The sequence below is a fragment of the Pseudochaenichthys georgianus genome, chromosome 5 (assembly GCF_902827115.2).
Source record: "Pseudochaenichthys georgianus chromosome 5, fPseGeo1.2, whole genome shotgun sequence".
In the NCBI taxonomy this organism is placed as follows: Eukaryota; Metazoa; Chordata; class Actinopteri; order Perciformes; family Channichthyidae; genus Pseudochaenichthys; species Pseudochaenichthys georgianus.
In genome coordinates, this window is record NC_047507.1 from 16,130,444 (window position 1) to 16,251,560 (window position 121,117).

Here is a 121,117-nt window from a genome sequence, read left to right on the forward strand (position 1 = left end):
CCACCCGCCCCACGTAAACATGTTCAACAGAAGAGAATCACTTTACATATATATATATATATATATATATATATATATCTCTTTGTTTAAGGTGTCCAGGTGATGCAGACAGGCTGGACCAGAGAGTGAGAGACAGAACTGGACTCCTCACAGCAGTGAACTTCAGCACAGGAAGATATTTGTTTAAATAAATTAAGTATTGACTTGAATACACTGATATACATTCAATTAAACAATACTAAATACTAGATCACCTACACATCAGTTAAGTTGAGAGGTTTTTCCATGCAAAAGGTTACATTTAGATTTAGTTAACATTTAGTTAACAAGCAATATGATTGTGTGAAAATGAGACCTTGTGTCTCAATGAGATCTACACCTGTATACATAAAGGCTAAAGAAATATGGTTTTGTCAGCTTTCTAATTTAATGTATTGAAGACAAATATATTTAACACATAGTGAGAACTGCTACTATTTATCTCTCAATATTGTCTGAAAAAAACGTGGTAAAAGTTATTCTTTCAGTGAGACAACAGAGCAAGCTTCTACAGTTCCACTACGTTTTGATAACAGTTAAATATTATTTTGATAATAACATATATTTCAATGTTGATGAACTTCATACTGTTCATTCATAATCTGATCGTCTTTGTAGCTCACTGTTGAAAAAAAATCATTACAATTACAAAATAATTATATCTACAGCCCCTAAACACACAAACACACCACTTTCATAAATAACACACTTGTTCTGCAATAATATGTTTTATGTTTCCTGTCATTTTTGTTAGGAAAGGACATGCCTGAAAGACACGACATGTTCTCCCTCTCTGAGGGTCAAGAAGAACATCCAAGAGGAACATTAAAAGCTGATGTTATGAGATTTTAAGACCAGTACAGGACATTCACTAAGAAACTACTTTTATTGTGAAAACACAGTCAGCTGATCAAATGCAGCTATTTCCACATCTACACTCCATCAGCTGATTATTTCTATTTGCCTCGCTTTATGAGCTTCACATCACCTGTGCCTTGTACTGCAGAGTTTGCAATGTCACAAATAAATGGGGCCAATCTTCAGTCAGATGTGAATGTGTAATCTAACATTTTCAATAAGAATAATGGACAAAAGGAGTACAATACAATGTATTGAAATGTGAACCAAAACTTAATCAAACATGTTTTAAATAAAAAGCACATATGGACAGAAGGTGTAAACCTATTAAATGTATAAGTAAACACATTTAGTCAAATAAAGTGACAGACTAGGCCTGTGCAGTTGGTATCAGCTATGCCCAGCATGGGCTCCTCCATCAGGCCTGGTCCTCCTCGCAGTGGAAAGACCCTCAGTCCTCTCCGTGTCCATCACACAGAGGTTTCTCCCTGAAGTCTCTGCTGCTCACTGGACCCCACGCTGTCTCAATCCGTCCACACTGAATATGAGAGGGGAAAAATTAAAATAATAAATGCTTTGGACAATAAGAAATATAAAGTTGACTGTTGAGTTGCTCAGTTTTTTTAGATTGTCAATACTATTGTATAACTAATATCTCAGGTTAAGAGGCACATTCAAATAAAGATTGGTCTTTAAATACATTTTGTCTTTTGAATTGTTTGTCTAAAGTCAAGGATCTAGAACTGGTACTTAGTTTTAAAGGAATGGTATGCTCATGACACTCATTTTTAAATAATTATCATCCGATAAAACAGACCAGTCTCTGCCAGTCTCTCTCTTTTTTTTTTTTTAATCCGATGACATTATCAGTGATTTTAAACTGATTATATACCGAAATAACATCAACACTGTGGGCGCCGCCATTTTCCGGACGTGACGTAATCCATGCGTTTGGTTTTCGAAGACACGTTGATCTCCATGTTATTTACTGTAGTTTCTCTCTTCAAATATGCCTCACTGTATCGCGAAATATTGCCACAATTCTGATAGGAACAATCCACGGAATGCTCGGTTCCATCTGTTGCCAAAAGGTAAGCGTAAGAAGTACATTCGGAGGCAGTGGCTAGCGAAATGTGGCCGGCCCGAACCGAAAGATTCACAGGCTCATGTATGCAGCGAACATTTCAAATTTCCGGACGACTACTCTGAGAGTATGATAAAACATGGAACATGGTTAATGGAACAACCATTACTTAATGGAGATGCAGTACCATCGGTCTTTCTGGTGTCATCACCGACCAGGACACCAGTTCGGCCAGTTGAGAAATTGCCCTCTGCAAGTGTGAAGCGACGGAGGAGCAGAAGTAGTGCTCGGAGTAAGAATAAGGTATGTTATAGCGCATTTCCATTGCAGCGGCTAGCCCCGTTTTAACGTCCTTTAGCATGCAGGCCAGGACAGTTTTTGGTGGCCTTTCCATATAGCGTAGTACCGGCTAGTGTGTATTTTACCCCAGTTTTTTCCGGCCCCATAAAATCGTGATTCTATGGCCAGGGACAACGAAGCTGAGTATGCTAAACTAGAGAGGGAATCGCTAGCAAGGGTGGTACTACATGCATACATATAGTATCTTATATCATCTTCCCATTATACACACATGCATTTCCAAACATTTGGACTACCTATGTTGCAAATGTATTATCTTTTCAATTTACACACGGCATCTATTGCACGTCTGTCCGTCCTGGGAGAGGGATCCCTCCTCTGTTGCTCTCCCTGAGGTTTCTCCCATGTTCCCTTTAAACTGTGGGTTTTCTTCGGAAGTTTTTCCTTGTACGATGTGAGGGTCTTAGGACAGAGGGTGTCGTATTGTCATACTGATATGTATGGCTGAATTCCCCCATCCAATCTCTTCACATTGGTCAAAACTTGTTCCTCTGCTGACGAGTCCGAACTGAAATACTCCACCATGTTTCCGTGTGTTGACAAAGTGAACGCATGGATGACGTCACCACCATCACGTGACTACTGAAAATGGCAAACATGGCGGCGGCCAGACGGAATATACAGGTCTTGATAAAAAAGAGCTATAAAATCATTATTTACCGGGGAATATCGCTGATTTCTTCAGGGTATGGTTTAAACATAACGTTTCACTAAATACTGAAGTTTTGATTAATTATCTAATGAGTGGACCATTCCTTTAATGATACAGTCTGGTTATTATGCTGTTTGGAGGAGGCCTCACAGGTAAGAGCACTAACTAGCTACCATCACATGTATCTTAGCTTGACTTAAATGTATTAAACGTGTAATTAAGTGATATCAAAATATAAATAACTAATGTCATGCAAACATATTAATATTTGCTTGATTCCAGTGTTGAATTTAGCACAATTGCATACAAACGTTAAGGGGTTTTAAGATTCTGAAGTATTATGCTAAAAACTCAATAACTTAGATTATTATTTATAGTTTTGCTGAATAGTTCCATGTCCGCTTACCTTAGAAACGTAAAATGCGACGGCAGTGTGCAGATGGGGAGCATGTTAGCTTAGCTTGGTAGCTTCAGCTAGCTCTGGAACTTCCAGCAGGTCCCGCCTCGGCTCCGCCTCTTTGACCTTATTTGGAGCAGGCGGGAGTTGAACTCTGACGTCACTGTTGAGCCGTTAGTGGCCGACTCCGCCTACTAAGGGCTTCTCCGCAATTCTGCAGAATCCTATGGGTGACGGCACGGACCCTACGTCCATTTATATATGGTCTCTTGTCCTAAATCCTTTTGAATTCTCCTATCCACTATCCCTTAACCCCGTGACGTTTCACTCAGAGATCAAGGAATAGGAGATAGGGTTAGAAATTACGAGCTGATTTTTGGATTATCGCAACGCATCCCATTTCTTATTATACATCAATGGGACGAACGCAGTAACCACTCCGCCAACGCCACATTCACCCCCGTCGTGCGGGCCGGATGAGAATGTCTGGCGGGCCGGATGTGGCCCGCGGGCCGCCAGTTGATGGTCACTGGTTTAGGCTATGAAGGCTTGGTATGTCTTCAGCAATATTTTTTGAAGTGTGCTTCACAATATTTACCCATTTTGCTGCAGTTATATTTTATTTTACGCAGTCTGCGTGATCTGCGTGTAGGGAGGGGCAGGGGCCCTGCTTAGCATGGATGGTGAACCAACCCTATACGTTTCAGAATTAGTTTTGACCTAAGTCTTAGGGAAAAAACATCCCACCACCAGGGACGTGCACAGGTACGGGCTAATGTTGCCCGGGCAACGGCCCTTTTGAACTTTTTGGCTGACCTGCCCCTCTGGAGAGAGCGAAAGTCTTTTTTTTCTGTTGTGGCCGAATAAACATGATAAGCCCACAATTAGTATTGTAGAGTCTCGCTGCGATAAAACACACCTTGTCAGCGCTGTCATCTGCCCCCAGTCACGTGACTTTGTTTACAATCTGACAGCTGAAAGCAAAGGAAAGCCCTCCGAGTCCGGTCCGGCCTCATGGCTATGGTGATCATGTGCCTGCCTGGCTTTGGTGGCCAATCCTCGGGTCAATCTGTCCCCGGAAATGTTCCCGTTTTTAAATATGCTTAAATTGATTTTGAGTTTTCTCATGGCAGTTAGAGTATAGGGGACAAACCAGGGACTTTACTTCCTCTTGACACCGTCGGCTATTTACAAAAAAAACACCTAAATATACTTGTTATTGTGTTTCTGTCTTTCTGTGTCTTTTCATCTGCTCCGTAAACTCCCTCTCTCTCTTTTCTTGATCGCCCTCTCTCACATAAGGGAGAACACTTCACCGTCCCGCTTCATTGTAGGATTTCTGCCATGTCTCTACTTTAGTTTGACCATCTCTGTTATTAAGTTATGGAATACTAAACACATAAGTAATTAGATACCTTACCGTTATTGCGATCATAATGAATGATAAGAATAAGAATAATGCGTATTGAACAGGTTTAATCAATTAGTGATTTTATTTAAGGCACAGCAGTTACAATAGTCAAACTACATTAAAACAGAATTGTCTACATTTTATCTTTAATAGTTACTAACATTAGATATGTTAATGAGATATGGACCGCAAACAATTTTTTCTCCTGGTTTTCATTTTTTTTATAAACAGTTCTTACGTTTTCAGGGGGGGCGGCGGCCCTTTTTCTAGTTTAGAGCAATAGCCCCTCCAAATGTCTGTGCACGTCCCTGCCCACCACCATAGGTTAACAGAGGCTGACTTTCAGGTTATCAAACACTCTCAGGCAGTACATTCAGACAATGAGATTCTCGTCAACAATCACATACAATGTGCTATTTCTTCAATCATGTTATTGACCTTACTAACCATGCATTGACCACTATCAGCTTTCTCCAGTCATTAATTAAGTAAATAGCGTCCTCTGTCGTTCAACATTGTGTCCTGCAGTTCGAATACAAAATGTGTGTGGGGCATGATGGGAAGAACGTTCACAGCCAATCAAATCATTGTTGTCAACACGTTGTTATGGACTCCGGTTGTTTAAATCACAGAAGAGTTTTTTGCTCTTTGTTTCACTCTCAATGAGTTAGATACACTTTCTTTAACGTCGTATTATATTTAAAGAATGTCCTCCACAGACCGAGTGGACATTTTAAGAGAGCTTAACAAAGACTTGTTGAACCAGTTGAAGCAGCAGAGAGAGAAACTGGAGCGGCTGAGCGGCTGCAGGAGGCAGAGCCGCAAGAGGGAGAGAGAGGACGAGGCTGTGGAGAGGAGAGACCCCGAGGAGACACGGACCCTGACCTGGGGAGGCCAGGGCTCTTCCCGTGCAGGCCTCACCAAACCTACCGTGAGATTTTCCGGTAATGAAACCGTTTTGTTCTTTAAACGAGGTCAAATACCCGAGAGACGTCTGCAGGTATTAGCTAAGTAAGTGAGCTGGCAAACTTCAAATACTGGTGTTTCGTCTAAGATGTGCTATTTTCTATAATATTGTTTACTTTAGAGCAACGATAAAACGGTAGATCCTTAGCTTGGAGTTCAAACGTAAACTATGCATATGTTTTGTCAAAAATGTATTTAAAAAAGACACTACAGGTAGTTCAACTTTAAAAAAAACTACGAACTACTTCATAATTCGAGAACCACTAACTAGCTTTAATATATTGGAGATAGAGATCAGATCAAAAGTATGACACTTTGGTTGTAGGGTCTAGAAACAGCTAGTAAGTTTGGTCAAACTAGGCCTTACTACTGATATGTTATGCTATTTCCTGTGCTATGACGTTTTTACTGTATTTTGGTTGCTTTACATTTTTGATCACTTTGCATTTCTCTGCAAAACTGTCATGTGCATGTGAGGAATAACAAACACCAGAAATTATTGTATGTTCCCTGTGCTCCATCAGATACATGTGAGAGACGAATAGGCACCCAGAGCTCTGTTTCAACACTGTCTTGTACCTCCAAACACAAAAAAGAGACTGCTCAACATACAACATCATCAGACCTTTTCAAGGACAGCAACAACGTTCATCCTCTGGTCCACAGCAGGCTGCAGGATATGAGGCCAGCCATCACCAAGTCCTGTCTCGTAAATCACAGCAAAGAACAGGTCAGAAAAAAGAACCATGTGTAGCACCTTGATCATAGAATAAAATCTTAATTTGGAGTCAAACAATTGCTCTGTTTCCAAAAGTCCTTCTTGATTTTCCTATATTTGGCTCAGTACAAAAACACAATGACAAGCCTAACACTGTGCATGTTATGCCCGTGTGTTGGCTTTGTATGAAACTATGCATTCAAATAGCAGATTTGCTGATAGTGAAACATGCTTGTTTTTTAAAAAGGGGGATGTTCAGAGTCGTGTCACATTTCAGTCTGATGAATATGAAGAGATATCTGCCTCAGACAGGCATCATTTGCAGCCTTTGCTGGGATATGACTGGATAGCAGGTATGCCTTATTGATCCTCCTGTTCATTTCTGATACACACAGTCATTAAAAAGAGCCCTAACAGGTGATGTTTGTTCCCTCCAAGGAGTCCTGGATGCTGAGGACTCCTTGATAGAGCGTTCTGACGAGTTCTTCAATGACCTACGCACATTTCGATCACTAAATAAAGACGACTGTGTCCACAGCCCACAAGCAGAGTGAGTGCTTCACCCTTGATTGCACTTACTGGTGTTGTTGTTGTTGTTAGGTCTGCCTGTGATTGATGATGCCATCATTAAGTTACTATTAATTTGATCTTCTCATAGATTTCCTGAGGAGTACCAATCGGTCTTGCCACCGCTAACCAACAAACACGGTCCAGAGGCCAGCACTGACACTCATCAATGTAAGAGGGTTATTTATTTGAGTGGCCTAGTCCCATTTTTATTTTCATGATGGCAGAAGCAATTCTCATGTACGCCTGCTTTCCTTTTTTCAGGTACGTTCTCTTACAGAATTAACAGCAGACTGTTCCCCGTCCCACTTCACTCTAAGGAGAGCTGCCCTGTGTGCAAAGAGCTCAAATCCTCAAATCCTCACACTACTGCTGATCCAGCTCTCATCAGGTAATGATCATGTTCACCTTTACTGCCAGCTATGACAACTTAGAAACAACAAAGCACTTTGCACAAGACGACAGGATAATGGTACCTGGAGTGGAAGTGTGTTTAAGTGTGTTCTTTTAAACACTTGTCTTGAAAGCAGAATAAAAGGCAAGGTGTATGGTCAGGCATCCTCAGGTATCCCAGGAGTCACCCGTTCCCTTAGTATTCTCAACCATTGTTTAACTATTACAAAGTGAAAATAAATGTAATAATAATTGCTCGTCTGTCTTTTTGAGGATCCATCATTTGAGAATGTTGAAAACTCCTGCAGGAACAGTTTGACTAGGACTTTCAAATTCATGCAATGCCCACACATAAAGGCATTACCGGGATCAGCCATTTGCCACATGTCACATTACATTACATTGCATTTAGCTGACGCTTTTATCCAAAGTGACTTACAATAAGTGCGTTCGACCAACAAGATGCAAACTTGAAGAAAACAGAATCATATAAGTACATCAGGTTTCATAGAGCTAAAACATTTCAAGTGCTACTCAACTGGCTTTAGATAAGCCAGTCCTTTATTAGTATATAAGTGCTCTGTTAATAGTTCTATCGCTCGAAGTAGAGTCGAAAGAGATGAGTTTTCAGTCTGCGCCGGAAGGTGTGTAAGCTATCTGCTGTCCTGATTTAAATGGGGAGCTCATTCCACCATTTTGGAGCCAGGATAGCAAACCCACGTGTTTTTGCTGATGGGAACTTGGGTCCCCCTCGCAGCGAGGGTGCAGCGATTCGTTTGGCTGATGCAGAACGGAGTGCACGTGCTAGGGTGTACGGTTTAACCATGTCCTGGATGTAGGAAGGGCCAGATCCATTCGCAGCATGGTACGCAAGTACCAGTATCTTGAAGTGGATTCTAGCAGTTACTGGAAGCCAGTGGAGGGAGCGGAGGAGCGGCGTGGTGTGGGAGAATTTAGGATGGTTGAAGACCAGACGAGCCGCTGCATTCTGGATGAGCTGCAGAGGTCGGATGGCACATGCAGGTAGACCAGCCAGGAGGGAGTTGCAGTAGTCTAGGCGTGAGATGACGAGAGCCTGGACCAGAACCTGCGTGGCTTTCTGGGTCAGGAGGGGACGCATCCTCCTGATGTTGTAAAGCGTGTATCTGCAGCAGCGGGTTGTAGCAGCGATGTTTGCAGTGAAGGACAGTTTGTTATCTAGGGTCACACCCAGATTCCTTGCAGTCTGAGTCAGGGAAACAACAGAGGTGCCAATGTTGATTGTCAGGTCAAGAGTGGGACAATCTTTTGCCGGAAGGAAAAGCAGTTCAGTCTTGTCAAGGTTGAGATTGAGGTGGTGAGCTCCCCATTTCATATCTATCACTGTAATAAAGGCACTGGTTGCCCCGAAAAATAACCCAAAAACTGTATTGTTTGTTGTATTTTAAATAGATAATGCTTATAATCAACAATACCATTTTGTGAAGTTTAAATTCAACTTGCACCATGTTTTATGAATGTTGCAGCGGTTCTATTGCCTCATGTGTTTTATCTTTTGTTTTATTTTTAAGGGTCAGCATCCCTCGCTCCACCCTCTTGCCTCCTTACAAATACAACGCTCATCGCCGGTGCAGTTTTGACCCCTCTGATAGTGTTGGGTTACCTTCGGTGAGTAAGAGACCCCACTGTAGGATAATTGATGACTTTTAATAAGTGCCATTCCCCCTCTGAGATCTTTACATGCCAATCTATATTATTATTCTGTTTAGTTTGTCATAAATTAAACTTAAGTTTTATCAGTGCACTAAAGTATTTGTATCTTCATGTATTACCCTGGTCCTGTCCAGCACTGTCTCTCAGGCTGGTCCAACACAGCTCAGAGCACGCTGCCCCCCCCCAGCAGCCTCGATCTGCGGAGCAGTCTCGTTACGTCACAGAACAAGGAACTCGAGGTGAGACACCACAGGCTATGTGTCTCGACCTAAAATAATCCGGACCTTTTTTAAATCAGACATATTATATTCTCATATGATGCTTTTCATACTTTTCAGGATCTCTCTTCACACAAAGTGTCCGAAAACCAGGCCTCCGATGTGTCTCGCTTGGCTCGTCACAACTTCCAACACTTCTCCTCCAAAAGACAACTAGGAAGCACATTTTACCCTTTGCACTGACAGACAATCAAAAGCTATTTTGAAGTGATTCTAAAAGTTCCTGTTAGCCATTTGTCCCCACCCAAAACTATTTCCTTTTTGATGCTCATGTATTATCATTCAATATGAAACAAACAAACAGTGATTTAAAAGGGAATGAAACAACAGTAGTAAGTGCTTTCTCTTTTGAATAGATTAATTTAAAACATGTTTTTCAAATATGTCAGGTGCTGAAATGTAATGTAATGAGTTGAGATGGAAATTCCATGTCATGTGACTAATTACAAGCCAGTTTACCAGTAAATGCAAATGCATTTATATCGCTCTACTTTTACAATAATAGGCCAACATTCACACACACTCACACCAATGGCTATGTCTTTCAAAGCCATCTGGGGTTTAGTGTAGTTCCCAGAGACACTTTAACATGCTGACTGGCTGAGTCGGTGATCAAACTGCTGATCTTCCAAGTTGGGACAGATTTAGACTCTACATGTGAGTGTCAGCAGTTTTGTGAAGGTGAAGCAACAGCTCATAATGTTATCCCACAGTGCAGACTGTTTAGAATTGCACATGGTACATTTCAGAACAAGTCATTGTGATTCCTCTCTGTTGCCCTTTCCAGCTGTTTGCTTTGGCTCCCAGGTTCACACATACTTCTGTTTCTAACTTCCTTTGACACTTCCTGACTGTCAGACAGAAGCATGATTTACAGGAAACCCCACCAACCTATACCTAAAGCCTGTAGCAATCCCACTTACGACACATCAGATTTTCCAATGTGTGTCTTGCAGTCTTACATATTTGAAGAATTAAGTATATCAACATGTGTTTGGACACGTTCGATTAAATCAACAAAATAAACGTCCAAGGAAAGGAAACATCAATGTGTTGTTATTCTTGGTGTGAGTCACTTCAACAGGAACATATCTATGCATTTCTTTTAGTTCCTGTTGAGCGAGGAACCTGCTTCTCTTTGAAGTTATAGCACACACAGCTTGTTCAAAGCAAAGTGTCTGAAGTGTGCACGTCATCTCATCATTATCTCACATCTGGGAAGCTTTGTGTGAAATGAGGCTTAGTGATTGATTTTTTTTTATACCACAAGCAGTGGTGAAAGGAAATGCTGCTTCTGAAGTGTGTATCATTGTTCTCGTATCATATCTTCAAATCCTTATATGCATTTTTTATGCTTTGCCCATTTTTATTGGACGGCTATTATATGGAGTTGAAACTGAAAGATCTTAGATGTAAGATCAATAAACTTTCATCAAACACTAGAGACTTAGAAGTGTTCAGAACCTCAGTGATATTTGAAAGGTACCAGCTGATTGGTTTTAATCAAAGGGAGTTAACCAGGGGATTATCATCATTTTAAAAACTTGAGTGCAGCTAATAACGTGAATTGTTTAGCTCTCTTTGTAATTCAATACCTTTCTTTAACCCTCAGACAGCCGTATGTTCCCTTTTGACACATAAGTTAACAGGATATGAAACTTGCTCACTTGAGACCAAATGACATCATGCCTGCTCTATATTCTCAGTTCAGTAAACAAATCATCAGACCGAAAAACCCTGAATATTGATTTAAGAATGTGACTTCAGCAAGACAGAATAAAGCCAGGCAGTATTTTCATACCTGATTTTAAGAGGTAGCATGTCTGCCATCGAATATGTTAATATACTATGATTTAATTTGGCAAACCTAAAACAAAAAGGTTTCACTTCTGCTGTTGTGAGTGAACTGTGTATTTATGATTATTTAAAAAAACAAAACATCAGAATTACATTAGAACATGCTCTTGGTGTATATGAGTACCAGAGAAATGTGGGTTGTGGAATGTCAACATCTCACACAGGATCAGGGCATAGGGGCGTGAATCTGGCAGACATGCAGTTCTGTGGCTGGGTTATAAGAAGACATGTTTTGACTACATTACTCAGTAGTGCCTGGAGTGCAATGAAAGAAACCTTTATTCCCACATGTGCACAGGGAGCTCAATGTGTAAAGTTGGTGATGTATTGTTTGCTTTAGAGCCTCTGGATAAAGTGATTTCTGAAATCACTTATGTGGAACACAAATACATGTATTGTGTTATTTTTAACCACAATATTCTGCCACAGCATTGAAACAGCAGTGCGGGTTCTTAACCATACTTGGAAATGATTAATATCCTGATTCGTATTCTGCCTAAAACGTTTGCTTTTACAGTTGATGCAGCACACCAGCACACACAACTATGTGTATAAATAACAATGAAAATCCAAGTAGGTCCACTTCCTGTTTGGGTAGACAGTGAGTCAGTTCTGCTAATTTGCCACTGATAGAAGCAGATTAATCACTGAGGGAGCAACATAGAAAGTGTACTAGTTTTCATGTTTGAATTGTTTTGCAACCTTTATGCTATTCAACTTCATTAATGAATGGTGAAATTAGATAATAACTTGTCATATAGGGGGGGGGTCAGTATTTATAATTCCAGCAGTGAGACCTTAATATTGTTCTTGGATTGAAAGGATTTCTGGTATTGCAAACAATTCACCAACAGTTGGATCTCTAAGATAGGACCCTAGACAGAGCTGATCTCCATTTAACTTATTAATTAATTAATGATGTCACTACTATATCATGTTAACTTTAATGCAAACAGATTTGGTTTAAAAAAAGCAACAAAGTTATTAAAATGCTTTTAAAATGCTATGTTATGTACATTTCAAAGAGTGTACAGCCATTGCATTGCTCCCCTAATCAGCTGCAGGTAAAGAAAGATGAAATAATTAATTCTGAATTGTGTTTTTATCCTGTATATAGAAACTTAATATCAGCTGGGAGCACAGCATGAGTGTTTAACCCCATCTCAACTCTATCTCAGTGCATTTCAGACCCTGCCTGCTTGTTTCCTTCCTCCAAACACTCGAATCAGTTCAAGGAAATGGCTCCTCATAGCACTGCTGGCCCGCCTTTATAACATGATAAGTACACGCTGGTGACTTTGTCCTCTACAGTTTACAACCTGCTTTAGAGAGGCAATGAAGGAAATACTTGTACTGCTAGTTCTCCTGAGTGGCTTCACTATCAAGGTAGGCTTTGTGTCTGTGTGTGAATCTGTCATGCATGTTTGCTGTGTATAAGGACTCTGGACATCCGGATTCTTCTGATGTCCGACTAACTTCAAACATAATGTGAATTGTTGAATATAGTTGAACTTCCTTAATTAACTCAAAGTAGTGAGAAACTAAAAAGGGAAAGTCAGCATTTACTGTAAATAAGGTGTAATATGATCTCTGTTCTATTACTCTTAAATGTTAATTTATACATTTTATTTCTTAAATATGTTTTTAGTTCAGCTAACTGTGTTACCTGTCCAGGAGCCAATTAAGTGGAATTTATTATTTCTTTAAAACGTTTTTTTGCTGTATCAATGTCAGCTTTGCACCGTATGACACAATGTTGCATTACAGCAGTCTGTAATCTGACTTTGATGTGTTGAACCTGTCTGAATATCTGGTTTAGAGTGCATGGTCATGATGATGATGCCTTTTCATTATCACGTTATGACATTAAGCAACATCCATTCTACTAGTTTACAGTATCATTTCGGTCTCTGTTGATGAGGATAAGTAAGTGTGGGCATGCAGCCACGGGAAAAAGGAAAACAACTATTTTGTGATAAGCCGAGGTAATTAATAGCGCAGAGCTCCATGTGTTTATCATCACATCCGTTGCTACCTGCGGTCACACGACAGAAGAATGTGCTTCAGAAACAAGGGTTTCTACTGTAACCCACCTCCTGTTTCCTGTAATCCGAGAAACACACTGCTTCTGTCAGCATATTCTCTCTTCTGCTTATCGGTGGAGGGTACTGTGGTGAAAGCCTTTCAACTCTCGTGCACAGGACAGGTGTATCAGCAACTTTGCTCTGTGTCATGCATATCAATACACATCACATGCACATCATTACTGCGGTTTCAGCAGCATGTGTTCATGATATTTAGCATGTGTGGTAGGGGGAGGTTGTTCCTGCTTTACTGCAAGGGTGCATGTGTGCAGTGTCCGGAGCCTGAACATTTTTAGAAGGCTCTTTAGAGAGGAAGACCATAGCGGTGAAATGCACCTCTTTCAAATTCAGAACAATGACTGCCTGTTTGAAGTCTGCAGCTCAGGCCAGCAGCATTACTAGAAAGGAAGATGTGGGCGCTGGTGTGGGTAGTTTGGCACTGATTTAAGCTTTTATTTATATTAAAAATATAGATGGGCCAATGTGTTTATTTTCTCTTTCACCTATTGACTATAGGCTACTTGCCAGGAAATATGTCTGTCTGGAACAAAAGTGGCTTCTCATAATTTCTAAATGACTAGTTAACTTAAAGCCCCCCAGTAGCCTTAATGCAGCTCCTTTTAAACAGAGCTTTTAAACAATATACACTCTTTGTCTCAAATGCATAAGATGATTGCATTCAATTATCGTCTCTATTTCCCATAGGTCTGCTCTCAGCCCTATCACGCAGACACAGATGGAAACTGTCTCAACTCAGAAACAGAGTATCTGTTAGAAGGAACTGACCTGTGCTGCCAGAAATGCCCCCCTGGTAAGTGCTGTCCTGCAAACACAGCAACGATCGCAATTTCTGAAGATTTTAAATGTACTTATGGACTCAATGTTAAGTTACATTCTGTACTGAAAGACAAAGCTGTCTCTGTACAAAATGAAAGGGATTTGATGACAGATGTCAGCCAGCTTGGGTAAGATAAACACCACCTATTGTTCCTGTGACATTTATCCATTTCCTTGTTTCATCTCAAATGTAGTTTATCGTAGAGGACAATTATTTGTTAAAGTTGGATGTTCTTTTTCAAAAATGCAATGCATTGTTACTCAGTTACTCCAAATCAATGTAGAATTGTATTACTGTATTACACTGAACAAGTAGCAAACACTTATCTTTATTCATTTGTGATTTAAAGTGTTTTTGAAAAGAGGTGTGTCTCTATGAAGGTAGATATGGTGCAAAATGCGAGAGCGTATAAAACCTGATGTGAGCACTTGCAGGAAAAAAATCTGGGTTTTCTCGCATTTTGCACCATATCTACCTTCATAGAATACAATGCTCCATTGATTTGGACTCATTGGGTCACATGACAAGGAATCTATTGAAAATACATTTCACTTTTCAAAAAAGAAACAGCTGAATTTACATAAATGAATCAAGACTTTTGTCCGTTTTTTGAAAATTCCAGTTTAAATGCGAAGTTTCGGATTGTCAAAATAACCTACTATGTTGGGGGTGCAGCCAGTGCGGCAATGTTGCAATTCAGGAACGTAGAAACATAATCAAAAGTATACATATTAATAAACGCATGTTGTCAGTGTGCATTTTCCTTTGAGATGTTATCGTTATCTGTCATCCCTGTACCTTCCCAATGTTCTTGTAAAGATTGGAGTCTGGAAACTGTGCATGTGCTCACACAGTAATTTCATCTCATGTGCCTGCTGACCTCATCTCTCCCACTCAGTGTGGAGTTAATTGTTTTGCATCCCACATCTCTTCCATTCAGTGATTGTGGGTAGCAGCAAGTGTTAATTTGTATTTATTTTAGCTGTAAAATGTGTGTACTAAATTGCAAAGTCTCCATCTCTTACTGAACTCAAAATGAGCACATCTTCAACACTATACATTAAAAATATGGGTACCACTTTACAATAAGACTACCCTTATAAAGGATTCATAAAGGGTTTATAATTAGGTTATTAATTAGGTTGTAAACACTTTATTAATCATTAAGAACCATTTGTAAACCAGTTCTAACATAGTTTTCATACATCAACACAGGCTCACTATTTGGCAAGATGACTAAGCCTTATATTGGCACTAGCTTACTCCGTCTTCTTCATCAGCCAGCATCCTTGGTATCTGTTGTTCACTGAGTTGATTCCCCCCCTTCCATATTGATGTTTCTTGGCATCTCTTTATGACCATTTATTTACGAGTTACTAACATTTATAGTTGCCAAAAGGGAGCCTTGTTGTAAAGTGTAAAACACATTCCCATTTGTTAATGGTACTACCATTTCTAATAAGGCTTAGGAGTACAGATACGTGTGGGCTCACTATTTGGCAAGCAAACGGTCACAGTTGCCCTGTTTATCTCATGTCTTATAAAAGCTTATTCATGATTTATAAAGTGTTCACAACCTAATTAATAAATGAATTACAAACTATTCGTAAACCCTTTATAAGGGTAGTCTTATTGTGAAGCGGTACCAAAATATGTAAGTATAGAAATAGTAAAAACCTTCAGAGACATAAAATACATATTAACCAGTATTTGGTGCGATACAAACAGGTATCAACATTTTATTTGTAACTATGAAGAGCAACACTGTTTTAGGCATAAAGATGGGATGATATCTTTTAACCAGGAAAATCAAGAAAGTGTGGCACTATGATATACACCGAATTGCGTGAGACAAATGTGAAATGTATCTTTTAAAACTTTATATTGTTGTCTGTTAATGGTCATTTTGAATTTGCAATGCTCATGTGCTGTTATAAAATGCCTTGACATGTGTATTATTGTGGATTCATTCGTGTACATATTCTCACAGGACAGAAAAGGAAACAAAAATGCTCAGAAACGAATAAAACTGTGTGTGAAGAATGTCCAACGCGCCAGTACATGGAGAACTGGAACTACGCTCCAAACTGCGCCACCTGTCTCAAATGTAAAATAGGTGAGTATAGCTGTGCTGAACATCTCTGAATATAACATTTTGGAGGAAATAATTCATTGTTGTTATTTTTTAACAACTATCACTATATTTTTCTACATTTAACAAGGCAAAGGTCTGCAAGAGGCCCAAAGCTGCTCCTCTTCCTCAAGGTCCAGGTGTGTGTGTCAGCCTGGAAAGTATTGCATCATGGGATTTGATGGCAAACACTGCACAGCATGTCACAATTACAAGACATGCGGAGCTGGCTGGGGAATGCTTAGTCCAGGTACAGCTACTAGTATTTTTCAATCGTCACTGTTTGTGTGTTTACCTTACATGTAGTTCCTAAATATTCTGGTTTCAATTTAGACATAAATTGCAAAATCCAATTTGTGTGAGATCTGATAATCAATTACTGGATATTGCATGTATCAAGAATAGAGTTAAAGTTTATAGAGTAAGGACTCATATAAATGTCAAGACATCTCCAATTGACTTTCAATGTTTTTTATGTATACTGTAATACATATCATATCATAAAAGTTGTTACATACACGTCTCAAAGGTCTTAATCAACCACCAATTGATAACATGTTACAGACAGGATGTATCATGTTACAGACAGGATGTATCATAGCGTTAAAATGTCATGTGATGCCTGAAAGTGAAATGTTGGTGTTTTGGGTGTTTCTCTCAGGGACAGGAGACTCCAATGTGAGGTGTGAACGGTGCCCAAATGGGACGTTCTCTGACACAGTTTCATCTGTTGACCACTGTCAGCCTCACACAAAGTGAGTGAAGAATAATCACGTTTATACTCAGCTGTTTGGAGCTCAGATCTTTGACCTCTCTCTCTCTGTTTCTCTGCAGCTGCTATGGGAGGGTTGTTGTCAAAAAAGGCGATGCGACCTCAGACACGATGTGTGAGCCCCCAAATGCAAACACGCAGTCACAAACCTCAACGAAAAATCCCCCCACTGAGATGTTGTTCACAACTGCAACTGAAGTGATGAGTACATTATTAGTGACCTCTGAAACTACACGTGGTCCGCCAGACTCCACACTGTCCTTAAGCCCATCTGCTTCAGGGGACGTATTCATCTATTCCACAAACCCCCCCCCAACAAGCTCAGCACCTGACAGTACACTGGGTACGGCAACTAACTGATTTAATGTTTCAAATGAAGTCATGCTGAGAAAATTGTGAGGTCTAATCATTGGTTTATCATTCCCCCTTCTGCCCATGTGTTGTTTGTGTGTTAGACTCTATGGTACCTGCGGTCCTCGCCGGTGTTATTGGATTACTTGTTTTCATCGCTATCATTCTTCTGTTTCTTTGTAAGCCACGCTGGAAGAAAGGTAATTGCATCCTGATTTTCTTTTAAAGGGCACATATTATGCTAATTTCTAGGTTCATAATTCAATTTTGAGAAGATGTTCACATTCTTTATTGATCAAAAACACATTGTTTACCTTATGTTATCTTTCTGAATATACCTACATGCAAATGTTTGTGCACAAGCACTGCAAATCTAGTTTCTCATAATATTTCCCCTTCAATCATGTATATGAGAAATCATATTAAGAGCTTCAGATACAGTAAATACTACAACAGCATAGTGGAGTGCATATATATTGTGTTTAATTCAATCAAACAACATAGCCCCAAGGCCTTTATATATCTAAATGGCATGTTCAGAACTTAGTAGGCCTACATGTGAAGCTAATTTAACCATAAACATCATTTCATTTGATGTAATTTAGGTGAAATTATGTAATCATTCACACAGAGATGCAATAAATGACAGTTTGTCACTACAGTAGCTAGTAGGTGGGTTCGAAACCCGAGCCCGCCGAAGTTTTGAGGCATTGTCTTCCCCCCTATCTCTCAATTTAACACCCTCTCTGGAATAAAGACACTCTGGCACAAAAAAAATCTTTAAAAAATAAAAAGTAGATTACTTTTTAACATTATACTCAAAGGGCCAGTAAATATCACCCCGGGGCCGGATTTGGCCCGCGGGCCGCCAATTGAATAGCCCTGGTATACATGTTACATTTATCTTCAGGACGATAATGACCCTTATTTGTCATCAACTTTATCAGGAGCTGTTGGTCTCACATTTTCCCTATCTGACTCTTTGCTTACTCAGTTTTTAACCCAGATGCTCCAAAATGTCCTCCTGGAGTGGATGCAAATGGAAATTGTGAAAGTGGGGATAAAGTGAGTCTTTCTCTCTTTTTTTTTCAATACCTGTTAAACAGAACACTGAGAATTAACCTTTTCATTCCTTTCTATTGCAGATCAATAAGGGTTATTTAAGGGAAACCCAGCCTTTAATGACTTTAATATCCGACATGGAGTCCGTCAGGCCCCAGGCCAGCGTCCCCCCACAGTCCTCCTCTCAGCCCACCAGCCCTCAGGTCATCAGCCCTCTGACAACCATTCCCATTGTCAACATCACTGTAAACATAGGACATGGGTCTTGTGGGACACCGAATGGCACGCATATAGAGTCTCAACTCCAGTTTAGAGATGAAGAGGAGTTGTTAAGCATCCCGCAACAAGAAGCCGGAAAAGAATCACTGATGTCAGTGCAGGAGGATGAAAGTTACACACATGAAGAGTCACCGGCATGAGAGACTGATAAATCCTTATTTTTCTTTCTGTCATGTTGCAACATTGAAAACAATCTGATTGGTTAAGAGATGCACTTTAGTCACAAGTCTTTATGAAGACAACAAGAGAAGCTTGGTTTCCATCTCAAAGTAATCAATTGTCGATATGTTTATATGTATATACAGTAAATACAAATGTAAATATAGTCTTGACTTCAGTGGTGTATGTGCAATAAATTATACAATAAAAAGGCAGCCGAGAAGCTGTCAGTTTTTATATTATGATTGATTGTATTACATTACTTCTAATGCATCGCTTTGTACTAAAATGTCATGTTGAAACTGGTCCCTTTTTGGGTCATTTGTTTTCTGATAATGCATTACGTATATTATTTGTGTCACTCGTAGCCTATGTATTGTTAACAAACACATCTTTTGAAAACAAACTACAGCTTTACAAAATTGGACTCAAGTAAAATGTACTATTGCCATTTGAAGTGTAGTGAAATCGTATTATTCAGTATATTCAATTACGATATTCACCTAAAATGTATTTGTATTTTTTAAATGTCCCCTCTGTGGGACAAATAAAGGTATTCTGATTCTGATTAAAATACCAATTACTAATTGGTAATAGTCTACAACTGAAGACAACATACACAACAGTGAGAGACTTTTCCCATAAAGTTTGGGACTCACTAATGTATCCAAATGTATTACAGCACATAGGACCTCCAGCTCCTGCACCGGGACGAATAAGGTGTTTTCTGCTGACATCTGCTGGCTGAAGGCGAACACTGCAGCCCGCCGAAGCCCCTCTCCTTCGGCCCATTAACGCGTTTAACAGTGAACACTAGTGACTGTCCATTCTCATGTCAACTCATACGCTTATATTTGTAATGGGGTCAAACAGTTTGTCAAACGAATCAAGTTTCATTTCGTGTATTTTAGCCTGTGTATTTGTTGTAATCAAGGTAGCTAGGCAGCAATGCTAATACGAGATTGAGGAAATTTGAGCCACTCCATTTGTCGATGAAGTTACACTACATTACAGGTTACATTTATAATGCTATTTTAGGCTTGTAAATAGTAATTCAATTGCTTACATTTCTGAGTTAAGTAATAGATTATCTCACATTCCTTTTCGTTACGTATTTATCAACACAAAGCAGTTATCTTGTAATGAATATGTTTAATAACCCCCCCTCCGTTGAGTGCAGTTGGTTGCGTCTGTTGCCGCTGTGAGCTGCTCGCCTTCCTGAAAGACAGTACACTTGCATTGGAGCCACGGATGTTGCTGTGAAGAAGTCGGTGAGTTCAGGCTCCCCCCCCATTCTTTCGATTATCAGTTGTCATATAAATACAACTTTACCGCTAACATTCCTTCCCTGAATCCAACTTTTAAAATGTATTGCATTTTCAATTAGTTTCGCACCATTTCTGTGTGTTTTACCCTCTCATCCTCCCGGTGTGGTCTGTTATGTTTACAAATCCAGCTTGCAAGCAATGTGGAGAAAGCCAATTAAAAAAAAAAAAGCATGTATGCTAAGATATAGCACAAATAGTGTCTCTACAGTATGTGGTAGATGCTAAGACATAACAAGGGCTCGGTTGTTAAAGCCAGTCGGCTTTCTAATGGGAATTCAAAGGAAGCTTTTGAACACCGGGATAGGAGAAAGAGAGCAGCGGGGGTAATACCGCTGCAGGTGTTTCCCTGTTATGTTGGTTGGTACAGACAGTTTGCTTTGGAAATCAACAGATCCTCCACAATGACAGGGGAAAAGGGTGTAGCAGGGTGGGAAAGTATTTTCATAAAAGCATTGGCATATTTAGATGTTACCTCAGGTAAGGGGCTTGCTCACAAAATGAAACTAGATTGATCAATTCCGCAGGTATTGTTTTCTGATGCAGCAAAGCATTTGGTCTGAAAAATAAATAAAGAGAAAGTTGATAAAATAAAATGTTCCAAGACAAGGGGATATTTTAAGATTAGTTATTATTATGACTGTCCATCCTGCAGTTCAAACCCCATAAGGTGTTCAATACACTACATTGAAATGCTAAGAAAACAATACTCGGATTAAAAGAAGTGATTTTTCAAGTGATTCCCGTTTTTACCTAAAACGTGACGGCATTAACTCTTGGTTACTGTAATCAGCTCCTGCTAATGATCTGTTTGTTGAAATGCATTAGCCCATGCACTGACGTGTATAACAATATTATTTTAATTGTTTGTGTTTGTCGTATTTCAGCAGAGACGTTGAAGCGGAAGATTCCTGAGGATCTTGTCATCTTGTCTTGTGCACCCCCACATGGCAGTAAACCACTGACTTGAAGATTAAACTAAGTACATTCAGCTCCAAAACATTGCCCTCGTAGATGCCACTCAGTCTCCGTCTTTGCAAATGGCTTGCTGCTTAAAGGACGAGCTCCTCTGTTCCATCTGCCTCAGCATCTACCAGGACCCCGTCAGTTTCGGCTGCGAGCACTACTTCTGCAGGAAGTGCATCACTGAGCACTGGAGCAGGCAGGAGCTCCACGGAGCAAGGGACTGTCCTGAGTGCCGGAGGACCTTCGCCGATCCTCATCTCTCACCCAGCCTCAAGTTGTCCAACATTGTGGAGCGCTACTCAGCCTTCCCGCTGGACGCCATCCTCAACGCTCAGAGGAGCTCATACCCCTGCAAGGACCACGAGAAGGTCAAGCTCTTCTGCCTCACCGACAAAAGCCTGGTGTGCTTTTTCTGCGACGAGCCAGCGCTACACGAGCAGCACCAAGTCACCACTATTGACGAGGCTTTTGAGGAGATACAGGTTAGTAATGGCAGGCACACTCTGACAGCTCATTAGCAAGGGTGAAGCTAACATGTTGTCAAAACCTATCAACACTCAGTGCCACATTCAAGCAGATGCACTCATTTCGCCAATGGAGCTGCCCAGACAGTTCAGTCCTCCACTGCCACAGAGCAGCGACACTGAAGGTTTGGAAATATTGTGCTTTGCTTAGGAGAACTTTAAGTGGCATAGGTACTGGGGAGTGAATAAATGTGAAACCAGGCTTTTATATTGCCTGCAATTATTTCTTTTTTAAAGGCTAAATTCTGGAAATATTTTCGAAAATGTGGTTTGAGTGATATATCTTTAAAGTGTGTGTGTATACGATAAATTATAATACTTGCGGTCTGTCTCATTTTGAATTTGGAAGTAAGGATATTTAACGCAGAAAGTTTTTTTTTTTATTGCAAACAACAACAGATCCTTTTTAAATTAAGATCAATAATATGTTTCATGACAGTGACATTTTTGATATGAGATTCCTTACAAAGATTATGTTAATGTTTCATATGTGTTAACACTGAATCATGTTTTCCACATTGACAGGAATGGTTCAGTGTTTGCACTCCTCTCAATGTTTGGATAATTCCTTTCCCACAGCGCCAAAATCTAATAACTGTGAAACAAAGCTCCTAATCCCGTTCCTTCTCTGCTCCAGTATGTACACATTCCAGTCTAATGTTGTGTAGTCAGTCTCATTTCTTAAGTCTGTTATTATTACCAATGAAGATATTGAGATCAGCTCTAGGTAACATACAAACCATTTGGTTTGCAGTTTTTTGGCAGACATAAACTTTCTGATAAGAAACATGCCAACATGTCGATTGTTTACACAGCCATGCTGTTTTGAAGCTCAGCATTTAGTGTGGATGACACTAATATAATCTGTGCTTTTGGTTTCACAGTTACGCTAATACTTCTTAATATTGAGGTTAATGCAGTACTATCAGCTTTGCTGTAGGTCAGCATTTTTAACATTTCAAAGACACTGTAACCTTGAGTTGCCCCCTGCTGAAGAGACTGTATCAATAAGATCGACTTGTCATTACTTTGACCTTAGGCTGAAATTGTATCTTTGACACTGTCAAGCTCACTGCTCTGTATGAGCAGGTATGTATGGAGACTGCAGCTGAATGATAAATTCCATCTGATGAAGAAATAATGAGACAGAATTGATAAATAGGATTTATTTACTCAAAGCTGACGCCATGTATGAGTGTTCAGAGATTCTGATGTTGTGCTTATTAACAGCTCTTTGAGAAAAAAAGAGAAGCAAATCACAGTTTGGAAACCTCAAATTCTTTGTGCACAATGAACTAAGTCTGATTTTTGAATATTTTTGGTAAAAAAAAGAAAGTTGCAAAAATCAGCATATAAATAGATGACTTTACATGAACTCCATTGTGGTGTTTGTGAGGAGATAATTAAAGCATAAAAGGCAAGAATAATTAATTAAATTAGTAGATTACATGTAAACATAGTCATGTGGTTAGTGGGAAGTATAGAGCTTGTGGTGCCCTTCTGTTTTTTTCATTAAATATAATTAACCGCGCTGTGAACATCAATGCTCTTTAATTTTAAAGGTTAAAACCGTGTAATCGTAAGCAGAAGTAATTAGGCCCAGCACAAGATGTTTCTCTTTTCTTGGACATCAGGCAGCTTGTCCCTCAGCTTGGAGCTCTTTTCAAGGCGGTGTTCTGGCATTTTGTATTCTGGCAGGAGCTTTGGGGGCTTCTCAGATCCACAAAACTGAAAGAGAGTACGAGCACACAGAGGCCCCATCGGACACAACCGTGTCCCATGATGAGCTTGGCATACTCGTCTTTTCAGATCTACAAGTGGGGTGGTTTGTTACGTAACCTCTCCTCATCTAAGCAGGCAAACTCAAACATCAGAACAAGGCAGCAGATGGTGTTACAATTATGTTTCTGTCACGTTCGTTTGACTTTACAAAGTTAATGTTATTAGGAATGTGTCTTCTGTAACTGTGATGTTTATTTTTTGAATTAAGAAGCCTGTGTTAGTGATGCTCTGTGATATCGGACAACTTACAAGTTAACTTATTATTAATTTCTCCTTCCAGAGAGCAGGCAGGAGCTGGGTGTCAGATAAAAACAAATGTGTGAGAGCTGCGCCTGCAGGCACACACTTTTAGCATGATGCTCGACAATGCTTCACTGAAGTGCCAAAACAACATGGGGAGGATGTGTTAAAGTGCAGCAGCATCAGCTCCAGTGTTTTGACTAACTGGGCCAGAGGGCTTCATGCCGTGCCAGCTTGGTGGCCTCTTTAAAAATGAATCTTAAGGTTTTTCTTGGGTGGGAACGTTTTGAGATGAGACTGGTAAGGATTTGGTAGGTTGAGAGCCAAAGCTTGTTTTTTGAGCTGAATTCTTTGGCACTTTGGCACATGGGATTTGGGATTGGCGTAAGCTGTCTCTGCTTCTATGTCTCAATATGTTGCTCTCTCCTGTGTCTCTGTTAGCGTGATGTAATTCATCATGTGTGGTTCTGCACAACTCTTCTGTCACAATATCTCACAAAGATGGGGAGGAGAATTTCGTATTATCAAATAACCTTATTTATTATTCTGTAACGACTATGGGTAAAAAAACTAAACTAAATATGTTGAGCAATAGTTGTCCACTATTACTGTCCATTTTCCCAGCAGTGTTTGCTCTTAAGTTACGTCATCCTCTCACCCTACTTCCCAGCGGAGCAGGATGACACGGACATGTCCTCCGTCAATTGTTGTTGTTACAGTAACTCATCTCAACACTGACGGTTGTGTACTGTATGTCACAATCAGACATACAAAATCTAATTTCCACACTAACCTTTAAGCTCAGCCACTGTGATGAAAAACAGACGCATATAAAAGTATTCTTTCTTGATCCAGAGCTGCTTTGGTCAAACGAACAGATTTTCTGGGTGATAAATGTTATCCATGTAAACCATCATCATGCATCCATTAATGGCTTATAGTCGACATAAGCTTTTCAACACTTTAACACCACATTAAAGTTATCAAAGCCTTGGATTTGATCTTTTCAAGCACACTAGATTCCCAAAGAGTTTAGATATACAGCACTTCTGTTATGTCATGGCACGGTCAGCTGTGTGATGACAGTGTGTTTGGCTGGCCAGTGTCCACTGACGAGGGCAGCCTTTGGTTAGACTGTGGCAGGCCGTAAGCCTCTTAGCCTGGCATGTCACTCCACTGACCTCAGGCCTTGACTCCGGTTGCTACACTGAACAAAAATATAAATGCAACACTTTTGTTTTTGCTCCCATTTTTCATGAGATGAACTCAAAGATCTAAAACATTTTCTATATACACAAAATAACCATTTCTCTCATATTGTTCACAAATCTGAAAAAATCTGTGATAGTGAGCCGAGATAATCCATCCCACCTCACAGGTGTGGCATATCAAGATGCTGATTAGACAGCATGATTATTGCACAGGTGTGCCTTAGGCTGGCCACAATAAAAAGCCACTCTAAAATGTTCAGTTTTATCACACAGCACATCGGGGTCTCGACCTGACTCCGGTTCGCCCTCGTAACCGACTTGAGTGGGCAAATGCTCACATTCGATGGCGTCTGGCACGTTGGAGAGGTGTTCTCTTCACGGATTAATCCCGGTTTTCACTGTTCAGGGCAGATGGCAGACAGCGTGTGTGGCGTCGTGTGGGTGAGCGGCGTCGTGTGAATCGAGTGGCCCATGGTGGTGGTGGGGTTATGGTATGGGCAGGCAGGCGTATGTTATGGACGACGAACACAGGTGCATTTTATTGATGGCATTGTGAATGCACAGAGATACCGTGACGAGATCCTGAGGCCCATTGTTGTGCCATTCATCCACGACCATCACCTCATGTTGCAGCATGTTGTTGATTGCACAATCAACAACCTGATCAACTCTATGTGAAGGAGATGTGTTGCACTGCGTGAGGCAAATGGTGGTCACACCAGATACTGACTGGTTTTCGGACCCCCCCAGACCCCCTCAATAAAGCAAAACTGCACGTTTCAGAGTGGCCTTTTATTGTGGCCAGCCTAAATGTGCAATAATCATGCTGTCTAATCAGCATCTTGATATGCCACACCTGTGAGGTGGGATGTATTATCTCGGCAAAGAAGAAGTGCTCACCATCACAGATTTTTTCAGATTTGTGAACAATATTTGAGAGAAATGGTTATTTTGTGTATATAGAAAATGTTTTAGATCTTTGAGTTCATCTCATTTAAAATGGGAGCAAAAACAAAAGTGTTGCATTTATATTTTTGTTCAGTGTATGTTGAAAGCTTTACCTGCTGCTGCTAGCATCCTTTTCCTCCAGTAAACACTCCTGCGGTCAAAACTGTAATGCACAAACACATCCAGGACCGACACCGTTGCAGGGTGACGTGCACACATCTGGCAAACATTCACCATTCAGATAATTGCTTGCTTGCGCACCATATTTATGAACATACAGGGCATTAAGGTAGGATTTAGGAGGATTTGTATGCGGCTCTGGCTTTGCGTCAGGAGCGCAGATCTCACAGGGAACTAATGCATTCTGATTAGGAAGCGTTTTATTCCCACTGTCATATAGGACAGCATTAAACACCATTTGCATGTAATGTACAAGAGCAGAAAGCACTCTAAATGCAAAATCTCCAATTCCCCACAAAAACATTTCAGATCTCGATCTATTTGACAGAAACTTTAAACGTATCCGAATCAGTCCTAGAAACCTCTAGTCTAGATAATACTAACCCACACAGCAGTCTTATCATTTTAAGTTATTTTGTTGTGACATTGTTTTGGCCAGTCAATCTTACTCTGAACTCATTAAAACCATAGAACCAGACTCTCCTATCCACAGAGCCACTTCCTTCATCTTGTGCCTGTTTTAGGCAACATGGTTAATGGTGATGAGATTACAGTTCCCTCTCTCAGTAATGCCACACTTGGAGCACTGGCGCCATCTTAAATAGAGGTTGGCTGGATCACTATAGCCCTGATTGGAGTTGGACGAGGCTGTGGACTTATTATCACACCACTGTGGCCTGAAGTTCAACTCCTGCCGAGGACAAAGTGGAACCCATAGCAGCCACTGTGCCTTAATAGTGATGATAGAGGCTGTCAGTGGGCTGCAATTGGCCGCAGCTTTGGGACAGACTGACCCATCCTGCTGGGTTTCCGCTCTACTTGACAGCGATATAAGACCTGACAAGAAGGGAAATGGGACTCCCCGCCCCTGGTTATCTATGTACATTTGGGGACTAAACTTTTGTTCCACTGAGTATAGACGCCATAAATGGTATAGCAGCTGTGCAATAATGCGGGTCCTAGTTCAACTAAAGCCCACGCAGCCTAAGAAATGATTACTGTGGAGTTGATTCACCCACACAGACCTGTCACTCAAAGTTTCCAGATGCACCTGTGTGCTGTATTCGATTCGATATACCTACATATGTCCTCCCTATCAAACAAAAAACAGAGGGGTTACTCATGATAACGAATTAGCCTTTTTCTCTTCTGCCTTAGTGTAGAAAACGATGGTGTTTGAAAAGGGAGAATGAGCACGCCAGCCTTTGAAGTGTTCCTCTGGTGGTTTAAAAACAGGGCTGTCTTTCACTCTCCCACTGTCAGATCCCAGCCAAGAGCTCTCTCTCTCTCTCTGAGCCTGCCATCACCACGCATGGCCGTGCCGCAGCAGTAATGAGTCAGGCAATTTCAAGGGCACCCACCACGGCTGCCATCTCCCCTGTGGCTCGCCTCAGACTGCTCTCCTTTTCTCTAGCAGCACCATCTTTCTTTGTCTCTCTCTCTGTCTTTTTATTCCTCTCCCGGCCGTCTTCTCTCTCAGTAATCACAGGTATACGGTTTATAAAACGCCACAGATCTTGTTTGGTAAGCAATCATTTTTTTAGGAAGCTAGTTGCCAGTCCCCAACCCTGCTAATTTCCCCCCACCCACCCACTCCAAACAAATTAGTTTGTCCAGCTTGGCGGTCAGTCCGGTTGGTGTGGCAGATAGGCTGCGTTCATGTGGAAATTAAGCCATGGGGAAAGACAGAACAGTCATGTTCCATTAGAGGAGCGCTGACATAATATCCTCATCCAGAGAAATACTAGCTCGTACTGCACTTATACTGATAGCAATGATGATGCTTGAGGCAGGACTTAAGCCCATGCTGTTGTCAGATCAGCAGATAATCGGCTGCATTAATTGGAGAAAGTAGACCTGATGCTGCGTCCACATGTAAAGAAAATCTTGTGATGTCAACACATCTGTTGTGCATTGGAAATTATTATATAGGCTTCTGCATAGAGGGGCTAGTGTTGCAATTTGACATGAGTTTTCTAGTAGTTTTAATAGATGGCAGGAAAGATGCTGGTAAAATATTTGTAGGTAAAAGAAACCATGACCTGCTTTCAGGATTATTTCAAGGCTAAGAAGAGCGGGACATTCATTTTAAGAACCACCTTAAGTTTAGAAGGTGATTCTCAAAAGCTAAGGTCCTCTTGTAAAGCTCTTCAAGCTGCAGGAGGAACCTCAAATAATTTTGTTCTCCATTAACTATAAAGTAATGATTGTTGAGCAATATTCTAAAATAAGATAATAAATGTAAACTAACACACAAACCATAGTTGAAGATTTGATTTGTACAATTAATTTGCCAGTTTTGTTGCCTTTTGTTTCCTATAGTCCAATACATTCATCTAATGTAGTTTTATACTTTACATTTTCCAGATTTTAAGTTTTTAGTCCCCATATCTTTCCCTCTCTTTATTTATGGTGTCCATATTCCTTTGCCAAACTATTATATAAAGTAAGTGGAATACAGATGGAACACACTATCAAATAAAGAACTATAAGGGTAAACATTGTATGTCATATCTTTTTCACAGTAAACTGGCTCGTTTCTTTTGACATACCCAAGCTCCCACATGATACTGCATCCCAATGATTCCTTATAAATGATTGCGGAGTATGTCAGTCATGTATCTATCAGCCAGTCAAACCTGTAGGACGTCATAGTGTTGCCGTGCGTGCCGTAACTGGTCTGGCAGGCCAGAAAAGGAGAGGAAGAATCACTGCTGTGGAGGAGATATTTTTTCTTTTTCTGGTCATCTCAGTGGATGAAAAGGGAAGTACTGTTTTCTGTTTCACAGCTTAAACTGGGGCTTAATGGCTCAGCCTGGACCTCCCTGATGTAAGACGGATCAGCAGGGAGAGTGTCCTGCACACAAGTGACACCGCTATAAAGATTTAATTAAATGAAAAAGATGCAGCAATGAACGATTTTGCATTTCCTCTCTGAGAGGTTAGAAGCCTTTAAGTGGTGAATGTGAAATGAGAGTTTGAGAAAGAGGAATTCTCCGTAGAGACAGTTTTAAGACCATTGTAAATGTTTGAAAAACCCATGCGTGTTGAGCAGAGCTGCTTTTATTAAGGCTTCACTGCCTTATAGTTTGTCAGTGTCAGGTTAATATTTTGATAGATGTGAACTGCTGTACCCAGCCGCTGCAGCCGTGAGACCCTGAGCACTTCTCGGCTTGATTAGCTGGGGAATGAAGACTGATTACAGGCCATTGTTCTCGTGGGTCTGGGCAGGGCCGGACAGGGCTGTAATCTTCTGTAATTCCCAGTGTTCGTGATTTGCTGCAGATGATTTAATTATACATGCCGCTGATAGGAGTCCTCATTTACAGCTTCCAATCAGCAAGACTCAGGTCTGACCTACTCCCTGAGCTAACAAGTCGCTGGGAAGGGTAGAGGAAAGAGCCTGAGCATGTTTACTTGTCAAATAGCTAATTTGTCTAAATGAGGGAGTCGAGGTGTATTTCTATTTACCTAAAAACCTGTGGTTCTTGATAATTCCAGGTGCAGAGGGACATGATTAATTAATAGGCAGCCAGGTGCTCAGTCTCAGTCGAGCTTTAGCTTCAGGATTAGGGGAATGGTGTAAAATTAATCATCAGTTCTTTGCAAAACATTTGTATAATTAGAGTCGAGAGGTGAAAATGTGTGTTAAAATAAAAAATGTATTCTTTATGTGCAGAAGAGGAATGCACCAAATGAAAGAGAATAAGGTTTTGCAGGCCTGCACTGGTTTGGCCTGCATAACAATAGATTTCCCCATTAGGTGTTTTAAACACCATTACTCCTAAATTGCCTGTTTAAGTGATATATGGTCAATTAAATGTTCTCTGGCCAGGTATTCTTAGAGCTTGTTTGTTTCCCATGATGCATTTAGTATGCATCCAGGGTCAGGCGTATCAGTGGGGAGCAGCCAGCTGTATTGTCTGTCCTCACCCTGCTTCCCCCGCTCATCATCGCGCCCACTCTGCACATTAACAGAGGTTTCCTGCTCCAGCAGCTGTCCACAGCATTTAGCAGAAGCTCTTATCCGCTGTGTCTTACTATAACTGCAGCTACAAAACAAGTTGGCATACGTCAAGCATTAAAGTGTGAGCTGTCAGATACTTTTGAGGGATGTGAAAATGTTACAGCTTTAATCAGGAAAAAGTCAAGTAAGAACATCGGTCTCATCAGCACGCTCATAAATTCAAATGACAAAGAAAACTGCTCTTTCAAAAATAAAAGGCAGAGGCGGTTGGTTTGTTTGCTGGATTGACTTCTCGTAATTGTTGCTTATGTCTGGCTGACACAAGAGAATTAGCTTTGAAATGTTTGATTACTTTGTGTCTCTAATTCTTTAGGACTCTGGTGATAATTTAGCCGGTATTCTTCATTTTCAGTTTTTTGTTTGCCAAGGACAGATCACACAATGCATTGACTGAATATGGCCTTGGTTTGCCTAGGAATTAGAAGTAAACCAGAGATAATGTATTCTTGAAGACAGATCTTAATCACCTTCAGTATATTTAACCTAAAGGAAGCCTGTTTGGTTTAAGACTTCTCAATACTATAACGGTACAGAATTAGTTTTTTTACTCAGTGCTCAAGCAATGCCTTAAACCAGGGGTGCCCAACCAGTCGATCGCGATCGACCGGTCGATCGCAGGGAGATTCCCAGTCGATCGCGAGATGTGTCTAAAAATAGAACAACAATATTCTGTTTTATCGTTAATGTCCTATAACATAATCTTCCCGTGTCAGAATAATGCACTTGAATGCACCAAAGCTTTGTGATTGGCCGGCGTGACCCCATGTGTCGGGGCGTGGCCTGTGGGAAGTGGGCACTATTTCGCTGACGTTGTCCGTGTCAACAGGAGTGACAGTCCGCACACAAACAAGACCGCAATTATGGCAGAAGCAAAAAAGCCCAAAATATATAATTTTCACTCCGAGTGGGAGGATGATTATTGTTGTATGTATTCCAATTCAAAGTCCATCTGTCTCATCTGCAATGCGAGCGTGGCTTTATCGAAGAAGGGTAATTTAGGAGCGGCATTTCAAAACAGTGCACAAACGCTACGAGACGGAATCCCTCCTAATTCTGCCCTACGCTCCCAAAAGGGGAGGGGCCTGAAAGGACGGCTAAATGCACAGCAGTCCATTTTCACCAGGCCCAACAACAAGAGCATGGCTGCTATCAGAGCATCTTATCGTGTCAGTCACGTTCTTGCGAAACACATGAAGTCTTTCAAAGGCGGCGAAGTTGTGAAAGAAGCATTCCTGGAGGCTGCCGACGCGCTTTTTGGGGGACAGTAAAAATAACAGAAGCATTTCAACAGGTTTTTGATATAATAAAAACTCAAGTTAGATATCGTTATTAATCAGCTGTAAGTTTTAATTTGTTTGAACTTATTCATTATAATTATTGTACAAAATGGTATAAGAATGCAAACTTAAATTGATTATAGTCTATTATCAATTCAGGTTATGAAACTAGTGTTGCTTGCATCCTATTTTAAAGGCATTTATTTTTATACTCTACTAAAATGCAACAAAAAAAGGGTTTGATTCTATTAATTTTGTCTTTTTTATTGCACTTTGGCAGCAGATTCCTGTGTAGCTTCAGATCTGAGTTGTCTTATTAGTAAGCCTCATTTATACTTTTGTAGCAACACTATTTTTATATAATGGTAAAGAAAGGGTTCAGAGTCTTTTCTTTTTTCCCTGTGTCATATGTGGCAGCACTGTTCAATGTTTCTTGAAAACATTACCCACTGTAGTATGTGACGTGTGAATAAACTCCAACTCTGTATCAACAACACTGTTGTGTAACTTCAGTTAAATACTTGTATGTGTGTAGATTAGAAAGAGGTAAAATAAAGGATCTGCAGTATTTTATGGAGTATTAAAGGTCAGTTTTATACAAGTAGAAGTGTGTATTTACCTGGTAGTAGGCTGTCAGTAATGGCTACGCCTCTCTATTTGGACTGGTAGATCTCGGCAGACTGGCAACTTTAAAAGTAGCTCTCGGTTAAAAAAAGGTTGGGCACCCCTGCCTTAAACCTATGTATTTTTTAATGATGATACTGGCTTCAATTCGTAGTTATTTGGAAATCATCAGGAGATTTAAAGACATGCAGCCCTGAAGGCTATACTTAAAATTCATGGATCTGCATGGGCAGTGTCTCAGAAACTGTGTTATTTTACAGGGTGATGTGACAAGAGAGGCCTACATCTTATTCCCAAATATTTACTTGATGTCAGGGGATTGTGTGAAAGAGAAGCAGACGCACACTTTATTTGGTCAGACAGAGCTGCTGGCAAGCTGTAGCCCTCCTGCCTGCATAGTGCATACATAACAGCTACCCAATGGATTTCAGCTGCACCGTTGCCGCTGACAGGAAGTAGAGGCATCCCTGATGTGCAGCGCTGGCGTTCATGCAACCACACTCATGTTTTTTCCAAAGGGTGATTCGAGCGCCTGACGCATGCTACACCGTTTTATATTAACAACATGTTGAATATTAGTGTGACTATTGGAGATTAAGATAATCCTTAGGAGCTTTTTCTAAAAGATGACATAAGATTGGTTGTTTTGACAGCCAATTTTGTTCTGGCAGTCAAATATATCCATGGGTCATTTTACCCAAAGCGTCCTCAGATTGAAGTCCCTGTGCAGAAGGGAACAGGTGATGAGTAAACAGGAAATGTATTTTCTCATAGCTGTGTTCTCAGTCATGAATACAGGTTTGGTTTCTACATAGCCAGGTGGAGCTTCCAAATAAACCAGTCTGGAAAATGATCCTTGAAATGAAACTAGAAAATGCTTGACTCGGAAAACGAAACATAATTCTTTTAATCCTGGTTCAACCATAAACATCACTTAGTAACTTCTTTTTTATTTATTTTTTATTTAATTTGACTATAGAATCTTTAAGAAATTACCATATATAATGAAAAAACCATGAGGAATGGGTACTGTCATCATAGCTGGGTACCATCCATCCAGCTAGCTATACCTGGTTATTCCTTAGGGTCTTTGGGGGGCTCACATTGAAGAGAGGCGGGGTACACCCTGGACAATCACAGATCTGACACATGGTCTCACAATGACCTAACCTTTGTATTTTTGGACCCTGAGAAAAATTGTCCAAAGAAAAACACACATTTTCCATCTGAAAACTTATACAGTGTTGACTCTTCTCTGTCCAATTGTTAGAGACATGTCTGAACTCACCACATCCCTTCATGCCCTGACCTGTAATGATATTGGGCAATTTGTGAAAGGCTGTACCTTGAAGGCTGTTAAAAACCTTTCTTGCGTAGCATTCGAGCGCTAGGATTTACCAGGAGCCATGCTTACTTGCTTATTTGCCATGTCAGTGGCTAACTTCCACAAGCTGCAAATGGCGGGTCTTTCCAGGAAATGTTGTTGGATTCATAATTACACTATCTATAAATATGGAGACAAACACACAGCATACGGTGTGTAATGAGCTGTTCCAAGGCTGGATAACACCAGGAAGTTCTGGTTTCTTTTTGGCTCACAGTAGACAGAATTGTAAACGTCTGAAAACTTTGAGTGTGATTGCAGCACAGCTTCCAAATATAGCCACTTAAATCAGTTTTTACTAACGATCCCTTTCTCTGAAGACAATTACTGACGTTGGGGAATTATGAAGGGAGCTTCTCTCACAGGCCTAAAGGAAGTACATTTTTGATATGGTAATGCATTAATGGGTTGATTGATAACTCTTCAGAAATGGGTTGAATGAGTGAGAATATTATGAAAGTCCACATTGGGCCCATAAGGATTTTAACTGGCTGTCGAATACATTTCCAATTGAAGCCGAAAACTGTATGGCTCTGACTCCTCATTTGAATACAGTGGGGCAAAAAAGTATTTAGTCAGCCACCAATTGTGCAAGTTCTCCCACTTAAAAAGATGAGGCCTGTAATTTTCATCCTAGGTACACTTCAACTATGAGAGACAGAATGGGGGGAAAGAATCCAGGAAATCACATTGTAGGATTTTTTTATGAATTCATTGGTAAATTCCTCTGTAAAATAAGTATTTGGTCACCTACAAACAAACAAGATTTCTGGCTCTCACAGACCTGTAACTTCTTCTTTAAGAGCCTCCTCTGTCCTCCACTCGTTAACTGTATTAATGGCACTTGTTTGAACTCGTTATCAGTATAAAAGACACCTGTCCACAACCTCAAACAGTCACACTCTAAACTCCACTATGGCCAAGACCAAAGAGCTGTCAAAGGACACCAGAAACAAAATTGTAAACCTGCACCAGGCTGGGAAGACTGAATTTGCAATAGGTAAGTAGCTTGGTGTGAAGAAATCAACTGTGGGAGCAATTATTAGAAAATGGAAGATATACAAGACCACTGATAATCTCCCTCGATCTGGGGCTCCACGCAAGATCTCACCCCGTGGGGTCAAAATGATCACAAGAACGGTGAGCAAAAATCCCAGAACCACACGGGGGGACCTAGTCAATGACCTGCAGAGAGCTGGGACCAAAGTAACAAAGGCTACCATCAGTAACACACTACGCCGCCAGGGACTCAAATCCTGCAGTGCCAGACGTGTCCCCCTGCTTAAGCCAGTACATGTCCAGGCCCGTCTGAAATTGGCTAGAGAGCATTTAGATGATCCAGAAGAGGATTGGGAGAATGTCATATGGTCAGATGAAACCAAAATAGAACTATTTGGTAAAAACTCAACTAGACGTGTTTGGAGAAGAAAGAATGCTGAGTTGCATCCAAAGAACACCATACCTACTGTGAAACATGGGGGTGGAAACATCATGCTTTGGGGCTGTTTTTCTGCAAAGGGACCAGGATGACTGATCCGTGTAAAGGAAAGAATGAATGGGGCCATGTATCGTGAGATTTTGAGTGACAACCTCCTTCCATCAGCAAGGGCATTGAAGATGAAACGTGGCTGGGTCTTTCAGCATGACAATGATCCCAAACACACCGCCCAGGCAACGAAGGAGTGGCTTCGTAAGAAGCATTTCAAGGTCCTGGAGTGGCCTAGCCAGTCTCCAGGTCTCAACCCATAGAAAATCTTTGGAGGGAGTTGAAAGTCCGTGTTGCCCAGCGACAGCCCCAAAACACCACTGCTCTAGAGGAGATCTGCATGGAGGAATGGGCCAAAATACCAGCAACAGTGTGTGAAAACCTTGTGAAGACTTACAGAAAACGTTTGACCTCTGTCATTGCCAACAAAGGGTATATAACAAAGTATTGAGATTAACTTTTGTTATTGACCAAATACTTATTTTCCACCATAATTTGCAAATAAATTCTTTAAAAAATGTTTTTCTCATTTTGTCTCTCATAGTTGAGGTATACCTAGGATGAAAATTACAGGCCTCTCTCATCTTTTTAAGTGGGAGAACTTGCACAATTGGTGGCTGACTAAATACTTTTTTGCCCCACTGTATGTCTGTAGCTGTAACAGCCTCAAGACTGATGGTGAAGCACTGAGTGGCTTCTGTCAAGATGGTTGTAAGGGAAACTTCTGTGTAGCAATGCAGTGGGAGTCACCAACTCAGGAAGGAGACACGGTAGAGCAGGAGCTTCGATGTCAAACACTGGAGGTTTATTTGGAGTTTAGGCTGGAGGATTCACATCACAAGTCACAGCAGTCACGGTCTGACTGCATGGGTGGTTGCCACGTCAATTATGGAGTGCCTTTCTCTCATTAGCCCATTTAACTGGTTTCACAGAGAGTAATCAACATATTTTGATAAGATAGTTTAAACAGTTGGGCACACTGAGTCACTTGCGTCCATCACTTATGGCCTCGAAGATGTCATACCTTGGAGTCCACAAACAACAAAGAAGGAAGTGTCCCAGTGCACCCACAACAACAGACCATCTGTGACCTAGTGTTGAAGCAGCCTATGTCCTTAAAGGAGATAAACAGACGTCAGGGTTGGTCCTGTACGTCATATCTAGGAGTCTAGGACAATTATTTCCCTAACAGTCCTTTCTTTTTATCATTTATGATAACCTAAAAATATTAGTCTAATAATAATTTGGTCAATACTTAACTCAATAGGCGTCTCTAGATTTGAGTGTGGTCTCACCTTACATTAATTACATCACAAAGTAGAATAAGATTGAAACATTCAATCACAATGATTGATACAGCCAATCATAATAGGAACAATCATCTCTCATCAGTGTTTGATCATCTTTCGTCAAAAGCACAAAAATGAACACACATGAAACACAGATGCATAAATAGATAAATATTTGTTTTAAACTAATATCTTTTATCATTTACCATTAGTTAATTTCACTCATCAAACTATAAAATGAAAACCAGCTTGCCGCTTTAAAGATTTACTTCAAGGCAATCACTAGTCAAAAGCATTTTATAACTTAGGATCGTAAGAGATCCAGCTAAAAATTCACAGTTAGGGTATAAAATTCACAATGGTGATTTGATCAATCTGTAATATGCAAAATTGCAGTGTCCTCAATTTCAGGATTACTTTTACATCTACTTAAATACGCTTTAGTCAAGAGTAAGGCACTTAGTCAAATCAATACATTAATTTCAGTCAAGTACATTGTTCAAAATCTGAAAAGGAAAAGTTAGGCAAATATTCAAAGACTTTTGTAAAAACCTGGAAAGGAAGGATTACACATTCTTAAAACTTGAATTATTACATTTGTAAATGCTACCACTGATCTGTACCAAATTAAGTCTATGAATCATTCCTATTAGCCATACTTACCTGAGCATCTACGTATGGTACTTGGAAAGGATTCTTCTGTGTTTATCTAATGTTGAATATAGAATATCAATTTCTTTAAATTATATTTCTCTAATTTGAGGATCAAATATGCTACATAATTGTTATATGAAATATTATAAATATTTGTTTTGGGCCAAAACTGAAATTAATCCAGTACTTGAACATCATTGTAGGTCTTTCTGTACATGGATAATACATTAAAGAGTAGTGTTGTTAAGCCTGATTGCTGGACGATTAAGGATATTAACATTATCTGTGATAATAGTAGAAATATCTTATGATTCAATACTTTGTAATCTGAAAATATTAATTAATTAATTTTGTTTAGTGCGAGAGTGTAATCTGATCCGGCAAAGATATATGAATCACCACTATTCAACACATGTCTGGTCATTGGAAATATAAAGACAGTCATTAATTGTACATATGTAAACATCCAAGATATAAAATCAATTCAAAGTTCATCTTTGTACGGGAGCTGGAAGAACATGTCCTTCAGTCTTTCTGACTCGTTCTCCTCCTCTCTTTATGACAAAGAGTGTCTGGTGTGTGTAAAGGCATCCTGATTGTGAGGAAGCGCACACACTCCCTCACTAACATGTTGGTCTTAACTATTTGTTTGTTAAGAAAGGTAGTACATGTTTTTTCTGAGTTGCCTTTATTTCAGTTAAAGTTAGAAAAACAGTTTACATAGACAAACTAATAAAATGCATCTAAATTCGTTTGTCAGTCTGTAAAACACAAGCACCAAGTAATCACCATTTCCTTTGTTCAGACCTGGAGGCCATCTTGTCCCAGTGCTCAAAGGGGGAGTACGCCTCCAAAGTACTCCTTATACGTGCCGTATGAGTAGGCGGAGTCTTGGACGCGATTGGTCAGGAAATGTGTGATTTTATGAGTGTCAATTAAGTTAAAAACTATCCGTTTTAAGCAGACCTTGTTGTTCTTGAAGATATCATATTTATGGCGATGATAATCCAAGGCTACAAGCTGAAAACTCGACACACCTGCTAAAAGGTGAGCCACATGGAAAATTCAAGCCACTTCAAACTAGCAGGCCTGCCTCCTTATCCGATTGGCCTGTCCAGCCTCTGCAGAATATTGATCCACCAATCCGGACAGCAAGGCCCTATGTAAGTGAGCCAAGGATACCTGACTTAAAAGAAGGTGAAAATCCAGAAAGTTTTTTTGTTCGGTTTGAACGGATGGCCAGAACATGGGGGTGGCAGCCATTTGAATGGGCCGCCAGAGTAGTAACCTTGTTGACAGGAAGAGCTCTTGAGGTCTATGCTGGAATGGATGAGGAACAGTCAGAGTCATATGAAGCAGTTAAAGCAGCAGTGTTAATGAAGTTTAATGTGACTGAAGAGACTTACAGACAGCGGTTCCGGAGCACCATTTTGCCAGTGGGAGAGACTGTAAGAGAAACCTACAACCGTATTAAGGGGCTTTACAAAAGATGGATGAGACCGAACAGCCGTACTAAGGAGGAGATTGGAGAGACTATCGTTTCGGAGCAGTCCCTCCGTGTGCTTCAACCAGACGTCCGCACCTGGGTCAAGGAGCACCATCCCCAGACTGGGGAGGAAGCGGCAGATCTGGCAGAACGGTATGCAGCGGCCCACAGGGAACCTTCAAAGAAAAGAGTGACTGTTGGGAAGCCAAGGTTTGGGGAGAGCAAACCTCACACTTGGCCAACTGTTGAGAGCATGGACACTGGGGTTGGTAAGAAACCTGCATATCCAAACTTAAAAACGAACTTGATATGTTACTACTGTCAGCAACCTGGTCACAAGGCTTCATTGTGTCCATTAAGAAAGTCTAAGTCGGTTGAGATGTGTTCAGTACCTCGTGCAGAAAGTGTGGACCATGCTAATGTTACTGATAGTGGAATTGTTCCACATAGACATGTAGTAGATGTCACTGTAAATGGTCAAGCAGTGAAAGCCCTAGCTGACACTGGTAGTTCACAAACCTTGGTGAAGTCCAGCTTACTTAGCAATGCAATAACTGATTTTGATGGCAGGGTAAATATCACATGTGTTCATGGTTGTAAAAAAGATTACCCAACTGCAGATGTTATCATTGAGGTTGAAGGGCAATCCTTTATGCTAACTGTTGGTGTGCTAGAGCACCTAGCTTATGACGTGATCCTTGGAGATGATTTGCCAATCTTAGACCACTTGGTACAGAAAAACTCACTAGCGTACTCCTATGTAGCTACGCGCTCTATGACTAAGGGGTTAGAACCTTTACCAGATGCAGATGATAGTTTGTGTGAAGGGGGTGATAAGCTTAAGAAAACAAGGCGAAAGGCGCCGTCAAGAGAAAAACAGAAATCACGATAAGGCTAAATGCCCTGAGCTTACTCTCCCTGTAACTCCCCTCATAGAGCCTCAATGGCAAATCCCAGATAACTTCCGAGAGTCAGGAGAATGACCCATCTCTAAAACCTCTATTTTCAAAAGCATGCAAAGTAGATGGGGAGGAAGATGCAAACGCAGGGGGGGCTGAACAATCTAATTGGGGATCCCTTCATCATAAAAGACAACCTTTTGTATTTGGCAGACATAGAGAAACCTAGGCTAGTCATTCCTAAAGAGTTTTGCCAAGTCATCCTGCATGTGGGTCATACTGTGCCATGGGCTGGGCATCTGGGGCAGGCAAAAACGTATGACCGCATTGCTCAGCGTTTCTATTGGCCAGGATTATACATTGATTACTGTAAAATAATTGATTACTGTAAAACGTGCCATGAGTGTCAGGTAGTGGCTCCTACCAAACTTTCAAACAGAGCCCCTCTACAACCATTACCAATAATGAGTGTACCTTATGAAAGAATAGCCATGGATATAATTGGTCCTCTGCCAAAAAGTAGCAAGGGTCACAGGTTTGCCCTGGTTATTTGTGACTACGCCACCAGATATCCAGATGTCTATCCATTGCGTTCCATTCAGGTCAAACATATAGTGCAGTGTTTAGTAGAGCTATTCTCTAGAGTGGGCATCCCTAAAGAGATCTTAACAGATCAAGGTACCAACTTTATGTCCCATCTGATGAAGTCACTGTACTCGCAACTTGGGGTTAAAGGGATCAGAACAACTCCATACCACCCTGAAACTGATGGTCTGGTAGAACGTTTTTAATGGTACACTGAAACAAATGTTGAGAAAATGTATTGATGATACTGGCAACGATTGGGATAAATGGTTTCCATTCCTTTTGTTTGCATACAGAGAAGTGCCACAGGCTTCAACTGGTTTCTCCCCTTTTGAGTTGTTATATGGCAGACAGGTCAGAGGCCCTTTGGACGTGCTGAAGGAGAACTGGGTGGCTGGTGAGGCAGTGGCAACAACAACCAACAGCATCATCTCTTACATTCTGCAGATGAGAGACAAACTGGACAGTTACAGAGAAACGGTCAAAGAACACATGCATGAAGCTCAACATAAGCAGAAGGTGTGGTACGACAAACGTGCTCGAGAAAGAGAGCTGAAAGCTGGCCAGAAAGTCTTGATACTGCTCCCTACAGGGCCAAGTAAGTTACTAGCCAAGTGGCAAGGCCCTTATACAGTAACCCGAAAGACAAGCCCTGTGACCTATGAAATTCTCTGTCCTGATAAAAGAAAGTGCAAACAGTTGTTGCATGTAAACCTTTTAAAAGAATATCATGACAAGAAAAACCAGAAGGCAGGTAGAGAACATGTTCTGATGATCCAAGATGTCCAGCTGGAAGAAGAGGATGCGTTGGAAACAGAGGAGGCTGACATGGTGCCGCACAGAGAGAAGTGTAAACCCCAGGCCCCTCCGGAGCATCTGAGTTTGGATCAGGGGCAGCAACTGGGTGAGCTTAAACAATCTATCCCAGCATTGTTCTCAGAAAAACCTGGACGCACTGATGTGATAAAGCATAACATTATATTGAAGGACACTAAACCTGTTCGCCTGAGGCCTTACAGGATTCCTGAAAGAATGATGGAACCACTGAGGAAGGAGGTGGAGTTGATGTTGGACATGGGAGTCATTGAACCATCTAAAAGTGAGTGGTCAAATCCTAGAGTGCTTGTCCCTAAGAAAAACACCACTGAACCTCGATTCTGCTCGGACATGAGGAAGCTGAACAGCATTTCCTGTTTTGATTCATACCCAATGCCGCGTATTGACGAGCTACTGGAGAAGTTGGGGAAAGCTAAGTACATCACAGCTTTAGACCTCTGTAAAGGTTACTGGCAGGTGCCTCTTGAGCCAGCCTGCAAAGAGTATACAGCTTTTCAGGTTCCAGGAATGGGTTTGTTTCATTACACTGTACTACCCTTTGGTCTTCATGGAGCTCCTGCAACCTTTCAAAGATTAATGGACATTGTTCTTAATGATTGTACCAGGTTTGCAGCAGCCTACCTAGATGATGTGGTAATCTACAGTGAATCCTGGGCAGAACATCTGCAGCATCTTAAAGCTGTGTTGGGCAAGATACAGGAAGCCGGGCTGACCCTGAATGCCAACAAGTGTTCCTGGGCTCAAGAGGAGGTGAAATACCTTGGATACCTGGTTGGACGTGGGCAAGTACGACCACAAGTGGAGAAGGTAAAGGCCATACAGGTAATACCCAGACCCCAGACAAAGAAGCAAGTGAGGTCCTTTTTAGGCCTGGTGGGGTGGTACAGAAGGTTTGTTCCCCACTTTGCTACATTAGCTGCCCCACTTACTGATCTAACAAAAAAATCTCCCACTAAAGTGGTGTGGAATGATGAGTGTGAAAATGCCTTCCAGGCATTAAAGAGGCAGATCTGTCAAGCTCCTGTGTTGCAGAGCCAGGACTTCACCAAACAATTTCTTGTACAAGTTGATGCCTCTGGTGTTGGACTAGGAGCAGTGCTAGCCCAAGGAGAGCCTGGCGAAGAGAAGCCTATACTGTTCCTGAGTAAGAAACTGTTTGACCGGGAAAAAAAGTACTCTACGGTGGAAAGAGAGGGACTGGCTATAAAGTGGGCTATAGATTCATTGAGGTATTACCTTCTTGGAAGAGAGTTTGTGTTGCAGACAGACCACAGACCTTTGAAGTGGATGCAATCTAAGCAGCATCAGAATGCAAGGATTCTACGTTGGTGCCTAGCCCTCCAGCCATACCAGTTCACCATACAGTATTGTCCCGGTAAGAACAATCTTATAGCTGACTATCTTTCTCGTTTGCCTGACCTGTGCAAGCCAGAGGGGGACGAGGTGTGAAATGTGAGGAAGCGCACACACTCCCTCACTAACATGTTGGTCTTAACTATTTGTTTGTTAAGAAAGGTAGTACATGTTTTTTCTGAGTTGCCTTTATTTCAGTTAAAGTTATAAAAACAGTTTACATAGACAAACTAATAAAATGCATCTAAATTCGTTTGTCAGTCTGTAAAACACACAAGCACCAAGTAATCAACATTTCCTTTGTTCAGACCTGGAGGCCATCTTGTCCCAGTGCTCAAAGGGGGAGCACGCCTCCAAAGTACTCCTTATATGTGCCGAATGAGTAGGCAGAGTCTTGGACGCGATTGGTCAGGAAATGTGTGATTTTATGAGTCACACAAGTTAAAAACTATCCGTTTTAAGCAGACCTTGTTGTTCTTGAAGATATCATATTTATGGCGATGCAATAATGAATTTACTTAAGCCTTTAGGGTTTTATTAAAGGTAGACAACAGTGTTTAATTTTGTATTTAAGCCTTCACTCCGCTTTTAGAACCATGACCTGATTGGCCAGGTTTGAGTGGGAAGGCGGGCCGTCTCCTATAAATGTGGTTGGGAAGAGAGGGGAAGGGGCATTTCGTTTTTGTTCCTTGCTGGTGAATGCAGCACCAGGCATGCAGTTTGTGTTTCTGTGGAATAATGTTGAAGGCTAAGAATAAAACGCCTGTTTATTTTTGCAAGAAAACCCTCTCTCCACGTATCGTTCTTTCACCTGCACCTCACATCGTAACACTGATACTGTAGATTAGCACTGAGGTGCTGATTGGCTCAAACTCTTCGTCATCAGAGCACCATATTTCAACCCCCCAATTGCTCTGCTTTTGTGGCTCATTCAGTGAGCACTGTATGATACCCCAGTGAAATGGAGGCTCATCTGCCTGCATTCCTTTTGCTATCTGCTTGAGAGCAGTGCAACTGCGTATTCCAAGTGGCGCATCCAGGTCTCCCCCTGTGATGGGAGAGGTTAGGAAGACATCTGCTCCTCCAAGAAACAAGGAACCTTGTATGAAGCCTCTGAAACCCTCGCTCGTCCCGCAGGGTTGTCTGCCTGAGCCCACCGAGCAGAATGGTGAAGAAGCATCCCATCTCCTCAGATAGTTGAAGATTAGAATCCTCTCATCTCGAACGACCTCGTGCCTCCTTGCCCGTGGCTGGGGGTGCCCTCTGCAGCCGGAAAGTGTGACCCTCTCTCTCTGACCCTTGGCCTTCAGAGCTGTCCTAGTTATTGGGTTAACACTTGATAGGGATGTTTTCCTGAGTGAAGACAACTCAAAGTAATGGATTAGCACATTATCATTTAATTACAAAAATAGGATAGGCCCCTCCGAATTATTTGGGAGCCTTCCTGACACATGCACATGCATAAATGTAAGGTTTGTGCTAGTCATTTAACATGCAAGAATCATATACTCATCAGTCCAAAGCAGAGAAATGTTATTGTAATTTAAAGGTGAGCTAGTGCCTGGATATAACCCCTTCTCAATGATTCTAAATGTTATATTAATTCACCATTTGATAAAATATTAGTTTATCAGAAATATATATTTTTCCTCTTCCATAAAACAGGTTTGAGTAATAAAATACCCAATATAAAATCAATTACTCAATATAATTGACTCTTCCCTCCCTTTTCTTACATATGTCACATATGAAATAATAACTTAGGAGTCTATTTAAGCATGGTGTAGTTTATAATCTATTACTCGAGAATACTCAGTATCACCTGTGTGCAGCTTGCAAAAAAAAATAAAAAATTGTTAGAAACATATATTAAGAATGTTAGACTATTTTTAAAACTGTAATTGAACTTCAACTTATATTAATTATCTGATGCCAGTTGGAACAGATAATCAACAAAGTTTCCATTTTGCAGCAACAGCACAAAAGGTTTCAACAACAATTAATGAAACAAATAATACAACATTGACCTACAAAAACAGATTTTGCAACCCTGATCTCCTCAGGCAGGTCTCTGAGGGTCTCGGGGCGCAGGACGGGGCATAGGGTTTATACAAGGTCACAAACATATCTTAACATACCAGCAATAATCTTCTTTTCTTCTTACACTTAGCGCACACCCTGAACAGTGGGCTTCTTGTTTACATTTTCCCCTGCACACTCAGATGCAGGACATAAAAAAACACTCTTTTGCTATTTATTTTCATTTTGCAGCATATTTATACTACCAGAATTTTGCTTTACATCTTTATATTATTTATTTTTCTCAAGTCATTTACTTTTGGTGGGATAACTAAAGTTTAGTTCATTTTACCCTGGCTATGGACTGATTCATTATTAGTTGTTACAAAACATACACAAGACGGCGGGGAAAACCAATATAGACCCCCCATACAAACAATCAGACAAACAAAACATGAACTCGTAATAAACACCAGTGTGACAGCAAAGCTCATTCAGCTCAATTTAGTCCGAATTAGGAGGTTTCAGAGGGGGTAGGGAATTATAGAAATGGAGCACCTTGACTCGCGCATCCACCCTTGTACAAGTGCTAAGATCGTGCCTGAAGACCGTCCAAAAGCAATAATTAGCTTATCCTCTTGCGACAACCACTACTCCATCAGTGGCGCTATGAACCCCCGACCAGGAGAACATAGACTTTTTTTCCTACCCTTTCTCTCCAAAAACAGCCCAGTTAATTGTAGTCCTACTCGACCAGCCTATACACTTGCTATCGAGTTCATTGCAACGATGAAACACAGTTTTGTTCTACACTTTGCTTGCCACTGCCCACCCGTGATCAATTAGCCTATAATTTTATGTATGCACCCCGGACCGCCACCAGCTCCTCTAGCCATGTATAGGGAACTGTGGCGCATCGGGTAATGCACGCATCTCGCGCTGCCCCGGCCTTGCCAGCAATGTAGAAGACGGTCACAAACAACGAGTGCTTTTAGACCATCCCTGTTTTTAATAGAGATGGCGGTGGTGTGAGTTAAAGCTATAGACAAAAAGCTGTGACTTTCTCCCTCTCAGCTGCACAGCTCCAGCCCCACAAACACAGGGAGGTTTTACACACACACCCGAGCTTGCAGCTGGAGCTGTGTTTACAGAGGCGATAGCAGTAATATCTCCGGCTGCTTATTTTTAACTGCTGTGTTTGACCGCTAAAACCCCCAGAATTCGGCGATTTGTCCAATACAAATCTTTTACATGCCTTTTTTTAAGGTCTCTCTAAACATGAGCTGTGTATGCTTGTATGGCACTTCCGTCCCGAGCAGCACACACAGAGAAAATCAGCCAGGACTGAGTCCCCAGACACTGATCCCCTGGGTTTATTATCCCCAAATGTTCATTAACCAAAAACGAAACACAGCCGCTCAGTTTAGGATACCGTCAATCACAGATTCTAGTAAGGCAATGTCCAAATGTAGATTTGAAAATCACACTTACCAGCTCTGAAGATTTGTTGGTATCCTGCCGACAACGCCAATTTGTAAGGGAAACTTCTGTGTAGCAATGCAGTGGGAGTCGCCAACTCAGGAAGGAGACACGGTAGAGCAGGAGCTTCGATGTCAAACACTGGAGGTTTATTTGGAGTTTCGGCCAGAGGATTCACATCACAAGTCACAGCAGTCACGGTCTGACTGCACGGGTGGTTGCCACGTCAATTCTGGAGCGCCTCTCTCTCGTTAGCCCATTTAACTGGTTTCACAGAGAGTAATCAACATATTTTGATAAAATAGTTTAAACAGTTGGGCACACTGAGTCACTTGCGTCTGTCACTTATGGCCTCGAAGATGTCATACCTTGGAGTCCACAAACAACAAAGAAGGAAGTGTCCCAGTGCACCCACAACAACGGACCATCTGTGACCTAGTGTTGACCGGTCACAGAATGGGAACAATAACATTATGGCTGAAGCAGCCTATGTCCTTAAAGGAGATAAACAGACGTCAGGGTTGGTCCTGTACGTCCTATCTAGGAGTCTAGGACAATTATTTCCCTAACAATGGTGACTCTTTGCAAACAGCAGGCACGCTCTTATCACTCATCACTTCTCAGATTTCTACTGGAGTGCCAACAACAAACCCTCTGTTCCTCTTAAATAACTTGTCCTGCACTGTGTAGATTATCCAACTTAACATTGATGGCTCTGGCATCTGCTTGTGTTTCCTAAAACCCTCAGACATCCAGCGACACAGTGATACCACACACTCTGTTCCCACTCCTTCCTCAGCTCAGTGTGTGGACTCTATAGTGTCAGCAATTCAAACACAATCAATTTTTTTCACGGAACAAATATTTAAACTGACGTGCAGTGTTGTGATTTTTGAATCCTTAGCAATTCATGTTTGGGGTAAAACATTTGCATACTCTGTGCCCTTCGTTGCTCCACAAAGTGTAGCAGCAGCCTCTGAGCATTCATCATTTACATGACGTGCCCTATATTCAGAGAACTGGAGGAGGCCGCCAGCTTCAGTGCTTCCAATAAGCCCCACTGCTCTTACCAAATGTTTCCTGTGAAGTAGATGTAGTAGACACAAGGGTCATTTGTGAACTGACCCAGGATCAGTCACAGCAGAAGCCTTTCATCTGTCAAAGAACGGCTTTATTGTAGATATTTCTGTCAAACATTGTGCTGATTGAACATTGTGATGATGAATGTAACATTGTTGGCTTTACAAAAATATCGGCTACATTGTCATTCATGGCAATTGAACATTGAAACATTTAGTTGATTAGTCGACTACTAAACAGTGACAATCTCTCTGAAAGCACTTCTTTAATAATCAAAAAAGCAAAATATTTCCTGGTTCCAGCTTATGATGACAAGTTCTATCATTTGTAAATGTAATATCATTCAGTTTTTGCCTCTTTTGTTTGCCAGACTACACAAACAACTTCACCTCGGGGGAGGCATGTGGCACAGTGCATTAGTGCGTTGGTGTTCAGATCAGGGGATTACAGGTTCAAACCCCACTGCAGTCAGCATGTCGTTGTGTCCCTGGGCAAGACACTTCACCCCAAATTGCTCCTGTGGGGATTGCCCACAGTATCGAGTATGTAAGTCGCTTTGGATAAAAGCGTCTAACAAGTAACATGTAATGTGAAAGAATTTCACATTTTATAGACTCAAATAATGGTTTACCAAGGATCCCATCACAACAACAACCCGAGCTGATGATTACTGTTACGTTCCCTCCTCAACTAGGGGTACAAAGGGAAGTAACAAAATATAAAAATAACCGGGAGAGAGAAAAAAGAGAGGAAAATCAGGGGGAGAGAGACACACACAAACGTAACACTTACAGTTTTCTGGTTTTGTCCGACTAACAGTCCAAAACCAAAATACAAGTATATTTAACTTACTGTCATACTCTACTGTGAAGAGCAGCAAAACCTTACATTTAAGACAGTTTTTTGTTTTTTTGCAACATAAATATTTACCATCAGCAATTAAATAATGTGCCGAAAAAATAATTAACAATGAAAATACTTACGAGTTGAAACCCTAATAAAAGTTATAATCTTTCACAAGTTCAGAGCTGTAAATTCTGCTGTGTAGATTCACACACTTTACAGCCTGTTCTTGTCTCACGGGGACAGATGTTGGTGAGGAGTGTGTGCTCCGTCAGCTCAGCTGGCCTCTGCCGGCTGGGCTCAGGCTGCGGGACGCTCTCGTTCCCCCAGAGAGGCTGCAGGCTCTGCTGATGCTACAGGAAACACGGCTGCGGGACGTCAGGCGCAGCTTGAGCTCAATGCGATGCCTAGTTGGAACAAATACATCAGAGTTTTCAGCCTGAGACAGCATTTTTATGTTGTTGTGCTTTTTGTTTCTTTCGCAAGTATCTGTTTTGGTTGCCCCACCGGGGACAGAGAGGAGGGACAGACATCACTGGACAGATAGGTGAAACATTTGTATGATTGGTATTAAATCCTGAGGTAAACAGTTTATCATGACTTAGCACACAGCTCAAATATATCGGCCTCCGTCAGCCTATATGAAAATGAGGAATTGTGTGTGTGTGTGTGTATAGCTTCATTTTGAAAGGCTATGTGCTTACACAATGCGTTATGTTCCCATGGGTCTTTGGTCAACATTTTGATATTACTCTCAATGACAGACCTTGTAAAAAATACAAGATCTTCCACCTTTGAACACGGGGCTCGTCTCACGGCGGGTATTTCTGTGTTTGTGACATCAGTAGCTGCAGTTTGCTTGTTGAGGTCTGCAGTTTGCTTGTTGAGGTCTGCAGTTGGCTCATTCTCTGTGTCAGTGTCTTCAGGCTGCACTTGGTTTGGCAGTGAGTGCTGTGAAAGGGTCCTTGCACCACAAGGACAGACCCACGCAGGCTAGTCGCTTCTCATCCTGTTTCATCGGGATGAACTGCTGACGATATGGCATGCACAATATACTGTTGGTTATATTTATGCATTTCCATTACTAGCTTCTCTATCCCAATTCGAAAATCCACTTTCTTTTATTCCATTTGCAGATTATTTATGTTGGTTCTCTTGTCTGATTGCTGTTTTTGTTGATTTGCATTTGTACCTGAATTTAACGGAATCTAGTGGCAGATATAGATCCAGAGCTGCAGAGAAGTGCAGGTTTTTCTTTGTTTGACTTTGGTGAAATGACATTTGAACAGAGAAAGGAAATAATGCTGCTGCAGTACCAACAAGACAGTGAACGTCTCGCTCGTGAGGACCGGGCTAGAGCTCGTGACCAGGAAACTGAGATGGAGCATTTAAGGTTAACTACAGTAGTGCGGGGAGCTGAATTGCAACAAGAGCGTTACAAGTTGAACCTCATCCAAGAGGGTAAGCATTCTTCTGGGGTGTCGCCAGCTACTTTTGATATAGCTTATAACTTGAGGTTGTTACCGAAATTCGAGAAGAAGACTGTAGATTCTTTTTTTGGACTTTTTGAGCGACTTAGCCAAAGACGACAGTGGTCTGATTCAGAGAAAACAATGCTGTTACAGTGTGTGTTAACTGGTAGGGCTCAAGAAGCATTTTCTGCATTAAGTATGGCTGACAGTGAAGATTACTTAAGGGTAAAGACTGCAGTCCTAAAAGCTTATGAGTTGGTGCCTGAGGCCTACCGTCAGCAGTTCAGGAAGCTAAGGAAGTCAGAAGGACAGACCTATGTGGAACTTGTTCGGGAGCTGACGATGAAATTTAATCGGTGGGTCACGGCTTCCGAAGTAGTACATCTTAATGATTTGAGGGAACTGTTCCTTCTTGAACAATTAAAAGATATTCTTCCAGAACGTGTTGCTACGTACCTGAATGAGAATAAGGTTAAAAATGTGATGAATACACGTTAACACACAAGATTCATTCAGGGAAGAGATTTGACTGGGGGAGCAGAAATAACTGGTCTGGTGACCCCAGATGTAAAGTAGATCTAAGTACTTGTTACTTTTGTTTGGGTCAAGGACACCAGAAAAAGGAATGCCCAGTACTTGCAAAAACCAAGGGACTCCAAAATGTTCAGTTTCCCAGGCCTGTTACCCTTGCAGCTTCTCCCCACAAGGTTGCTAGGGATGACGCTAGGGATGACGCTAGGGATGACGCTATAGCGGTTAAACTCTATACTACCCCGCAACCAGTTGCTGCTGCGGTTTCTAACTACGGACCAGCCCTGCAAGAGTTGAAACCTCACCCCTCCCAGTTGGCAGATGAAATTGATCCAGGGTATGCCCCTTTCATACGAGAGGGTTATGTGTCTTTGCAAGGAAGTGAAAAAAAATTCCTTGTTAAGATACTGAGAGACACCATTTTCCTCGGTAACTGACACTGGAAGTGGTGTATGGTTCAAGGGAATGGGGATGCAGTTGTTGTCTGCTCCAAAGCATCGGTTGGTGTTGTCCTGTGATTTACGGCAGGGTGAGGTTGCCATGGGAGTCCGGCCATCTTTGCCTGTTCCGGGAGTGGCAGTCATCCTCGGAAATGACTTGGCTGGCGGCAGAGTGTGGCCTGATGTGCCTCTTTCACCAGTGGTGTCCTCTAAGCCAGTGAGGGGCGAGCTTGCTGACCCTGAGAAGAAGCTGACAAAGGTAGTTCCAGCTTGTGCAGTAACACGAGCCCAGACCTATAAAGCACAAGGTAAAAAAGTCATTTCTGAGAATATTGTTTTGGCGCTACCTGTTGTTCCATTGTCTGTCTCTCGTAGTGAATTGGCAAAGAAGCAGCAGGAGGATCCAACTTTGCAGGAGCGTTTGTCCCAGGTTCACCCCAGTTTACCAGTCCCACTGAGGAAAGTCATCACCAAAGAGTGCGGCGTGCAGGTGAATGTCAAAGTGGATAAAACTGTGCAGTGCTCGCTGGGTCCTAAAACGCTGTTCTGCTCAGAGGGAGTGCCCCTGTCAAAGTCCCCCTAGAGCCCGGGGCTGGTTAAAGCAGAGGGGAAGGCCCCGTACTGCACTACACCGGTGAGCCACATGCGCTTCCTGCGGCCTGTGTCAATCTACTCCCCCGTGTTTGACCGCAGAATCTCCAGGAAGAAACTCAGCTATGAAGGTGAAGGTGAAGGAGAAGCCGACGAATCCGTGGATCACGTTGAGTCAGGGCATGAATGTGAGAAGGGTGACAGTGGCGAAGAGGACACCAGGAAGGACTTCAAGACAACTTTCCACAGGTCTACAAAGGGGTCCAGCTTTCAGTTCCTGGAGCAGAGGTATGGCTTTTTCCACTGCAAGAAATGCAACATCAGATGGGAGAGTGCGTATGTTTGGTGCATCCCTGGAACCAGTAAGGTGTACTACAAGCAGCTCTGCCGGAAGTGTCAGGTTGGGTTTAACCCCTACAGGGTGGAGCCCATCCTCTGCAAGGACTGCTCTCAGACTACCTGCAACTGTGAGAAGAAGCTGCGGCACATTAACATGAAGAGGCCTCACCGCCAGGACCTGTGTTGTCGCTGAAAGGGCTCGAGGTTGTCCTGCGACGCCACCTACAGCTTCAAATACCTCGTCTGAGCTGCCCTGCATGTTCGCTCGGGTTTGGAAGCTCCCATTCCTCAGCAGACATTTAGTACATGCCACAAATGGAAGTTGACTCTCGTAGCGGACTTTAAGATCTTTATATATTCTCCTACCAGCGAGTAGATGGAGATCTTTTGGTGGTTCATTTGAAGCAATCTTAAAAAATCTTTGTTTCCCCGAATTATCCTGGAGCGTAACTTAAACTTAAACTATTTTGTAAGGAAAAATTAAATAAAGGTATGTTTCATGTAGTAGCTGTAAGTATAAGCTCGGTTATTTGTTTGGATGTTTCAGTGTCTTGGGGACACTTCTTTTATGGGGGGGGGGGTGTGACAACCCTGTGGTTGTCCACCAGTGGTGCTGCTGTAACCTGTGTGTTTCCTTGTAATCAGCAGTGATGGGACCCACCTGTGGTGCTGATTACAGGATATAAGAGGGCTGCAGAACAGGCTCTCGCTCTCTCTCAGCTGCCTTGCTCGGTGCAGCAGGACACCGCTCCTGTGTGTGTTTTTATTGTTGTTTGTAACCACTGTGTTGCATAAAATAAATGATTGTTTTGGGAAACTCCGGTGTGGAACCTTATGTTACATGCAGAGCCAGCTTGTAACACTAGTAACTCTCTGTTTGTGTTTGGTTGTTCCATGTCGCTCAAATGACTCACTAAATACATAAAGTGTTGTACGATGATTATGAATTAACCTTACATGGAGACTTCTTTTAGAGTTAACAGCAAGCAGTTAGCTGATAGTATGCTGATAAAAATGTAACTTTGAATTCATGTTTAGAATAATATCTGCTATCATTAAATCCTGTGGTAGTTCTGTTGCTTTCATACCACAAGTTAACAAACAAGACAAAATGAGTTTGATAGGAGTGACGCAGACATGTTATGTGTGCTCTGTATACAGATATTCAATTGTAATGAATAATGATATTGTTATTGTGTGTCAGTGCACACGTGAGATGCTTCCCTTGAAGCGTCTGAGCGGATAGCCTTGAATGTAGTTTCCCCGTAACTCTTTTCCTTGATCTAAACGTCAGAAATATATAGACGGCATATTTCTGACCTGGTCCATGTTAAATCACAAGAAGCCCATAAAGCTCACTGCCTCAGTGTAATGGCTGCAGTGTGTCCACGTTCTGTTTATTGGCCGGCGTCCTGTATACCCACCCTGCCTGCCACCTGACAGAATTACACTCTCAGCTCCACGAAGGTTATGCCAAACTGTCCTTGTTAAAATCACTAGCAGCACATTGAGTTATTGTGGGCTCTGCTGGGGTTTGCATTCCTTATCTAACGATAAACAGATTAAATAGATCCCACTTTAATTATAAGCCCAATAGTACATTGGCTTGCAATCTGTATGTCCTCCAGTAAGCAGATGAGTTGCAAGTTTAGTTTGTTTTTGTGTTTATATTGCTGCGTGAAATAACTGAACGCTAGACTGTCTAAGGTTTCTCGTTCCAGTAGGCTTTTTATTTTTAACGTGTGACACTGCATGTTGTTTTATTTGCCTCTTCATCGGGGCTGGCAGTTTGAAGCCATTAATGCTTTTTCAGTCTTGAACGAGCTGCTGGAAATAAGGAAAAGTTTGAGGGACTTTAAGCCATTTTGGAGGTATTGTTCATTGATGGTCTATTGTTTTATTCATTTATGAACTCATACATATCTACCAGAGCTGCCATCCTGACAGGAGAGGAAAAAAGGAATGACAGCAGGTTGGCATTAATTTTAGATGTATAACCCCCCTGCCATGACCCCCATTTCCTGCATTGATGTCCTGGGGAAATGTCATGTCAGATTCATGTTGGTTCGAAGTGATGGACAAGAGACAGGCGCCTCCACGCACAACACAGAAACACACTCTTGTACGCATGACAACATAAACTTCTCTGTCAGTCTTTGTTTGTTTGTTTTTGTTTTGTCACATCCTCGAGAGGACCAGTGAATCAGTTTCCGATCTAATTCCTTTCCCGCTGTGGCTTTTTCTCAGTTTCTGCTATAAATGCCATCACGGAAAATCTCAATCTGTAGGATACTCAAAGGACGGTTTATACTTCTACGAAGATTAAAAAGGATTATGTAATTGCACGTTATGGAGGAGGTTCAGGGCCTTAAAGTAGATACAGATGAATCAACCAAGGTTGTTTTTGTTGCTCTTTTGTACATTTATAATGTTTTTAATTTGTGTTTTTTTTTTTTATCTGTAGTTGATCTTTTATTGTTGCTTTTTCCAGTTTTGAGTTCTTCTTTTACTCAGTGTTAGTCTTTTGAGTACCCTTTAGCCATAAAAAAGGCTGAATAAACTTGAATTAATTACTGAAATATTGGAAATACAGCTTTGCCTGCCTAAATTCAGCTTAACAAATTATACTTGATGTATTAAGTATTGAGTTTATTACAAACTGTAATGGAGAGAATGATACCATACCTCCAGACAATGTAGATCCCCCAAAAATCCATGCGTCCATCCATTGGTGTGACAGCAGCCCCCGTTCAGGCTGTCCCCCCTGGCCGGTCCGTCAGACGGTGTGCAGCAGGAGAGTGGAGGAGCATGTTTTCTCTGCCAGTCTGTCAGTGTGTGGGAGCGGCCTTTGACCCGCTGCACAGAGGCGTGTAGTGATGAGGCGGAGATCCTGCTGAGCCTGCCGCACTCCTATCATTAGCATGTAGAGTCACGCTCCCCCTCTGCACCAACCATTGTTTTCCACTGTTTCTGTCATTGAGAGGAAACATGCTTCGCCCTCAACAGACCACATTTGCTCCTTCTGAATTATGCAGCTAAGGATTCAAGTTTGACTGTTTTTGTTCCTATAAAGAAGAGATAGTTAAATTATTGTGTATTTTTCCTGTCAATAAAGCTCAATTCTGGCCTTTATTTCAGCCTCGTAGCTGAGGGATGTTTTTTTTCTATTATCCCTGCTAAGCTGACAGCTCCATTTGGTGGATTTTTGCCGCAGTCGGTGTTCAGGGGAGTGACACACAGGTTACATGAGCAGCGAGCAGCAGCAGGGGATGCCTAACAAGGGTTTGATATAAATTAGGCTTGTCCCAAGATATTCCCTTTTGTCTCAATTTCCCATAAGGAAAGGATAAGGACGCCGTTCTTTGTAGAAATCAAATATTGTCCTTTTACAGGCTTTTGTCGGATGTCTGAGTAATTTGCAGCTGCCCTGTATATAACCGTTTGTATTTTAGCGTAAAAAATTGTGTTTTACATCTTTGGAAACTGACCAGATAAACTATCTATTTTGTTCTTGTTCTGTCTAGTTTCTCAACCTACCACCTCTATTCTTGTACAGAAATCCGTTTTTCTTTTAGTTGTTTTCATTAGATTTTTTAAATCACATTTTATATAGTGATTCGGCTGCACTATTACTTACTGCTCTTAATATTTTTCATCTTTCTAAAGCATTTTGACTTGCCTTGTGTTGAATTTTGCTATATAAATAAACTTGCCTTGATGCTGCAGTGGTTCTGATTCAGTCACTTTGACAAAGGTCAGGTCTGTAATGCAATGTAATCCAGTTTCCTTTTGTCTTTTTTTATTGTAATAAGAGAGGTCATTTATTTCCCTACACACCTGGTGATGATTACTTTCATGCTCTATAATGTTATCATTTCACATGACACGTGTCCCATTAACAATTCAAGCGAGTGAGACACTGACTTTGAAACATTTCATTCCTCATTATTTACTTAGTATGAAAACATGGACCTAGTGCAGATTAACAAAGTGCAGAGCTTTTCCCCGAGTCTCGTACTTGTACATTTGTATAAACAAGTCTCTACTTAAGGGAATCTGCTGAACCACTTCCGTCCTAAAACCTAAATCCCCCCCCCCCCCCCCCACTGAGCCTGGATCAGCCCTGGGGAGGCTCGGAGGTGGCTGAGTGCTGCAGGTTGCCAGCGTGTGCCTGACGAGAGATGAGACCCAGTTTTCTCTAACACAGCCAAACATCTCCGGAGATTTTATTTGATCTCTTTCATATCTCACGCTCCATCTGCCGTGCTTGTTTTGTAGCTGAGACTTAAGTCTTTGCTGCCATTTATCAGTGCAAAGAGAGCTGTTTCACAAATAATACATCTTGAATAAACAGAATATAATTGGTTAATCTTTTAGCATTATTGGTATGGAACTGTAAGGGTTTTAAAAAATATTTGTTGAGGTAATTCATTTGTATTCTGCTGTTCTCTAACATTGAGCTCTAGTCCCTGGTTACTGACCTGTAGTTTGTTGTGCTGCAGAGGGAGATGAAGGAGCAGCTGGCCACCCTGCAGGACAGTGAGAAGGGGCACACTGAGGCCCTGCAGCTCCTGCAAAGACAACTCACTGAGACCAAGGTACTGAAACATATCTGCTTTTTAAAAACAAAGAATTCTCATTTTTAGATATATGCTCCAGCAGCAATCATTCAGCTGCATATGGCTGCAACTGAAATAGTTTGCGCTATCTTGTTTATTGAAATGTCAGAAATAGTGAAAGATTGCTATTATGGTTTCCCAAAGACTAAGGCGAAGTCATGCTTTATCCCACCAACAGATAAAAGTATTCGGTAAAACCGAAAAGCAGCAAATACAGTCTACAGCTGAAACATCAATGAATCGCTATCAACAAGATTGGTTATATTCTAGTATTATGTCACTTTATAAGCAGAAATACTTCCAAGTTCAAACTGTTTAATTGTGAACGCTGTTGCATTTTTCACTTAATTATTATTAAAAAGAAAATGTTTGTAACCCTCGAACCTCCTGGTGGACACCGGTGGTCAGGGAAGCCGTCCGACTGAAGAAGGAGGCATTCAGAGATATGTTATCCTGGGGGAGTCCCGAGGCAGTTGCAAGGTACCGACAGGCCCAAAGGGCAGCAGCCTCAGCCGTGGCCGAGGCAAAGCAGCGGGTGTGGGAAAAGTTCGGAGAAGCCATGGAAAAGGACTTTCGGGCGGCACCAAAGTTGTTCTGGAAAACTGTCTGACACCTCAGGAGGGGGAAGCAGGGAACTATCCACCAAGCTGTGTACAGTAAGGATGGGACGTTGTTGACCTCAACTGATGGAGTGTTAGGGCGTTGGAAGGAACACTTTGAGGAACTCCTGAACCCAACAACTCCGCCCTCTATGTTAGAGGCAGAGCTGGAGTATGACAGGGGATCAACACCAATCTCCCGGGGGGAGGTCACTGAGGTAGTCAAAAAACTCCACAGTGGCAAAGTCCCGGGGGTGGATGAGATCCGCCCAGAAATGCTGAAGGCTCTGGGTGTTGAGGGACTGTCATGGTTGACACGTCTCATCAACGTTGCGTGGAAGTCGGAAACAGTACCGAAGGAGTGGCAGACCGGGGTGGTGGTTCCCCTTTTCAAAATGGGGGATCAGAGGGTGTGTGCCAATTACAGAGGCATCACACTACTCAGCCTCCCTGGGAAAGTTTACTCCAAGGTACTCGAAAGGAGGGTCAGGCCGATTGTCGAACCTCAGATTGAGGAGGAACAATGCAGATTCCCTCCTGGTCGTGGAACGACGGATCAGCTTTTTACTCTCGCAAGGATCCTGGAGGGGGTCTGGCAGTACGCTTCTCCGGTCTACATGTCGTAGATTTGGAGAAGGCGTATGTGAAGGAGTTCCAGTATCTCAGGGGTCTTGTTCTCGAGTGAGGGAACAATGGAGCGTGAGATGGGCCGGAGAATCGGAGCAGCGGGAGCGGTACTGCAGTCGCTTTACCGCACCGTTGTGACGAAAAGAGAGCTGAGCCAGAAGGCAAAGCTCTCTGTCTACCGGGCCATTTTCGGTCCTACCCTCACCTATGGTCATGAAGGATGGGTCTTGACCGAAAGAACGAGATCGCGGATACAAGCGGCCGAGATCAGTTTTCTCCGCAGGGTGGCAGGCGTCTCCCTTAAGCCCCTGTCACACTGTCCCGAAATTGACACCCGATGGACACACGATAAAGGAAATGTTCAAATTCGGCTCTGATCGTAGCAACATCGGGCCATTCGTGAGGGCATCTAAGCCATCGTATGACCACCGGTGGAGTTTCTCAGGCTCCAGCAGAAACTTCGTGAGCGGCAACTTCGTAAGGCACTCGTGAGGGCATCTTGTCAAATCGTGTCATCTTCGTGTTATCATCGGTGCATTCACCCTCTCTCTGATCGGGGCGAATGCCCGATGGCACCGATGATAACAAGATGCCCTCACGATGGCCTTACGAAGGGCAAAATTGACACACGAATTCAACACGAAAATGAAACTTCGCAAGGTCCTTCGGCAATTTTTTGGCATGCCAAATATTTTGCCACCGCTCACGAAGTTGCTGCCGGAGCCTGAGAAACTCCACCAGCGATCATACGATGGCTTAAGATGCCCTCACAAATGGCCCGATGTTGCTACGATCACAGCCGAATTTGAACATTTCCTTTATCGTGTGTCCATCGGGTTGTTTTATTGCACAACAAAATCATGTAAACATATTATGTAAATAACCCAATTTGTGTTCTGTGAAACTAAAAAGGATATAATATATTATTTTGAAGGAGAGTTGACAGGAAGTTGTTGTTGCTATGGAAACAACATTACAGAGAAAACGTAATATTTTCTACATATAAAGACGGATAAAGTAAAGAACAAAGTCTGAAGATATCAGTACAGTATCATAGTACTGTAACATAATTGTTTTTGGTACTTTCATTGCAGTTGTATGTCTTAAATGTAATGTAAATGTTGCCTTCGTGTGTGGTTCGGGGCCATCTTCGTGCGAAATTCACAATTCCATATTCGTGTGTCCATCGGGTGTCAATTTCGGGACAGTGTGACAGGGGCTTTAGGGATAAAGTGAGAAGTTCAGTCATCCTGAGGGATTCAGAGTTGAACCGCTCCTCCTTCGCATCAAAAGGAGCCAGTTGAGGTGGTTCGGGCACCTAGTAAGGATGCCACCTGGGCGCCTCCCTAGGGAGGTGTTCCAGGCACGTCCAGCTGAGAGGAGACCGAGGTGGAGACCTAGGACCAGGTGGAGGGATTATATCTCTTCGCTGGCCTGGGAGCGCCTTGGGATCCCCCAGTCAGAGCTGGTTGATGTGGCCAGGGAAAGGAAAGTTTGGGGCTCTCTGCTGGAACAGTTACCTCCGCGACCCGACCACGGATAAGCGGGAGAAGATGGATGGGTTTCGGACAAAATAATAAAAACAATTTAATAAAATGAAGAAACAAGAAAATAATTGGTAAAACTTATTTTTGATTCATTTTGAATGATCAAGTAATTCATTCTACACCAACAAATGGCATCGGAAGTCAGTTGTGACCGACGGTAATTATATTTACACAAACCAGACATCCATCTATGCATCTTAAAAATCCCAATGAGACCGTAATACTTAGTAATAAAATAAATATCTCATCGAGCAGGGAATAAGGGCCAGGTCTGTTTAGCGTCTCAGTCACTGATTATCCCTCTCTTCCTCCAGACTGATTTGGACTGACTTAAATTTAATTTAATGTAAAATTGGTTTATCGAGCGGCTGTTTGATCTCGACACCTTGTTTTAATCAGAGAGCATCCTCTTGATGTGCGACTCCCTCACTTCTTTACACACCCGCACGTCTCTTCTCCCTCCTGTAGTGACATTGAAGCTATTGACCAGGGAAGGGTCGATGTTGCAGCCGTCAGCGTTACCTGTCATTTAGAAAGCACTCCTTTTTTTTCTCCTGTTGTTGTTGTGCCTGCTCACGGCACTGCTTGTCTTTCCTCTGCCAGGGAGAGCCAGGCTGTCCGTTTCAGCACATCCATCCACTCACTCTCACTGCTAGATGTAGGCCTTTCAGTCGCCCCCCCCCCCCTTCATTGGGAATGAGTTAATCTCATTAGATTTATCATCCATTTGCACAGAGTGCTCTGCCTGGAATAGAACCACATTGAGACTACATTGATCTCTGACATATTATGGCAGCTAACAATCAAACATGTCCCTGAACAAGTAGCCTGTTATTTTTCTTCTTTTATTTAACTTGTGTTTTTGTTGTTAAAGAGTAGTGCACCAAACACCATTTTAATACATTCTTCTTTGTCTAAACCTACATAACCCACAATGCAATTCCACTGCTGACATGCAGGTGTATTTAATTAGCAGGGACTAACTTAGCCTCAAGCCTTTAGCCTGAAGCAGAGACAAGGAGCTTCACTGGTCCTTTGAGCCTCTTTCTTTTTCACTCCACTCCTCCAGATTTTTCAAATGTTCAAACTGTACTCTTCAGACCTAACTGACACAGACTGAAGTGACACATGAGACAATTCGTCAGATTTTGCACAGCTCCCTCTAGAGCAGGGGTGCCCAACCTTTTTTGAACCGAGAGCTACTTTTAAAGTTGCCAGTCTGCCGAGATCTACCAGTCCAAATAGAGAGGCGTAGCCATTACTGACAGCCTACTACCAGGTAAATACACACTTCTACTTGTATAAAACTGACCTTTGTACGATTAATACTTCATAAAATACAGCAGATCCTTTATCTTACCTCTTTCTAATCTACACACATGCAAGTATTTAACTGAAGTTACACAACAGTGTTGTTGATACAGAGTTGGAGTTTATTCACAGTCACATATTACAGTGGGTAATGTTTGAACAGTAAACATTGAACAGTGCTGCCACATATGACACAGGGAAAAAAGAAAAGACTCTGAACCCTTTCTTTGCCATTATATACAAATAGTGTTGCTACAAAAGTATAAATTAGGCTTACTAATAAGACAACTCAGATCTGAAGCTACACAGGAATCTGCTGCCAAAGTGCAATAAAAAAGACAAAATTAATAGAATCAAACCCTTTTTTGTTGCATTTTAGTAGAGTATAAAAACAAATGCCTTTAAAATAGGATGCAAGCAACACTAGTTTCTTAACCTGAATTGATAATAGACTATAATCAATTTAAGTTTGCATTCTTATACCATTTTGTACAATAATTATAATGAATACGTTCAAACAAACTAAAACGTACAGCTGATTAATAACGGTATCTAACTTGAGTTTTTATCATATCAAAAACCTGTTGAAATGCTGCTGTTATTTTTACTGTCCCCCCAAAAGTGCGTCGCAGCCTCCAGGAATGCATCTTTCATAACTTCGCCGTCTTTGAAAGACTTCATGTGTTTCGCAAGAACGTGACTGACACGATAAGATGCTATGGTAGCAGCCTTGCTCTTGTTGTTGGGCCTGGTGAAAATTGACTGCTGTGCATTTAGCTGTCCTTTCAGGCCCCTCCCCTTTTGGGAGCGTAGGGCAGAATTAGGAGGGAATTCCGTCTCGTAGCGTTTGTGCACTCTTTTGAAATGCCGCTCCTAAATTACTCTTCTTCGATAAAGCTACGCTCGCATTGCAGATGCAGATGGACTTTGAATTTGAATAGATACAAAAATAATCATCCTCCCACTCGGAGTGAAAATTATATATGTTTTGCTTCTGCCATAATTGCGGTCTTGTGTGACTGTCACTCCTGTTGACACGGACAACGTTAGCGAACTAGTGCACTGCCCACCAGCCACGCCCCGACACAGGGGTCACGCCGGCCAATCACAAAGCTTTGATGCGTTCAAGTGCATTATTCTGGCACAGGAAGATTATGTTATAGGACATTAATGATAAAACAGAATATTGTTGTTCTATTTTTAGACACATCTCGCGATCGACAGGGAATCTCGACTGGTTGGGCACCCCTGCTCTAGAGCCACAAAAGCTTTCTTAATTCGGCTTTCTCCCACATGCAGCAGTACTCTCCAAGATCTATAAAAATGACTTTGATGTTTGAATTTCCTTAAATATTGAACCGGGGTCGTTTCTTAGTTTCTGAGAAGGAATCCTTGCAACAGCCCGGCTCTCATTAAAACTGAATGTGTCCGCCTCGCACTCTAATTTGAGTCCTTGGCTGGCGTGGGGGTCTGTCTGAGGGATCGGCATTGTGTCTTATTCACATGCCCACCGGGGAATCGCTTGATAATCACATGCTTCCATGAAAGGTAGCCAGCCTCCTGTCTCCCAGGGCTGCAGACCCCCTCTCAGCGCCATCACAGCAGCAGACATGTCACTGAGAGACTGATAGCCCGTCGCCTCTTCCTCCTCTTCCTCCTCCACACTGTCAGTTTGCTCTTTACTAGGTAGGAGGGCCGGGATACAGCCCACCTAAATGTCATGGCTCTCATACTTGGAGAGAAAGAGTCTTCTGAGAAGTTTCCCACAGGCAGAGTGAGAATACCTGCCTCTAGGTTCTGAGAAGAGCATGAAGCCACCTGCTGTTTGACGGGGATTTATTTAAGGCCCCGGCCACACGAGGACGAAAACGGTCGTTTGCGTTACTGTTTAGTGTCATATAGACTGTTCGGCCACACGAGGTCGACCGAATACGGCACTAAATGACTGCAGAAACGATAACGGGTCCCAAGGTGGATAGAACGGCATACGGAACGCTCTGGGGGGTCCAACGGCTCCGTGTGTTTACGCCCTATACGATCATTTTCTGATAATGATGAGGCAATAGCCCCGCCTCTCCCCACCTCTGCTGCTCACCCCCGCGTCAAAGTAAACTGCACACTGAATTCAGATTATTTATCTTTCTCTCGATATGGACATAAACGCGAGTGAAGTCTAATCTGACAGGACGGAGACACCTCTCAAACTACCTAAACTAGTTATAAATATGTTTATATTTTACTGTCGGCCGGGTCACTCATTACTGGATCAGCTGCTGAAACAGACACTGACGCTGTCCGAAGAGAGGGAGGAAAAAGAGAGGCTCCGTGTATTTTATTATTATATTATATAGAGTCGTTATTCATTTGTTTTAAAGCTCAATAAATAACAAAGAAGACCTTTGACCGGCACTTTTATAATTTTGTCCGGAAGATTTAAACTTTAATACACGTTGACTGGCGAAAAACTCTGCCCGGTTCCCTCGGCCCCCACCGCGGAGAATAAACAGAAGGGCAACCATGACAACCATGCTTCTTCGCTGCTTTTGTGGAGGAAGTTACAGCGCCACGTACAGGCTCCTGCACATGTACTGCAGCTTCTCCAGCGGTTGGAGCTAAACGGAGCTCGTGTGGACAGACACTATCCGGTGAATATTGCGTGTGGACGGAAGCTTTTTTGCGTTTGCGTTAATCCTATGCGTTTAGCCGTTTTCGTCCTCGTGTGGCTGGGGTCTAACTTTTAGGCAAGTGTAATCAAACCTTAGTTCACAGTTCTTGAATCCTGAAAAGATCATAGGCATGATAGAGATTCCTAACAGAGAGGTTCATCAAAAAATGATGTTCAGTTGCACTGTGATTCATTCATGTTCTCTTGTTCTAAGTTGCTCTTTGATGGGCAGATTTAATTATGGATCAACACAACTCCAACTTTTTCAGAAAAAGCAATGACAGGCGAGAAAACCTCTAACAAAACGTCTAAATGAAGTCCAGTTTTTGCTTCCCAACAGTTTCTAATTGAAAGGCTCCTGAAACTCTTTGTGTGACTTTTATAGAGTTCTCACGTCACACCCTTTGTTCTGTCTCTCTGACGCACACATGATTCATTCTCTCTGATGTCCAGCCCTCCATTTTTCACTCTTCAACAACAAAAAAGTTTCTTCAACGCCTGCAAACTGCTCGAATCCGTCTGTCATATCTTCAGCTGCTCAGCCTGTCCTACAGTCTTGTAATGAGCTGTCTTCACGTTACAGTGTTTGTTTCTCATTACTCAATAGTAACACTGTGTAAAAGCTTCTAAACTGTTCCTACAGAGCCACTTAAAGGTCACATGTCATGGCCATTTCTACTGATCATAATTCCATTGTTGAGGTCTACTAGAATAGATTTATACTGTGCAATTTTCCAAACTCACATTGGTTTCTCATACAGCATCTCTGTAAAGTATGTGTATTCACCGGTGTTAACTCTCTGTCCTAAACGGCTTGTTCGATCTCCTGCCCCCCCCCCCCCTCCCTGTGAGCCCAGTGTGCTCTGATTGGTTGAGAAGCTGACAGGCTCATTGCTGCTCGCACACACACAGACACACACAGACACACACAGACACACACAGACACACACACTGCTGCGGGCTGCTGCAGGAGCAGACAGGCTTGGCGATACAGCGAGAACAAGCGAAACTCATCCTGAGCACACACAAACACTCACAGCCGAAGTAAAAACAATAAGTGTGGCTTGATATTGAGTAAGAAAAAGGTTTATAACGCTGTGAGCATGGGTCTGCGGAGAGCATTTCTCCGCGATCACAACGTAGTAGTCCGAAAAACGTTTACCCATTTAAACAGTCGTGGTAGATACCTTGTTTGTTTTAAACATCATAAATACACAAACAACAATGAATACTTACAGGTTGTGTACCCGAATCTCCCGCTGGTCCAAACAAAGTAGGAACAGCATCGTTCTTCTGTGCCCTACGCTGTACATATCCGGCATGAATCGCTGAAAGGTTTGGGAAGCTTTGTTTCGTGAAAGGCTGGCAGAGGCTGCGGCCATAGCTCTGGGCGTGGCTATAGCTCTGGGTGTGGCTACTGGGTATGCCTACGTAGCGATACCCAGGAAGAAAATGAGAAATCTCCAACGAGGCGTTTTGGGGAGGCATTTTCTGTGTTAGAGTTTTACCCGCTACAGGGTGTACTTTCAGGGTTTGTGACTCTGCAGACCGTTTACATGCATAAAAACCTTCATAACACACAAAGGGATGGGTAATAACCGGAAAAGCATGACATGGGACCTTTAAAATCAATACATTTACAGGCAGAATCAATTAATGGATGTTATCTTAATATTAACACAAATTATAGGGCTTTGTTAGCCATTGAATTACTGACCCTTGTCTAATTAATAGTCAGGCTTTTGCAACGGAAACACTCAACAAACCCAGCTAACTACAGTACTATCTATTTCACGGCCTGTATTAACTGACTGAGGGTGTTTTCAATTTATTTAAAGGGGGCCTATCATGCAAAATGCACTTTTTGATGTCTTTTATACATAAATATGTGTCCCCGGTGTGTCAGGGAACTCACAAAGTGTCAGAAAACAAAACCCTCTCGCTTTTCTTCCGTACCCAAATCTCTAAAAACGGGGGTACAACGGAGCTGATCCAGATTTGCGTCCGATATGACGTCATATCGGTAATGCAGACCCACAGCACAATCAGAAACGTTGCTATCAGAAACAATGCCCCACTGCTTTGGACATAATATGATCTTTGTTTACATTAGCAAGTATCGCTAACACTCAGAGCTAACCTGTACTGGAGAGCGTATGTGTAAAAAAGCAGGAAATAAAAACAGGAACTCACCTTGTGGTAAACCCGCAAGAGAAAAAGCATTTGAGCTCCATACCGTTTCAGAAATAATCCTTGATGTGGTTTGGAACATGATATGGCATTTAATCACGGCAGCATTTAGCTGAGTATCTCGTAGAACTTTGAGCAGGCACAAGCTCCTCTTTTTTTTGTTCAAGCTAAGAACCCAGATCAGCAGTTCTCTAACAGGGCTGAGACAGAGGGATATGAGGGATGTCTAAAATGCATGATCTGTTTGGTATTTTGAGCAAAACACTTCATCGACATGTTTTTTATATATTTTTATATATCTGAGACCCATAATATATGCCTAAAAATAGCGTAATAGGAGACCTTTAAGTAAACCACCCTTTTTTTTCAGTCCTCAGCCAAGAGTCTGCGCGCAACCATCGGCGACGCATTTGAACGCCTCCACCGCTTCCTGCGCGAGCGTCAGAAGAGCATGCTGGAGGAGCTGGAGATGGACACGGCCCGCAAGCTGGCCGACATCGAGCACAAGATCCAGCGCTACAGCCAGCAGCTGCGCGACGTCAAGGAGGGCATCCAGATCCTTCAGGAGCGCCTCAACGAGACGGGGCGACACGACTTCCTGGAGGGAGTCGCCGTCACATCTGAGAGGTGCTTCACCTGCCCTGAGTTTGATAGAGCAGTCCCAGTGTCATCACTGCAGACCGATAAGAACAAAAATGTGGTTGTAAACACATTCGCTCCAAGAAGGTTTTTATCAACTCTTAAAGTCTCGTGTGAACAGTTAAAGTTAAATATTTGCTGTTACATTTGTTATGATACCCCCCCCCCCTACACACACACACACACACACACACACACACACACACACACACACACACACACACACACACACACACACACACACACACACACACACACACACACACACACACACACACACACACACACACACACCTACAGCATGCCAATTGTGTGTTCTGCCAGTGTGAAACGTGAGGCTGCTTACATTTTGGAGAGAGTCAGAATATCCCTGAACAGATGGCATATTAGGCCTGAAATACACCAGCTGTAATGTTTAATCTGCCAGGGGCACTTGAGGATGATTTCATTAAAGGGTTAAGTATATTTGAGCGAATTAATGAGTTTTACAGAATACCACAATATTTTTAAAGTAACAATATCAACAGGTTTTTGTTTTATTTAATATGACTTATCCTAGCAGAATTATATAATGTAAGCAACTGTACGTAAATATGGTGGACAAACAGCTATGATTTTCGATCAGCTCAAAACATGTTGGATTTTCACGGTTTCATTAAGTCACACTTTAGTAAGAGAGACCCCACAAACCTTTTATAAAACACTGCATGAGTAAGACTTATTTTAATGTTCATTTTTTTTCATTTCTTAGGTTATTTGTGGTGCATTGTAAGACATAACATTTCGGCATAATATAATATACACATATATCCAATATATCCCTTTTTCAATATATTGTTTTCAGGATTTCTCATGTGGAAAGCGACCCACTCAATATCTTTCCTGAACGTTGGAGTACATGTAGGGGTGATTCATGTGGAGGTTCATATTGAATTATATTGTAATGGTGTTAGACTAATATGTTCATCTCTGTTGCTGCAGATTTATGAGGCAGTCTGTCAGCTAATACATTTAAATAATGGCAGATTTCAAAGGCTCATACCACAATGAAGCATCAACTTTGTTGGTTGAACAAGAGGCAGTATTATTTGGAGGAAAGAAGCTAATTGGATTAAGACAGTTATTGATTGATTGATTTATTTATTTTTTCTGTCCCGCCAGGATTAAAGGGAAGATACATGAGACCAATCTGACGTATGAAGATTTCCCGACATCTAAGTACATGGGGCCCTTACAGTACACGATATGGAAGTCGCTTTTCCAAGATATCTCACCAGGTATGTGAACAAAACTGGAACAAATGTACATACATTAAGCTAACTCATTAACATGTTTTATCTCTTCTGTTAAATCCGGGGGGGGGGGGGGGTTGTGTTTGTGTTTATACTCTTATGATGCGGTTGCACAGTTGCCAATTTAAACCACTAACAGTTGTTGTTTAGCCAGCTTTAGAGTGTGGTGGCACTTCAAATGTGGAAACAGAATCAAACCATTCAGCTGTCTTTGTGTTATTTTATTTCTTCCAAGAAAGGTCAGTCAGCCTTACAGAGAGTGTAGCAGAGTGGAAGACGTAGACCAGAGTTTGCGTTTCATATTCAAACACAGAGAGAGGAAAGGGGGGGTTAAGCTTGGCGATAATAAAAGGCGCATTCTGGAAGTTAGGGAGGGAATATCAGGATGTTCTCAGTTCAGCTGAAGTTGAAGGTCATACTGTTGGTGCACAACATCACAACAAATCTTCTTAATAAGGACCTTTCCCAAGCTTAGATAAGAGGTGAAAGCCAGTCAATGGAAATACACATTAGCAAGTAAGAATAACACAATGGTATTATTAAAGTCAGTAAGTGAGTTAAATACTTTTCTGTTACAAGAGCTGCTGGTAGGATGTTTTTTTTTGCCTTTGGACAGAGGAATTACAAAAGCTCTTTTCAGTCTTTATGCTAAGCTAACTATCTTATTGCTTATTATTTAATTTAACAATCATATGAGAGATTGGTATCAGTCTTTTAATCTAATGCTACTATATATAAACAACCATATTTCTAAAATGTATTAATGCTCCTTTATTTGATTATCTAATGTTCCTTCAGTAGCTGATGTCTGACTCAAAAACAGAGTGCAGACAATATGTTCTGACCTCAATTTGGATTGCTGGGATGCTTTTGGCTTTGTTTTGCCTCCTTGGATGAGATATGGTGTTGGACCTGAAGGGCGGAGATGCCCCTCTGTGTTTGACAGCACTGAGAGGAGCTCCCCTCCCTCTGCCCTGCAGCCATCGCTCACTCAGAGGAGATTATTGAAAATAATGTTCGGAGGAATTGTTCACTCCTCCCATTTCTGCCTGCTGAGGGGAGGCCAGGCCGAGTTTTTGTTGGCCTCCCTTGACTGGCTGCCAAATAGAACAATTGGTTACGATCCATCACCAGCAGTTGCCAGGCATAAAATAAAGACATTCCTCCCATCATCCCTCATCACTCGCTGGCACTGATGGGTTAGTGGGAATAACTACCCGACACTGTCCTTTTTTTCCACCCCTCTCATGTTCAGCAGGAAAAATGGTTTCTCCACTGATGTGTGTCCGCCTGCAGGTTTCTCTGTACGACACAAAGAGGCACTCAGGTTATGAAATTTTAATGACTTGATTGTAACAAACACTGGATCTGTCATTGACAGGAGAAGGCATTGTCCTGTCCGCTGGCCGGGCGCCAGACATTTCACCTCCTTTTATCCCAGCTGATATAAATATAGATGAACTGAAAGAAATGTCTGAGAGCAAAGAGAACAAGCCGTTATTGTTCAGCCTGATATGGTTCCCTAATAAGCAGACATGGCTGCAGATAATCCTTTCCTAAAACCCCAAACTACACAGAGAAACAGCTCCTACGGGCCTGTGGAGCGAGTGGCTCCTCCCATCGCTGTAATTACTGCTTCACTGTATTGTTTGCACTCAGACTGTGGTCTGATATTGCTCAAATCAAGCTTCCCCATCAGACTCTGGGGAGCTTTAGACTTTGAAGAGTCTAGTTCATGCATGAAGGTAAAAACAGATTGTAAAAAATGTATCCCATGCACTCGTTGCTCTTTAGTCTGAAATAAAAGTTGAGTAGCAGTTTGTGTGCACGGTATAATAACAAGCCATCAGAACTCTTTAACCACAGGGCATGGCTTTAATCACCTTATCTCACTCTGGCAGTGCTGATATTTTACATTATGTAATGTCTCCACCAGGTTATTTGTCTTAATGTGTCAGCTCATCCGAATTACAAAAAATATCTAGCAGTGTCTTGGCATTTAAATCATTTTGGTTTTACAGTATATGTCCAGGTTTCGAAAGAATTAGCTTAAAGTTTCCACCACACAACGGGTGCCTCCACAGCAAAACAATGGAGGTCCATTAAACAACTTAAAGTGGACCTATTATGCTATATTTGACAAATATATTGTAGTGCCATACCTATACAAAACATGTCTGTGAAGTGTTTTTTGCTTAAATTACCAAACAGATCACCCATTGTAGCCATGCCTCATACTGCTCATACCCCTCTATTACAGCCCTGTTCCAAACAGGCTGATTCTGCTTTAAATGGAACGGCTGCTGCTAGCCACGCCCCTTTGTAGTGTCACGCAGCTTTCCCCTGCTAGAGAGATTTCTACCGGGAGAAACTGCATTGTTTCTGACACAGCACATAGCTTGACATGTTCTTTCTTAAGTGTTTACCACTAGAACAGTGCCATTATATTTATTATATATAAGAACTTTACTCTAAGTGCCTCCTGCAGACATCCTGCTAAATACACAGACACACAGCTGCGAGAGCCGATTCAACTATACGGAGACGATTGGTTGGGATGTGTCATGCGTTCCGGAGACGTTGGGTTGGGACGTGTCACGTGTGCCGGAGACGATAGGTTGGGACGTGTCACGTGTGCCGGAGACGATAGGTTGGGACGTGTCACGTGTGCCGGAGACGATAGGTTAGGACGTGTCACCTGCGCTGGATGTCGCCAATGACGTAATAGGAGCGAAAATTCTGGATCTGCTTGTTAGCAGCACCCCCGTTTTTTGTTTTTTTTAGAGATGTGGGTACGGAGGAAAAGAGAGAGGGTTTTGTTTTCTGACACTTTGTGAGTTCCCTGACACACTCGGGGACACATATTTATGTAGAAAAGACATCAAAAAGTGCATTTTGCATAATAGGTCCCCTTTAAACAACTAATACAGAGAGGAAATATTTTCTTAATACAAACATTATTCCGATGAAAACTGTCCACAGTATGGAGAGCTGCCACAGTTACCTGGACATTGTTTTTGGAAAGATGCTATGCTCTTTGTACAAGTGTCCTATAGCAAACAGGTTTCAAGCGTTTACCATGTAAATGTAATATCCAAGTATAATTGTGTCTGCGGACCATTGTTGCTTGTTATCCCCTCTTTGCTCTCCCCCCGTCTTTGCTGTCTCTCTCTAATGTCAAAACTGTCTAAGAAATTCCATAAAAAAATGTAAAAAGAAATGTATCAGTGCTTCGGGCGCCACGAAAGAAATGTCATAAACCTCCACTGTGGTAATGGGATTTAAAATCTGGGAGGACAGGATGGTTGACTCAGCAAAATGTAATGGACACAAATAGTTTAGAGGGTTGATAAGGAATCAGCATTATCGAAATAATAATATTTCCCAATGTAGTCCTTGTGGATTGTTTTTTGATCAAATAGAAGTGCATCTGTTCCATGAGTCAGCAAAGTAAAGGACGCCAATTACACTTTGTGTGGATCACCCTTAAAGGCAGATTCACATACTTTTCAGTGCCCTCCTGGACAAAACATAACATTTTCAGTATGTATTTTCCAACCAGACGTACATTTGTTTTTAATCTGCATGCCTGTGATAAAACCTCCTCAGTGTAAGCGTTTCAAATATCAGTTCATAAACTTGACCTCACCTCTCCTGTAAAGTGCCTGAGCAGCCTAGATATATTTACTCACTACCTCAGCATAAAACTGTTCACACAGCGTTTGCAATGATAAAGAAAAATGAGGCTCTAAGAATAACACTGCAGTTCTCGCTTTTCTGTTTGTCCAAGCTGAGTCATAACATATCGATGTGTTTGCTTTGTTTTTTTCATACTTACTTATTACCACGACAGTCCTGTTTATCTGGGCTGTTATCTCCCGTAACTGAATATTAAATTGTCGTGTCAAATAATCATTTAAAACATATAGCCTTATACTCTGATTGCCTTTTACACTGTTCAATTGTATTTTTAATCTTGTATGTCTTGTATGTGTTAAGGATTTACATTTCAGGAGGACTAAAGGAAGTGCAAAAGAGGGATATGCAAATGTTAAGGACAAGGGGGTTTAATGGTGGGGTGTATGACCAGTTGGCTGATTCCTTTCATGAGTATATAGTGGGGCTGTAAGCTTTGTTCGGGGTGCAGAACTTATTTTTCCCTCTGAGAATGAAGTTGCTCTGTTCCTGCATTTGAGATCGATTTCACTTGTATATGGACTTTCTTTATTACTTTATTAAATATAACAAAAGACAAACTTTGTCCATTAATCATTTATCAGTTTCTCTTAAAGTGGATCCACTTTTTCATGTATTTTCTACATCAACATGTGTGCCCTCTGTGTAAAGAGATTCTGAAAGTTTCAGGAAAAAAGATTCTGTCTCTTTTTGTCCTGATCCATTTCTATAAAAACCTGTCTGATAATGAGCTGATCAGATTTTGGCCACTTTATGATGTCATAACGATGTTTTGGCTTGTGTAACCATTAGCCAATCAGTAACCAAGGTAACACCTGCCAACTTTATCACCTGAATCTCCTCCTAGAGCACCATTGTGTTCTTTTTAACCAAATATCTCTCATGCCCCTTTCACACCAACGCGTTTTCAGCTCCGGCTCGGAGCCGGAGCTGAAAAGTACCGTTTTTTCCTGTTCACACCGCACAGGCGCCGCGTCTTAGCTCCGGAATCCGGTTCACTTCCAGCTCTAAAAAATTGTCGGTCTAGAGGCAAGAGCTTCAGACCTAAGAGGCGGCGTCGCTTACGTCTCTCTTACGTCGGGGCGGGGGCAGGGGCAGATTCGTCGTTGATGCTGAAGACCACAAAGAAGTCTTGCATTTCGCATGTGATGTTTGTAAAGTTCCAAGTAAAGTCGTCCCTTGTAAAGTCGTCCGATGCCTTCCATGCCGTTTCGTAAGAGGATAACCAAAGCGAACAGCGCTTCAATACAATCGGCCATTGTTGTTGTTGTCGATGTGAGGGATTGCTGAGGTTTGGATTGAAGCAGGCACGTAAACGGTGTCGTCATGACGCAGCAGCGGCAGCTCTGGGCGGTGTGAACAGAGCGTGAGCAGAAATGGGAAACCGGAGCTGAACCAGAAAAGCTCCCGCTCGGAGCTCGAAAGGGAAAAGCGCTGGTGTGAAAGCCGCATCAGAGGGGCGTGGGGTGGCTCTTTATTTTCATCTAAAGTAACAGACAGAGAATCAGCACTTTTGAAACAGGGCTGAAACAGAGGGGATTATGGGATGCTACAATGCATGATCTGTTTGGTATTTCAAGCCAAACACTTCAGAGACATGCATATATCTGAGACCTATTATATATTGATGAAAAACAGTATAATAGGGGACCTTTAAGAATTTCCTCCACAGAAATAAATGTAGTCTTGGTGCTAAAACTATCTCTCCTATTCTCTTGTCCTCCTCAGTGCCAGCAGCGTTGACCCTCGACCCGATCACGGCCCACCAAAGACTGATCCTCTCAGACGACTGTACCATAGTGGCCTACGGGAACCTCCATCCGCAGCCCCTGCAGGACTCCCCACGGCGCTTTGACGTTGAGGTGTCCGTTCTGGGCGCAGAGGGCTTCGTGTCGGGGGTGCACTACTGGGAGGTGATGGTGTCGGAGAAGACCCAGTGGATGATCGGCGTGGCCCACGAGACAGTCAGCCGCAAGGGCAGCATCCAGATCCAGCCCAGCCGCGGCTTCTACTGCATCGTCATGCACGACGGCAACCAGTACAGCGCCTGCACCGAGCCGTGGACCCGCCTCAACGTCAAGAGCAAGCTGGAGAAGGTGGGGGTGTACCTGGACTACCACAAAGGCCTGCTCATCTTCTACAATGCAGACGACATGTCCTGGCTCTACACCTACCGGGAGAAATTCCCCGCCAAGGTCTTCCCCTACTTCAGCCCGGGCCAAAGCCACGCCAACGGCAAGAACGTGCAGCCGCTGCGCATCAACACTGTGCGCCTCTAAGAGCTGACGCATCTGTGGTCCTGAGAGATCATTCACAGGACTTGTGGAGGTTTCAAAAAGATATTCAGTTTAAAAAAGTGTTTAATAAGGTGTTTGAAATGTTTTTTTCTTTCAGTTCAGTTCAGAGTTGTGCTCGATGTTGCTCTTAAAGTCCTGCGCTGTTATTTTTGTGTCACTTGAAACGATAATGGCCTGCACTTGAGCCTCTTTTACGCATCTTTGATTGAAAAGATAACATTAGAAGGAGACAGGCGGACCCCCGGGCTCCTCTGGGGTCTGTGTATGTACAAAAAGACAGTGATTAAAGCCCCCAGGCCCATCTTGCACACTCTTAGGGGGCAACGCTCTCCTGACGTCCCCTTGCTGTCCAGGCGAGGACACTGAAGACTGGTCACTTGTCTTCTCTGTGCTGTACAGTCGGCTTAGCTTTGTGTGTGGAATGTGATCGACTGCACTCGGCTCCTTTTCGTTTGTCCAGCAGTCCACCATGAACTTCTAAAGTCTGTTCGCACTTTGTACCCCCTGTCTGAGACCGGGGTCTTGGTTCCTCCTGCTGGTCACTAACACAGGTGTCTATTCTTTATTATTGCAAGGAAAGCTCTTGTTTTCCTTTCACAAGTCATCCAGCCATTATCCGTCACATATAACAAAGTAGTATTTGTTCGGCTGCCCGTACCTTGCCCAGTGGAAAAAAAACGTAAAGTAAATACGTGCATGTTTGTATACAGTGTAGTTTGTATCACGGTTTAAAAAAAGGAAGTCTCATCATGCTGGCTCACGTTTCAGTTTCTGCTCTTCAACCACAAGTATACTAGCCAACAGCGTACACTGGCATATGTGTGGGGTTTTTAAATTCAAGTACATTTTGATTATTAGTCATGATGTTTTGGCCATTTTCTCTTAAAACCTAAAGAATATTAAATCATACCATCTGAGTAAACAGCCCGGTGAGACTGGAATCTCTACTTGTTAAAGCATAACTTCTCAGATGTGGAAACCTAAAGGGTTCAAGATGAAGTATAACTCACAGATTATACAAACACCACTGATCTATTTTATAACATTTTAATTAAATGAAGCTGAATGTTTTGAGAAGCGGTCCATATCAAGGGAAATTATAAAGGATGCACTAAAATGCTATTCCTGTCAGACTGGAAGAAAATGTGTTATAATTCCCCTGAGACCCTGTTTATATCTTCGCCTCATGTGCCTCAAGTGTTATTTATCATTAGCTGTACACAAGTCCTGCAGAATCAGCTCTTAAGAAGCTCTGGTCGCTCAGCCAAGTCCAGCATACTGAGATACTTGTCTGTGGGTGGGGGGGCGGACGGACGGACGGACGGACGGACGGACATGTGCACGTGTTTGTTAGTTCAGCTATCATTTTAAATCCAGCGTTGGTTGTGCTTGATAAATCCCATCTGGCCCTCTGAGCACACCCACCCATGCAGTGGCTAAGAGTGATTATTATGACATACTTGGGTAAATTGGGTAACACTTTTATAGATCTACACTACCATTAGAATAACAAAGTAAAAATCACCTCACTTTCCCTTTGCCACTGTACATCTAAGCATTGTTGTGAGTGTGTGTTGTCTGTGTTGTCCATTTAAAATAAGATGGGATTGATGGCAGTGCTCTTGTTTTTCTAGGATTTGATTCCTGTACTCGCAGTATGAAGCAAACTAGGGTCAAATGGTGATCATCTGAAAATGATTTATGGTATTAACTTGCAGTGATCGACAGGAGCATGTTTCAAGAAGCAGTCGTACTTGGGTAAATAAAACCTGCAACAGTTTGTTTTCTGGGATTTACTCAGCAAGAGGATCCATGTAGTTATGATATTTCCAAGGTTTAAACATTCAGGAGAGTGTTGAGTAATGTTACTTCTCTCTTATGTATTCTACCTGAGAGGTAGATTCCAACCAGCTGGTGCTTCAGAGAAAAACACTTACATTTGACCCTGGTTTGCTGAGCTGCAGACGTCAGTGGAGTCTGTTCCACGTCCTGTTTGAATATTCAGAAGGAGATTATTGTGAGGTGGTGTTGGGTTACTGGTGGTGGTGACGCTTAATGTTCAAAATGATTTATGATGATAACTATGACACTTTTACTGATTATAATGATGATTGTGTCTTTGATGGTGGCCTCTTTGAACCCATCCTTGTGTGAACACTCTTAAGTGTTCTTCAGCCGCAGCTGAGATTTGTGGGAAATGTTTTAATGTCAAATGACTGCTAAAATAAGCCTTATCTTTGTCCTGGTTTGGATGAGCATCAATGCAGAGGCTGTAGATTGTCAAATAAGATTTAAAAAATCTGTACGCTACTCTGTGGAACTTATTGGATTCATTTTTTTCAGGTAACATGGTCCAGAAGTAGCTGTGGCACTAAAAAATGTGTCTGCCGCCGAAGGTCCAATGTACCAGATCGCTGTGTATCGAGGTACAAGCTAGGTCTGAGGGTTCACTTGAGGATTACCAATTGAAGATGAACAAAATGTATTTGCCCCATGAAATATGTTGCTTTTTTTAGACTCATCTCACACTATTTGCTTTTTTCTTGTGAAATACTGATGTTACTCGTTGCTCTGAGGCTTTACTTAGTTGTCCACCATCCTAATTAAGTGCATTAGTTCATTAACAGAGGTCAAGCTTCAAGTCGAGACCTCAATTCAAGTCAGAAACGTTACAACATTTAAAAAAAGACTTGCAACTCACTTGGCAGGTGACTTCACTTTTACATGAGCCTTTATTTGAAAATACTTAATCCTTACTCTTCCCTCATCCAAAACATAAAAAAGTGTGTTATGTAAAAATTGTGTATCAAAGTTATAAATGTACCCCTCATCAGTGACCGGTGGCGCTATAGTCAGTTGATCCCCAAAGGACCTATCTGGGTATCATACATGTCTGTACAAACTTAACATGTTTCATTTTAAAGAGTCACAGGCAGCTATAAAGAACATCCATGTCAAATCGCTTTAATACTGACACTGGCGTAATTCTTTAGTCAGTGAGTCAACATAATCTATCACATTACTTTTGAGAGCAAGAAAAAAAGCTAGTAATGAAACATATCTGGGAGGCAGACAAACACTCTTTGAAATGTAGGAAGGCTTTGCCTCAGCTTGTTAATACCTGCTGCAATTCACAAGAGTTTCATGCCACGCATTTTAGTTGAGATGTGCCAAACTCTCAGCCCTGCTAAGCCATCCAGCTGGGAGGTGGGAGGTTGTGCACTCTTTTTATTACTGTTCCCTATTTTGACTAGGCTGCGGCCATGTGACATGATAAATAACAAGATGTGTGCATGGGCTCAGTGTTCCCTCTCTGCGGGTGAGCTGCAACTTTCAAAGGGGCCCCCTTCAATTGCCATCTGTGATGCGTTTGAATGACTGGTTGTTAAACTGGTGGGAATTAATAATCATACCGTTTTAAATCAAGATGAAGAGTTAACATCTGAGTCATACACTGCGTCAAAAACCCAGAAAAGGTTGGGTTTTTTTGTAACTTTGGACCCTGCTGCCTTTTTATTCCACTCTGAAGTTGAGTCTTGTTGCATCATGATTACAGCTGTTCCACAGCACACTGCAGTTTGAAGCAGAGTGCCGATTATTCACAGCAGAGCAGACCCTCAGGACAACAGGCTTCATATGCTCAGCTTTCATACGGCGTACTTTTTTCTTCCCTCACTGCAGTGATTTAGACATTTATATCCGAGGAGAAGGTGTCCATCCTATAATAGACATTTTCACCCGAGGGGAAAGTGTCCATTAAAAAGTCACCGAGCTCTCCTTTGAGAGACCCGTATCTGATGTGGCCCTCCTGAGGCATAAATGCAAGGTTTTTAATCTTGTAAAGGATTAAATTAATTAAAAAAAAATATATATATTTATACAGCTCACTTAGGCTATCACCTGCTGTTAAAGAAAAAAAACTGCTGCCAATTAAAATCACTGTTAAAATACTTAGCGTAGAATGATGTATGAAGTTAAAGCTTGCTAATGATTAAATGGTTACAAAAACATTTGATGTGCTACAATAGTGTGTGTGTGTGTGTGTGTGTGTGTGTGTGTGTGTGTGTGTGTGTGTGTGTGTGTGTGTGTGTGTGTGTGTGTGTGTGTGTGTGTGTGTGTGTGTGTGTGTGTGTGTGTGTGTGTGTGTGTGTGTGTGTGTGTGTGTGTGTGTGTGTGTGTGTGTGTGTGTGTGTGTGTGTGTGTGTGTGTGTGTGTGTGTGTGTGTGTGTGTGTGTGTGTGTGTGTGTGTGTGTGTGACGAGCCATTTTGTGTGCGTGCGCGAGTGAGAGAGAGTGCACCGGTACCGGAGATCGTTGTTGTTAGCTTCTGGTGCTAGCGAGCTACGCTAACAGATATAAGGAGTTTTTTCAACAACAAGGTGGAAGAGAGTCCTCTCCTGTCAGACTGAGAGGCTCAGTGAGCTAAAGGACTCTCAGTGTTTAGATAGTTAACTTTAGTCTAAGTTATCTCAGTGGGTCTCAAACGTTTTGGTCACGATTAATGTAAACAATTATTTTCGAGGCACACGTTTATATGATCATTATAGTTATAAAAAAAGAAGAGAATAAATGAAAAGCAGGTATGAAATACTATATGACAGTAAAAAAAGAATAAAGTTTAAAAGGGTGATTTGTAAAATATCCATAAAGAAAAATTAAATCTGTTTACAGTTCTGTTTCATATAGGTGTTGAGATGTATCCATAGATCTCTTCATTTTGCTCTCAAAGTGCACCAGATTGATGCTTTTAACTTCAATATTTAGAAATAAATCTTCCCGGGGGAGCATCCCCCGGACCCCCCTATGTTAGGTCTACACACCACCTATAAAAATAGCACTTTACCCCTGCGTACACCTATATGCCGTGAGCTGATTATCGTGCCTTCATTGTAACAGTCGCCGGGACATTGTGTATTTGCGTGGGGAGTGTTGCAGTAGAACATTCCACTATAGTGACCGGTAGGCCTACATTAATGGGAAACCCTAAATGTCTGAGCACCCTCTATGAAACGTCAAGCTACCCCACAGCATCCCCAAAATAAATTTCTGGCGCCGCCACTGAGCCTGACTATTTGTGTTGGGGGGGCCCGACTTTTTTTTTCTTCTCCAAAAACCTTTTGTCTTCAGTGTGCATTCATTTTCCTGTGAATACTGTGTTTTAACCATAGGGGTTTACAGTGGCGTTTCTATATGTACAAAAGTGGTGGGGCACAAAAAACTCAGATGTCTATATATAAGCTTCTGCAGAGAGGTTCATGGCTGGTGAGGCTCTGGCACTGACTCTTCAGGTTTACAAATATATTAAATCAAAATATAATATTATTTTCAAAAGCTTTTTTTGTCTGATGCTTCACTGTCTGCTTTTAAACAGACAGTTCAACAGAAGGATACCCAAAAAAATGTAATTTTATCATTTAAATATTGAATTCTTCTCTCTTAGTAAGATCCCATTTTCAATAAAATTGCAGTCTTACCTTGACTTGAAGATTAAGTCCATTTGCCTATCCTTCTGGACAAAAATCTCTATTACTTTTTTGTAAAAGTCCTCCTTATCTTCTTGTAGTTTCAAAAGTCATAAATCTAATCTAATCAATAGATTTTTTATTCGAAAATGATAAAAGTAGGGTAGACATGTGGATATTATCCGGCTGAACAAAACGTACATTTATCTAACAGCTACGTTTCCCACAGATCTTATTTTGAGCTATTTTCTAAAATTCTATGGAGAAATCTCGTTGCTTTTTTGTGGAGGGAAGCCATGCGCAGCTTACTTCCGGGTTTTAGGACGCCTCACTGCAGCTCTCTCTCCTCCTCTTCACACACCACACTTTTCGCGGCACACGTATTTACAGCCAATCAGCTCTGAATTATGTGAGATGAGTATGGTGGGGATGGCAGCACTTTGCCCCTACGGTCATTATTTTTTGCCACACACATTAAATAGGAAAATACTCTGAGCATGCGCAGTGTAGTTTTTGCAGTCAACGTTCACTTAGACAGCCAGAGGGAGGGGCAGGATCAGGTTTTGTCCCACATGGCTCTAAACAGCTCAATAGGCACACTGTAGACACTAATTAGAATAACACATACTAAAACAGCAATGTACAGACGAATCAGATGATTAAACATGATCTTAAAATATATTTTATATATTTTTTAATTTATTTTTTGCATTTTGTTGTAATCATTATTTTAATACTTTCTGCTGACACTAGGTGGGGCTGTGCCCCACCTGCCCCTAATGACCAGTCGCCACTGGGGGTTTAACACTATCTATCCGTCCTCAAATAGCATGATCACACACGCATTAAGCATCTTCTTGTTTAGTCATGCTAGAGACAGTGAGTGCTGCGTTTTCAGAATGTGTCTGCACACGTCTCTGCACTTTGAAATAAGAGACGCAGGTCTATTACTCTGCCCTGAGGCTTCGTCACAGGTAAATCAACCTTAAAAAGCCCTCTTTTGTTTCCAATCCTGAATCCCCTTCATCCGCTCCTGTTACATCCCAGAGATCATCCATAAAGCATTTTAGGAGCTGTTGTACAGGAGTGCCCTCTGGTGTTGACATGTAGGCCTAATCCCTAGCCTACAGTACCCGCCGCCCCTGTCTAGCTCTCATTCACACTAAACAAGACACAGCGTAGACATATATTGTGAGTACAATGCAGCTGTTAAAGAGGAGTTTCTACAATTACACGCTATCTTTTGCTACGGTTAAATAAAAGATACCACTTATGTCTTTCTGTCATTGTGCTTTGGTTGCTCGCCATGAACACTGGGCTCTCTTCAAATTGAACGAGACTAGTGAAGTTAGTTTCAGGTTGGATATTTGACAGACGTCCGCCCGAGTCCTCAGTTAATACTACTCTGTAAAAAAAAAGTAGGACACCTCACATACAACTTTAGTGCTTTTTCTATTAGGCCTATATATAAATTCTTAAAATGCTAAACTAAGCTAACCAGCTTAATGTTGAATGAGACACAAGAGAGTTGTGTCATCGTCTCCTCTAACTCTCAGTAAGATTGGGGAAACTATATTTATTTAAATGTCAAATGTTCCCTTTGACTAAAAGTATTTTGTTGTTGCAGAGTATGATCTAGTTTTAAGTACTTTTTTAAATTCAAGTTAAGTCCAGTCAGTGGCTCTCAAACTATTGTATATTTGGCTTTTTGTCCACTCAAGAATCACAAGAACTGTCTTGAGATGATAGATTCAAATGTTTGGACTTTTCACAAAACTAGGTTGACCTCTTTTTGACCCTCAAGTGGATATTTAAATGAAAATATCTGAGAGGTTCACAGAAGTAACCTCTCTTTGGAGGAACTGTTAACAACTAGAGAATGCAACTCCTGAAGAAATTGCTAGTGGGAATGTATTATGCTGAAAAGCTGATGCTAAACTGCTATGCTGAAATGTAATGTGTAAGAAGAAAGTGAAGAATTTAGATTGAAATGATACATGAACACTGGGGGCTTGAATGTGTGATAAGAGAAGAAAAGAAAGTAAAAAGGCTTGGAAAAGCAGCAGCATATTTTAACTGCAAACTTTTGAACTAACTTGATGGTAAGTAATCGGCAACAAAAGATCCATAAAGGTGTTTTTATATTTTGTTGTAGCATAGTAGTTGCCTAAATTGTTACTGATGATTTCTTAAAAAAACACAACAAGGGGCCTAAAAACATTGTGTGTTGGCACAGGCCACCAGTAGTTTTTTTTATTGGTACGTTATATTATTTCTTTGGTATGTTATATGGAAGGCCATGCCAGACAATTTACAAACCGAGACCAAACTGTGTTACACCCTCAAGTCCCTCAGTATTTATGTATACATTGCTTTATGTAGGGTTTAAATGATGCAGCTTCATAACACTTAATGTTACTACTTTAAAAATGCTGTTTGCCCCAGGATTAGACTTATTTATGCAGGAGAGGCTCCTTCTACAACCCATTGTGTAATGACAAATCACCGCAGATCTTAAGGCTCTGAACAGTAAAAAAACAGGCCTTCCAGCCGTCTATTTAGTGTCTTACTGCAAGCACGCCTCAACCTGCCTCCTCATCACCTTTCAGTAGTTTCCACATATTATTCCTCACATGTGAATAGCTGCTCAGAAATGCTTATTTACACTTTATTCGGTATCGATAGGTAGACCTGCTGTCAGCACACATGCAATATTAATCTGGTGATCCTGTTGCAAACAGCCACCACTTTTGCTTCTCACCCGTCGGTTTTATACAATTGTTTCATGTAAGAGCTGTTGCTTGTGTTTGCTGCAGATGAAACTAAAGATGTGATACAAAGCCCCAGTAGAATCTCTATAGTCCTGATCACTAGAATGTTCATACTCAGGTAAAGAGGCAGCACACAAATGGAGAGCACAGCCAGGAAACCTATCATTACATTCACCCCTGGGCAGGGAAAACCCCTCTGTCGCCACCCACTCTGGCTCCTGTATTGTGAGTCCACATGTTCCTCAAGGGGAAATGCACAAGGTGTACCTCGCTTTGTCCTCTCATGCTTCTGTCCTCTCTCTACAGACAAGCACTCAGGGGAGATGAGGACAAAGTCTCCATGGTGATACGCTGACATCTGCACGCTGTTCCAGGAATACGCTCTGTGAACAGTGCAGCTGCTCTCTGTTTTCTCTGGGTCAACACACTGTTCTGGCTCCAACCCCACAATCCCAGGATTCACAGGCCTGGAGGGGGCAGACAGTGTTAGAACAGGGTCTTTACAGCAACTGTCGCCATTGTTGTTAACTCCCGATTTCTCTCTGTGTGTCTGTGCAGAGGCCAGGTTTCGTCTGATCAGGCCCAGGCTCTTGGTCAGGACGATCAGGAGGAAGAAGAGGAAGGCCATGCCCCAGCGGGGATTCACGCTGCTTGGCATGTGGCTGAACATGTTGGGCAAACATCTGACAAGGGAGTTGGTTGAGTGCAAACAGGCAACTGCCCTCACTTCCTGCTGCTTCCATCGCAAACTGACATTGAAGGCGACAGCGACCCACACTGACAGGCAGCAGAGGTAGCTGACAACATGAGACCAGCGCTTTTCTGTGTCTTCACTGTCTTTGTTGACCTCCTCCTCTTCCACATTTACCTCAATAACAAAGCAAAGCTTTTCGATAGAGTCCACTTTAGGACAGGCCTTCCGGATAGTGACAACAGAGTGAGGCCACGGCAGTCTGGTCACACTCTCCACTGCGATCAGAGGTGTGATCAGGAGCAGCACTGCACCGTATGTTTCGCTGAGGAAGATCAGGAAGCGCAGGGCAATGACGTCGCCAAGTAGGGTCAGCTCAGAGACCCAGGACTCAAAGATCCAAAGGAAACTCAGAAAAACTGTAGGAGAACAAAATAAAGGGGTCAATCAGTCAGGTCACTGTAGAGCAGTATGTGGAAAGATGGTGGAGCAGATAGCTCATTTAAAAGAAGAAAACAATATTATCAGAAAGATCCTCTGAAGACGTGTTTTACAACATCTGCCTTGATTATTCATTTGTGTCTTAATTAGTGTAACAATAAAACTATTTTGTTTATTATTAAACAGGTCAAATGAAATGAAATCCTAAAAGTTGATGGCTGAGCAAGTTTGTTTCAACAAGTTGTTTAATCTGTACTGTTTTTAATGAGAAAACAACACTTTGAGATATTTCAGGCGTTAAAAAAACATGAAACCCTTTTGATACAGCTATGGGAGAGCAGTATACTGGGAAACACTGGACTGACGCTCACCTGTGACCAGGAAGTCGGTGAAGAGCAGGAGGCAGCAGCAGCAGAAGCTGGCGGGACTGTAGGAGGAAGTCAGCGATGGCAGGAAGAGCAGACTGCAGGACAGTTTACACACACATAACACCGTCGCTCCTTCCAACACACCGTCCATGGCTGCAAACACAACACATACATGGGTTAAATGTAACGAAACACTGGTTTTTCTTTCTGCCTCAGGGTGGAGAAGCTCAGGAATTCCCGGCACTCTGCTGTCAGTAAACCCCCCATCAATGTTAATATGTATCTGTATGTAATGTTTTTACATGATCCTTCCACTGTCAGGGATTCTTTCTGACGTGGTTGCAGATCAATATTTTCTTGTTTACATTAGTAGTGAACTACGGACCAGATACACCAGTTACAGACGTTGAAAAATGAGGAAACTCAGAATGAAGCTCAACTGATGTCAACATACTTAAAATGATTGTAAAAAGTGATGTTAAACACTAGCAATGAATAAACACATGCCGTGAGACTACTCAGTAATGTGAACACATGCAAATGTACTGACAGGCTTTGTTGTTGTAAACATAACCACCTCCAGACCATGATACTGTTCAATCAGACTTGTTAAACCTGTCGAACATAATCTCTTATCACATGTTTACAGAATGAACAGTCAAACTACAGGTAACCCAAAACTATGAGTCTGCTTTAAAAGTGCGGAAAAGTTCATTAGTTCTTACCTGTACTCACAGGAGCCTTCAGAGCAACATGTCAGTATGAGCTTAATGTTTCATCCTTCTCTTCACCTCTCTTTTTGCTCCGCCCTCATGGGGATAATGACCTCCCCCCCTTCACCTCCTGTGCTCCCTGCTGCACCTGGCCTGGGTAGAGGTGACAGTGTCTCAGAGAGGGTGTGGCACAGTTTGTGTAAGTGAGAAAACCTGTCTAACAACTGATTAAGTAACTAACTAACTGACAGTGAGAGATAAAAAGTGTGTGACATAAGTTAAAGTATTGGACAAAAGATATTTCATGCAAACAATCCTGTTACACCTTGTTCAAACTACAGTATTTAGTTTCAAAAGTTACAGCATGCAGGTTGTTTCATTTAGCAGTTTTGGACTGTAGATCACATAACACATCACAAAATGATTCATTCATGCTTTAAATATGTTACTTTTAAACCTCAGACCCTATTAATATGCTGTTCCACCTTATTTATGAATCATGGACGACAGTGGTTGCTTTAGTTTCCATTATGGACGGGTAGGGTGGTCATGTTTAACAAACAGACTAGAGTTGCATCATACATTATGTATCTACAAAAAAAAACTGCCTCATTTTCTGTTCTCAGATTAAAAGTCATAAGACATTTGGATTTAGTTGTACTGTTCGAACCAATCTTGGAAATAAAACTGGTATAAAGCGCTATTCTCGTCACGGATGGAATAAGATGCAAAAACGTGAAAAGATGAAGTTGTTATTCCCTATTTGATGACTTGAAAACATTACACCCAAAAAGTTCACCCTTAACCTTGTAAACAGCGATCACAAACACCATGAGGTCAATTAAACAGCCGTTCTGGATCTTTTGATCATATCGCATGATTCGTTAGGGTATGGGCGTTGGCCAAATGAGCATGAAATTGTAATTTTCATTTGAGGACATCTCATTCACTTTGGCTTTAAAGCTGAGTTTTCATTCTTGATAAGTGTGATGGATTAAAAGCCCCAAAACAGCCCCTCAATGGACCTTGTGCTGTTTCCGAGGTCGAGGAAGGAGACGAGGATTGTGTGACACAATCAAAATATCTTGAAAAGCTTTGAAATGGACCTGCTCATGAGACTGGTTTTAAAAATCAGGAGACCATTAGTCTGTTTGTGATCCACTGATACGAAGAAGAGGTTTGGAAACCACATTTAGTTATCAGGTTTTATGTTTATTTATTTCACTGAGTCACAGTATATGTACACAGGATTTTTTGCAAAGCAGAGTCAGATGAAGCTCAAATAAAGTTCATAAAATGCTCTATTAAAATGTTTACATTTCTAATAGTGAAAAGTGTATGTATATAAAGCATATTAATTGTGTTGTGTCTGTGGAAGCGATGTGACAGTTTTGTAAATAAACAGCCCCTTATTATAAGCAGGGGTCATTTACATGTTGAGAATCAATCGAAAACATACTAAAGTGAATGTTAACTGCTTGTATTTAGCTTTGGTGGATGTAATAATAACATTAGATAGGTCTATCTCTCTAATTATCCTCTTTTGTATCCCCAGTTAAAGCTGTGCGATGGAAACCAGTGGAGATTTGCATTTCATTATGAACATGAGAAGAAACATTTGAATGTGTGTGTGTTACTTTGTTTGTGTGTGTGCAAACACCATGTAGGTCAAGATGATGCTGGTAAGAAAGCAGCCATGTGTGCAGGGTGAGTGGACCAAAGGTGGAATTGAATGTTCCTCAATACTTATCAATGACGGAAACAGTTTCAGTTGTTTATGCTGACATATTTATGACAATTAAAAATGGTCATGTGACTGCTCAGTTGGCAGTTTATATGCATAGTATATATTTAAAACAGGAATATCATGAACAACTCACTTTTGCTGTTCTTGTGCACCATGTGGGCAGCCGATCTAGAGTGCCTATCAAGCCACACTGTAAAATTACAAATGTTGTCAGTTTTTTGGTGCAACCTTAGTTAGAAAAGATTTAGAAAGCCATTTGAATTGCCCCCCTTCCTATGTTATATGCAGGCTCATTAACATGTACCGCCCCCAGACTCCTCTTACAGCCTGAGAACCAGAGCAAAGTTGTGCCATATGTTTCTCAAAAGCAAATAAGAGCACAATAGGCTTTTTCCAACATAAATACAGGTGTATTAAGATGAACAGTATGATAAAATAACATGTTTACAGCATGTAAATATGTTCTCGTATGAACCAAAATATGGGTATAAACCCGAAAATGAGCAAAATATCTCCCCTTTAATGTTTTGGTTTTTATTCTTTATTGATACAAATGAGTTGGATAACATATTACATCTACATCACCACCAGGCAAGTATTTTGAATATGAGATAATCTGAGAGCCGGCCTGGCTCATCATGTTTATCTCCTCACACTTTCATCCATGAGGCAACATGATCGCTGTTCCTCCAGCTTGTGGCAGCAGTGCCATCTCCTGCTGAGCTAAGCACAGAGCATATTAGCAGCCTGTCATGCTGCTGCTGAGCGGATTACACTTCATATTTAGCCTTCTCTACATTGCAGTCCTGACCTGGCACACACATACACACTGAAAAATGAAAAACAGAAGGCTGATTGATAGTAAGAAATACAGGCAAATTAATAAGTCAGTCAAAATGCAGCTTTCAAAGCACCAGTCATTCCCTTTCAGTTTTGACCTAGAATGCCCCCCACTCTTTTTTAATCACACTGCTCATTTGATCAATTGTGTCTGAGCAAAGCTGTCATCAAATCAGCATAATGTCAAGGTCAATATAAACCTGTCATTAGAGAAGATGGGCCTTTATTTACCCCAGTAGGGACATTCAGGAGTTGAATTATCACCTGCTTTACACTGCTGGAGTAAGATCACTATGTTCTGCTCTGACTTTCATACAGATCTTGAAATACATGCAACATTATTCTCATTAGAATATTCTCTATACTGGAGCTTATTCGTTTGTACTGCAGCCTTATCTGTGTTTATTTGAGAATATTGTTGGTGATGATGCACAAGAGACAGCCAGCTTCAATAACTACCTGCACTGTGAAAACATGAACTCTTGCCAAGTCAGTTTGTATCATTTCTAGCTCTAAAGTCAGAATGTCTTTACACTTGATATAATACATAATAACTTAAGAACAATGCAGTGAGATATAGTGTGTCTATGTATCTTTTTAAGTCAAACACTTGAAAATGATTTATTTAGATTTATATCTCAGATGAAACAAGTTGTTTAAGCTGCTATGGTATTTGTAAAAGATGGATCATCTTGTTTCAAGAAAGAAATCTTACTTGATTTAAGAAAAAAAAAATATTGGACAATCGCCAACAGAAATCTTTGGAGCATTTCTGGCTTATTTTGTAAGATGTCCTGATTTTCCCCAGCTAATTACAATATATATTTATCTAAATATCCCAAACTAATCTCAATAAATCTTACCAAGCTTTTTCTCACTTGTTCTATAGGCAGATCTTTTTACTTATTCCAAGCGAGAACACCTTGTGTTTATTCATCTTTTACTTGATTTTGGAGCAGCATTTTTTTACAATGTGTGCCTTTTTGTGCAGTCTGTGACGCATGTGAGTTGCATTTTATGTATAAAAGGTGCTATATAAATTAAATGTAGACATGTTAATATTAGGCAGACTGTAGTCTACAGGAAAAATATGATCAATATAAGCTACCCACGCATACCCACTGCACGAGTTTATCTAATGCGACCACAACATCTGCAAGAAACTAACCCGCGTTAAAATAGAAACACGAAAATGGGTTGAAAAAATCAGTTTCAGCTCAGTGTTGTGAGACGCCTGCAGCCCCCAGAAGTGAACAGCAGGCGACCCGGAAGGTTTGAAGTCCAACTGAGAGCAGGCAGAAAGAAGAGTCTAATCCTTTATAAAACATTTCTTCCCTCGCTGGTTCAGGTATGTTGGCCGCTCGATGCAAATTCTCTGCCTCTTTTTATTTTTGCTCTTATCTCTCGCACACAGCTCTCCATGTGTGGCTTTGTCACCGTTTCTGCTCAAGTCGTGCAAAAGTTGTATTGAAAAAACAGCATTTGCACCGATAGAGACTGATTTCTTCTCTTCTGTCGTGCAAATATCAGCTTTCATTACGCGCCAGAATCTACATCGACAATTGGGTTTGTGGCTCAGCAGCTGCAGAGCATTCAGCGAAGGCATGATGATTGTTGTAGGAAGTGTCAGGATCTTTTTTTTCTCCTCCTCAAGCCGGGCTATTCAAACCTGCAAATCAAAGTAAACAATCATTCGTACGCTTAATGCAAATACGCCACACGCCGACGCATCACAACAGCGCGTAATTAGGCCTAGATCTGGAGGAATTATCTCCTTATTACATTCGGATCTGCAGAATATGGCGTCCAGTGCTTATAAAAATAAGACAGGGCTGCCATTTTTGTTTTCCTTTTGTCTGATTTTTTTTTAATAAACTGTCTGAGAATGTGGGAGAGGCGAAGGGAGCGAGGCGCTGCGGAGGATCGTTTCTCTGGAGGAGATGCTCTCGTTACAAGCTGCTCGGGTTTTTAGATGCAAACATTAGATTCTGTTTCTTTGGCTTAATTCAGCACAGCATGTACAGAAACGGACCCAAAGTTAACCCTAACTTTAGTTCCTGGGATTTCATTTCTCTCTAGAGGTGCTGTTTATTACACTGATGCTATTTGCAAAGGAGTTGCTACATGCACGTGTTTGTGGTAACACTTGATATATGACCATCTGCAGAATTATTTTATATTTAGATTCCTCTACTAGTTTAATTATACAGACACACAGCTATCGCAGATTTAACAGCATGTAGTCTAAGTATGTCTAAGCATCACCTTTTTAATATCCTTTATATGTGGTTTTATTGAAACTGTCCACATCTTTATAGAGTATTGAAAGCCACAAGATATTTGTGTTTGCTTCTGACCTTAAATTAGAATGCAGTGAAACATGTTGGTAATTTATTGATAAAGAATTTTGTTATTTATAAAAGGCCATCAAGTTTAACATTTTAATAAGAAATTAAAACAGCCTTTTTGAGTCAATCGATAGAAAATCAATTAAAACGGTTGATAATGCTACAGATGCGATACTGATTTAATTTCAAAGTGTAATGTGATAATTTGATATATATATTATAGTTAACTGAAAATAGTTTTAGACCAATACATGCGTCCTTGGAAATTATATTGACAATTGTTCAACATTTTCTGCTTTAAATTTTTTTTGTATTTCAACACAAGTAACTAATAATTAATCATGAAATGGATGACAAATAACCCTCTGTGCAGCCTTACAATGCTGTAATGCACCTGCATATTAAACACTACATTTTCTACCTGCTGGAAATGCTTTGAACACTGTTACACAAGGAAATGAATAGTCCTAATAAAGCTTTTTATAAACTCAGCAAAAATAAGCAAACACAACAACAGTATCCTGGCCCCATAAAGTTAACACAAAAGCAATGCAGTCTAGACCTGACTCCACAGGTTATAGGGAGGACTCTGTTATATCCTACATACACTATGAATGTACAGCAACACACAGGAACTGTTGATCATAGAAAGAACTTCACTGCCATTCATTTCTTTCTGTGTGTCATTCAAAGAAGTGGCACAGAGATGCCGTCGAACTACTGAGCCTCCTCCCTCGAGGCAGAAAGTCTCCAGGAAGTGAAACTGATCCCCACTGGCATCATTAGAGAAATATTTTGTAGGGTTTTCTGTACACTCGTACCCCTGAACGTATCGTTTTTGTTTCTCTTGGCTCACGGATATGGACTGTGTTATGCCTCTGCTAAGCCAAACAGACTTAGGAATGGTGAAGTGTGCCAAAGCACGCAATGCAAAATGTTTTAAAAAAAGAAACTTCATACGAGGTTGAGAAGAGAAGCTATGGAAAGAAAAACCTTTTAAGATCAAAACTTTCGCAAGTGAGCAGCCATCTCTGTCGTAAAAACGGTTTCTGGTCAGTGTGGAGAAGCATTATGCCCAACTTCAGACCATAATAATCAAATATTGTCATTTAAAGAGAATATACATGCTCCTATGTTGAATTATAAAAATAAGAAAAAAATACTGTCACTTACAATTCAATATGTGTGTGCAGCATCCTCATTTAGTCTTTCCATGTTCATTATATTCAGTTTGATTACTGACTTCTCAGCTTTTGACTATGTTGGCTCGACCAAAAATCGTTTATAAATGTGCTATATAAATAAAACTTGATTTGATTTGATGTTATTCAGGTCTTGCTCCACTATGAGGGCAGACTGTGCTCTTCTGTTTCCCATTAACCTGTCGGGCCCCATGTTTCGAGCAGGAGACAGACAGTGACAGTTCTCTAACTAGCCGTTGTAATCATGTGAGAGCCTATCTCTCAGGCAACATGCCTGTTCTGAAGTCCTGTGGTTGGAAATCTTAAGAAAAAGCTGCATCACTCACTTAAACGTCCTCCTTCGACAACAGGAACATATTCTCTGCTATCTGTGATGAAGCTTTGTGTAAAGACACACGTCTTCTCTTACACTTTGTGGAAAGGGGTATAACTTTTACAGAATGTCTTTGAAAATACTCTATCACAAGACTGGGAGAAGTTATCTTAAACCATCACGTCAAACAGTCAGCTGCTGCTTGTTTTTCACCACCTTTTTTTTTCACCACCTTTTTGTACACGTACAATAGTTCTTCACATAAATGTAGTTTTGAAGGCAAATATCACTGCGGTGGTTCCCCAACAGGATAAACTACAGGAACTATAATCGGAATTATCCTGAGAAGTTGCTAGATGATTCAAGGTTTGCTCTGATCTTCTCTTTTTGGGCCTAAATTACAACTCCAAAAATGTAAATTAAACCAAAAGAATGATAAATCACTCACCTATTCACCGGATGAGGATTCACAAGTAAATGTTGCTTTGTTTAATTAACGTTAAGAAGCATTGTCTAACCAGTCTACCATTTTGTACTTGATGCATACTGCTTCACTGATGAACAGAGAAGCAGCACTCACCTTATTTATGATCCTTGTGTATTTATTTCAGGATGGCTGAACCTCGCTTTAACAATCCCTATTTTTGGCATCCACCTCCTAATATGCCCGGCCAGGTGAGCGACTCTGGTATTCTCTCTTATGCGCATGTTAGCCTGTGGAAGTTACTAAACAGCTTCTTGTTTTGCTGTTGTTTTTAAAATAATGCATAATTTTAAAGAAATTGTTTAACATTTGGGGAGTAGGCTTATTTATTTATGGTGAAAAGATTGATACCACTTTGTAGTACGGTAAATATGAAGCTGCAGCCAGAAGGTAAAGCATTTTAAACCATTTTAAGCTGACAAATTGTCATGGTTTGTTTATTCTATACAATAACTGACATTTTAAAATTAAAATTGTATTGTGATTGATTAATAAATTGTCCTTTTTAAACTTCTGTTTTTGATTAAACCAAGGAGAAATGTCATGTTAACTAGTAAATTCCCTTGCCTGTGATAAGGAGTCAAGACAAAAATATCATATACTATTTGCGACATTTACAGTATAATAGTTTTGGGTGCAATGTTCTGTATCAGCCTCTAGAGGGAACCATCTCCTCACTAAGTGTTACTGAATGAACTGATCAGATTTTCTCTTGTCTCAAACATTGTTTCCTGGCTGTCAGCTGGATAACCTAGTCTTGATCAATAAAATCAAGGAGCAGCTGATGGCAGAGAAGATCAGACCTCAGCATCTGCCTGCTGCCTCAGCCCCTTCCCAGCAGCCATTGCTGCCTCCCTTCATCCAGGCGGATGGCAGCCATCACGGTATGTCCAAAGCTCAGCAGATGCAGGTTCTCCACAGCCATAGCCCGTCCCAGCCTGATATTGCCCTGCACGCCCGCCCCGCCTCCAGCTCAGTGACAGGTACTCCTCACCTGCATCTCCAGTACTCACTAATACCAGTGTTGGAAGAAGTATTCAGAAAGTACAACACACTGTAGAAATACTCCACTAAATGTTCTGCATTCAAAACCTTACTGAAGCAAAAGTATGTCAATATTATAAAACACAAAGGTTAAGACTATTAGTTTTGCTGTATGATGAGCTAAATGAAAGTGTTGTTCATTATCTTGAATTTCTTTCCTTTAGGCACTAAAGTTGATCACGATGACGAAAGTTATACGTTTTTTTGTTAATATGAATTCTCCATCACATTTTTACCAGGTCGTATTCTGGGAGATGTAAACTTGAATCTGGACGATAAGGCAGCTATAAAAGCCAGAGGATTATGGGAAGACTGGCATCTGCGCCAACTCATCGATCCCTCCAGGACAAACCATGTCTCAGGTAACTTGAACATGAACTTGTCTTATTTATAGAGCACCTTTTGAGTCGCCATACAAGGTGCCTTAAATTACAATGAAAAATGTTGTACAGTTGGATCTCCAGTTGCTGCACAAACAAATAATGTGAAAGTGAAATTTAGACTTCTCTGTGCTGTATGTATGTGTAGGAGATGGACTACGAATAATGTAAACATTTAACGAAAAAATGTGTGTTGGGTTGCAAACAGTAGTGCAAAGAGGATTCGTATTACATTAGCCTGCTTACCAATTGTCAGCATCCTAGCATCCTAGCATCCTGTTAGCACCCTAACATATTTCATATGATTACAGTGTGTTCAGACTGTTGCCCTTGGTGTATGAATTGGAAATTAGATGATAACTTATTTCAGGCATGTCCTTGTCATTACTTTTGAACCAATCAGGTGTGGCGCTGGCCTCCAGAACAGGCAACCTCAACACCTCAGAGATAATCACCCCCACCACCCCCACCTTGAGCAGCCACAGCCGGCTGGGCGGAGCCCCAATGCCTCACCTCATCACAGGCTTAGCCTGCAGCCATGGAATTGAGTCTGGAAAGAACAACGGCGGCCTCGTAGGACTCCTCGGCCCTCCTCCGAAGGAGGAACGAGGGCGGAAGAGGATTAAAGCAGAGAATGGGTCGTCTCTTTTGGTAGTACCCTACCCAATCCTAGCCTCAGGCAACGACCAGTCATGTGTCAGTATTACTACCAAACCAGGAAAAACCTACAGGTAAGAATGAAACGTTACATACATAACAAAGGTGCAGTGTCTCACCATGATTTCATGGCTCAAACTTGTTTGCTTCAGTATTCCAGGAGATATGGCAGGTTATAAATCTCTCTCTGGACTGGTAAATAGGAGGAAATATATTGATTTGTGAACCTAGCGGTTTAATCTACAATAAAGAATAAAATAGAATAGAAATTAAATGAATGTCTAAAACATGTTGAAGTCGGCTCACTAAAATATAAAAGCTGCTCAAAAATTATGTAATGTATAGAACAAGACGTGAACACAGTACACTAGTACACTAGAGAAAATACAAATCTACATTTCATCAACAGAACAATTACTGTATATATGTCTATGTGTTCTGTGTATGCAGTTGTGTCTCTGTGTGTGTCCTTAAAGTGTGTCCTCTTTCTGTGTCACTGTTTTAATACAGGTGTAAAATGTGTCCGTTGACCTTCTTCTCCAAGTCAGACATGCAGATCCACTCCAAAACACACACAGAGGCCAAGGCTCACAAGTGTCCTCACTGCACAAAGTCATTTGCAAACGCATCGTACCTGGCCCAGCACTTGCGCATACACCTGGGCATCAAACCTTACCGCTGCTCCTACTGCGAGAAATGTTTCCGCCAGCTCTCCCATCTGCAGCAGCACACCAGGTCTGATCTCAACACAGCATGGCCCTGACAGCCGTGTCTTTGATGTTATTGTCTATATCTAAAGTGAAGAATACCTTAATTTATATTACTTGTTGGAGCAGCCCACTACATTGTGCTGTTTCCTAATGAGCAAATAAATTCGAAACTGTGGTGGAATATGGTTGTAGTCAAAAGGATTTATGTATCGTTCCTGAGGTATGTTTCTTAAATCACAGATTACAAATATTTTAATTTAATACATTAATACCTGCAGTCTCCAGCAGGTATTAATGATATGCACATATAGTAGTTGGATCCACATTTTAAATGTCAGTTCAACCAAATTACACAACGAAAAAAACCTTTCTTCCAATTCACACTTCCCACTTATGATTTCTGCTTAAACCTCATCTATACTTTAGGTTTCATGTATTATTTCACAGGCTTCAATATAAATAGTCTCCAATAAACTTGGTGTTATCTTTGAATTATCCAAAAATTATTCTTAGTAAAACTTTAAATATTGTACTTTTTTTAAAGCAGTATTGAACCAACTGACCTCATTTTCTTTGACTGCATATTTTCAGATCTGAGGAGAAGAAGTGTTTTGGTTACAATCTAAAATATCCACTATAACCCCATTTGAGACAATGTTCTCTTTAGTGCCTGAACAATACATTTTTAAGCAGAAAGAGGGCGGTAGATTTTCCCCCTCATCATTTACATTGGAACAGCATTAGGAATTGTTATTTTAATGGTCAGTATAAACAGGACGAATGACTGTAGCTGTTTCCATACACTGTTGGCAGCATGATCACCTGAGAGGAGAAGTTAAGAAAGATTTCAAGTAAAGAATATTTCAACTCTCAATACCCTCAGATTAAAAAACCGACCCTTTAAAATAACTTGTTGCAGCAGTAGGAAATTGTGTTTCAGTTTGGTATGCAACCTTGTCACTTAAGTAGGAGCAAATGATACTACATTACATTGCATTGCAGTTCAATCCAAAGCAATTTACAGGTTTAGAGGAGGTTTAGACACCACCACACAGGCTTGAGTCCCGTGACAACGAATGTAAAGAGGACTACTAACTCTCACGGCAGAGGGTTATTATTATTATTTCACATTTTATTTTAAGTGCCCTTAACTAATGTCACCTCAAATGACTTTTGTAGCAGTACAATTACAATCACCATAAGCTAAACCTACATTTTGAAGGTAATTTTTCAAAGAAATGTCTCAGACCCTTATGGGGGTCCACATCTTTGTCACCTTAATCCCTACCAATTACTATTTGTTGCAGCAATAATCTGTGTAACACATCCCACCGCAACACAAGGGGTTGTTGATGCAAAATTATATGCACATTGTTTAAGTTGGAAAGGGCAACATTTGCGGCGGTGCTTGAGGGAGGGCCTTGAAACAGTCATAAGTAACATTCGCCCCAGGTACTGTAATGCAGCTTTGAGCATAAAGGAGCCATAATTACAAGCCGATGCATTGTAAACCTTTTGTTTGCTCTGCAGGCATGCTTTAGTTGCTCAGCCCGGCCTTGAGTAAACAAGGACTTCACCTTCAAACTTATCTTGAAACAAACCAGAAAAAAATAGGAAATGAGAATCTAATAGAGATTTAGGTTTCCATTTATTTATTTTTTGCATTTTAAAGTTGTTAAATTTGACAATTTGTTTTTCAATGCAATTTTTGTAGCATCCTGTTTTTGGCTAACATTTGCATAATATGTTCCTGTTTCAGAATCCACACAGGTGACCGACCGTACAAATGCGCCCATCCAGGGTGTGAAAAGGCATTTACTCAGCTATCTAATCTGCAGGTAAACATTTACCAATTCTTTCGCACAACTGAATGCTTTTTAAAAGACAACACCCTTTCGCAATGCTGCATGAAGGTCACTCAGTTTCTGTACCTTTTTATTTCCCCCTTCTGAAGTCTCACCAGAGGCAGCACAACAAAGACAAGCCCTTCAAATGTTCCAACTGTTACCGTGCCTATTCAGACTCTGCCTCGCTGCAAATCCACCTGTCTGCACACGCAATAAAAAATGCCAAGGCCTACTGCTGCAGCATGTGCGGCAAGGCGTACACGTCTGTGAGTAAGAAATCCAAGTCGAGTTAAATAACAAATATGGACTAACTGTAGCGGAAATGTCTGAAAGTTTGCTTCTATCCTTGTTTTTTCCAGGAGACGTACCTTATTAAACATATGTCCAAACACACAATGGTGGATCATGTAGTGTCCCATCAGTCCCCGCAGCACAGGACAGAGTCTCCGTCCATCCCTATACGGATCTCCCTCATCTGAGCTCCTCACCCGTCTCCAGCCCTCCCATCAGAGACGATTCCTGTGATATCCTCTGATGGACTTCAAACCCTAAAATTGGTTACAGAAATGTGCCAGATCATATGAGTATCTTGTGAAAAGGTGCTCTTTTAATGAGTATTTCCTCCTTTCCTTTTTTGCTGACCAGATAGTATTATCGGGGACATCCAAAGATGACTTCTCAGCACTTTCAGGCCTGGAAATGACAGGCCACAAAATGTCTTTTTCTATGTGACTTCACAGTAAAAAGAAAAAAAAGTATTGCTCCTGGCAGCTAAAGTACATGGAAACATTTTTTTTGTGTTATAACAAAATAACATTGTGTTTTTTTTATATGGAACATTACTTTTTATCATTGCATCAAAAAAAGTCTTCCGTTAACTGAGTGGCCAAGTGATCATAAAGGTGAATGCTTATATAACGTGTATTCATGTAAACTGTGCCACTTTTTATGTCAGTGTGTTCAATGCTTCACCAACACGTGGCCATAATGCCCCTAAAAAAATGTAATGTTTTAACCCTGTTGTTAAGATTGCGCTGACCAGGATGTGTAACTCATATTTAGATAAATGGATATATTTAGTTTTACATATATTTTGTAATGTTATACAAATCAGTCCTCAAGTTGAAATTGGTACATTTTAAGAAATCCTTTAATGTGTCCTTAAATACAAGAATTGTCCAAAAAAACGCAAACCGCACAAAAAGTGAATTGAAAGTGTAATTGACGCATTGAATGTGAGAGCTTCTGCTTTCTGCTAGTGCAGAGAGAGAAATAAAAATATGTTTTTTTAGACGTCAAAAAAATGGTATACATTTGTGCCAAAGTAACCAAAATATGTATCATTATTGTTCACCTAATAAAGGGAAACATGCACTCAGTGCTTTTTGTCCACTTCGGGTGTACAAATGCATAAATGAAGTGACAAAAATAAATGTTACCCCTCTCTGCTGCTGACAGATGTATTTCTGTCCTGGAAAACATTGATGACGTTTCTTTTTGGTTTTCAGCTATAATGTATAACTGAAGCACTTCTTTTGCCATTGTTTTACAAATGACACCTTTGCCATTTTATATACATTCAAGCCTTAACTTTGTTACAGCTCTAGGGTCCACGCTGTTGTTTTATCACTTTTATTTGCCTTTTATTTCATGGCATGATATATACTGTAAATAATCTATATTACCTGTCAACCTGTTTTATAATAAATCATTCTATAATTACAAGTGATGGTGAGACATTTTTAGTTTTTTCTTCCCTAGGAAATCATCCTAGTAAAGGGATTGTAATGCCAAACAAGATAAACATTAACAAAATAATGTGCGCCCTTTTTTCATAATCCTGAATATTATAATGTCTCATCAGACCCTTTCTTTATGCACCTTTGCTTCAACAGGTGTTGGTGTGCTGTGTTCACGCTTTACAAAATTGGCAGGTTATCCAGGAAGATGTTTGTTGATAATGTGTTTTGAAGCTCTGGAGTTCACACACTTGGAAACTCTTTTTGCTTATCTCACTTAATTGTGACCCAATTAGCCAGCCAAGGATTACCTTTCAGGGCAAGAGAAAAGCATCTCTGCCGAGTAATAAAGGGTTAAACAACTCCAGTTCACAAGCCATAAACGTTGTGAATCATAGGTGATTCAGTTTAATGAATGATCATTTAGGTTGGACTTGTGTGAACATGTACTTTGCATTTTATTGTACAAATAAGTAGTATAAGTATAAAAGGACAAAAGAGGGCTGCATTCACATGCAAAAAAAAACATTGTAATGCTTTTTTAATGGGCGAAATTGAAAAACCACTTGCAGGTGTTGAACACACATCGTTAGTTGAAACAAAACTACTTAATAAGGTTTAGTAAAATGTCATGGTTTGGGTTAAAAGAAGCACATAGGTTGCGCGTGACTATATGGTATGTGTTAACCTTTTGCTAGACAGAACACGATTTGTGGTTTCCTGTATAAGAGTCCTTGGTTTGTCAGCGTCATACCATATATCTATATTCCTGACAAGAAATTATAAGGTCTATTTAATGTGCCGAAGGTAAATAAAAAGCCTTCAACAACTCCCACTGTAATGTCTCAATGTGACATTAATAACAATGAACATTGTATAAAAGTATTTTAGAGCAGAGAGTGATAAACATGTCTTCTGTATGATGAAGATTAACAAGGGCTAGATATGTTTCTCCACAACAGCAAGAAGAGAGTGAATACTGAATATAGAATGTACACTTTGGGAAGGTTACTACATTCAGGACATTGCTTTATGAATTATTCAAGACCGTTTATAACCGTTCTAATCAGTTCCTTATTTAATGCACTGAATCTAAGAGCTTCTGTTTTCTGCTACGCCACTGAGTTTCGATGAGAAGCGTATAGGAGCAAGCGTATAGGTCCCCTTTGCAGTGGCGGATGCCGCGGAACACAGTACAAATCCCGCTTCAATAATTCCCCTCTACTCTAAAGTTGCATCTAAAACGCGATCTGATCTAGCTGTTTATATTTTGTTATTTTTGATTGTTATATTCAATCTCATTAGCTACAGGCATTTTTGAAGCTTGTAAAGGGAAGATGACAGCTCTCACTCGCCACTCTGCTCTTCCACAGCGCCACTCCCCCTCCGTCCGCTGAAATTATGAAGTAAACACGGCAGGGTCCGTTACAGTTTGTTTTTATCTGATTTCAAATAAACAAAGTATTGGCTTTCAGAATATTAAACTTGTTTTGGCAAATTCAGATGATAAATACAACTTTGAAGCTTGTGACGACATAATTACAAGCGTAGAACGGAGTAACTTAACGTCACAGCAGGCATAACAACAGCCGGTGTTTCTCGTGAGTGTTTCCCCGTTACACAAACACAATCGCACACAAACGCAAAAATACACAAACACACACGTATACACACACACACACACACACACACAGTGGTGTAGTGGGGATTTTTTTACTGGGGGGACGCTATTTTAATTAGCTCATCCCAAACAATGCCACACAAGTGCGCATGCGCGCAGTGCACTCACACAACGGGCAGACAGGTCCACAGAAACTACCGGTATGCTTAGTCCTACTTTAGTTACTGTACTGCAAAAAGCAGACGGCGCTGCGCTCAACAAACACACAGACTCAAAACCATGGACACACCGGCACATAAGTTACATAAACAATTTATAGGCCTAAATTGCATAAACTACAGTATTGCAACCAAGCAGACAGTGCTGCTGCTTTTTTTTCTCTCTCTCTCTCTCTCTCCCTCTCTCTCTCTCTCTCTCTCTCTCTCTCTCTCTCTCTCTCTCTCTCTCTCAAACTCATAACAAACAAACAAAATGTCCAAAGTTGTCCTGAAATTAACTTATTAAATCAACAAAACGAAAAATATAGCCATACTTATGCAAACAACATTGAATCTGGACTTGACATTATTCTGATTAGGGTTAGCCTACATTGCAAATAAGCAGACAGCGCTGCTTCTCTCTCTCACACACACACACACACACACACACACACACACACACACACACACACACACACACACACACACACACACACACACACACACACACACACACACACACACACACACACACACACACCAACACGTTCTCACTCTCATCCCGTCACATATTGACGGACGGTCAGGGCCCCTCCCCGTCGCTATATTACGTACAGGGTACCCCTTTCCCGTCATTTTCTACGGGCAGGGCGTCCCATAGACCTTCATTGCGGACACAGCGGACCCCTTGCCCGTCAGGCTTCTACGGGCAGGGCGTCCCAGTGACCTTCATAATGCCTATTTTAAGGTTAATTTGGCCATTAAAATGCGTTTTGATCTCATTTTATGCGAGTAATGAGTTTTTATTTCTGATTATTTGTGCAGTACATGTACATGATGTTTAGTTTGCTAGTTATGACGAAGATTACTTCATGAATGTGTACACATTCATGGTTGCTAAGGTGGTTGCTATGGACGCTGCAACAGCTCCCAGACCACGTGATCAACAACAATGGCTGTCCTTCGTGTTATTCTCGGTGAAAATGCCTATTTTAAGGTTCATTTGGCCATTCAAATGCGTTTTGATGTCATTGTATGCGAGTAATGAGTTTTTATTTCTGATTATTTGTGCAGTACATGTACATGATGTTTAGTTTGCTAGTTATGACGAAGATTACCTTACGTCTGTGAGGAAAATACACGGGGCTCAGAGCCTCGTATTTTTAAAATCTTTTTTTCCTTCTAATTTATTATTCTTTTCAAAATAACACACTGTTATTTACTCACCAATAACACACAATTATCCTTGCTTTTATTTATTGGTTTAATTCCATAATCTCGGTCTTTTTTGGTGTTCGTCAGGAACTGAATTTCAAAATAAAAATAACCGGAAACAGACGTAGGCATATAAGGGACATTTCGAGCATCATTGCGATTGTCAAAATGTTTGAGTTTAGGATGGCACTACACTACACTACCCAGAATCCCCAGCTATCGTTTAGGACTACAGTCCCCGTGATTACTCTTCAAGGTCTGGGATTGGATGTTGGAGTGGCAGTGCGCCAAGGTTACAGCGTCAAACAGCTGTTTGAAATGGAACGAAACCACGCCAGACTATCCAAAACTGGAATCGAACGCCCCCCCAGAACTACACACTACACTATTGTGTTTCGCAAAATGTTCTATGGGACGTCTCTACTGAACGTTTTCGTTTTTCCCACAATTAGAAGTTGCCAGTATTAAACACATTGGTGTTATCAAATGTAAAACATATAATTAATAAATGGGTGAAAATCGCTGTCCATAATGCGCAGCATCAATATATAGCATTAATATACCCACATGACCGCTCATTGATACTTTGTAATTCTACTCCACTACAATTCAGAGGGTAACCTGGTATTTTTACTCCACTACACTTATTTGAGTTACTTTGCAGATTCTGATTAATGATGTGAAATATAAACAACCCTTAAATCAGACTTTAGTTACACCTGAGTAAAATTCAGGGAAGGTGATTGTCAAGTGCCAACAATCAGGAGAGATATTTGATAGTTGGTGCTTGAGAAGACTAAACATGTATCTGCAATTGACATTAATGGAAACGAGTAATAAAGTATATTAATTACTCGTTATTCTCTACTAATAGTTAATTAAAGACTATATATTATGGCTATTTTGCACATCCCTTTCAAGATTTCAAGATTTTAAAGGTGTATTGACAGACTCAGTATTTACATTCTTACATTCAAAATTCAATCCAATTCAAATCAGTAATATCTTTAAAAACTACAAGTCCTATTATATCAGCTGTGCACCGTTATGGTGTAAATATAACCTATCTATGAATTATATCAAATGTAAAAGTCAGCCGAATTAGTGTTGATACTGCAAGGAGACGTATTGTGTGAAGAGAAATTGAGTTTTTTAATTGTTGATATATTTATGATCCACGTCAAGTATTCAGTTTCGGCGGCATTTCTTCAGTTTTTCCAAAGGTCTTCTCATCAGGGCGCTCTAAATAAAGAACTACGGCATATCTGTAATATGTAATGCAGCCGAACCGTGTATTACAATGCCGTTATGCGATGACTTTCAAAGAGAAAAGCAAGAACACTCGGAATTAAGTATTATTTTAGTCTTTTCAAATGTTTTCCGGATTTCATCTAATATAAACACCAAACCCCAGCATGCATTGCGGGTAAAACATCCAATCAGCGTAGCTGAGAATCTTGGGTAATCGCTCGAAATGCCCACGTCAGTTTCCGGTTATTTTTATTGTTAAATTCAGTTCCTGACGAACGCCAAAAAAGACCGAGATTATGGAATTAAACCAATAAATAAAAGCAAGGATAATTGTGTGTTATTGGTGAGTAAATAACAGTGTGTTATTTTGAAAAGAATAATAAATTAGAAGGAAAAAAAGATTTTAAAAATACGAGGCTCTGAGCCCCGTGTATTTTCCTCACAGACGTAAGGTAATCTTCGTCATAACTAGCAAACTAAACATCATGTACATGTACTGCACAAATAATCAGAAATAAAAACTCATTACTCGCATACAATGACATCAAAACGCATTTTAATGGCCAAATGAACCTTAAAATAGGCATTTTCACCGAGAATAACACGAAGGACAGCCATTGTTGTTGATCACGTGGTCTGGGAGCTGTTGCAGCGTCCATAGCAACCCCCTTAGCAACCATGAATGTGTACACATTCATGAAGTAATCTTCGTCATAACTAGCAAACTAAACATCATGTACATGTACTGCACAAATAATCAGAAATAAAAACTCATTACTCGCATAAAATGAGATCAAAACGCATTTTAATGGCCAAATGAACCTTAAAATAGGCAGTATGAAGGTCTATGGGACGCCCTGCCCGTAGAAGCCTGACGGGCAAGGGGTCCGCTGTGTCCGCAATGAAGGTCTATGGGACGCCCTGCCCGTAGAAAATGACGGGAAAGGGGTACCCTGTACGTAATATAGCGACGGGGAGGGGCTCTGACCGTCCGTCAATATGTGACGGGATGAGAGTGAGAACGTGTTGCACACACACACACACACACACACACACACACACACACACACACACACACACACACACACACACACACACACACACACACACACACACACACACACACACACACACACACACACACACACACCTTGGGTTTTGAAGACTGATAAATCCATAATCGATGAACAAACTTTGCAGCCCAGTTTCCCAGCTTTGCAGTGTATCCACGGGTATGCCTCTTGTTTCCTCCGCCACATCTCCTCCGTCCATACCTCTGGGAAAGGTGAGCTAGCCAGGGGAACGTTGCTAGCGCAGCTAACATGCACGTTAGCTAGCATTATCCACGTCTTTAGGCGGCTCTTCTGATGATGTACTGTAGTACTAGTAGCAGCTTCACTTGTAGCTTCGGTGCTGCTAGACTCTTTCTTCTTGTGAATTATATTCTTTTTAGAAAATAAGTCAAGTAAAACATGTTAGCCTGCCATTAAAGAGCTTTTTCGTTAGCGTTCTTGAGGGAAAGAGCTGCCGCAAAATCGGCGGGCGCAGCGAGCTGGCTCGCCGTGGGTGTGTCAGTGACCGCGGGGTCACGAGCGTGATAATGAATCATACTTTTTTAAGGAAATCGTTTTTATTAGGGCCTGAGCACGTAGTGCAAAGACCTATTGAAATCGTCAGTATTATTATTCTTCTGTTACCGGTTCTGCACTTTCGACCTGTTTTTGAGGGGGTTACGACACTATTCATGTAGCGACATTTGGCAACGCCGCCAGGACCAGTGAAAATGTTAACATTCTGGATTCGATGGGAGAACATTTTTCAACTTGCTCTCTAGCGCCACCTGTGTAAATTCAGTGTTTCGAAAAATTTACAAAGTCGCAGCGTAAGTCTGACGGACCTGAAATTGTGCACACTTATCCGGGTGGAGCAGCTCTACATATTATCCTCTCATATCCCGAAGCTCCGCCTACTTTTATTTTTTTTAAATTAGCATAATGTGAAAAACATTGAAATATTAACTTAAATTCCAATTTCTTGATTTTCCAAACCAAACTTAGTGCACAGCATCAATGGAGGGGCAGACACATTACCGTACAAAATGAGCACGAGGTGTGGAAAAATGTGGCCGACATCAATCAAAACGTATTAGCAAAAGGGTGTGGCCTACACATAAATGCTCACAATTCATCCAAAATGTATCTAAATATCACAGATTTCGGTGGATAGGTTCAGTGTGTCTTGGGGAATAGGCACAACAAACAATGTTCATTTCGAACAATAGGGGGCGCCAAAAACACAACTAATTTATATCTCAAGAACCGATGGACTAAAAAAATATATATTGTCATAGACATACTGGCAGGGTGAGTATAAACTGAGATTTAAAGGGTCGCAACCAATGAAAAATGTGGGCGTGTCCTATTCAGTTCTTTCTCGAAATCGAAGGGTTAAAAAATGTACCGAGCCATAAGTAGGGGAGAAAATGAGTTACGGCCTTTAAATTCGGAACGCATGTCACAGCCCACAACCTTTTCCAGACTGTAGAAAAAAATCGGACGTTTTAGCAAATATGTCTCAGTAGCGCCCCCTATTGTGCGGTAGTCAAATATAGTTTCTTCGAACTACCCGAAACTTGCCACAGAGATTCCTCATGGAAATGCGGACATATTTCAAAATGGCTTCCATTATCTCCGCCCCCCATGAAGTCGGCCATTTTGAAAAATCTGTGTTATTCATGCATTTTAAGCGCTTTTTCGCAAACACCTCCTCGGGAAAAGATCGGGAAAATTCCAGTCCAGGACAAGTTAAGCCCATATCCAATATCATGTTAAATTTTGAATAAAATAGTTGCTAGCTCAATCGGGGCGAACGTAAGCTAACAGAGAATGTACCATTTTTGACGATTTACATGTCTCAAATGACTCCAAACTACTCGCATATAGTTTTCCAGATATTCACGAAACGCTGTATACACATTACTATTATGATGGCACACAAATTTACCAGCAACAGCTCTGCTTATTAATTTCCCACATTAACCATAAACACCCAATACATATAAAACTCCTAAACAATGTATGGTGAAATGTTTTCCATCTTTGTTTTTCTATCTACGACTACAAACAGTATTTCCACTACAAGCACAACAGTAACACATCTTTCTATGCAATACAATAGAACAGTATGTGTTCACAGCCAATCCATGATTTAATGAGTATTTCCTTTGTGCCAAGAGCTGATTTAGTATATTGCATCAACGACCTTTTCAATTAAATTGACAATTCTTTTGTGTAATTAATAGTGTGTGAAACCAGGCAGAGTGAGTGACATGGTGTTCATTTCCACTATGCCAAAGCAGTTTACAGTTGCTGACGGTGTAAGGTAATATATATTGTCCTAAGTAATTGTATGTAGCTGTGTTCAAAGGAGTACACGTTACAAGGCCGTGCGGGGGGAGCTGCCAGATCCAGATGTCCTCAAAGTCAGCGAGGTATACAAGGACCTCTCAGCAGACATCTCACCACGAAAAAAAAAACCGAATGGCTCACTACTCAACTCAATCTTGTGCACAGAGCCTATAGAACACATAATTTAAACCAGCAGGATGTAAACAGAGGAGAACGGCCGGTCTGATTTAGTGCCATGTGATTATCCTGTAATGAGTAACATACAGAGTGTTGATCGACTATACAAACAGTTCATTTATTGTCTCGATACATGTGTTGTGTAAGACATTTGAATCAATTTGATACGTCAATATTAAATGTACCTTTATTTTGAAAAACTTTATTGTGACTGACAAACCGGACGTCACCACAGCATTTCACAAAACACCACAGCATTTCACATTGGACGGAAAGGGTATTCCTTTAGGGAGAACACTTCTTGTTTGTGATTGGACAGAGCCAGCCAGAGAAGCACTGCTGTGATTGGTTGTTTTTGCTGCCAGTCAAGAAATGACGCTTGTGATTAGCCCAACACATCAGCCGTTAGCTCAGCTGTTAGCACACACTCAGAGCTCACAGCTCCTCATATCTGTTCAGAAACTGGACAAAAGTTAAACATGTACAAACCACAGACTATCTATGTCATGGTGAATACAGTCGCTGCTTTATTTATGTCTGTATGACGTTGTTGTGAGCGTGGACGGAGCAGCTACAGGTTAGTTTAGCCTGATGGATCCGATTCCGATAGGATTTACATGGAGATACGGCCCGCCCCCTCTCCAGCGTCTTGTTTGAATGACAGGAGTAAATACAGAATTAATGCTTTATTAACTCATGGTTTTTAAGGGGCTTATCTCCATGTAAATACTATGGTAGACCACCCAATATTCGCATCGCTCTAATCGCTCGAGTTTCACCGCGGCTGTCAGCTGTGTTTGCTCCTGTCAATGCTGTCATTCAAACAAGAGGCGCTGGAGAGGGGACGGGGCGTATCTCCATGTAAATCCTACAACAAAATGAACATATTTGACCGTGATTTAATTGTAATACACGTTTCAAAGTGATGGCGAATTAACTACATACTGATAGCAGTTAGTAAAAACCATGAATTAACGCTTTGACAAGTCTGCAAACAAGACGGCAGGCGAAAAGCTTTTAAAATGCGTGTTTTCTGAATCGGATTCATCAGGCTAAACTAACCTGTAGCTGCTCCGTCCACACAACAACATCATACAGACATAAATAAAGCAGCGACTGTATTCGCCATGACATAGACAGTCTGTGGTTTGTACATGTTTAACTTTTGTCCAGTTTCTGAACAGATATGAGGAGCTGTGAGATCTGAGTGTGTGCTAACGGCTGATGTGTTGGGACTAGTGATGGGTCGTTCGCGAACGATTCGTTCTTTTTGAACGAATCTTTGAAGTGAACGAGATGAACTGATTCCTCCCACAAAACGATTCGTTCGCTGTTCGCGAACGACGAACTTAAAGAACTGGCGGAAACAGTTCAGAACTGTTTCCTACAGTGTAGCTACTGTAATCAGAGCCTGAGCTCCGACACACACACACACACACACACACACACACACACACACACACACACACACACACACACACACACACACACACACACACACACACACACACACACACACACACACACACACACACACACACACACACACACACACACACACACACACACACACACACACACACACACACACAGAAGCGGGACATCCTCCTCAACCTGTCCGCAATAAAGAGGACGGATACCTGAACCGTAGCGTCCAGCTAGCTTAGCGATAAATACACACATCTTTGTATTCTCCTCCCCCTGTCGGCCCTAAAAGCTTCAGATGGTGGATACCTGAGCTCCATAGCGTCCCGCTAATGTGAAAAACACACACAGCGTTAGCGGGACATTCTCCTCCCCCTGTCGGCACTAAAAGCTTCAGAGGGCGGATAGCTGGGCTCCGTAGCGTCCAGCTAGCTTAGCCGCTAGCTTAGCAATAAATACACACAGCGTTGTATTCTCCTCCCCCTGTCGGCCCTAAAAGCTTCAGATGGCGGATACCTGAGCTCCATAGCGTCCCGCTCATGTGAAACACACACACCGCGTTAGCGGGACATTCTCCTCTCCCTGTCGGCCCTAAAAGCTTCAGAGGGCGGATATCTGGGCTCCGTAGCGTCCCACTAGCTTAGCCGCTAGCTAAAGGTAAACATAGATGGGTACATACTATAGAATATGAATAAATCGTCACCGATGTAGAGGATATATTTTTGTATTCACTTTGAACTCGCCCAAATGGAGTTTAATGCTTTTGGATTTAAGCACATAGTCCATGCATGGGTTTGAAAGTATAACGTGCTAGCCTGCTGTAATACATCGTATAGTCAGGCACACATTTATGAGAGATTTAACAATGGCCAATTATATTTCTTAAATAATATGTAGCCTATTCCCAGAGCATAATTCATGGGGCAACAAGGTGAGGTGTAAAATGTGTTTTAATATCATAAATGTTACGCCAGCAAACTTCTTGTACGGACTTCGGCAGTAGTGAAGACTCACTAAGTACAAAGACGAATCGTTCGCGAACGTGCAAATCACCAGATGTCGTTCGCGAACCGGTGAACGAATCAGTGAACGAATCTTTCAAGTGAACTGAATCAAAAGATTCGTGTCCCCGAAGGGAATCGGAATTCCCATCACTAGTTGGGACCATACGTTGTGGGACCATGGTTGGGACATATTTCGCTGTCGGGTGTTGACCAATGACGAAGCGTCATTTCTTGACTGGCAGCAAAAACAACCAATCACAGCAGTGCTTCTCTGGCTGGCTCTGTCCAATCACAAACAAGAAGTGTTCTCCCTAAAGGAATACCCTTTCCGTCCAATGTGAAATGCTGTGGTGTTTTCTGAAATGCTGTGGTGTTTTCTGAAATGCTGTGGTGTTTTCTGAAATGCTGCGGCGTTTTCTGAAATGCTGTGGTGTTTTGTGAAATGCTGTGGTGTTTTCTGAAATGCTGTAGTGTTTTGTGAAATGCTGGAGTGTTTTGTGAAATGCTGTAGTGTTTTGTGAAATGCTGTAGTGTTTTGTGAAATGCTGTGGCGTTTTGTGAAATGCTGTGGTGTCTTGCACTTCAGGGCCACCGTAGTTGTTGTTTATTTGTTTATTTGTTACGTTGTTTACTTTATTTGTTACGTTGTTCTGTGTGTGTCCAACACACTCTCACTGCCTAAGCTCCAGGAGCGACGTTTGGTCAGTGTCCGTGGCGTCCAGTTGTGACGCTCCTAGGCTCCTTCAGCGTCATAAAGGGACGCAAATAGCTTTCAACTGATTGTAATGTGACGCTCATGGAAGCACGGCATTCGTTTGTGTCGGCTGCCCTTAAAGGCAATGTGAGCGTCCATTCCCATTGGATAACGGAGAATTGTACACCCGGAAGTAAGTATTCCTCTTACTGTCGATTGATTTTACAGTGATATCTGCACTACTCATCGACTAAAAAACACCAGATTATCCTTGTTAATTACACAACATTGATTGGTTTAAATTGTGTGCAATACTTTTGTATTTTTCCCCTTGGATTCGGAGAAACAAATATTTTTTCGGAGTAAAGGATGGCAGAAGACACTACACTACCCAGAATCCCCAGTTATCGTTTGGACTACACCATGTGCTCTGTTTGACAAACCCCATGATAGTCCTCAAGCTCTGTGATTGGACAGTGTGCTCCGAGGGTTACACCGATTCTCGAACAGCACTTGAAATGGGATGGAACCATGGCAGACTGTCCAAAACTGGATTTGAACGGATCCACCGCGTCCCCCCCTCCCCCACCCCGTCCCCAGAACTACACATGCTGGCTATTCTGTTTCGCAACATGTTCTCTATCTATCGCACGTCTCTACTGGGAGTTGTAGTTTTAAAAGACGTTATCGTATTTCCCATAATAAGAAGTTGCCAGTATTAAACTGTGTACATCTGAAGTCTTTACACTGGCTTCCTGTGTGTCAAAGAATAGATTTCAAAATATTGCTGCTGGTTTATAAAGCACTGAATGGTTTAGGCCCAAAATACATTTCTGACCTCCTGCTAAATTATGAACCATCCAGATCTCTCAGGTCTTCAGGGACTGGTCAGCTTTCTGTCCCCAGAGTCAGAACTAAACATGGAGAAGCAGCGTTCAGTTATTATGCTCCAAATATCTGGAACAAACTCCCAGAAACCTGCAGGTCCGCTGCAACTCTGACTTCTTTTAAATCCAGGTTGAAGACTTTTCTTTTTGTCGCTGTTTTTAATTGAACTATTCATATCTTAGACTGCACTGTAACTTTTATCCATGTATTTTTTCTTTTAATGTTTAATTGAACTATTCATATCTTAGACTGCACTGTAACTTTTATCCTTGTACTTTTTCTTTTAATGTTTAATTGAACTATTCATATCTTAGACTGCACTGTAACTTTTATCCATGTATTTTTTCTTTTAATGTTTATTTTATCAGCTTTTCTTTTTAATGACTGATTTTAAATGCCATTTTCTTAATGTCTTTCATTTTTTGTAAAGCACTTTGAATTGCCTTGTGTTGAAAAGTGCTATATAAATAAACTTGCCTTGCCTTACATCCCTGGAGGTTTAGGGGATAGGAAACACTCACATTTAAAACATATAATTAATAAATGGGTGAAAATTGCTTTTGCCCATAATGGGCAGCATTAATATATATACACACACATGCCAGCTAAGGTCAGAAGAGCTTTATTTAACAGCTGGTCTTATGTTTGTGACCCCTGTTGTTAATTGATAACATTACATTAATTGATAAGCCTGAAACATGCACTTGTCAAGGTTCAGAGGCAAATTTTGCAAATATGGCAGTAGCCATCGATCAGCTTAAGATAAGATATACTTTATTGATCCCAAGTTGGAACATTTGCGTTACATCAGCATGTGTAACAGTTGTAAATATGCAGTGGTGTTTATTTGTAAATCATTTAGTATAATCACACAAATTCTGTGTTTTATATTTAACAATTCTGTGTTCTTTATTTATTGATTGTTCAATACCTCAGGAAGATTAGCTGTTGTTATGCACCAGCTAATGGGGATCCTAATAAACTAACTAACTAACCTGACAAGGCCGGAGATGAAATATCTACATACATCTTATAAGAGTATAATACATTATGTATAATATCAGTTAAAATAAGTGCTTCAACATAGTTAACATTGCTGGAGGTATGCACAAATATTGATAGATGTCTTGTAATGCACTATTGAGGAACCTGCGACCCAAGTTTTTCATTCAATGCAGAACTACACCATAGTTGTGTAGGCCTATATGATATGTCAATAAACCTTAGGAAATCTTGAAAGGGATGTGCAAAATAGTCATTATATAAAGTCTTTAATTAACTATTAGTAGAGAATAACGAGTAATGAATATACTTTATAGGGATCCTATTAATATCTAATAATAAAAATAATCAAATTCAATAACATGCTTTAACCACTAGGTGTCCCTTTATATCAGCTGTGCACCTTTATGGTGTAAATACAGCCTATCTACCTATAGCTTGGTTTTACTTGACGTCACACCGCTGCGTTCCTTTGGCGCGAAATTCCATTGGAGGTCAGGAAGTAATTTTCCACAGAGGATCTAGCTGCGAAAATGCCGGTGTGTTGTGTAGTTTACGGTTTTTCCAATCGATCCGGCCGAGAGAAAAACAAGAGGTTTTACCGAGTGCCGAAGGTTGCCGTCCATAAAGCTGAGCAATTTAAGAAGCTCGGAAAAAATAGCTTTCAAACCTACATCTGCGGTCGGGAGCAGCAGAGTCGTCTAATGCAGTGTCTGCAGCGACCACTTCATCAGAGGTATTAGCTAACTTTGTTTTTGTGGCTTTGTTTATGTATTATTGGGTTGTGGTTAAATGCTTATTTACTTAGTAATACTGATCATGTTTAAGTTACCTGTAGTCTAATATGGACTTTGATGGGACTTTTTAGGGTGCCCTAGCGCTTTGGGTGACGTTGAGTCGGTAGACTGGGCTCCCACTGTTAGCCTCGGTTACCACGGTTACCAAGCCCAGATCAGAGGCATCTCTTCGACGAGAGTAGAGGATGGAGCTCGAGGAAGACCAACAAAGACAATCAGAATGTGCAGCGGCTTTGTTGGATCTCCTGCAGACAACCGAGAGCCCAGAACCGACGCAGCCCCCGTCTGACAGCCCACAACCAGAGGACACCAGTGGGATATTAAATGACCAACAAGGTCAATTAACCACCAGCATTATTATTAAATATTACAAATGTGATTGTCAGAAAATCAATGCAAACTTTGAATTGGTTTAGAAAATAGAGTACTAACTTGAGAATCTGCAATAATTGGAACAGAGAACTTGCATGTATGTAAAAAGGTTGTCAAAAAGATAACTTCACAACAATTCACATTCATATTTGACTATTTTAAATAACTAATTATGCTTGCTACTGCTATATTGTATGCAGATGCAGGATGCCAGACTGATTTAACGATGGAGGACATCGAGAGGATGGAGGAACACAACAGAGCTGGGAGATCAAAGGCACTGGACACAAAGTTCAACCAGGAGTCCTTTGAGAACAACGAAGAGAAGACAAAGTTTTACACCGGGCTCCCCAACTTCTTAGTTTTACTTCAGGTTTTTCAACTGTGCGAGCCCTACATCACCTGTGGCCCTATGTCTGTGCTCTCCAAATTAGAACAGTTCATTTTAGTTTTGCTGAGGCTGAGACTAAATCTCCCTCTGAAAGAAATGGCTTTCAGGTTCAACATCTCTCTCTCCACTGCTTCTAGAATTTAGCATAAGTTAATTGACATACTTCATGAGAGTACAGCATTTATAATTGGGTGGCCAGAGCGACATGTACTTCAAGCTACAATGCCAATGGGATTCAGACAGGCATTTGGATGTAGTTGCTGTGATTGTTGACTGTTTTGAAGTTTTTATTGAGAGGCCCTCTAATTTACTAGCTAGAGCACAAACATGGTCCAACTACAAGCATCACCATACTGTTAGATTTCTGATTGGTGTTGCTCCACAAGGCTATGTCACTTACATATCTTGTGCCTGGGGAGGAAGAGTTAGTGATAAACAGATCACAATACAGAGTGGGCTCCTAAAAAACCTGTTACCTGGAGATATTGTCCTAGCAGACCGTGGGTTCCATATTGGCGATAGTGTGGGATTTTACTGTGCTTCACTAAAGATGCCTGCATTCACCAGGGGGAAAAGTCAGCTGTCAGCATACGAGGTGGAAGAGACAAGAAAAATAGCTAATGTGCGTATTCATGTCGAAAGAGTCATAGGATTAGTCAGAAGAAAATATCAGATTCTGCAAAGCAGGGCTGTGCCCATAGAGCACATGCTAACAACACCAGGTGAGGCACTAGCATTAATTGACAAGATTGGGGTTATTTGCTGTGCCTTGTCTAATCTGTCAGTGTCTGTCGTCCCATTGGCGTAAAGTCATGGAGCTGTAGTCTTGTAAATAAGAAACCATGTATTATTCAGTAAACATATTTTTGTCTTCAAACATCTTGTGTTCAAGTCTTTTCAGTAAACATATGTTTGTGTGTTGTAAATTGTGTAGCCCTACTCAATATACAACTTTCATCTACATTCAGGCTTAATTCATTCAACAATATTCTAGAGATGACAATTGGTCTGGTGACGCTCCCATGTATGGCCATTGAGGGTTATTGTAAATGTAAATAAGAAGCCATGTATTATTCAGTCTTCTTAGTATCATTTCATCTTTTCAGTAAACATCTTTTTTACAATAGCAATATATCACACAGCCCTACTTCCTCTAGTGAGTGTGGTCAGTGAATATGAAGGTGCTGTAATGCAGGTTAAAGAGCTGCCACTGTGCAAATAATAATGCAACAAGGAGAGAACCACAACTTCCGGGACCAGGACGGACCACAGGTGCTGGTAATCACGCCTTCTCTCCCTCCTGATCATCTTGCAACTGAAACTGAAAAATGGAACAGCAGACAGGGAGAGGAGGCTTTTAGTCACCTGATAGTTATGCACCATCATGTTCTTGTGGGAAAAAATGAGCACACACCAACTCTTTATGACTTTTACCTTTCCCCTTGTAAGTTTCTGTCCCAACACTTCAGGGAGAACACATAGTCTGAAGAAACTCTCAACTCTGGGAATGATGTTGTCCAATAGGTCCACATCAAGCACAATTCTCTCTACAAAGAGGTCATTTTTAGTCCAGACAACAAAGTCGCTGTAGTCAACGTCGAAGACGTGGAGCTGAGTCTGTACTTGATGGCATTAGCCACTTTCACTTCTCAGTGGTGCAGGATGCAGTCTCTCTCATCTTCACACCTGCTTCGATTGCAAACAGAACTGCTCCAACATGTGAGCAGGATTCTGACAAACTGTATAGACAGAGACATACTAGAATAACTAGATTGATCGTATAAGCTAGTAATGGTATAACATGAATATTATAGCAGGCATTATTTTGTCTGAGCTTAAGTGTTGTGTCAAATATGCTTTGGGTTGGGATATTTATTTTATGACTTACCCAGCCATACAGTTACAGTGTGCTGTAACAACTTCTCCATCTTCTTTAGCTACAATCCACGTTTTTAAATGGTGTTTCTCCAGACCTCTGGGAATGGTTGACCTACAAAATTGAAGCTCCAGTTAACAACTTGATAGTTAGTAACATACATTTAACAACATCAAGCCATAGCTAGCTAGTCTAGTTTTGTTACGTCCCCAGCTCGTTTCGGGGTAAAAGGGAAGCAACACCTAACCAGATGGTCTTGGTAAAGAGGTTGTTTTTAATATTAACCTCAACATAGAGTGATATAAACAACGTGCAGGCTGTTCAAAGGCTCTGAGCTGTCTATACACAACAGTACACAAAAACGAAGGCCACAGAATATCACAGTCACGAATCAGGACACTTAAGACAGAAGTGGTGAGACGTTTCGCACAAGTAGCCTACCCCTTAACAAGGGTACATATTAGTACCCTTACAGTGTCAATCAATCAATCAATGTTTATTTATATAGCCCAATATCACAAATGTTACATTTGTCTCAGTGGTCTTCACAGTGTGTACAGAATATCAGTATGACAATACGACACCCTCTGTCCTTAGACCCTCACATCGTACAAGGAAAAACTTCCAAAGAAAACCCAGTTTAAAGGGAAAAATGGGAGAAACCTCAGGGAGAGCAACAGAGGAGGGATCCCTCTCCCAGGACGGACAGACGTGCAATAGATGCCGTGTGTAAATTGAAAAGATAATACATTTGCAACATAGGTAGTCCAAATGTTTGGAAATGCATGTGTGTATAATAGGAAGATGAATCCACGAGGATATCCATCCAGGACCTATGATCCAGGACCACAGCCACCACTCAAGATCCAGCGCTCGCGATCCAGGACACAGGACCGCAGGATCATCCATGACTCCGGATCCCAGCGTATATAGACACCAAAAAGAAAGACATTTGGGGAAGCTGGGTTAATCGGAACATGAGTGTACACGGGTATAGACAGAGAGAAGGAAGAAGTAAGATGTCCCCCGACAAACTAAGCCTATATCAGCAAAACTAGGGGCTGAATCTAATCAGCCCTAACTATAAGCTTTATCAAAAAGGAAGGTCTTAAGCGCACTCTTAAAAACGGATAGGGTGTCTGCCGCCCGAACACAAACTGGAAGCTGATTCCACAAATGTGGAGCTTGATAAGAAAAGGCTCTGGCTCCCATTGTACTTTTAAAGATTCTAGGAACAACCAACAACCCTGCATTCTTGGAACGCAATGCCCTAGTAGGACAGTAGGGTATAATGAGTTCTTTAAGGTAAGATGGCGCCTGCCCATTAAGGGCTTTGTAGGCGAGAAGAAGAATTTTAAATGCTATCCTGTGTTCTATAGGGAGCCAGTGTAAGGCAGCCAGAACAGGAGTAATGTGGTCCCTTTTCCTAACTCTGGTTAGTACACGAGCCGCAGCATTTTGAATCAGCTGAAGCGACTTGATTGACTTCTTGGTACTCCCTGATAATAAAGAGTTACACAGTGTGTACCTTATGGGGGCAAATGTGTACCCCTGGGGACAATAATGGACCTTGATGCTCTAGGACTTAAATGTACCCTTGGAAATGGTACAAATTTGGCCTTTAAAGGGTACTGCCCCAGTGACAAGAGCATTGTACCTTATGATGGCAAATTTGTACTCGGTACAACATGGGACACAGTAAAAAAAATATTTTTTCTCACATTTATTAACATAAAAAATAATTACATCATCAATCTATAACACTTTCAACATTTAAATCATACAATTTATGGCAATATCACATTAAAATTCATATAAAAATGCCACATCACAAAAACATATTTTCTATCAATACAGAATTTCAGAATAATGTTAAATGTATCAATGCCACACAATACAATACAATCCAGCATAACGCATTTCATTGAACAATAGCTTTCCCCCTTTTAAGTCACAATTCCCTTAAACATTTTCTTGTCCTGGTTTATTAACACTCCATTGAGTATCAACATTGACTGTGTATGCATGCAGGTGTGAATCATAAGACATTGGGACAAGAAGCTTACGGCATAGAAGCCACAGTGTGTTAACATTTAAAATATATTTGATTATGAAAAAAAGAGGAATATTCTCTGCATGTAAATCATGTAATGCATGTAATCAACAATCAACACATCTTTACATGCATATTTTACACTGTCAATGTATGACCATTGAAACATGCTGCATGTTTTTTTAATGCTTCTTGACTGCCGTGTACACGAGAAAGACATCTCTGTAACTCTAATGGGAGCGATGAAAACAGAGTATCTGTACTTGCCCCTGTCACCATCTCAAATTCATCAAGAATGTTGTCTTGGGAAAACTCCCAATAGTTCATCCATACTAGGTGGTATGTCTGCCCTAGCCTCAGGCTGTAGATCATTGTCCATGTTGTCCATATCATTGTCATTGTTTAGATCAGTGTCATTGTCCATATCATTCGCACCGCTATCAGGTAGCACGTGCTCTCCATGTTTACGATACACATGACGCCTGAATGATTTGTATAATGTGAACGTTGACTTGCAGTCATTTAGTCCACAAGTAATATTAAAGTTGGCTTTGTGGGCGTGGATAAGACCAACATGTTGAACCAGTTTCATTAGGGTGAAGGTGGTTCTTCTACACCTTGTACATCTATATGGTCGTGGCATTTTTAGTACAGTAGATTGATCATTCGGGTCACAGTGACTGGTAAGGGCTTTTCACCCACCTCAATAATGTCTAGTGTAGTACGTTGGAGAAAGGTCAGCGTATTCGTCATGTAGGGTGGGTAAGCTAAGTTGAAAACAAAGTAGGCACAGAAGGCTGAAATTACCCCATCTTCAACTCCTGCGCCCCTGCATAGATCCACACTGTCCAATTTGACCAAAACCTTCCTGGTAAAGGCCATCTTCCAGTCGGTGTCTACCAACTGTATATAGTTGGGTAGGGACTTGGAGCGTCGTGCTATTCAGAGAAAAAGAAAAATTACAGAACAATGGTGAAGTTAGCAAGTTATTAAAACCGATCCAGCTTCATGATCAAGGCTCCATACCATCATCATAGTCTAGCAAAAAACAGCATGAAACTTAATTATTACAATTTTCTAGTGAGACAAAAACAAGTGTTTTACCCCTGTAGATTATAAGGCATTAACTCCATACCTGTCCCAATGTAATGAACTGGTCGGCCTTCTCTTTAAAGATGTGGGGCAGCAGGATCAGCGCAGCACGGAAGTCCACATCTGTAGGACAAGGTGGAATAAGTCAAAGTTAAACATTTAAACTAGGGCTGTCAAGTTAACGCGTTAATAACGCAAAAAAAAATTAACGCCACTAATTATTTTAACGCGATTAACGCATGTGTATTTTTTTCCTCGGCCGCCCCGTAGTTTCAGAGCGCATCCAGTTTAAAATACCATCTACAAGCTGATGCTGACAGCCCCGCTCCTGCTGCCCGCTTGCAGCAGACCACACTTCCACGCTCACCGACTGGCCATCGGGAGGACCGGGAGGGTGTGTGTTTGTGTGGCCCGAGCGAGCGAGAGAGAGATGTGGGGTGCAGATGAGAGAGCTGTCCAGAATGACACCAAGATGTTGTGTTTGAGTTCTTGATAAGCCATGAAAACAGTAAAATAAGTGTCTCCTGTGCACCAAAACATACCCATCTGTTATGGAAAAAGAAAGTATTCTAAAAGTAATCGGAATACTATTTATAAAATTCTGGGCTATATAAAAATCGCTGGCCCGCGATAGTGTCTATTGGTTACATTTCGGCCCTTGGACAAATGTAGTTGGTGATCCCTGCCTTACGATATTGTTAACAGAGGTTAACTCGGGTGCTTATGGTGTGTGTACTTAGGATATTGATGTGAGTGTATGTGTTTAGCTTAGGATATATTGTGTTTTGGTGACGGCGTTGTAGCCTACAATGGGTGTACCTTTGAGGGTACTGCCCCAGTGACGAGCTGTTGGACCCCTAAAGGTACAAATTTAGCACATTATTTCTGACAGTGTACATGTAATCATAACACACATACACATATATATATACACACACAGAACAGTCACAGGCTAGTTAATGCTGAAGGCAAGGCGACAGCCGTTACACTGCCTTACATGAGTCCATGTAGCTAAAGTTAGCTAGCTAGATGTCTCCTAATAATGCTACTTAGAGGTAAGAAGGTAACTCACCCGGGCAAAAACAAGGCGACATTTGTTTAATGCCTTTTTGGTGCCGAGGTTATTCACCCATCCATACACGAAGTAGTTGAAAGCTTCCAGGCTTTTATACGCTTTCATTTGGCTAGCCGTGTAGTAGGAGGTATGAAGGACGAGGTAGCTGGTGATATCCATCGCCTCGACAGCGGGCAAATCTGATAAATCACGAGAAAAGTCGCTCTTTTTCAACTGATACGGATCGTATCCGATGTGTGCTGTGATTTTTTTCATGATATCTGCGGCGTGCAGGTTCATTTAATTGTTTGACATAGTGTCATAGTCGGTGTCCTCCACGATTCCTGCGTTGATGAATGATTGCGTTTTCACTTCCTGACCTCCACTTGAATTTCGCGCGTCGTAGAAGTCACGTGACTGAAACCAAGCTATTGGATCAAATATAAAAGTCAGCCGGATTAGTGTTGATACTGCAAGGAGACGTATTGTGTGAAAAGAAATGTAAGATGTTGTTTAATGGCTGATATATGTATGATCCACGTCACGTTTTCAGTTCCTCATGTTTGTCTAGAAGTATTCTCATCAGGGCTCTATAAATACAGAACTACGGCAGATATGTAATATTTAATGCAGCCGAACCGTGTATTACAATGCCGTTATGTGATGACTTTCAAAGAGAAAAGCAAGCACACTCGGAATAAAGTATTATTTAATTTTTTTTAAATGTTTTCGGTCTGTTTCCGGTATTTGTTAATGACGATGTGATGTGAGATGTGAGACTGGAAATGCACAGGGGAAAATAACGTAGGCTATCTTTAGATGCGGATTTTGTTAAAATAATATGTTTGCGCTGTGGACCAACACTATACATTGACAGGGAAGGGGGTAGCAATAAAGATAACACCATTAAACAGTTACACAACATAACAGAAATAATATTGATAGGAGCGTCCCTAGCAACCACCTTGGTAACAATGAAAACGTTGCGATTTCCTGAAGTAATCTTCGTAATAACTAGCAAACTAAAGATCATGTACATCCACTGCACACATAATCTGAAATAACAACTCATATTTCTCGCATCAAATGACATCAAAATGCATTTTAATGGCCAAACTAACTTTAAAATAGGCATTTTCCACCGAGAATAAAACGAAGTTCGGCCATGTTTTCTTTTTCTGCAGGGAGAAATTTGAAGATCACTGACATAGACACCAGCCATTGGAATGAATGGTGAAAACAAACGGGGTTTGTCAAACAGAGCACATGGTGTAGTCCAAACGATAGCTGGGGATTCTGGGTAGTGTAGTGTCTTCTGCCATCGTTTACTCAGAAAAAATATTTGTTTCTCCGAATCGAAGGGGGAAAATACAAAAGCATTGCACACAATTTAAACCAATCAATGTTGTGTAATTATCAAGGATAATCTGGTGTTTTTTAGTCGATGAGTAGTGCAGATATCACTGTAAAATCAATCGACAGTAAGAGGAATACTTACTTCCGGGTGTACAATTCTCCGTTATCCAATGGGAATGGACGCTCACATTGCCTTTAAGGGCAGCCGACACAAACGAATGTCGTGCTTCCATGAGCGTCAAATCCCGCCGCAGATGGGAATACATTGCAATCAGTTGAAAGCTATTTGCGTCCCTTTATGAAGCTGAAGGAGCCTAGGAGCGTCACAACTGGATGCCACGGACACTGACCAAACGTCGCTCCTGGACGCTTAGGGAGTGAGTGTGTTGGTGTGTCCGCCATGGTCCTGCACGGGTCTGATTTTCCCGAACCCGCATATCCTATGAGCAGTGAAAACATTCAATTATTAACACACGCAGTTAGGTATTTGGCTCAAAAAGCGTGGGATGTTGGTTATTTTATCCATGTAGATCAGGGGTGTCAAACTCAAGGCCCGGGGGCCAAATCTGGCCTGCGACCTAATTTGATGTGGCCCGCAAGAGCTTGCAAAGAATATAATATACAATAGGTGTAATTGTTGAATATTTACTTTGAATTATTCTGCTTTCAGACGTAGCTATTTAGGAAGATATTACCAGATGCAGGGATAACAATGTAATATAATACATTATTTAATATATATTATATATTTACATATGTATATTTATATAAATTACAACCGGCCCTTTGAGTGCAATCATAATGCTGATGTGGCCCGGGAAGAAATTGAGTTTGACACCCCTGATCTAGATTCTAGGATGACACCAAAAGCCTCCCAGACGTTGGATTTCGCTCTTGAGGAAGTGTTATTGAAAAGGCTGTATTCTCCGCTAGAGAGTTTCACCGCAGCAATTTAGAATATGGTGCGCTCAGCAGCAAATTGATGCACTGGTTATGATTATGCGCGGTCCCGCGGGGGAGAGGTCTGAGGATTTAAACATTAAATTAAATTATTATTATTTTAATATATTTATTATGCAACACCCGCAACCCGACTTTGTTTTACCCAGAACCGAACACGGAAAAAAAAGTTATAAAAAAGTACCACCCATGAATCACTCTTTTTGCGGGTCACCCAGGCATGAACAGAACTGTCTCTGACTGTAGCCTACGATGGGTATCAGCTGAATATGTTGTCCATGAAGACTTCATGACTGTCCTAAGACTGACGCAGCATCAATAACCCACTGATAAACTGTGAGGTTAACAACCTCATGATAACCTCTATGTGTTTAACTTAGGATCTGTTTTTATCTAAAAAGGTAAATGTGTGCATTTTAGGGGTGTAACGGTATCCGTATTCGTCCCGTACCGTCACGGTTCGGCACATGCAGTCACACGGCGAATACGCCTTTTTTTTTACGAGTGGGAAAAAAGTCTGTCATTCAGGGCAGTATCCACTACACTATATATAATCCAGGGGGCGATATTGCGCCTAAAACAACCTGATCTCACCAGAATGCGTGACTCCACCACGACTCCTTAACACCACAATGCGTGGTGGAGTCACGAACTTTGTTACATTTACGTGTCGCCACCACGCAAACAACCCCAATGTAAAGTGAATGAGGCTCCTTTGTCGTGGTGCACACACGCATTTCTACAACGTCCCGCAGTGAGCTTTTATTCTATACAACGTTTTTTAAATCTACTTTATAGCTTGTAGTACCTCACGGGAGGCTTCTTTTATTTTATTTTTATTCATAATTATTTTTATTTTTCGTCAGAATGTAAAAATTACATTAGTTACGAATTACGAAAGAGCTTGAGGACTGATCACGGGGTTTGTCAAGCTAAGCACATGGTGAAGAAAAATTAAAATAATTATGAATACAAATAAAATAAAAGAAGTCTCCCAAAATAAATAACGGAAGCTTTTGGCTTATTATTTATGATGTAATATTTTCAAGACATTCTTTTTAGTTTTACAGCTTGATGAAACCTTTTTGTTTTGACATCATTATCATTATGTTATTAAGATAATATGGCCATCTGAGTGTTTGTGGTTTGTTTTTAACTGTTTAATACAGTTAATTATTCAAAATGTCAGAGTTCCTTATTTTTCAAACTGAAACTTGCACTACTGTTCAAAAATAAATTAGAACAAACCTGGAATTATGCATTTGGGACTTTTTGTTGTTGTACCGAACCGTTCCGAACCGTGACCCCCAAACCGAGGTACGAACCGAACCGTGACTTCTGTGAACCGTTACACCCCTAGTGCATTTTATTATAAAGTTGTGTATATTTACAGACTGTTGCAAAAACTAAGAAGCTTATAAACATCAGGTTTAAAACTAAAAGAGCTTTACAAAAAAGTAACACAATGAAAGATGTTTGGAGTTTTATTTGAGTTATTAATTTACATTTCTTGTCTAAGAGATGCTGATTTGAAACCGTTGTTACATACAGTTACGGCATTTCCTGTTTCTGCCGGAGAGAGGGGAGGCCGTCCCAAAGCTTGCTGCTACTCCCTCCATCTGATAGGAGGAGCCTCATGTGTCACTCCACGGAGTTCACTCCGTCACGGAGGGGGAGTGTGTAGGGGTAGGGTGTGGTTTGGGATTGGGCCATACACACGCACTTTTTTTATTTTGATGGTTTCCCAAAGACAAAGATATGAGAAAGAGGTTCTCAGTCATGCTTTGGAGGAGCCGCATGCACGGGGCATTCGGGTGTCATGAGCAACTTTGTGTAAATATGGTTTGGGCGGGGTGGTGTCATGTTCTTGTGTTTAACTTGAACATTTACAATTTTTATATAGATGTAGAAGTACATTTTCATTTTTTATGACATAGATATTCATTTTTACTGATATATAACTTCTGTCTATGTATAATGTATTATTGTTTCTTCATTTTTCAACTTATTAAAATAGCTGAGTATAGGCCTACACAATATGCTTCTCTATCATATATAGACCATTAGTGTTTTTTTATGTGTGTGTGTGTATATATTATATATCGTGTGTCTTTTGCAAAATACCTATCATACATAACATAGGCTATCAAATACCAGAATATTCTATTGCTATTGCTACTATGAATATTAAAATACGCCGAATCATGTGTCCGGTATCATGCCTACAT

General features: G+C 41.2%; 5 protein-coding genes and 1 pseudogene across 8 annotated transcripts; 5 read left to right on the plus strand and 1 right to left on the minus strand.

The window, feature by feature from the left end:
• The first annotated feature begins 5,398 nt into the window (after positions 1–5,398).
• On the plus strand, positions 5,399–10,478 carry miip (migration and invasion inhibitory protein). Its single transcript, XM_034083492.2, has 9 exons — positions 5,399–5,745; positions 6,292–6,497; positions 6,733–6,838; positions 6,924–7,035; positions 7,144–7,223; positions 7,317–7,443; positions 8,996–9,092; positions 9,272–9,376; positions 9,476–10,478. The coding sequence occupies exons 1-9, from the start codon at positions 5,508–5,510 to the stop codon at positions 9,596–9,598; spliced, it is 1,194 nt and encodes a 397-aa protein (XP_033939383.1). The 5' UTR covers positions 5,399–5,507; the 3' UTR covers positions 9,599–10,478.
• A 1,972-nt stretch (positions 10,479–12,450) lies between these two features.
• Positions 12,451–19,163, plus strand: tnfrsf1b (tumor necrosis factor receptor superfamily, member 1B). The gene is made up of 9 exons (XM_034084135.2): positions 12,451–12,658; positions 14,062–14,167; positions 16,185–16,310; positions 16,417–16,575; positions 16,987–17,080; positions 17,160–17,440; positions 17,553–17,648; positions 18,443–18,513; positions 18,594–19,163. The coding sequence occupies exons 1-9, from the start codon at positions 12,608–12,610 to the stop codon at positions 18,927–18,929; spliced, it is 1,320 nt and encodes a 439-aa protein (XP_033940026.1). The 5' UTR covers positions 12,451–12,607; the 3' UTR covers positions 18,930–19,163.
• Positions 19,164–20,136: 973 nt separating this feature from the next.
• trim62.1 (tripartite motif containing 62, tandem duplicate 1) lies at positions 20,137–73,051 on the plus strand. Of its 2 annotated transcripts, XM_034083332.1 has the most exons (6): positions 20,137–20,219; positions 21,161–21,721; positions 55,322–55,417; positions 64,748–65,004; positions 66,178–66,293; positions 71,733–73,051. In XM_034083332.1, the coding sequence occupies exons 2-6, from the start codon at positions 21,314–21,316 to the stop codon at positions 72,281–72,283; spliced, it is 1,428 nt and encodes a 475-aa protein (XP_033939223.1). In that variant the 5' UTR covers positions 20,137–20,219; positions 21,161–21,313; the 3' UTR covers positions 72,284–73,051. The 2 variants fall into 2 exon arrangements, with proteins under 2 accessions (XP_033939223.1, XP_033939224.1); XM_034083333.1 differs by lacking the exon at positions 55,322–55,417.
• A 5,082-nt stretch (positions 73,052–78,133) lies between these two features.
• On the minus strand, positions 78,134–82,835 carry LOC117447441 (uncharacterized). The gene is made up of 3 exons (XM_034084194.2): positions 82,759–82,835; positions 82,037–82,186; positions 78,134–81,643 (listed from the first exon to the last, which is right to left on the minus strand). Exons 2-3 carry the CDS (start codon positions 82,182–82,184, stop codon positions 80,520–80,522), a joined length of 1,272 nt encoding a protein of 423 aa, XP_033940085.1. The 5' UTR covers positions 82,185–82,186; positions 82,759–82,835; the 3' UTR covers positions 78,134–80,519.
• Positions 82,836–86,593: 3,758 nt separating this feature from the next.
• znf362a (zinc finger protein 362a) lies at positions 86,594–96,043 on the plus strand. 3 transcript variants are annotated; one of them, XM_034084191.2, is made up of 9 exons: positions 86,594–86,681; positions 89,808–89,871; positions 90,423–90,663; positions 90,964–91,086; positions 91,475–91,835; positions 92,272–92,496; positions 94,231–94,309; positions 94,426–94,584; positions 94,678–96,043. In XM_034084191.2, exons 2-9 carry the CDS (start codon positions 89,809–89,811, stop codon positions 94,795–94,797), a joined length of 1,371 nt encoding a protein of 456 aa, XP_033940082.1. In that variant the 5' UTR covers positions 86,594–86,681; position 89,808; the 3' UTR covers positions 94,798–96,043. The 3 variants fall into 3 exon arrangements, with proteins under 3 accessions (XP_033940082.1, XP_033940083.1, XP_033940084.1); XM_034084192.2 differs by having other exon boundaries at positions 91,508–91,835; XM_034084193.2 differs by having other exon boundaries at positions 90,423–90,564.
• Positions 96,044–110,333: 14,290 nt separating this feature from the next.
• On the plus strand, positions 110,334–111,322 carry LOC139433865 (uncharacterized; annotated as a pseudogene).
• Positions 111,323–121,117: the final 9,795 nt, after the last annotated feature.

Excerpts from the sequence above, each read along its gene's own strand:
- miip (XM_034083492.2), top strand. The coding sequence starts at position 5,508 with ATGTCCTCCACAGACCGAGTGGACATTTTAAGAGAGCTTAACAAAGAC. Across the intron at positions 5,746-6,291 it reads ACCTACCGTGAGATTTTCCG|ATACATGTGAGAGACGAATA; the intron begins GTAATGAAACCG and ends GTGCTCCATCAG. Across the intron at positions 9,093-9,271 it reads ATAGTGTTGGGTTACCTTCG|CACTGTCTCTCAGGCTGGTC; the intron begins GTGAGTAAGAGA and ends GGTCCTGTCCAG.
- tnfrsf1b (XM_034084135.2), top strand. The coding sequence starts at position 12,608 with ATGAAGGAAATACTTGTACTGCTAGTTCTCCTGAGTGGCTTCACTATC. Across the intron at positions 17,081-17,159 it reads CACTGTCAGCCTCACACAAA|CTGCTATGGGAGGGTTGTTG; the intron begins GTGAGTGAAGAA and ends GTTTCTCTGCAG. Across the intron at positions 17,441-17,552 it reads AGCACCTGACAGTACACTGG|ACTCTATGGTACCTGCGGTC; the intron begins GTACGGCAACTA and ends TTTGTGTGTTAG.
- trim62.1 (XM_034083332.1), top strand. The coding sequence starts at position 21,314 with ATGGCTTGCTGCTTAAAGGACGAGCTCCTCTGTTCCATCTGCCTCAGC. Across the intron at positions 21,722-55,321 it reads AGGCTTTTGAGGAGATACAG|AGGGAGATGAAGGAGCAGCT; the intron begins GTTAGTAATGGC and ends GTTGTGCTGCAG. Across the intron at positions 66,294-71,732 it reads TTTCCAAGATATCTCACCAG|TGCCAGCAGCGTTGACCCTC; the intron begins GTATGTGAACAA and ends TGTCCTCCTCAG.
- LOC117447441 (XM_034084194.2), bottom strand. The coding sequence starts at position 82,184 with ATGGACGGTGTGTTGGAAGGAGCGACGGTGTTATGTGTGTGTAAACTG. Across the intron at positions 81,644-82,036 it reads CACCGACTTCCTGGTCACAG|TTTTTCTGAGTTTCCTTTGG; the intron begins GTGAGCGTCAGT and ends GTTCTCCTACAG.
- znf362a (XM_034084191.2), top strand. The coding sequence starts at position 89,809 with ATGGCTGAACCTCGCTTTAACAATCCCTATTTTTGGCATCCACCTCCT. Across the intron at positions 92,497-94,230 it reads CATCTGCAGCAGCACACCAG|AATCCACACAGGTGACCGAC; the intron begins GTCTGATCTCAA and ends TTCCTGTTTCAG. Across the intron at positions 94,585-94,677 it reads GCGGCAAGGCGTACACGTCT|GAGACGTACCTTATTAAACA; the intron begins GTGAGTAAGAAA and ends TGTTTTTTCCAG.